Source organism: Nyctereutes procyonoides, unplaced genomic scaffold (genome assembly GCF_905146905.1).
Source record: "Nyctereutes procyonoides isolate TBG_1078 unplaced genomic scaffold, NYPRO_anot_genome, whole genome shotgun sequence".
NCBI classification, from domain to species: domain Eukaryota; kingdom Metazoa; phylum Chordata; class Mammalia; order Carnivora; family Canidae; genus Nyctereutes; species Nyctereutes procyonoides.
In genome coordinates, this window is record NW_026575139.1 from 29,103,825 (window position 1) to 29,246,224 (window position 142,400).

Below are 142,400 nucleotides of genomic sequence, written 5' to 3' on the forward strand. Positions count from 1 at the left end.
CATTCCCATCTTTTTTTTTTTTTAATAATAAATTTATTTTTTATTGGTGTTCAATTTGCCAACATATAGAATAACACCCAGTGCTCATCCCATCACCCAAGTGCCCCCCTCAGTGCCCATCACCCATTCACCCCCACCCCCCTGGCATTCCCATCTTTATGGGTGACCTTCCATCCCTTGAACCAAGGCATGTTGGCACTTAGCTCCAGCATGTTGTCACCATTCCAACCAGAAATTGGCACAAATGCTACTGTGTTGGGGTCATAGCCAATTTTTGTAAAGCAGGTGCTGACTTCCTCAACGATTTCCTTGTATCTCTTCTGGCTGGAGGGTGGCTCAGTAGAATCCATTTTGTTAACACCAACAATTAGTTGTTTTACACCAGGTGTGTAAGCCAGAAGGGCATGCTCATGGATCTGCCCCTTCTTGCTTCAAATTCACCAACACCAGCAGTGACAATCAGGCCATCATAGTCAGTCTGAGATGTGCCTGTAATCATGTTTTTGATAAAGTCTCTGTGTTCTGGGGCATCAGTGATGGTCATATAATACTTGCTGTTCTCAAATTTCCACAGGGAGATATCAATAGTGATACATTCACATTCAGCTTTTGGCTTATCCAAAACCCAGGCAGACTTGAAAGAGCACTTTCCCATCCCAGCAGCCTCTTTGTCATACTTTTTAATAGTTCTTTTGTTGATCCCACCACATTTGTAGATCAGATGACCAATAGTGATAGATTTGCCCAAATCTACGTGTCCAATGATGATGCTGTTGATGTGAGTCATTTCCTTTCCCATTTTGGTTTAGGTTTAGCAGTGGTTTTCATGACACCTGTGTTCTGGCGGCAAGCCCGTAGTGAAAAAAGCTGTATCTCTTTTTTGTAAACAAATGATAGCATTCATGCACTTGTTCTGCACTTAGCTTTTTCCATACAACAATGTATTGTGTAGATTGGTCCAGAGCTATTTATTTTATTCTCTTTTCTGTATCTATTTTGTGTTTGGATGTATCATATGTGTTTAATCCCATATTGGTGATTATTTAGGTTCTTTTCAAATTCTGGCTTTATTGGACACTTGGAATGAATAGCCTGTACGCGTAAGATATTTGATAAATGAGCAAGGATATCTGTAGAAAAAATTCCTGAAAATAGAATTTCTAGGTCAAAGGATGTATTGTAACATTTTTGTTAAAAAATTTTTTTAAAGATTTTATTTATTTGAGAGAGGGAGAGTGAGCGAGAGAGCACACAAGCCAGGGGAAGGACAGATGGGGAGGGAGAAGCAGACTCTCTGCTGAGCAGGAAACCCAACAACTTGGATGGGGTGCTCCATCCCAGGACCCTGGGATCATGACCCGAGCTGAAGGCAGATGCTTAACCGACTGAGCCACGCAGGCGCCCCTGTAATCTTTTTTAAAAGTAAATAATTTTATTTAGGAACAGTCACAGGGACACCTGGGTGGTTCAGCAGTTGAGTGTCACCTTTGGCCCAGGGCGCGATCGTGGAGTCTGAGGATGGAGTTCCACATGGGGCTTCCTGCATGGAGCCTGCTTCTCCCTCTGCCTATGTCTCTGCCTCTCTCTCTGTGTGTGTCTCTCATGAATAAATAAATAGAATCTTAAAAAAAAAAAAAGAGTCACAAATTTAGTTTCCTGAACCATCTGGAGTATGTTGTCCAATCTCCAAAGACTTTAACAGGTATTTCCTGCAAACAAGGACATCTCTTACATAACCACAATCCAAGCAACAAATTAAGAAATAAACGGGGGTGCCTTAGTACCATCCAATCTTCACACCCCATTGAAATTTTGCCAATAGTTCCAATAATATATTTTACCCAGTTTAGAGTCATGCTTTGCATTTCTTTTAATTCAAGTCTCTTTGGTGTCCTTCTGGGACAATTCCTCAGTCTTTCCTTGACTTTCATGACCTTCACATTTTAAAGATTACAGGCTATTTCTTTTGTATCATTCAGTTTGGGTTGTCTCATTTTATTCATCTTTGGATTTACATTGCATTTCAGCAGGAACATCATGGAAATGATGCTGGCTTCTCTCATTGCATCCCATCAACACAGTGCATGATTTTGATTTGTCCCATTTGATTAAAGGAATGTCTACCAGGCTTCCGTTTATCTATATGGACTCCTGGTCTCTTGTTTTATTAAAATTCATTATTTTTGCTATTTACTTGGATGCTAAAGTTGCTCCTGAAACTTCAAGGTGCAGAGGTGGGGGTGGGTGTTTGGGGCATACACTCATTATTCTCTGAGCGCTTTCTTGCTCTCCGCTACAATAAAATGCTGCATTGCGTGGTCTTTCTGCCTCAGATCTGGAACCAGCCATTTCTCCAAGGACTCCTGGTTCCTTTTAGTGGAAGATAGTATTGAAAAACCAAGATCTGAACTCTAGGTGTGCTCACTGCTCTTGGGGGGCCACTGTTCCCAAGCCGTCTGGGTAGAGCTAGGGAATATCTGTGGGTGTGTGTACATGTGAACATGTCTGTATTATTTCTGCATCTGTTTAAGTAGTTTAAAAATCAGGAGTGCACACCAATACCTACAATTCCAATCTGACCCTGAGGATTGGTTATTTTTTCCCCTTTTCTGATATTGTAACTCTGCGGCACTGAATGGCTTTAGAACAGACTTGTTCAGCAAAAGGAGGGATCAGGAACTGCACTGTAACTTCATGGTTGTTGCCAAATTGCCCTGCAAGGAGAGATGTACAATTTACACTCCCACTTGATATTTTTAAACTTTTTCTTGGGCAGCCCCGGTGGCGCAGCGGTTTAGCGCTGCCTGCAGCCCACGGCATGATCTGGAGTCCCCGGATTGAGTCCTGGGTCAGGCTCCCTGAATGGAGCCTGCTTCTCCCTCTGCCTGTGTCTCTGCCTCTCTCTCTCTCTCTGCATCTCTATGAATAAATAAAATCTTTAAAAAATAAAAATAAAAAAATAAACGTTTTCTTTTGCCAGTATCATAGGTGGAAATGTTGTTTCTGATGTTTTAACATGTATTACTTTTATTATGATAGCTTGATCACTTTTGAATGTCTCTAATGACAAATAGAAAATACCTGACATGAGTGTGGTAGTCGGATGCAACTACTGTCCTTCAATCTCTGCCTTAAAGAAAAAAATGTTAAAAGGGGGAAAAAAACCCCAAACCCAAAAAACCCAAAACACCTCTTAACTTTGGAATTGCTACCTGGATGTTGCTGGTAGAAACTTGTTTACAAGCAGCAGGTCTCCCTCCAGTTGTTCATCCCAAAGAGCAAGTGAAGTGGCCCTGTGCTGGAGACTTGAATGGGTCCTGTGATTTCTGAAGATGCCCTCTGCTGGCAGGGGCCAGGAGCTGGTGGATTGCGACCAGAAAGTCCTCTATGCTTCTGTTTTTATGGGACAGGCACTTGAGTATGGGTCTGCTGAAATTTCTTTCTTGTAATTAAAATTAGGTTTAGTCAAAGTGGAAGAATGGTATTTCCTATTTTGGTAGCTCTAAAAACAACTATGTATTAGGTTGAAATTGCCCGTATCTGACTTTTTTTTTTTTTATTATTATTAACCTGTAAAACTGGCAATTTTGGATGATTCAAATTTGTATATACTGGCACTTTTCTCCTATAGGTCTCTATGACCTAAAAAGTCTTCACAATTCCCACCCCAGGGCTCCTTTTTCACTTACTTTCCTATCTATGGTATTGAAACACAATTCATTCTTTATGATGTAAAATAAATGGCACTTTCTCTGGGGAATCTTCACTCATCCCCTAAGAAAAGAACTCTTGCTCCCTCTTCACTACCCAGAACTGTGCTGGTGCTGTTAGATATTTTTCTTTAAGTTTGGCCTTAAGGGGCATCTGGGTAGCTCAGTGGTTGAGCGTCTGCCTTTGGCTCAGGTAGTGATTCCAGGGTCCTGGGATTGAGTCCCGCATCCCTGCATAGAGCCTGTTTCTCCCTCTGCCAATGTCTCTGCCTCTGTGTCTTTCATGAATAAATGAATAAAATCTTAAAAAAAAAAAAGAAGTTCTGACTTAACTTTTAGGTAGCTGTTTAATCTCTTTCTCCCTATTAGTCTGCACACTATTTGAGGACAAAAATTGAGTCTTACTCACTGTTGCACCCCTCAAATGCAGTATCAAGCTTTGTATAAAGTAGGTCTAGATCTTAAAAAAAAAAAGTATATTGAATGAATGAACAAATAAATGCTTGGAGCAGGGATGGGGATGGCCTTCCATCCCATAGACAGGCTAAGCATCAAAAGTCCCTATAAGTCTTTGGAACCCAGATGCTCAAGGGCTTCAGGAGCACTCCAGAAATCACAGCAGTCCTCATGCTTGTGTTGAGTCATAGCTCTTCCTTCACACTCCCTAAATTACCCCAGATGTTCAGTACTGGCCCACAGGCTTAACCTGCAAACAGGCTGCCTTTGCTGGAGGCTGGGTTACTTGCTCCTCCAGGAAAGATGTGTATGGGGAAGTCCATACTTGCCAAACACTCTGCAGTACCCTGCCAAGTTGAGAATCATCTACTACCCCAGGCTCAGGAATAGATCAAGCTGCCCCAGATGGACTGCTCAGGACATTCCTATGTTGTGAAATTTTCTTTTCTGGGGGCATCATAGGAAATCTGAAATGCCAAATAGCTGTTCACCTCTTGGCATGGGATGGGACAGTCCCTAAGCCCTAAGATGTTCCTCTAAGACCAGGGAGCTAGTGAAGTATCTATGTATCTATCATGCATTATTTAATGTAAAGGGGAAATCACAGTTTTGACTTTTCTTTTTTTTTTTAAAGGTTTTTTTTTTTTTATTTATTTACGATAGTCACAGAGAGAGAGAGAGGCAGAGACACAGGCAGAGGGAGAAGCAGGCTCCATGCACCGGGAGCCCGACGTGGGATTCGATCCCGGGTCTCCAGGATCGCGCCCTGGGCCAAAGGCAGGCGCCAAACTGCTGCGCCACCCAGGGATCCCACAGTTTTGACTTTTCATCTCAAATATGGACATCTTGTACATCAAACTTGCACAATTTTCAATATGTCTTTTGTTATAAAGAGTAGACAATGCGTACTTGCAAAATTCAACTTTAGGAATAATGACACAAGTGTGAATCAAAACAATACAATTTCCTTTCAACTGGCATATTTTTTTTTAAATGGTAATTTTGAGAGCTACTGGGTGGCTTAGTTTGCGTAAACATCTGCCTCAGGCTCAGGTCATGATCCCAGGCTCCTGGGATTGAGCCTTCTCATCAGGCTCCCTGTTCAATGGGCAGGGTGCCTGCTTCTCCCTCTCCCTCTGCCTGCCACCCCCCCTGCTTATGCTGTCAAATAAATAAATAAAATCTTATAAAAAGATAATTCCCCATGCTGGTGGGGCTGTGGGAAAACACACTGGCAATGAGAGTATGATTTGGAATAACTTTCTTGGTGGGTGATTTGAGATATAGTAAAAGTCACTAAAATATGCGTTTCTTTTGATCTAGCATTCCATTTCCAATAACTCATCCCAAGGAAATAATTTAAAATGCTATCAAACCCTTGGTTATAAGAATCACAAAAAAGCTGGCAATCTAAAGGTTTGAATTAACAACTATGCAACCATGAGGTAGGTCCATGTTTTATGAGATTGTAATAGATTGTAAAGTTTAAAAAGCCAAAATACTATTTATAAGTGATCTTTCAAAAGAGGAGACTATATTTAGGCATAGAAAAAAGAACATTCCAGTAGGAGGTGGCATTATGGAAGATTTTAGTTTCCTAAGTTTTCTGAAATGAGTATGTGTTAAGAGTATTTAAAAATATTTTTAAGTGGTCTGAGAAAGACCAACCTGAGAGATTACTACTTCTGCTGTTGTCTAGGGGTCTCCACTTTCCAAACTGGGAGGTAGGGGTTCAGCCACAGGGCAGGGAATTCCTTTCCTCTCCTCCCATCCACCCTTCGCCACCGCCACCGGAGGCAAGCATTTCAAAGCCAGCCTTTGCCCTAGCAGCCCTGCACGTTTGGTAGGCAAGGTTCCTTTGTCTTCCCCTCGTCTGTCTTCAAGAGAAAGGTAACAACCCCAGGGTTGACCCCATGCTGACAAGGCTCCCTTCCCCAGCATTCCTTACCTGATGGGACATGCTTCTGCTGGTTTCCAGTGACGAAGAAGACTTACCTGTCACAGAAATAAGCAGTCTTTCCTTTAGATATATACAAAGGATATATAATATATATAAGTAGTGTGTGTGTGTGTGTGTGTGTGTGTGTGTGTGTGTGTGTGTGTAGAAGCAACTACTGCTGCTTTGTGAACTTATTTCTTATCGTGGTCTGCATAGCTGAAATGCCTCCTCCCCCACACTACGCAGGGCACTTCCCATTCTTTGAGATGCAAGTTGTCTCTTACCCTAGTGAAACAGTGTGAACGGTGTGTTGGTGTGTTGTGTGTCATTTCCCTGCCATGAAATTTGTTTTTCCACTGTTTGGGACAGGCTGAAAGGCAGAAGGATGGCGATAAGGGCCTTGGAAAGCAGACAGTGTCTGATGGGGTGGGACCAGCACAGGGAGGGGATCACTTCAACAGAACCACCTGGGTTTGAATTCAATCTTGGTCCCACCTCTGGCAAGGTGGGACAATCCACTTCTTTGTGGCTCAATTTCATTGTATGTGGCATTGGAGTTCTGAGCGATCATGGCACCTGCCTTCTAGAGCTATGTGGCTCCCTGGGTTTACACACGTGGAATGCGTAGAAGGCTGCCTGGTATGGAATGAGTGCTTGTATCAGCTATTACCACCACTATTTTAAAAAGTTAGTGGGGTACGCCTGGGTGGCTCAAAGGTTGAGCTCAGGGCGTGATCCTGGAGTCCTGCAACAGGCTTTCCTTCGAGGAGTCTGCTTCTCCCTCTGCCTGTGTCTCTGCCTCTCTGTGTGTGTCTCATGAATAAATAAAATCTTAAAAAAAAAAAAAAGTTAGTGAAATGCTCTTCCCTCCTCCACCTCTTTGCAACTAATGGCAGTGATGTTTGGACCCTACTGAGAACTGAGGTTACTAAGGTGGAGACTTGGCACAGATATTCCTAAAACGTTTTCCCTCCTGACCCTAAGTATTAGAGAAACACACCCTGACCATTACCCCCAGAGCAACTTCAAGAGGGGCCTGATATTTTTATCCCAAACTTGCCCATCTGCCATCGTCTCGCACCTTTACCACCTGCTGTAGCTCCTCAAGCACGGTCAGCCTCTCCTACCCGGCCATGACCTCTCCACCTCTGTGTGCTCTGTTCCCTGGTCCTGAGATCTTCATCACTCTCCCTCCCCAGACTGGGCCTTCTGTCTTCCCATCTCAGAGAAGGGATTGCTAGCTGCTCACACTGCCGTCCTCCCAAGGCAGACAACTTCTCACAAGGTCTCCAGGCACAGTATGTTTTATCCCCCTGAAAGTTCTTAAGAGCTGAGGAGAGCTTCCCCCCAGAAAAGTGGAGCTCACTAAATGATTGTCACTTAATGCGGTCCAAGCACTTTCGGCAGCCTGTAAGATGAATTCAAACGTCCCTCCTCCTCACCTGGAGGGCCTGGATGGGCCAGCCCTGTTACCCCCTCCTCCTTTCTCCTTCCACTGCACCACTTTCTGCAGCTGCGGAATCCACACACGTGTAGTGGCCCACTCCTTAGCCTGGCTGTATGGGCCCTCCCCATCTCAGCTTACTTGCCATTCCATCTAAAATGTTTCCTGACTGTCCCCCAGGGTAGCTTCCCTGATCATCACCACACTGTTGGAACTATCTGCCTTCCCAGCACAGAAATTCCACACAGGCCGCAAACCCACGGTCTTGCTCACTGCTGAGTCCCAGTGCAGCCTAGTGGCTGGCACACTGAGAATGCCTAGAAAGACACATAATATATATCCACCAAGGTCCACGGTCTCTCTTCCCTGAACCGTACACCTCCTGTCCCATCTCCTTTTGCTAGGTACCCCTCTCCCCAGAATTGGTGCTCATCTCATCATGAGCTCCTACCACATGTGCTCTTTTGGATCCATGGTTTCTGCAAAAACTTTCTGGAATGATCACATTTCTCACAACTGCCTTCATAAGAACCTTTTTTTAATTATTATTTAGAAATGCAGTTATATACATAGAACAATTAAAATTAAATTAAACTTTGTACAAATATTAAAATACTATCTTCACACCCACTGCAATGTACAGGATACCAAAAAATATATATATAAAATAAAATAAAGCAAACCCAAACTGATTGAGTGACATCCTGCACAGAGTCAATGATGCATGTGTCGTTTGAAACCATTATATACGAGTACCATTCTGCAAAGGATTCCATAGTGGTGTGATAAGAAGCCAGGGCAGGGTGTGGTGGGCTGCCTTGCAACCCTCATCCGTTTCTCCTCCTGCTTGGCAATCTGAGTGCTTGGCCCCCTACTTGCCCTCCAGATAGCTCTGCTGCCAGACAGAGGGCTCAACCTTGGGGTTTTCATTCAAAATTCTACTAGGTTTTCAACTGGAGATTAAGAGGAGCTGCTTCCCAGCAAAGCTGAGCCGGCTGCCTTTCTCTGTCCAGGGAATCAGCTACTAACTCTACCACTCAGCCCATGCTTCTGCCAAGCAAAATCTCTTTCAGACCCTTCCTGGGCACCAGTAATGACTGGCCCTCGGCTGAGAGCCAGAGGCCCCAGCAGGGCCCTCCGAAAGAAGCCCCCAGCGTCACCATCCTCAGCAAGCACATCTGGAATTAAGCTATAAAGCCTGTGTACCTCTTCCCTTCTGGGTCCTTTATTCTTTTTAAGATGAAAGAAAGGCAAGGATGTAGAAGTGTTTGCAGCATATCCCATCCTCTATGTGACGATGTTCCCTGCAAATGGAAGAAACGTTGTGTGGCAAGCAGGTGGTTTGAGACCTCAGGCAGGACTGGGAAGGGAGAGTACGATTGCCTGTGGATCCCTGTGCCAGCACTAAAGCAGGAAAAATCTACCTTTGTCTGTCTTGCCATCAGGCTTCTCCACAGAACTTGACAGCTGGGGGAAGAGGGGAGAGGAGGGGGAGGGGGAGAAGGAAGGCAGGAAGGCAGGAAGGACTGAATAAGACATTAGCTTAAGTTCTGTTTGCAAATGGAGTGTTAGTAGAATGCACATTGAAATGCCTTGTAAAGCCAAAAGAATTTGCAAAGTGGCTAGGACTCAGTCCATTTCACAGTTCACACCAGTGAAACGGGAACAAAGCACACAAAATTCAGAAATGGCAAAAGAGAAAGCCTATTTACTAAACTAAGGCATTGAAAGGGACGGAAATCTTAAGTGATTTTCACCACATACTGGCCCTTGAAAGTCGCTGGCACGTGACTGCAAGTCACCAGATATAAAACCTGCGCTGGGTCAGCTCATGTGTGCAAAAAGACACTTGTAGTCCTTTGGTGTGGGCCATTCTACTGCACAAGCCCTCTGCTGGACTCCCCTAGAGGTGAGCCCTGGAAGGCCAGGCCCTGGGCAGTTTTTTCAACCTGCTCCAGGTTCCTTCAGCAGCCTCCTGCCAAACATCCTGCCACGGCCCCTCTCAGCCAGGTTCCACCTCGAGGCAGCTGTGGAGTCCCTAATCCCCTGAAAGGGACAAATCCCAGAAACCCTAGAAATAGCAGCACCTGGCTAAGAAACTGCTCTAGAGAAGTGCAAGGTAAATGGGAGGCCTGGACTCCTCCCACCACAGGCCCAGCGGCTTCCGGAACATGGGAGGGGGGCCTCAGCAAAGCCAGTGATGCAGGGAAGGGGAGAGGGTGTGAGGGGGTGTGTATGCACTAGGTTCCCATTTATCCAGACTCCCTTTCCTACCAGGTAGGCAAGTCTGGGCTTGTGATCCTCAGGATGGTGTTAATGGTGGGTGAGATGGAAGAAAGCTTCAGAAGAAAGGCTTTTCATTTTTTTTCAAGGGCTAAGCTGGTCACCTCTGTGGCTGAATAAACCCAAAACAAATAGCGCAATCTCTTAAGGGGGGCTAACCCAGAGTAAGGATATAAAAAAGGGTAAGATCTTCCATTTTAAAATATATCCTAGATCATTATTCAGGTTGCAGGCCCAACAGTGAGACTCTGGATCCCTCTACCATTTGTCCCTGCTTTCTTTTCTGGAGGAAGACAAGGGCATCCCTGTGGGTAAAGGAGAGCCTGTGCGTGATGAGGCAACTAGGGTCCACAGGGACCCCACCCTCCAGGTGGGCCCAGTACCAGCAACTGCTGGCAGATATGTCTCTGAAAACGACCTCTTCAGAGGCCCAGGATGGGCCCCCTGGTTTTTTGCAGGTCCTTCAGAGGCTGTGTGTTCTAGCACCTTCACCAACCTGTTCCATTTAGGACCACAATGGCTAGGGCTTTACACACAGCATGCAAGGGCTCCTGGGTGGGGAAGGAAAGAGATGTGGGGGTGCTCGTAGGCCCAGCAGGCACTGCCCTTACCCTGAGCGAAGGAAGACTATAGTGGTGCCGAGAGACTGGGAACGAGCGGGTAGTAAAGTGCGTGTGAGAGTGACGCAGGAGGCTGAGAGGAGGCCATTTCCGTAATCTTTACGGCCATCCATGCCTGGAGCTACCCTGTTAGGTCAGGTACTGAAAATATACTGGGTTCTTTATTGTATCCACCACCCCAAGCAGAGTGGCTCAGGCAGGAGCAGAAGTGCCGGCAGGGTCAGCTCCAAGTCTCCCAGCCCCAGGGCTTCAAAAACAAAACAGAAATAAGCATTCCTTAATGCCACATCTTTTGAGGATGGCAGGAGCCTGGCTGAGCTCTGCACCCCTGTGCTGGTCAGCATTCACAGGTGGCACAGCGAAAGCCTGTCAGCAAAAGCATCTGGGAGCACGGACCCCACCCCCTTCAACACCAGGGCCTCAGAGCCAGGCTGCTAGGCAAGCCCTCGCCCCCTGCAGACCAGCAAGGTGGGGTGTAGAGGACTGTCAGCCCCTCCCCCAGGCACCGGGGAAGACCAGGGAGTCATCTGTCAGTTGTGACTTGTGGAAGGGTGGCAGGGGAAAACACAAGGAGGAAAAGCAGCGGTGCAGCAAGCAGCAGCACGCTTCCTGGGCACAGTTACTAAGGCACATGACTGTGGTGACGAGGACCCTCAGGACCGGGGCTGGAGCCGCCTGCAGCTGCCTGGGGATTCGGTCTGTGCCTCTCAGGCTCCCTTTCGTCACCACGAACCCAGAACGGGGCAACCTGCCCCAAATGCCAGTGGCCACATGGGCATTCTGTGGCACCTCAGCAACTCTCCCATCCCAGCGATGATTCACCTCAGGCCCCTGTGGGCAGCAAGGAAGCGGAGGCTGCCAAGGATCAAGCCTAGGAGGCGGCAGGCTGCTTCCCCTTACACTCCAGTGAAACAGAAGAAACCAGGGCCAGGAAGGCCAATGCTGGAAGTAGGAAGGGAGAACTTGCATCTTAGGAAGACAATCCTTATCAGCCACCTTCCCTCCCTCCCTCAGGAACTTCTCAGAGCTTCTTGGAAACTCAAAAGGGCAGGAGCCAGCCACTCCGAGATGGACAGCTGGGTGCTGGGATAGCTTTGGCATGAGGTTCCACACCCTCCAACCTCAGCCAAAGAAATGCGCCACTGGTGTCAACCAAGGGAAGGCCCAGGGACCCACATTCGTGCCCTAACGAGAGCCACCTTTGGATCTGCTCCTGCTAAGGGCAGCAACGCCAGCCCTCAAAGGTAACAAGCCAGCCCCTGCCCCAGGCCCAGCCCCCTGTGTGGCAGAGGGCAGCAATGCAGCCACGAAGGCTTGTAGGACAGCAACAAGCCTGCATGACAGGGAAATTGGATGGGTTGGAGGGAAAGGCACAAGTAAACACAGCGGCTCTTGGGCCCGCGCGGGCTGTTGGGTCTGCCGCCAAAGACCTGGCTGCAGGGGACCCCAAGGGCTCAAGGAAAGGAAGGGTTCAGTCCAGCACATTCAAATATGTCCCCGACACAGATGGGAAGGCCAGGCTAGGCAAAATGCCAACTCCTCCAGCTGTCCAGCAGGCAGATGATGAGACTCTTCCTTGAGTTTCCAGCAAGGTGGACCTGGAGGTCCTCAGAGATCCAGAGATACATAGATACACAGGTGGTAGCTCAGGTATCCGGGTAGGGTGGCTGGAGTACAGGGTGCTCAAACCCACAGGGAGAGGGAAGAAGGGCAGAGAGGACCGTCGCAGAGAGGAGAGGCCCATGGCAGCGCTCATGCTTCTTTCAACAGTGGGATATCTGCAGGAAGAGAAGAAAAGAAAGCAGCACAGGGGTTACCTAACTGGGGTTCTTGGCAGCACATGTGATCCCACTTCATGGTCCCCATGCAGGCCCTGGTCTGAAGAAACAAAATGCTTCACTCCCGCCTGGTGGGCTCTGTCTGTTAAGCATCTGACTCTTGATTTCAGCTCGGGTCATGATCTCAGGGTCCTGAAACTGAGCCCCGAGTGGCACTCTGTGCTCAACGGGGTCTGCTTCTTTCCCTCTTTTTTGCTCTCCCTCCACCCCCACTGGCGTTTGCTCATAAATAAATAAATAAATAAATAAATAAATAAATAAATAAATAAATAAATAAATAAATAAATAAATCTATCTATCTATCTATCTATCTATCTATCTATCTATCTATCTATTTTTTATTTAAAAAGCCTCACTCATACCTTCTGAGGAGTCTAATAAACCCCCTTCCCCTTCTTCAGGCCTTCCTTGCTCATCTCTCCCTCTACCTGTGTGATATATCTGAATGTTCAGTCCAGTATTTGAACCCCCTCCGGTCCCACTACCTTGAACCTCCTCTCTGCCTTGAGTCTGCTGGTCTAGTTGCTTCTCTTTCTATCCTTAATCTCACCCTAAGAGGCTGCTTGCTGAGCCCCACTTAGGTCCCACCTCCTCAAGGCCACCCACCAGCTATGTGATACTGAATAACTCATTCCCCCTCTCTGGGTCTTGGTCTCCTTTTACTCCACTGGCTTATATCAACGCCTCAAGGTCCTGATTTCCTACAGTGCTGTCATGCCCAGACAGCTTAGTCAGCCTGCAATGAGCCTGATAAACTGCGTATCATCTCTGTGCCCTTCATTCTGACACGGACCTTACAACCCTGGGTTCCATTATTCCTCAAATGCAGGCCTGATCTTCCCAAATGACTGACAATCCATGCAGGCAGACAGTAGGTTTCAAATTAACTTTCCATCACCACAGAAACCTAACTAGCACCAGGAACGATGGGTTCTCAAAAATGCTTGTTCAATAAATGGAACAAAGCAAGGTAGCAAGGAGAAGAAGGGAGAAGAGCAGGCACCATCAAGGCTCCTTAGGAGAGGTAAGGGCCAAGAAGTGCATCTGGGACATGTGTCAGTTTGTGCAGACACATAATATGTATAGCTGGCTATCCCTGGAGTCACTAACTTCCACCTTTAGACCTGGGTCAACTGTGTAATGACCCCTTCCTAGCTCTATATCCCACCAAGAGAAAAGAAGGCACCGTTGACTTCAGGAAAACTCCTAAATATGATGTGCATTCAAGAATTTCCAACTTCTTTGCTTTCATTTACTCTAAGCCTCAGACATTAACTTTGCCCAGGGCTCCTAGGGTACATACTGTTTCCTCGCTGGCTTTTGGAGGAGCCTGGTAAGGGCAGAAGTCTCATTGTCCAAAGGGAAACACATAGGTCTAACCTGCATCTTGGACCATGCTGGGGTTTCATGTAAAGATATTGTTTAAAGTGACTGAGTCAATCCCAATATTTAATTCTCCAGAGTCCAGAAAAGGCAGACAGGTCAGGAAGTGGCAATTTCCTTCTACAGCTGGCTTGCCACAGAGAACTGGAAGTCACCCGAGAGGCAGCATGGCACTGTGGGGTTATCAACACAGGCTCAGAGCCAGATCCATCCAACTTCAAATCCCAGCTCAGCCACTTCCAATGGGCAAGTGACATACATTCTGGCCTCAGTTTCCTCATCTGTAAAGTATGGATGGTAATAATACCAACTTCTCACAATCACTGTGAGGTTTAACTGAGACAGTGCAAGAAAACTGACTAGCACAGGAGTGGCATACTCCTGTTTAAAATGAAAGTGCTGAATACCTGGAAGAGAGACCAGCTCTAGTTTTCTTTGTAATATGACCCCATACCTCCTTGTCACTCCAATCCTTTCAGGAACATAAGAATTATAACATAAGAACAGGCCCCACTCCTGTCTCCAACCAGCTGTCCTCCTTTTGATTTAGCACAGCCCTGTGGCCACACATAGTTCTGGAAACTCCAAACTATCAAGATTCAGACAACAGTCAAAAGTCTCCTATTCGGGATCCCTGGGTGGCGCAGCGGTTTGGCGCCTGCCTTTGGCCCAGGGCGCGATCCTGGAGACCCGGGATCGAATCCCACATCGGGCTCCCGGTGCATGGAGCCTGCTTCTCCCTCTGCCTGTGTCTCTGCCCCTCTCTCTCTCTCTGTGACTATCATAAATAAATAAAAATTAAAAAAAAAAAAAAGTCTCCTATTCAAAAAATAATGATAAATAAAAAATAATAATAAATAAAAAAGTCTCCTATTCAGGAGAGCCCAAGGCCCCACCAGGAGTGGAGGGTAAGACCTTATTTTATAAGCTAATCCACCAGGTATTATTTTCCTTTGCCCCTCAGGACCCAATTATTAGGAAGGCTCACAGTCCTCCTCACTCCCAGAAAGGTCCCCGAGCAGCTCATAATTCATGATCGGTGCAGACCACCTACCATCTGTGTAGTCCTCCGATGTGAGGGATAAAAGGCTTTGTATGTCACTGTTCTCTGAATCTGGGGCTTCTTTGTATGCCACTCGGCTATTCCCTGAGCCGGCCACCCAGGAAGAGGTGGTTGCCTGATGCACCATCACAGTCTCTGAGCCCTGAGAGCCCCAGGCTTCACACAGTCCAGACTGGCCTGGGGCCTCCTCCTCTCCACCTGCAGAGGAACAGGCCCCCTGGTCCTGCAATTGCTGCTCCCTTGGCCCGTTCCTTCCACTGGGCCCAGATCCTTCTGACAGCACGATCTGTACCCTGGGGTCAGCAGGTGGCACACAGTGACCGGAACTGCCATACACAGCTTCCTCATATGACGGTAGCGCAACCTGGACTCCATCCACCATGATGGACACCTGGTCGCCAGATACCCCTTGGTCGCGCCTGCATTCAGAGGAGGAAAAGACAGAGGAAGAATTAAAATATATACAAATAGGGATCCCTGGGTGGCGCAGCGGTTTGGCGCCTGCCTTTGGCCCAGGGCGCGATCCTGGAGACCTGGGATCGAATCCCACATCGGGCTCCCGGTGCATGGAGCCTGCTTCTGTCTCTGCCTCTCTCTCTCTCTCTCTTTCTCTGTGTGTGTGACTATCATGAATAAATAAAGAAAAAAAATATTAAAAAAAAGTTCCTTAAAAAAAAAAAAGATATATATATACAAATAAATACCATAACACCAACAATACCAACCATTTTTGAGTGCTTACAATGTGCCAGGCATTAAGTGCTTTTTCCCACTGAACCATTGCCTGAGCCCTGTCAGGTACAGATTCACCAAGAATACAAATGAGGCTCAGAGAAGTCAACCTGCCCAGTCACATCACTGGTAAGGGAGGAAGCAGGGATGTGAATCCAGTTCCACCTACTTTCTGAGACTCTGTTCTTACCCTCTGTGTACATGGGGACCTTGCCTTCTTGTCCTGCACAAAAACTAGGAATGTACAGACCTAAAAATGAAGCCATCATTCAGCACAGGTAGGAAGAAAGTAAGGGCATAATGCTTGCATTATCTGTGAATATAATGTCTAAAAACTTTATGTGAGTATACTCTGTGGTATGTGAATTAAAACTCCATAAAATAGTTTTTTTTTTGTTTTTTTTTTTTTTGTTTTTTTTTAAAGGACAGGGAGAAGAAGCACTGTGGTCTTGAAATGAGACACTGGAGTTGAAACCTGAAAAATTTTGTTTTTTTGACTCAGTTACTTTTCTTTTTAACTTAAAAAATTATTTGTAAATTATAACACAAGCACACACAAAAATAGAAACATGTACAATTGACTGTTTTATCTCAAAAGTAACTGGTGTATTAACCCTTACTGAGGTCAAGACAGAGAATGCTGCTGGCGCCTGCATATACCCTTGTTTCTGTCCTTATGACCTTCTCCTCCCACACACCAAAGTAACCACTACCCTAACTTACATGCAAATCATTCCTTTGCTTTCTGTTTCAATGGCTTTATTGCCTACACATGAACACCTCAACACTACAACTGACTTCTTCTTTTTGATCTTGATATGAATGGGATATATAATGAATGTATGTGCATATATGTGTATGTGTATCTGGTTTCCTTACCTCAACTTCACGTGTGAGATTTACTCATGCGAGTACCTTTCTGGGGATCCCTTGTTGTTGTTTTTTTTTTTTTAAAGATTTTATTTATTTATTCATAGACACAGAGAGAGAGAGAGGCAGAGAGGGAGAAGCAGGCTCCATGCAGGGAGCCCGGTGTGGGACTTGATCCCGGGTCTCCAGGATCACACCCCAGGCTGCAGGCGGCGCCAAACTGCTGCGCCACCGGGGCGGGGCTGCCCTGGGGATCAGTTTTTGATACACATGCACACTTTTTTTCCTGAAACACTTTGAAAGTAAGTTATTTTGCTAAATAAAACATTACTTAGCACCCTCCTCCCAAGAACCTCCTCTTCTATGTAACTGCAACATTATTACGTCCCTGAAACGGAACAATGGTGGAAGACTATAATATGAATTTTCCTAACTACCCTCAAATAGATTTGTTTCAGCTGCTGTCTTCTCCATTTTTCTCAAGGATCCACTTATGGATCGTGCATTGCAGTTAGTCCTATTTTCATCTGCTTTCACCTCCAACAGTCTGCTAGAGTTTCCTCATGACATTGACATTTTTTGTAGAGTCCAGGCTGGTTGTCTCCTAGAATGCCCCACAATCTGGACTGAACTGTTTCCTCAGGATGAAGACCTCAAGTCGGTGTTTGCTTGCAACACAGCGTCATCTGTGGTCTGTGTCTTCCTCAGTGTGTCACGTCAGAGACACAGAAGGTCAGGACTGGGCTGTTGTTAATTAGTTCTCAGTTTCCTCAGCTGTCCTTGCAGATAAAATCTGTGCCGCCCAATTCAAAGGGCACAGACACTATGAGGATGACAGTGGTACTCAGAAATGCGTGGAGGTGTCTGGGAGGAAGGGAACAGATGGCAAGGTGGCACAGAAACCAGTGTGCAAAAAAAAAAAAAGAAACCAGTGTGCATTCTGGTAGGCACTTCTGTTGTTCAAAATACTTTGGTTTGTTTAAAACATAGTATATGTGCACAGTATAAAATTTAAACAGAGGGCAGCCCCGGTGGCTCAGTGGTTTAGCGCCGCCTTCAGCCCAGGCCTGATCCTGAAGTCCCGGGATCGAGTCCCTCATCGGGCTCCCTGCATGGAGCCTGCTTCTCCCTCTGCCTGTGTCTCTGCCTGCCTCTCTCTCTCTCTCTCTCTCTCTCTCTCTCTCTCTCGTAAATAGATAAGCAAAATCTTAAAAACAATAAAGTAAATTTAAAAAGTAAAATTTAAACAGAGTCCGTATTAAAAACCAAATTGTTCTTCCACTCAAGTCAGGAAAAATCAGCCCATTACTTTTAGCACACCGGATAACACAGAGGGAAAACACTCCCTAATGTGGATGAAATGACAGAGATCAGCCTGACTTTACGTGGAAATAGCCCATTCTTTCAAGTAAACACTCCCCTCCAGATCTTTTTTATTTACTAATTGTCTAACAACCCGTAAGAAACATAGCTGTGATTTTCTACCCCAAACAAAAAATAAAAGGAGACAGAAAAATCACACACAGTACATAAAGATTAAAATTAGCCTGGGCCTTGTTTGTCAATTCCAGACCAGGAAGCATTCTATTTAACAGTTTTGTTTGTTCCTCCATGCCTGTGGATGGTGACAGTGACTGATGAAGGGCTGTGAGCGCACACAAACCATGCTCGGGGAAACAGGAGCTGCTAGGGCAAGCCAAGCAACCACATACTGGGACAGCCCTGGAGGGGAATCCCTTCTAAGGGATACACTCAGGGCCAGCCCCCTACCATCTGCCACCCGCCCCTACATCTCATCTACCCAGTCTGGGATGATTCGTGGTTAATGCACTCAACTGGAAGAAGGAAAGGGACAAAGGCAGACAAGACCACCCCCACCCGCCCCTGCCCTCTGTCTCTAATGTGGTATAATGCAGTGGCAGTCAATCCTAGCTGTGCATGAGAACCACTGGGGAAGTTTTTTGAAAATCAAAACCCTAACGCCAGGCTCCCATTCCAAACCAAATTAATCAGAATGTATGGGAAGAGAGGCCCAGGTGTTGGTATCTGCATTTAACTTCCGGGAGGTGCCTCTACGTGCAACAAGGACTGGAATTAGGGGGACAGGACAGTGGCTTGTAAACATGAGCCTGCATGAGAATCACCTGGAGGGCTTATGAAACTGAGTCGCTGGGACTCAGCCCCAGTTTCTCATTCAGTTGGTCTGGGGTGGGGCCTGACAATTCTCTTTCCTAACAAGTCCCCAGGTAATGCTGATGCTGCTGGAACCACACTTTGAGAACCACTGATGTAGGGCACATGACATGACTAGGAGGTTGGACAGATTTACTTTTAAACCTCCAGGTGGTCATCATCTAGAGGGATGGCCCTGACTTAACTTCTCTGAGCCTCGGGCCTCCTTATCTGCAGTGTTCCTGTGAGGATTAAGCTAATGCATGCAAAGTCATCAGCACAGCAGCAGGCAAAGCCAGGAGTTGAACACATGGGAGGGCCCTCCCCTTCCCCTGGGCACACATAGCAGGAGCAGCTGCCAGGCTCACTATCACCCATCTGCAGTCAGGGGCCAGTGCCCCCCCCCGCCCCCACACCTGCTGTGTCCAGCCTCAGGACTCACCTGCTGTGATGGAAGGACTTCAGCTTCGGCTGCAGCAGCACAAACAGCACCACAAGGAGGAGAATGAGTGCCACGGAGCTGGCGGTGGAAGCCACTATGGACAGTGTGGGGACCCCGAGGGATGTGTGGGCATCTTTGTCTACAGAAATAAACAACCAGCAGCAGTGTGTTATCCCTAGGCCCATGACAAGTGAGCCCTGCAGCCGATCTTGTTAGAGGTTCCCTGCATAGTGCCATGACCACAACCATTTTAGGGGTCTGAGTGGGAAGGAGCTTTTACGCACAAGGAAAAGGGCCATTTCCCTACCCTGTTCCCAAATCTAAAATTCACTTCAGACCTCTGAATCTAAAATTCACTTCAGACCTCTGAGGACCATCTCACACCTAACCTCACACACCCCTAGAGATCTGACCTTTACAAGCCACTTCTGATCCTGTTCTCAGTAGCAGGTTGGTGGACATCAACCATCTCCACTGACACAGTGTTCCACCATCCCAGGTCCCGCCCATGTTTTCATCCATGTGGCAGGAAAACTGGTAAGAACTCAGCTGTGATAAACCCCTGTTCTAAGATCCTGTAACTTTAGTTGTAAATCTCAGGCTGGTCCTCACCCCTCCCTGTGGTGTCATGGTCTTAGGGCCCAAGTGTGAAGCACAAAGATGGCTGTATGACACACACTTTCCTGCAGGCAGTTGGATTTTCCTGTCATGCATGACAGGAGGAGGCAGGAGGGGGAAGGCCTTCTGTCCAACTAGACTGTAGCTCTATAACAAAAGTCCATTTCCATTCAAAGAAAAATAATATAAAAGAGACACTCCAGAAGGTGTTAGCAGAACACGGTCAAAGGTCACCAGTACTTGGCTGGGCAAACAGGAGATGCTGAGCATCAAAGGGACTTTACACAGCAGAATAGATGCCTCAGTAAAGCTACTGAGCCCCCCTTGGTGGCTCAGTTGAAATGCAATGGGACACGCACCAGCAACCCCAGATGTCTTTCACAAAGACATGAAATCCCAAAGGGAGGGAGGTCACAGGGCATTAAAGGACCTATAATGCCCCATGGCACAGGTGCTCTGGAGGAAGTGGACCACTGCCCATCAGTGTAAAGGAAGCAGAACTCCGGCAACCCCCCTTTCTCATCTGCCAGACTGACCCTCGTTGAGACGGCAGCTGACCTCCATGGCTGGCTTCCATTCCCCATTCTTACAGGTCAGGTACTTGTAATCGCCCTTCAGCACGTAGCCCTCGGCACACAGATACTCGATGACGCTGCCCGCGTTCAGGGGGTCTCTGCAAGGCCGGGGGTGGCAGATGTAGCCACCATTCTCTGGCTCCGGGGGCAGGGAGCACACTGCAAAGACAGAGAGGGTGCACGGTGCTGCAGCAGTGGGGTTTTCCAGTGGGAATCCTGTCGAGGACGCTGAGTAGGAGAGTTCTGCAGGCCTCAACAGGAAACACGAGAGGAACCAAGTGCTCCCTTGGAAAGGCTGTTGAACAAACTGGAAATTCAGGTGGCCAATGACAAAGGGAAGCACGCGGGCAACCGGAAAAGTCTGGCTGTTCACAAAGTTGCCCCATCCCTCTGCACATGCCTTGAGAGGACTACATCCATAAGGGAGGGACAGACTCTGACAAAGTTGTGAACTCACAGAGATCTAGCACATAATACATTTTTGATAAAACCTACTGAGACGCACAACAAATCTGAGTGAAACGTGGTAAAATACTGCCAACCTAGGCAGGGGACACATTAGCCCTGTTTCCAATATCAATATCAGCAAGGACTCCATTGTGTGACTAAAACCTGCCTTCATGGCCTGAGAGGGGGATTTCTGATGGATTCCTAGGCCCCCTCTCAAGCCTTCACCTCCTGGAGTAGTCATTGCCAGCACTTATCTTAGTTTCATAGTAAAGCCCACATTTTTTGTTCAGGTAGGACTATTTGGCTTTAAAAGCTGACAGCTCCAAGAAATAGTTATCATCACTCCCCTTGGTCGACGAGGACACTGGCCCACAGAAGTTAAATGAGCCTAGCATAAGGCAGTGTGAAGGGCAGACATCCTGGTGGAGTCTTGTGATTCTAAAATCTGTGCTCTCTCCCACCAGCAGATACTGCTTTCACCCCATGAGCTGAGTGGGCCTGTAAGAAGTGTGTGGGTTAAGGTTACCTCCCTTTCAAAGAGGTCAGTGAGGGAGACAGCAATGGAGCCCAAGTATGGTGGGAACCCTGGTATAGGTTAAGATGTAGTAATAAATCAGGGGAGTGGGACAGTCTACACAGTCCGAGGAGAAGGGTGATCTCTGACGCCATGGCCTGCCCCTCCAATCCTGGACAGGTGTTGCAGAATTAAAGTCAGGCAATGGATTGTGGGGTGTGCCTAGCCATAATCAGGGGACACAGTGGGAGCACTAAAGGAAGTGCTACATGGAAGGCTGGGCTGGGGGAGAAGACACACTGGTAGGATCGCCAGGTACCACGAACTTCAATTTTCCAAAAGCCATACTAATACAAGAAAATAAAAGTTTCCAAGGGACATTTGATTTTGCTGACAAATGCCCTGCCCCTATCCTGACTGTCACAAGAACATCAGTATGAAAATAAGTACTGCTGTTTTTTTTTTTTTTTTCACTTCCTCTAACAGACCTCAAGTCTGGCTGTGCCCTCTCCCATTCACAGGACCGCCCACCACCACTCCTTTGCACACAGATGCCCTTACAGTCTCTCACCAAATACTACTTTCCTTTAACCTACAGACTGCTAGTAAGCAAGGTGCCTGCCAGCCAGGCAGGGGGGGAAGGAGTGGGGGTCACATTGAAAAAGAGATGACAGCTCCTTGCCTAAAAGCTGCTTATCACTGAGGTGAGGAGAAAAGACTTATCTGCAGATTTACTAGAAGACAACGCTGGGTGGGTGCCACAGGGACCTACAGGAGACGTCTGGGCAGCTTCTCTGAAACTAACAGATGAGCCCAAATAAGCCCTCCAGTCCCCTTCTAGAGACACGCCTTCTCCAGATTCTTCCCACACCACCCACCTCACCCAGAGTCTTGAATGGGTGACCCACCCACCACACTCCTTCTGGTGCCGCCTGCAACTTTGGCCAACTAGTTCAAAGAGCTGGCCAGCTGGATTTCAAAAGAAACCTTTTTTGCAAACGGCTTTACTCTTTACACTTTCTCTCTTTTGTTTAGGGCAACAAGCCTGCCACAGATCCCCCAGCTCCTCTAAGACTGTGTCTAATCGGGTCATTTCTGAGGCGTAATTAACACTGAGCACTCCAGAGCAGCTCCTGAAAGCAGGCAGGCCCCACTCACATGTCCAGTGTGCTTGGAAAGATGGGCTTGGTGGAAGAGCTGCTGATTTTAAAGCCACTCCTGCTTTGCTGGTATTCCAGCCCAACTGTACAGAATCTCTGAGAGGAACCCTGGAGATCACCTAGCATTCATCTGATCAGTGAAGAAAAATGAGGTCTACAAGAAGTGACTTGCAATTCAATTTCATTTCAATTCAACTCATATTTATTGATTATTGTGTAGAGGTCATTGTACTACTATGCTCTGCAAAAGGATAAAAAATGTAAGCATTTCAGGTACTTAGAGCCAAATATCAACATGACAAGTACACACCTATATTTTAAAAGTTGTTTTCTTTATGGCTTCTGGGTTTTGTGTCTTAAGGACATTTTCCTTTCTCTGAGATTATAAACATACTCCCCACTGTTTTCTAGAGTGGGCCTTTGTTATGTAAATAATACTTTTACTGACAAAAAAATCATAGGAAATACATACACATGACATAAAATTCAAAAAGAAGGGGGTATGGTGGAAAGTAAGCCCTCCTCTGTCCCCAAGTCACTCAGTTCCTCTCTTCAAAGGCACTGCACCCATTTCTTCCATATTCTTCCAAAGATATTCCACACAGACATTATAATACACCTCAAAGTAAGTAATTAGTACCACAAAAAAGCACACAGCAGAAGAGACCACATCTTGTGTAGGACTCGGCAAGGTTCATTTATGGAGGAGGCAGCATTTCAAGTGGGGCTTTACCTAACAGAAGAAGGTTTAAGCAAATGCATAGAGGTAGGAAAGGGTAGGTAAAGTCTAGAAAACATCAAGCAGCCACAGGTAGCTGGGTTGCATAATACAATAAGGAAAATTCAGAAGGGGAAAAAAAATGACAAGCAATGAAACCATCTTGCAGAGGGCCTTGACTGCAACAGGAGGTGTTAGTACTATGTTCAAAGGACAAGGGGAGCTTCTGAGGGGTCTTGAGTAGGGCAGAATTATAAGAGGAGCTGAATCTGATCAAAGATGGACAGAGTTGGAGGGAGCCTTCGAGTATGTCAATAGGACAGCAACCCTAATATAGTAAGATAAGTGCACACAGATTATTTTATGTTCCCTATGAAGGTCAAAGGAAATGAGCTAAAATGCATTGGGCTCATTGCAAAAAGGTTGCCCCAGGTCCAAGGGAGTAAGGAGGCTGTAGAAGTAAAAACAAAAAGGGGGGTGGGGTAGAGGCAAGGTTATTTTAAGACACCAAGAACACAAGAAAAAATATGGCTTCTTGCCTAGTCAAACAGCAGTGGGAGAATCATGGCAAAGAGCAGGTGTTCGAGAGGACCCTCTCAGTGATGCCTGGGTTAACAAGAAAGGGAAGAACATCAGGAAGAGCAAATAATCACCCAGGGGCTTCTGGAAGTCATCCTTCTGGGCAAGAGGCTGACTTAATCTGTGCATCAGACTCATTCTCTCTGACAACCTTAGGTTCACAAAGGAAATTTGAAGCTCTGTTCTCAACCTCAAGAAGACAATGAACTCATCTGATTTGGCAAAGCTGCAGAATTTTAAAAAGAGAAGGAGAAAGCCAGAAGAAGACAGAAATTTTACAGGAAAAAAAAATCAATTAATTCTCCTTAGCTTCCTTCTCTGCTTTTCATTATCTTCTGCAGCCACTTAGGCCTCCAGTGAGCACAGGAAGCAGCTAAGAGTGCCGGGCACACAGCAGCCATTCAGAGAAAGGCCATCCAATCGGCTGGAGGGGGGCAGACAGAGTAGACGCTACATAAGCTGGCTGATCCTTCCACCTCCAACTCATTGCAGCCTAAAACCCTCAGCAGAAAACAAGAACCCTGGATCAGCCCCTCTAAATGGGTTTTGCTTTTGTTGTTTTGGGGACCAGCCTTTTAGGAGGAAGAGGCAATAAACAACTTTGTAAGATTCTGTAACAATCAAATTAAGGCGAGCTCCAGGAGGGAGCCCAGGATTAAATTGTTTGGGTTTAATAAACTGAACAAGCACTTGAGCCCCTGCAAAAATGAGGTGTGGGGAGTCAGGAGTATGAATGTCACCTTGAGGAGGAGTAAGAGACATTTAAACACCTGGTGCATTTTTTTTTAAAGATGTTATTTATTTATTCATGAGAGACACAGGAGAGAGGCAGAGACATAGGCAGAGGGAGAAACACGCTCCCTACAGGGAGCCCCATGTGAGACCCAATCCCAGGTCCCCCCCGGGTCAGGACCTGAGCCAAAGTCAGACATTCAACCATTGAGCCACCCAGGCGCCCCTACCTGGTGCATTTAAAAAGAAAACTCAGGGATCCCTGGGTGGCACAGCGGTTTGGCGCCTGCCTTTGGCTCAGGGCGCGATCCTGGAGACCTGGGATCGAATCCCACGTCGGGCTCCTGGTGCATGGAGCCTGCTTCTCCCTCTGCCTGTGTCTCTGCCTCTCTCTCTGTGTGTGACTATCATAAATAAATAAAAATTAAAAAAAAAAAAAAGAAAACTCAACAGAAGAGGTTTCTGGCTGACGTCAGTTATCAAGAAAACACCATACACTCCCAAGCACTGGGACTGAGGTTGTAAGAAACTGTCCGTGTTCACTCACAGGTCTGAAACAATGCTTTAGGCTAAAATCAGAGGAGTACCATTTAGAACACAACTGAGCACAACACAACTGAGCACAGAGAAGTAGGCGCCTAATCATCCAAAGAAAGGATGGCCAGAGAAAAGCTATCCTGGGAATTCAGGGGAGGAGAAAAAGCACCCCCCCCAACCCAGTATATAAACAAGGCAGCTGTCATCATCAGGGACACTACTGGAAGCAGTACTGTAAATGTCCCTACTTGGTTGTAATTCCATCAGGGATTAGAGCTGGCCTCTTCCCCCCACAAGCCACCCTAAGAGGGGGCCATAAATGTAAATGTGATGGGACCATGCCCTCAAAAAACTTACAGTTTAGAAAGGACACATACATACACACAGCCAACTCTAATGTAAAAAAAAAAAAAAAAAACGTAAATCAAAAGAGGAAGTGTTAAAAGGTTAGCTTTTCCATTAACCTGGGAGATCCTTGTCAGAGACCTCTTAGTCATCTGAGCACTGGTGGAAACTGGAGAAAAGGGAGACCTCAGGACAAAGAAGAGAACCAGGATCAACAAAATGAGGGGAGGAAGGAAGAGATGGACATCACATATCTAGCCCAGCATTCTACACTGTAGCCGCATAGGTAGTCCTAAATTTTCTAGGAGCCACATCAAAAAAGTAAAAGGAAACACATGAAATTAATTTTAATAATAATCTGTTTTATTTAACCTAGTCTATATGCAAAATACATTACTGATTGCATCTCAAACATGTAATCAATACACAAATCTATCGAGATTATTGAATACTTTTTTCATTAGTAAATCTACACTTACAGCCTATCTCAAGTCAGACCAAAAACAGTTGAAATTCTCAGTAGCCACCTGGGGCTTGGAGCCAGCATACTGGACAGCACAGATCGTAGAAAAGAGTCTGTGTCTCAGGGTCAGAGGAGTCTGGGGATCTGAAAGCAGTGGAGAGGGTTCAGAGCCACACCACAGGGCAAGAGATAAGAGGTGAAGCAGCACATGTGTAATAAGGTAACACTGGGCCTGAGGGGCCCTAAGGTTGTTTTAAAAGGCATCATTTATGTGCTTTTTCTCAAAATCCCTTCTTGCTATGTGAAGGTCCAATTTCTTCTAGTGCTCAATGGTTAGGAGCAGATCGAGAAAAACCAAGATAAAAACAGACAAAAAGGGTGTTCAAATGCACATTTGGTGTTTGGGTTTGGTTTTTGTTTGTTCTGACATAAAAACAAGGGAAGTAATAATTACAGCAAATAGATAGCATATTACATGTACCACATACTCTTGTGAGCTCTCTTACCAGCAGCAGGTACTATATTTTCTCCTAAGAACAATGAAGCTCAGCTGAGTTATTTGCCACAAATCACAATTGTAAGTGACGATGCTGGATTCAATAGGCACTCTGACTCCTAGTCTGCAGACCTGACCACTAGTTGACCTGGGCCTGCTGAGGAAGACAGTAGGCTCCATTTTGTGGCTCATCCCCCAATACAGTAGGCCTGGAGCTTTTGGAACATCTAGCTACTCTGTATGGGAAAGGAAAAGTCATACTATAGTGTGAAAAGGCTAGCTACCTACCGAGTAGCTACCGAGAACCTACCTACCGAGAAAGTTCAGAGAGGACACGCCGGATAAATTTAAAGAGGCAAAGCTAATAGGGGGTAATGATCGCATATGACTATAGTCAAAAAGGTTTCTTTTGAGGCTGCCTTTAAAAAAATCTCAGTACTAACATTTATTGACCATCTACTAAATACCAAGCATAGTCCAAGTACTTTACATGTGTGACTCATTTAAGTTTCACAAAGACCCTGTAAGAAACATATTATTACAACATTATACAGATGGGCAAATTGAGTAAGAGAAGTGAAGAAACTTGCTCAAGGACACAGAGCGGGAAAGGGGCAGAATTGGGATCTGAAACCAGGAAGGGTGACGTGCCCCTCCATGGCCCTGGGCAGTAACAGAGGGTCTTTGAGCCCCTTCTCCCATACCCACATCCTAGAGAAGGAGCCCAGTGACAAAGACAGTCTGGGTACTGCCTGTGAGCCTCAGTTTCAGTACACAATGGGACTGAACCAGATGACCTCTGAGGTCTCTTCTAACATCTGCAAATTTGTCTGAAGTTGGTTGAATGGCTGGCTTCACCATCAAGGTTCCTTCATCAAAGTCCTATAGCCACGGTGGTTTTAAATTGAGCACAAGGTACGAGAGGCTTGAGAAGCATCCTGTCTGTGCAGAAACTCCCACATCCTTCTGGGTGGATTCCTGCCTCGGGTGTGTAGTGGGAACAGGGAGACAGGCTGGAGTTGTTCACTTACTCAAGCGATACCCAAGGGTTGCTTCTGTCCACGGCTCTCCCTGGCTTTCTGCCTTCCTGACACCCCACTCAAATCGTTAAAAGTCTAAAATAGGGGGCACTGAGAGGGAAGAGACAATTTCTCATGCCATTTACAACCTTCCTCTCCTCTAAGACAAACCTTCCCAGCAGTCAGACAGGAAGCTATTGTCCAGCCAGGATCACTTTTCTCATGAGAACTTCCCATGCGCTGGGGGAGGGCCAGACTGCCACAGCTCAGGCCTTTCCCAGGGTGTGGCCCTGGCACTGGGGCAGGGGAGAGGATGGGGAACCCACCCATGGCTTAGGCTGCTCCTACTCCTCCTCCCAGATCCCCACCCCCATTTTCCCTGAGAGAGGCTTAGGGGAAGCCCTGCACCAAGACTGGCTTCAGACCCTGTCAGTCTTGTCTTGGGTCTGGGTAACTCCCTCCTTCCCTCTCACAGGAAAAGGGGAAATGCCAGCCATGGCTTCAGAGCCAATGAGGAGGGGCATCTTTACTGCACCCTGCTGCAGACAAGACACTCCTGGAACCTGGAAGCAGCCAGCAAAGCCCTCAGTCGTTCTGAAAGAAGAAGTGCTGTTTCTCTCCTCTGCCAGAAACTCTGACCTGAAAGCACAAGGGTCAGCTGGAACCCCACCCATCCTTCGAGATTCAGTTTCAAGGTCACCCACTCCAGGAAACCACTCCAAAGAGCACTGTCAGGGAGAACAATGCAGCACAGGGTAGCACTTACCAGCAAGGGCCCAGAATGAGAGCAATGGAATCATACTGCTGACAGTTACCCACTGTGTGGGCTTGGGCGTATCTTTCTGATTCCTCAGTCCCCTTGCTTGTAAAATAGGGATACTAAAATACAAGTATCTACCTACAGAGAGGCCGCGCAGGTTAATCACAGGTACACAGGTAAAGCACCTGCTGCTGGCTCTGTCACACACTAAAGTGTTCGATAAACAGCAGTTTTATTATTCCTCCTCGGTGTTCCCATAACATCTTCATTCTTCTCTATAATAAACTATCACCATAGTGTTGGCTCTACAACAATTACTTTCTCACAGGTCAGTCCTTTCCCCACCTCTCCACTAACCCCACCCACCCACCCAAGCCACAGGGTACATATTCTGCTCATTTCTGTTTCCCCAGATCTTGGCATAGAATCTGGCAGACAGTAGATGCTTAGTAGAAAACTGCATTGACTTGCAAAATTCTGCCCACATTTCAAGGCACTGTCATGTTTTTAACTGCAAAGGGCCATGTAGTTTCTGATTTGACATGAGCAAGAACAGATAACAGCAAAGAGAATTCCTATGCATGATACATCTCATGTTCTCTAAATTTGGTATATACCATAAATATATACTCCTGACCTAGTAAGATTAGGGCCAGGGTGGGTCAGAGCATGGTCTTGGATGTCAGCCAGATGAATCTAGGTTTGACCCAGGGGCCCAATCTATAACCTTGTCAACTGCTTGAATCATTTTGAGTCTTACTTCTTGACAGTGATTCCCACCCACAAGTAGTGTTTTAGAGGAAGGTTAAAACTGCTTACCTAAAAGATACTTGAATGAGGCCTGGAACATATGAGGCACTAATGAACTTTACATTCATTTTCACATAGCAAACTAGACCCTTACCTCTTGTTTTTGGAATGCGGTAGGGCAAAGGCTTTGGCAAAGATTAGAGAAAATGTTGTTGTAGGACTGTCTGGAGACAGGACTCACAGCAAATATAGCAGGATGGGCACTTTGGCAGGGGTCTTTCTTTGCTTTCCCCTTGCTCCAGCTCAGTAACACCGGCCCCTTTTCCCATTTTCTTTCTCAGCAGTACAGCCTGGGCTGCTCTCTTGACTGACAAATGGCCTCCATATGGCCTGTTACCCTTTCACCTCCTGTTCTTGCAGCTCAGGGACCCAGGGGAACAGCTGGCCAGCTCTGGCTGCACCCCCACCACTCCCTCTCCTACTATAATAACTGCTAAAAGAAGGGCAGCCAGGAGGACCACTGGCTTTCAACCTACTCCCTCCAGGCCAGGCATCACCCAGTGCAGTGACCTACAGAGCACATCCCATATGACAGAGGGATGACAGTGGGACGACACATGACCACTCTATGTGCGTGAACAAATGTTACCATGTACCCCCTTGATAATGGTAGTGAAAGGGTTAAGGGAAAGCAGAGGATGTTTGTTTTTCTTTTTTTCAGCAACTGCTACTTCCTGGTCTCATCTCTTTCACCCTATCATCTAACTAAGCTGCACACGTGTTTGCTTTCCCCTCTCAGAATTCCCTCCTCCAAGAGGATGTAGGCTAGTCCTCTGGAGAGAGGCCTCAGTCTGCTGCCTAAGGCACTGTCCAACTCCAGAAGGATAACTGATAAACAGGAGATAATTAGCGTCTGACTTGGAGTTTGAAGCAGGGTTGGACTCAGGCACAAAGATCAGAGCTGTGGTTCCATTTCCAACTCTACTGGGAACTCCTAGTGCCAAGGCCAGTGCCAAGTACACACAGGAGGCCTTCAAGAAACACAAATTTAAATTTAAGACAAATCTAATGATTTCTGTTATCCAACAGAGTAGGAGTAGAAAAGAGAAAGAGAATTAACATGTATTACCAGGCACTACCCTGGGCACTTTAAAGCTACCATCTATTGAATTCTCCTGCCCTACCAGGAAGGTGGTCGAATGCTTGGTTTGCTCAGACGAAGAAACTGAAGCTTTAAAAAATTTAGTAATGGTCTGATGTTACCTGGCTACTAAGCATTAAGAGTATGGATTCAAACTCTGGTTTGCCCTTCTCCCTCTTATACAGAAGCTCCTTGATTACAGGTGCAAACAGAAAAATTTACTCCACGATCTACAAAGTTATAACATGGGGGTGGGGTATGTCTGACAAAAGTTGCAGTAATTCCTGTCTGGAGAAGAATGTGGACAGGCGAGTTTACCTGTGCCCAGAGGACTCAGCTCATATCTCAAGTGGGCCTACATTTTTTCAGGAGGTGTGGGGGGAGGCGGGGGAGGCACGATAGACCTTTTCCTTTACTAGTCTGAGTGCAACAAACAAGCTATTAGGGACTACAGATACCAAAGCTGCAAGAGAAGAAGGCATGGGGGCATTTTTGGCTAAGAATGCAAATCTTCCTAGAGGGATGTGTGAAAGGAAGGTTGTCACTAAATGCAGAACGGGGAGAAGAATTAGACAGTAGGCTGACTTTCCGCCAGCTCCTAGAACACACGCGGTCACTGGAGCATCTCTGCTAAGTGCCCTCAAACAGTGAGTCAGGCAGCTGTTCTGCTTCTCCCAGGTGCTCAACAGGACACTGCTACTCACGGGGTCCCTACTCAACTGCAAAGAATGAAAAATAATTGGTATAAACTCTAGCTATAGATGGTGGCAGAGAGCAGCTGAGGTGATGGCCTGAATCCACCAATAAAACACCATAGTTCCTTGAAAAACACTCACCCATAATTGAGGGGTAAAGATCTGAATGGTCTTTCTGAAGAAAGACCTGATTGGTATCCTTGTGACACAGAAGGTATAACCAACAGACTGTGAATCTAAGGACTGAAAATTAATTAAGGGAAATCTCACTAAAGTAGACTCGGGATGCTAGAAGGGGAGGATGGAAGAAAGGATAGCCATACCCTTCAATGTCCACTACCAGAAAAATTATCAATCACAGACCTCTAACAGGACATCTCAATAGCAAGAATCATCAATTACAGGCCCCAACAGGGAAATATGCATATTGCATCTCTTACAAGAAACATTCCCTGCAACTCAGCCAATGAGAAATTGTCATCACCCTGAACTCTTGCTTTTTCCTATGGACTTTATTCAAAACAACCCCTCCCAACTTCCTCCTTCTTCATAAAATAAAGTTCCTCTCTTTTGTTTGTTGGACTTGTCTATAGTTTTGCCAGTTTGCAAGTTCTGAATTGCAATTCTCTGTTATTTTTTTTTAAGATTTATTTATTTATTTATTCATGGGGGGGGGGGCAGAGACACAGGCAGAGGGAGAAGCAGGCTCCATGCCAGGAGCCCGACGCGGGACTCGATCCCGGGACTCCAGGATCGCACCCTGGGCCAAAGGCAGGCGCCAAACCGCTGAGCCACCCAGGGATCCCAATTCTCTATTATTCTTGAATAAACCCATTTTTTGCTGGTAAAATAAGAGACTTTTACTTTTAAGGTTAACAAAGGCATGCCATGAAGTGAGCGCTGTACATTCTGTGGGGGCTCAAGTTGGGCCTGACTCTACCATGAGGCAGGGACAGAAAATATAAAAGAAAAAAGTTTTGTTTTTCTTTTTTAGGGGGAGCAGGGGGAATGAAGTTCTTACAACCTCAGAATCAACAGGTATAAGGAACACGGTGACCTGGGCATAGGTAATCTGCAGTTACAAAGTCTACTGATCTGGATATTTTTCCTCCTCTGTCTTGTACGGATGGGATTCTCTTCTTGAAACACTTGATGTTAAGCCACTTTGTCTCACATGGCCACCATAGGAAAAGCAGCTTGTCAAGCCTTCTCGATTTCCTCTGTACCTTCTAGAAAGGGAACTTACCATACCCTGTGCTACCATGAGCTGATCAAGGATAATGAGAAGTCGAACTCTCCCAAGGTTCCCGCCCCCTACTTTTCAACATTTGGGTCTTTCTAAAGTTCTGGACCAAATGGGGCCACTGAGGTCAATGGAGAGGCTGCCTGCCACAGGGTACTCCTTTCCTCCCAGGCACAGGAGGTGAATCTTCCCCAGTTGCTTTTCTCTGAGGCTGTAATCATGACCTTTTTAAAGAAGCTTTAAAAACAATAGGAATCCACTAAAACCCAGTAGGAGAGGGAGAAGACTTCCCAATGAGCAGGGAGCCTGACACAGGGCTCCTCCCAGGACCCTGGGATCATGACCTGAGCTGAAGGCAGACACTCAACTGACTGAGTCACTCAGGCGCCCCTGGGTAAAAGCTATTAATCCTGTTTTTTGGAAGACAAAAAGTTAAAGGGTATTTTCTGTTCACCTGTGTGACATCTGAACAGTCATCCACTGACACATAGAATGGGTGAGGATGCAACAAGCAGTATCTTCTGACTAGGAATCTTGTATTGGTCAGTCAAAAATGGTTTGGCAGAGCCAAGGGTCCAAAGACCAAGAGAGGCCAGGGAGGTGACAGGAGTGCAGGCCTCAGTATGATTAATAAAAGCACAGTTGAGATTCCACCCCTGACTCTGACCTGGTCTGGGCCCAGACTTCACTAATCTCCCACGGTCCCTCCCTTCTGCTTATGCTCTCTGTCTCTATCTCTCTCTCTCAAATAAATGAATAAAATCTTTAAAAAAATAAAAAAAGAAGAAGTAGATTAAAAAAGTAGCTTTCACCCAGAAAAATCAACAAGTGTTGATTCTTAATCTCCCTGGGTTTCACTTTCCCAGTAGGAATAACTTCATTAATTTAACAAATATCTATTAAACACCTTCCTACCAATATGCCAGGTTGGTGCTAGAAATTCAAGAGTAAATAATATATGGTTCTGCCCCTGAAGACTTTAGACTCTTTGAAAACAGAGATAAGGAGCTCCAACTAGGTTATAGTAATACTTACTTCTCTTATCTCCTAGAGTTCATATAAGGATCACATTTATCCAATCATTTTTTCTACAAGTTTTTACTAAGTCCCAAAGCACTGTGGCGGGCAAAGGGAGAAGGAAGGTGGGAAGATTAAAAAGATATATGTTCTACTCTCTGGGAGCTTACTGTCTAGTAAGTAACCATAATGGACACACGTTAGAATTCAACATGGCCTACAACAAAAATTCTGAGGAAGAACTAATCCAATGAGGAAGAGATCAAAAAGGATGGAAAAATGGTATCAGAACCCTGACCTTTGGGGGAAGCAGGACTGTGACCATGGGATAAAGGAGAGTGCGAAGAACATCTGAGGGGGAGATGAGAGCACTAGCAAAGGTACAGAAACAAGAAGTGGTATGTGATGGAAAGCAGCAAAGGATTCCATGTTTAACAGGACACAGGTACACAGGTGGACATTTAGAAAACCAGGCTGGCACCAGAACAGGGAAGACCCTGAATACAAGGCCGAGGAACAAAAAATATTGGGTTCCTTTTCCATCAAATGAGATTTTAAGGACCCTTCCACTTCTAAAATGCAAAAGTCATGTTGCTAATAATAAAATGAAAGTATGCTCTTTAGAACTAATCCAGTGGAAGAAGCCAGCCATATAAATGTGCCTGCCTGCTCTGGAAACTATCTTTCTTTCTTTTCTTTCTTTCTTTCTTTCTTTCTTTCTTTCTTTCTTTCTTTCTTTCTTTCTTTCTTTCTTTCTTTCTTTTTCCTTCTTTCTTTCTTTCTCTCTTTCTCTCTCTCTTTCTTTCTTTTTTGAAACTATTTTTCAATGGAGCAGTGTATATTGTTGTGGTGGAGTGGGGACAGGGGAAGGAGACAGGAAAACCATGTGAGTTTTCCAGTGCATATTCATCATGCTTCCTGAGTTTGCCTAGGTGAGGGGGGGGGGTGGGCAGGAAAGAAATGGAGGGATTGGAGCAGAGAAAGGAACACAAAGATGTCCTGTGGCCAACTTCTTTCCCAGGGTTCACTCACATGGCAGCAGATGGCCTATCCACAGAGGACTGGATCTCAGAAAGCAGCTGCTCCCGGGTCCTGGTTCTAACAGCTGGGGTTACAGGACCTCTTTGCACAGACTGCATGCTAGAAATCAATGGGTTCCATTGTGCCTGCATGCATGCGCTCCCATGTCCAGGCTAATGCCCTATGCCTGCCTGGAACAGAGGACTGAGAAAAATAACACTATGCACTTTGGAAGACAAAGCTTGCAAATTAACAGAAAGATACAGTATTATAAAGTTCAATTTTATTTGAATTACCTTGACTTTGCTAGCAAACTATTGAGATGCTAATTATTTGAGAGATAAAGGATTTACCCCTAAAAGGGTCAATGGGTCATTGAGGGTGCAGGGGGTAGATCATAATCAGAGGAAAATCATGGCCCTCTGATCCTCCTCTTCTTTCTGCCCGAAATGCATGGAGGAATCTGGCTCCACCCTATCAACCAAAAAGCAGACAGGGTTTCATGTACAAGAAAAGGGGATAAAAAAATCCATAAAACCATATGTGTGTACACAGAGGAGTGTAAGTGTACGATTACATAATTAGGCACATTAAAGTATTTATACTGCTGAGACTAAAAGCCTCTACTCAAAGACATTCCACCAAAGTTGAAAGGGGAAAAAGAAAATAGAAAATAAAGCATCTAATTGCAATCTTCCACAAAGCCAGACATCCCCAGCTGGTGCCACAGCTGAATTCTCTTAATTAACATGTTGTAATGGCAAGTATGAAAGACACTGTATGCTTATCAACTCCATGCGGTGGCCAGCCAGCCATGGGAGAAGCCTGCAACACTGCTATAATTAAAGAGATTTTTCTCTATTATAGTACCCTGGGGTGGGATGTTGGTTATTTTTTCTTAAAAACTTAGTCTCTTCAAGCACACAACACATAGACAACTCCACACAGGAAGACAGAGGCTGAGACTGGAGAATATGAAAGAGCTCACAGCCTAGGAGCTAGTTGGTTTACTTCTGGTGGTGATTTTCTTCTTACCTCCCCGAACTTGGGGGCTTTACCAGTTAGAGAAGGCTAGCAACGTTTGAGCACCAGTCTTTTAAAATAGAAGCCTGCCTGACAGCTTAAAATCATAATGTATCTGAATGGAAAAAAGATGGCAGAAATTCGCATGTAAGTAAGTACAATGCAGGGCATAAAGGCATTAATACATCAGAGGGTAGGTCAACATAGAATGGATTCCAAAGGACAGACTCTCACAGTTCTGGAAGGACGCTGTGCACTTACCAAGAGGGTTTTATTTTTGCCTCTTATTTCTACCTATAACCAGAAGCTGGTTATAGGTAGTCTCCTCATTTCCCTGAAAAGGTCCCCCAAAGTCAAATAATAGGTTTATGTGTATTAAAAAGAAGTCCTGTTCTCAGAGCCAAATAGGACTGGAAAAATGCCTAATTATACTCTTTTAGATATGATCTTGGACAATGTAATTTGGCAATTTTATACATTATTCTTGAATTCTGTTTATTCATCTTCACAACTGAGCGGGGCTACTGACTTACAGTCAGCAAGTGTTCACCAACACTAATGATTCCCCACTTCAGGCATGCTCACTGAATTTCAAAATATTTTCTTCAATTAGAGCAAACTTTACAAGAACTACTCTTTTTTTTTTTTAAGATTTATTTATTTATTCATGAGAGACACAGAGACACAGGCAGAGACACAGGCAGAGGGAGAAGTAGGCTCCACGCAGGAAGCCTGATGTGGGACTCGATCCCACGACTCCAGGATCACGCCCTGAGTCAAAGGCAGATGCTCAACCACTGAGCCACCCAGGTGTCCCAAGAACTACTCTTCTTATAACTACCATTGGCAATGTCTTTTTTCCATTTTCAACTCATCCTTACAAAATAAAGGTCCCCAAACTTCAAGGTCCTGCTCCAGCATACATGGCCGCACAGACGGAGCCGGCGCCGGTGCTTAGAGTGTGCTGTGGCCTGGCAGGCAGCCACCCTTCATGCCGCTCAAGACTCTCTTCTCCAACTGCCGCACAAAAGTCCAAATTCATCACACAAAGGCAACTGGGGTGTCGGTTTACAACATACCAGAGTACAGGTCGTTCTGAAGACGAAATGTTTAAAAGCTGGCAGCTCAGCATTCATTGCTTCAGAACCACCTCACGAGGTATCCAATTTGGATTCCTCACTTCCTCATTCCCCTGGCCCCAGAGGACCACAGTCATTGTGGTGAACTCAGAGAAAATACATTCTTAGGTGGGCCCAGATACAAATTAGGAACGTGTCTAGGATCAAGGATCTTTGGTGCCCAGACACACACACACACACACACACACACACACACACACACACACACACACACACACACCTGCATTCTACAAAGCAGCCAGGGCTGTATCCAGGGCTGGGGTTCGCTCCACACCTAGGGAAGTCACGCTAGTCAGCACCTGCCACATGCCTGTTCCTCAGGATGACGGTTCATCCTGGGTTTCCCCAGCCTCTCTGCCTTGTTGATAGAAAAGGCCTGTCGCATGTGCCATCAGGGAGCCTCAGAATCTTGGCAGATGCCTCGGGCCAGACAGACCCTGCAGTAGAATAAGTTAGTAGAATAATGGTTCCTTCCCTAAAAGAGGGTGACCTGGCTGGCCTATGGGAACTGGAATCGGTGTGCCTCACAATCTCTGTGCCAGGGGGTAATATCCTCTGGGGCTATCCCACATATATTTGTAGCCCTTCAGCAAAATCAAATGAAACCATACACTCCAAAACTGCACAGAAGCAGCAGAGCAACTGATTCTGAACTCTAGGCCTGCTGCCTTCCGTCCCCCTATCTGGCTCCCTCAGTCTTCCCATTTAGCCTCATCTCTCAGAAGACAGAGAAAAACATACATAAAGACCACTAGACCCTTGACAAATGTGGGGCAGGGCCACTGAAAGTCAAGCCCTGTTTTAGTTAGGCAGCACCCTCTCCCTCAACTGTAATGAAGTGATTACTCAGAATAGTTTTAGCAATTTATCTACCAGCAATCCAAAGCAGAGTATCTGGGGAAAATAGGAAGAAAGCACTGGTCTTTATTTTTTTTTTAAGATTTTTATTTATTTATTCATAGAGACACAGAGAAGAGAGGCAGAGACACAGAGAAGAGAGGCAGAGACACAGGCAGAGGGAGAAGCAGGCACCACACAGGGAGCCTAACGTGGGACTCGATCCCAGGTCTCCAGGATCACACCCTGGGCCGCAGGCGGCACTAAACTGCTGCGCCACTGGGGCTGCCCAGCACTGGTCTTTAAAGGCAGTAATGTGAGATGGCGGCTGAAGGCTCAAACCTCCAGCCAAGTGTTCCCCCTAATACCTCTCCTGCGCCAGGGGCCCAAACCCCCAGGCAGAGAGAACCAAGGCTGGCAGAGGAACCTCTGTCTGGCCTACCCCCTAGCCTGGCAATTCGCTGGGGTGATCCTCAAAGAGGAACTACTTGCTGCCCAGGGCTGCAAACACAATGTCTACACTGGCCATGCTGTGGGTCTGTGCCAGGGAACTCGGGGTGGGTTGGCTGGGAGTGGCACACCCGGCCGGGGGCCCAGGAGCTGGTTTTGAAACTGTCATTCATTTCCTGACTTGAGAGAACCAGGCAGTACCTCCCTTAGCAACCATTTACTTTTCCTTCTCACTGGAAATTAATAGATCTTGTGATAAGCATAACCTGTTTATGCTTGTTTGTCCTCACTGCTACAATCTCTCAACAAAAATTTTTCCAAGTTCCATTTTTCACTAAGAGCAACTACTCGATAGATCAAGAAGAGCACTTTTTGACTGGTCCTCTTTGATTTTACTCATAATCCAAAGTTACCCAAATTCCTTACTTAAAATTGTTAAGGGGGTACAGGGCACAGGGAAAGGTAACAGCACTCAACACGGGCAAGGGTTTTGGAAACAGGACTTTTACTGCTCATCCAGCATGAGGTACTGTTGTCAACTAGACCTGAGCAGTAATCCCTGGCCAATCACACTCTACAATGATGTGGAGGCCTGGGATGGGCTGCATGTTACACCTGGTTCTCCAGGGCCCATCAGGGGACATTGCTTCTACACTGAGCAGGACCTGGCTGGTCAAAGTTTTACTCAGGGTAGCACTCAATAGTTGGTCCTACTTACTCAGCCAGTGACACCCTAATGGCTTGAGCTGCTGTGCCCTGCTGGGGGAGGCAGAGAGGGGCATAGGCAGAGGCTTATGGGACCATGCTCATGAGAGACAGAAGAAGCCTTCTACCAGGCCATTCCTCCCTTCCAGAATCTAACAGTATGACTTCTTTCCAAGAACTATGGATAGAGTTGGGAATCCCTCCTACTGCCCACCTGGAGACATGCTCCCAATTTACCTTCGTAAGCTAATCTTCCCCAAACCCCCACATTTTTCCAATGATGCTCTCTTCTTAGAATCTTCGAAAGCCTGCCAATTTCTTTCTACAAGTATAAATGTTTCTGCTAGACATGCAAAGCTCTCTGCAATTTGACTTGTCCCATTTCTCCAGTACCATGTTCCACTGGGGTACCTGCACTGGCCTTACTCATCCATGACCATAGACTCAGATCAGCCCTCTGGCTCTTCTCAACTTCTTCCTTTCTACTCACTATCTTCTCCATTTCCCTCCATCAACTCAAACCCAACCTGCCATGAAAGGCTGATCTTCGTATACCCTTTTACAGGAGTTTCATTCCTCCAGGCTAACACATCCATGGCCACACAATCCAGCACACGGTTATATACCATTGTTGCTACATGTGAGTTGGTGCCACCTTTCTAAGGTACCGTGAACATTCCAAAAGGGCAGAAACTCTGCCTGGGCACACTTAAGGCACTGGACAGACACTTGATAAGAACCTGTATCTGCAAGGGCTGAGACCTCTTACAACATGGACTGAGTAAATGCTTTAAAAGACCCTAGCTCTTGCTTCCCCGAGAGTCTCTCCTGCCCACAGCCCACTTCTGGACACAGCCATGGCAAACTCTGAGACTTCAGCCTGCAAAAAGCCAGTATTCTGGCTTATATCAAAGCTTCAAACAAAGGATTTCACAACACCCCCAATCCCTTCAGGCTCCAAAGCTCTTCAAGGGCACCTTGTTTAAACAAGAGGTGCGGTATATTTTTTGGGAAATGATGAAGCAACTTCCCATAAGAGAAAAGAAAAAATTCCCCAAGTGCAAAAAGGCTTCTTGGAAAACAAACAGAACAGCATTCCTGCCAGGACAGAGAGAAAGGATCTGACATCCAGGCTCTTCATGCTTGGCAAAGGAGCCTGTTGCACAGCAAACAGGAGAGATGAGAGCTGCAGGGAAAAAAAGGAGGCAGATCCTTATGGGCAGATGGAGGACTCACCACAGTGTTCAGAGCTGGAGGCCCAACCTAATGCTTCACTTGATACTGCCCCGAGGTGGCCAATGGGAGGTCCCCTAACTCCTCTTTCCCTGACATGCCTTCAGCACCGATGGTGATTCTATAAAGTTGGGTGTGAATACAATCATATTTTACATACACCAGAAATACCTGCTATTTGAAAACAACAGCACAGCGACACCTTTGGTGGCTGGCAAAATCTTTTGGCGGTGGTGGAGCAGTGATTCTGTATTTCATACATTTGGTTTGATTATAAGGATTGTCTTCTTACATACTCCAGAGTGCCTGGGTTTCAGGCAAGGGGACATGGGCAAACTAGGGTAGAAGGAGATGATAACTATCATTTGGCTTGATCTGCAAGGCTTATCTAAGTACTCCTCTTATTTCACTTTTATAACTACTACCACTCAAACGTGACAGCAACATTAGCAGCACTCCTCAAGTGAGAAGAAAGAAAAGCATTACCCACAAAGGAAATTTCTCAGGTCCATGTCCAGATAAAGACTTAATGTCTCCACGGCTAGCAACACAGCATTTGCGAGTGTTCAGATCTCACGCCTGTGACATAAGCCCTTTCTCCTGAACTTGAGAATTCATACCCACCTAGCCTGTCTGCATAAATTAGAAGGCAGTATACAACAGAGCAAATCCTAGCTTTGCCCTTATCAGCAACATAACCCAAGGAATAACTCTTCCTCTTGTGCTTACTTTCCCAATTTACCACTCTCAAGAACTAATGAAAGGGCTATAAATTATAAACAAACTGCCAAAGAAAGTCAACTTCTATCAGATGCAGTAACGCCCTGAAGAAGGCTCCTGAGACCTTCTAGCCTCTCCCTTGAGCTTCCCCTACAGGGTCTTCCCTATCTCAGCCTCCCTTCCCTGCACCCCACCCCCACCCCTCTTCTAGCAAAGCCACTCAAGCTGGCAGTCTTTCAAAGCAGAAGGAGCCCCTTTCCTTGGTAGCCCTGTGGACTCCTGCCATAAAGCTCGTTCAGAAAATAAAAAGTTAATCTCCCTAATTTGCATCTCTAACAGATTTCCAGGATTCATGAAATTTTATTTTTTAGGCTGTCAAAGGGAGGTGGGAGGCTGGGTGTGGCTAAATGGGAAAAACAGCACCACCCAGCATCATCTTTGAGCACGGCCCTTCTTTTTTTTTTTTTTTTTTTTTTGAGCACGGCCCTTCTGCCAGCAGCATTAACACATACATGCAACTCACGTACCACTTTTTAAATATGCCAATCAATTTAAAATAACTGTCAATTAATTGTATTTCAAAGTGAGCAACAGCTGAATTGGTGGGAGGGAAATAGAAGGACTAGGTGTTGCCATTCGCTATTCAGTGCATCCTCTTCGTGTAGGCAGGATGTGCTGGACAACAATTTATTTTCTTTAAGATTTTGTTTATTTATTCTTGAGAGAAACAAAGAGAGAGGCAGAGACACAGGCAGAGGGAGAAGCAGGCTTCATGCAGGGAACCCAATGTGGGACTCGATCCCAGGTCTCCAGGATCACACCCTGGGCGGAAGGCGGCGCTAAACCACTGAGCCACCCAGGCTGTCCTAGACAAATTTTTAGGATGTCTATGTTGGCTCCGTAACCACAAAAAGAAATCCCCCTCTCTTGCAGCTACTAAACAACTGGGCTGCAAAACGACAGGGGCTAATCTTGTAAAGACAATTTATGGGGAAGGAACTGGTGGGGAAGGGATGGCCACGTAGCAGCTGTGCCTTAACAAAGCCACAAATGAAAACACAGACTTAACAGAAATTAACCTCGAGTCTTCGTTTTAACTGGAAAACCTGAGTCAGTGAGGAGAGAAAGATGAAAATGAAAGCATCCTCTCAGAATCCATACTTGTTAAGTTTTGTGTGGTCTGAGAGTCAAACAGGCTCTCCTCAAACAACAAATGGGGAGCAACACTTGAGATGGACAGAAGAGTGCAAAGCACCAGGGCACATTCAGTGGTGTCTTATGGGAATGAGAAAATGCAGAATAAGGCACAGGACAAAGAAGTGGCTAGAAAGAAAGCTGAAAGCCCAGATGAGGGTTATGGTGCTAAGGAGTATGAACCTTAATATATGGCTTCAAGTGAGCCCTGAGTTTGACTTATTTTGTTTTAAGGAGAGAAGACTGATTCTAAGTCTGAAATGTCGAGAGTTACTGTGGCAGCAGGATAGAACACAGACTTGAGGGGAGGGAGGTGGGGAAGACTTGGGAAACAGAGAAACCCGGAGCAGTCTGGAGAGAGATGACGAGGCCTTGGATGTTAGCAGTGTTTTCTCCTGTAAGGGGCCATCATTTATAAACCAGACTGCAGTTAACACACCAGCTGCCTCCCCACCCAACCCAGCATAGACACAACTAGGATCAAGAGCTCTGGTGCTTCTATGCTAACACAAACTCAAGTGTCCAGTGGAAAGTGGGGGTTTTTGAAAGGAGGTATGCTTCCAGAATCCTGGTCACTGGTAAGTTCTGGTCTTCCAGGCAGCTAGCTGCAACGAACTAATGAACGCAAGGACCCCAAATGACAGTTTACACTACCTCAATGAGAGACTGTTGTACTCTGTGCAGAATGCTACAAGACTCTCTTGGATGAAAGGGATCTGAAAAAGGTTCCCAAATCCCTGCCTGTCCTCTACCCCCCTCCTTCTCCATCCCCCTCTCCCGACCAAAAAAAAAAAAAAAAAAAAAAATCTCAAATACAAAATTCCATTGTAAGGATCTCTGTGGACAATCTCCTATTCAACCTACCTAAATGTTTAATAGGGTGTGAAATTTAGAAATTATTCCCAGTGGCTGCAAAGCCTGAGAAATGACAGATGTCACTCATAAAAATACATCCCAAAACTTCTAGAAGAAAATATAAGAGGGGTGCCTGCGTGGCTCAGCTGGTTAAACATCTGCCTTCAGCTCAGATCAGGATCCCAGGGTCCTGGGGTTGAGCTCCACATTGGCCTCCCTGCTCAGCGGGGTGCCTGCTTCTCCCTCTGCCTGCTGCTTCCCCTGCTTGTGTTTGTGTGCTACCTCTGTCAAATAAATAAAAATCCTAAAAATAAGAATGTAAGAAAATATAAGAGCCCATCTTTATGAAATTTGGAAAGAATTCCTTAAATAAAGTTAAAAAATATTAATAAAGTTGACATTGCAAAGCAGCAGTGGTTCTCAAACTCTTCACTTATAGGCTCCTTGAGTCTACACTTAAAAATTGAGGACCCTCAAAGATTTGTCTATGTGCTACATCTACAAATAATTATCATAGATGAAAATGAAACTAAACTTGTATTGTGTATTCATAAATCCATTTTAAAAATAACAACAACAAAAAAAATCACAGCAATCATGTGAACACATCATGTAGCCTCCGGAAACCCTAACCACACATCTGTGAAAGAAAGAATGCATACAAAAAAGACAAATAGCATCTTAGTATTAATATAAAAATAGTTTTAATCTTGTCAAGCTCCTGAAAGGACCCTCAAGAACCACTGCTATAAAAAGAAAGAAAGAAAGAAAGAAAGAAAGAAAGAAAGAAAGAAAGAAAGAAAGAAAGAAAAAAGAACCAATGCCACAGAGAAAGTTAAAATAATCTACATGAGGCCTAGCTGGTTCACTCGGTAGAACATTTGACTCTTGATCTCTGGGTTGTAAGTTCAAGCTTCAGGTTAATAAAGTCTTAAAAGGGATCCATGGGTGGCGCAGCGGTTTGGCGCCTGCCTTTGGCCCAGGGCGCGATCCTGGAGACCCAGGATCGAATCCCACGTCGGGCTCCCGGTGCATGGAGCCTGCTTCTCCCTCTGCCTGTGTCTCTGCCTCTCTCTCTCTCTCTCTCTCTCTCTCTCTGTGTGTGACTATCATAAATAAATAAAAAAAAATTAAAAAAAATAAAGTCTTAAAAAATCTACAAATTAGGAGAAGGTAACCAAGGAAATACAAAATTAAAGCCACATAGGGATTTCATTTTATGTCCATCAACTGGCAAAAATTAGTATCTAATAATACCAGGTGTTACAAAGCATGTGGAGAACTAAGAATGTTCTTATATATCACTAGTGGTGTAAATGGATACAACTACTTTGGAGCACCATGTGGCAATATGTAGAAAGTTGGGGATCCCTGGGTGGCGCAGCGGTTTGGCGCCTGCCTTTGGCCCAGGGCGCGATCCTGGAGACCCGGGATCGAATCCCACATCGGGCTCCCAGTGCATGGAGCCTGCTTCTCCCTCTGCCTGTGTCTCTGCCTCTCTCTCTCTGTAACTATCATAAATAAATAAAATAAAATAATAAACCTTTAAAAAAAAATATGTAGAAAGTTGCTGTGCACTACTAATAATCCAGCAGCCCTGTTGCTACATGTTGTACAAATGTACAAGAATGCTCCTTGCAGTACTGTTTTTAATAGTGAAAAATGGAAGTCACCTAATATAACCATCAGAGGATGGTTATAAAATATTTTAGTATATTATTAACACAATCAAAGGCAAACTGCAGATAAAAACATACTGGCATGGCTAAATCTCAAAAACAATGCTAAGTGAAAAGGGGGTAGGTTAAGGGAAATTACAGACATTTAAAAACCTATAAAACAATATTCTATATTGCTTAGGAATCCAAGTATAAATACATAAAACCTGTATATGTAATATACAAAATACATGTAAACATATGTGTAAGTACATAAAAAAATACAAGCATGGTTGGAAGGATACACATGAATTTAGGATACTTCTAAAGCAAATATAGCAAAATAATAAATCTGGGCAGCAAGCACCCAGGAACGATACTGGTCTCTGTACTTTTTACATGTCTTTAACATTTGAAAATTTTCACTGAAGAACTGGAAATGGGATATTAGATTTAAAGTGGCTAGTGCCTGCAATCTACTGCACAAAAGTGTCAATACTTTTCACGACACTGTAGGTATTTCACAACACCCACAAACTAAGGCATATATATCATTTCTTAACAGGGTATTTGGTAATTTGGTAACTTTTCTAATCTTCCTAATCACCTTAGGTCCCATTTGGTCCCAAAATACACATAGAAATCCTAAGATTCACCAAGAGTCCTAAATCCTATGGAAGACCTGGTATTACCTTATCCTGGCCTCTCAACCTATAGGACCCCGAATCCCAGACCTGTTTTCACCCACTGACTGACTCCTGACCGCCACCCCCAACACACTCATCTGAAAGCTAAGCTACCAAATAGTACCTGTAAAAATGCTTCTCTCAACAGTCAGAGGAACATGCAGTAACTCTGAGCATGGACTTCATTTTCAAGCTTCTCAGCCTCAATGGTCCACCTTCAAGCCAAGGGAAAAGCCAGATTGCCCCAGCTGCTGTCAGAGTGAATTTACATCATTTAACAATCCCTTCTCCCATTCTTCCTTACTTTATCCTAAAGGCTTACTAGTCCACAAGAGTGAGCTCTATGGTGTCCAAATCCAGGTCCCCTTCCTTTAAATGGAAGGCACAAGCAAGCCCTTAAGAGTACAGTGTTTCTCAAAGTGTGGGCCATTCTCCCCGCCTGCAATAGAACTATTAAGGCAACTGGTTAAAAAGCTTCTGCCTCAGGAAGGGAAATAATGAAACAAATGCACCATTGGATTCCTCTCCTCAGGGAGGAGAACTGAAGGGCTACAAGACTGTCTGTCTTGTGGAAAAACCCTTAAAGAATACAGACTGCAGGGCTGTACCCCAGACTGACCACATGATTCTTTGTGGGCATGGGGTGTGCAAATTGGATCTTAAAAGCATAATAACATTGGAAAAGCACCACCCCAGCAGATGGTTTCCTAAGTCTGATAAAGGAACCAAATCCTCACCATGTTCTCTGTATCCCAAAGTCTCGGGTGGCCAAATACCAAACAAACTTCCTTTCGCAGCTCTCCCTTACTACAGGGACCAGTGGAAGTCCCAGCTCTTCTAGGAACCTTCCTGGATTATGTCAGAATTAATTCTCTTCTTTCTAATAGCACTCAGTACCTGAACCACTCAAGGGGGATGAAGATGTATTGTTTTACCTTTTCCCCCAATTAAATAGATGTGAGGGCCTCAGTTCCTAGCAGAGAGCCCACTGTATATATAATAGCTTAACACTTAAGTGGCTGATGTAATGCTAAAGGACAATGGCATAGGGGAAGTCTGTATTAAATAAAACACACACAGGCATGCACGCAAGCACAAAAGCAGTACAAAAAGTATCTGATTTACACTGGGAAGACCTGGGTTCAGATCCCAGCTTTATCCTTGACTGGCTGTGATCAGTTTGTTATTGCGAGGACACCAACATGACATGATATACAAGAAAGTGCTTTACATGTTGTCAACTGCCAATGGTAGTAAGCTGTTACAGCCACTGCTACCTGTTATTTCTCTGCTCTTAAGAGGTGATTTATATTATTTATTCCTCTTTATGGCTAACAAAGGAAAAGCATAAAAAAAAAAGCATATGGATTGCAACCATAAAAATACAGAGAAATAAAGCTTCAGAAACCCCAGTTTACAAGGTCTGTGGGCAGCCACTAGCCTGCTGGAACCTCACTACTTAGGCCCCTGCATCTCTACCAGGGTAGGGAGTAGGTGCCAGGGAAACTCTCAGTAACCAGAAAGTCTGGTCTGGCACACACCACAGAAAGTCTACAAATGCTGAGTGATGATGAGTTTGCACAGACTGCTTGGGACAAGAGGCCATGGGGACTCCTTCCCAACTATACACCAAGAACTAAGAACATTTTAGAGGAGCAGGTGAGCAAGACTGAGGTCCCCAAGTGGGGGTGAACTTAAGTGCAGCCACAGTCTCGGCTTCTGGAAGTACTGTTGAAGTTGTCATTAAAATTGTCTTCAAACCACTCTTCTAGCAAATGAAAAAGCAGAATGCGGCATCCAGCTGCCTCACATTAAAGCAGGGTAGTGGGGGGAAATGAGAAACAGAGTAAAGATTTCCAATTACCACTAAGAGGAGGGTTTTCAGAAGGGAGGAAATTAATGGAATCATCAAAAGACTGATGATTTTACTTAAAATGAATTAAATCAATCTCAATCTTTCCCTGTTTCAATGAAAACCTTGAGCTGTTCAGTTCTTAAGCTTCCTGAAAGCCGCCCAGGCAGGATCAGAGGGGCTAAGTGACAATTAACCAAGGCTGGGAAATCTTCTGTTTTCCCCTTCAGACAGACTGGAGAGACAGGGCCTGACAATAGTTCTGAGGCAGACGAGCTAATTCTTTCCAAGCCAGGAGTTCTTTAGCCTGCCAATACAAACAGCAGGAAATAAAGGCGGAAAACAGGGTCAAATTCAATCTGAAGAACAGCAAATTCCCCCTAGGATGGGGAAAACATTCTGTAACTTACAGCTACCTAGAAAAATGGTCAAAGAGAGAAGGAAAAAGGAACAGACGGGGGAGCTTGGGGGTGCCCCTCACACAGACTTGAGTGGGGCTTTTTGTGATCTTCTCTGGCATACTCTAACCCCTACCACATTCAATATACAAACATGCACGCTAGCTCTGCCACAGTGCAGGTGAGGTCAAACGAGCACAGAGCAAGGAAAGAGAGGAGGGCAAAGGAGAATAATGATGCCAAGTTGGAAGGAGGAAGGGAGAAACTGAAGGAAAGGAAAAGAGGTACAGGTATATAACCCTCAATGCCATCCACCCAGCAAATATTTACCCAGGTGTACCACGAGCACCAGGCCTGGCAGTGGAGGATGAGGAATAATAACCTGAGCACCTTGGAAATGAGAACAGAACAGAAAGCCTGTGAAACCTTGCAGTAGAGTGTGACGATATGGGGTAAAGGGACTGGGACCCGACCAGAATGCTAAGTCATTCCTCTCTGGACACAGGTTTTATAGAAGTAGCATAAAGGCAGAGGCTAGTGACTCTCTAGAAAGAAAAGTTACTCCAATTCCTAAACTTTTCTCTGGTTTCACTTTCGGCAAGGCAGACTCTGGATGGGATTCTCATCAGCACTCCTTACCACAGAAGTTTTCACATACATAAAACATAAAAGACACATAACAAGCAAGCAGAAGTTCCTGACCATGAGGGTGGAAACTGTCAAAGAGGCATTAGAGAATCGCAGGTATCAGAGCTCAAAGGGTTCTGGAAAGCTAAACCAACCTTCACATCACTGCTGAACAAAACAAGGGGCTTTCAGTTACTGGTATTTAGAAGCAGTGCTGGTGCTGATGCCTGGGATCTCCAGCTCTAGACTCTGCTCTTCATACCCCAGACCTCAAGCTGTGCAAAGATTTCTTAAAATGCAGACTTTCAGAACTACTGACTAAGAGGGCAGAGTAAGAAGTGGAGGGAGGATGCCCAGGTGACAGGGTTTCATTAGGTCTACCCTGCTTCCCCTCTCGCACTCTCTGCAGGATAGTGGGCAACAACCAGAGCTAGCCCACAGAAGGTTAGAAACCTGTGAACTTCCTCCTTATTCACTTGACTCTTTCCCAGTTTCCAAATTATGGTGGTCTGCCTGCAACATCCTATTTCTGAACCACTTCTCCCCACAGTGTATTTAAGACCTCTCTATCCCTCTGTCCCCACCTTACCAAAAATTGCTCTGAAAAGGATCAGATGGGTTTGTTCACCCCAAGTGTAAGCTAGTGATTTCCAAAATGTGGTCCCCCAGATCACCAGCAGCAGCAAGTAAGAACTTAATAGAAATGCAAATTCTTGGCCTGCTGAATCAGAAACTCTGGAGGCAAGCCTAGTATTCTGGCCAGACACACACCCCAGGGGATTCTAATACATGCTCAAATTTGAGACCCAATGGAGCATATAACCTGTAAGGTTCAACCTGTTGGTTCTCTCACAAGTATGTGATTCTTAACTGACACACCTGAATGACCTCTAGAATCTCAAGCCTAGAAATGTACATAGCTGCCCCTGGAAGGAGGAAAATCTTCCCAACTCAGCATATTCTTCTCTTGCTTCCAGGGTTCAAGTCCTTATGCAAGAAAGTACACAGACTGTCCTATAAGCCTTGACCAGAGGCAGAAAAGCACAGGCATGGGGAGAAAGCTGACCCTGAAATGTGAACAAAACAAGAACTCTCTTCACTAGCTCCTGACTAGCGAGAAAGGTGGCTCGGTGAGTCCAGTCCTCTCCCTAACTGTAGCACTGACCTGAGGTTTAGCTTTCCAGATGCCATCCTGCCAAATGCAAGCTGCAGGTACTTGTTCTGCAGTAAACCCGGCCTGGGCCAGACACTCAGGGAGGTTCTGAAGCTACCTTCATGGGATTTCACCCTGAGATCTACAGAATACAACAACCACCTGCTCTGGGTCCCTTGACACTTCCTGGGAACAATGGGAGTAGCAAGTGAGTTTTCCAGTGGTGTGTGTCAGGAAGTTGGGACTGTGGCACAGAATCTGGCACTTTAATAAAGAACGCTGCCAGCTCCCTCTCTGCTTTCCTTGTCCCAAACCTACATTGGTTAGCCTTCTGCTTCTCTAGCTTATCCCAGGGCCCTATTCTTAACAGGGACTCTGTGGGTTCTTAGAGAAAAATGGATGTCAGACTTCCACGTCTCTCAAAATCCTGATTGGCAACTGTCTGACCTGACTAGTTGTCTGTGAAGTTTTCTTTCTTTAAAAAGAATTTTTTTTAAAGATTTTATTTATTTATTCATGAGAGACAGAGAGAGAGGAAGAGACACAGGCAGAGAGAGCCTGTGTCTCTTCCTCTCTCTCTGTGTCCCGGGTATACAGGATCACATCCTGGGCCTAAGGCAGTGCTAAACCGCTGAGCCACCCAGGAAATTCTTTTTAAATGATGTCTCCCTTTCTCCTTCCATCTTCTTTTATTCCCAGAAATGAGGCATTCAGAGATCCAAGCTTTAGATTCAAGCTCCATAGATTTGGGCTTCAAACTCAAGATGTGAGGCTCTGTTTGGAAATTTTAGTTTGATCTTGTATACAAAGGGGGCTATTAAATGCCAGCCTCCCACCCAGGGATAAATGAAGGAATAACCAGTTAGTGTTAACCAAATGCTCTGAGCAATTCGGAAAAGAGATGCCAACTAAAAAAAAAGCACCATTATAATACTCTCTTCCATTAGAATAGACTTTTATGGTTTACCCAACACTTTTACATATATCACCTCATCTAATCCAATTATTCACAATCTTAAATTATTCCCACAAAGCAAGTGTCTGCCATTACTGCTAACAGAATTTCTGAATGCCAGGGAGATGGACCTTGAAACCTCTAAACTGACTAACCCCAATGTACAGAGAACAACAATGTGATGAATGAGTTCCCCTGCTAAGAACCACTCTAAAGAAACCTGAAACACATCTCTGCTGGAACTCACACAGTTCTCAACAGTCCCAAACACACCAAATCAGATAGTTCTCAACCCAACATCTCTACCCCAACTCCAATCCAAGCTGAAGACTCCTGGAATACATCTGCATGCCCCAAGATGCCAGCTGCAACTCTACTCCTCTCCCTTCCAAATCAATTAGGAGCCTCTCAAACCCTTCAGCCCCCTATGGGATTCCAGACTTGAGCTAGACCCCCATGGGACCTTGCTGTGAGTCAGACTGGCTGAAATAAGGAGTCCTTGTCAAAAATGCCTCCACAGGCTGGCTGGGTTGAGGCAGAACATGAGGGGCCTACCCTGAATGATCCCCTCCACTCCAGCAGGCTGGAAGGGGCCTCACTTAGCTGGTCACTTCTGGTTCCCATAGGCAAATAGGAGCACAGATACCATTCTTCTCATCCTCAACTTCTTCCACAACATGTACCAACACTCTCCTCCAGCCCTCTTTATTTCCCTGTTTAGATTCATTCAAGCCTGAATCCATTAGCTGGTTTTTGTTTTCTCTTTAACCCTTTGATCTTTAAGACACTCCAGCTTAGATCTTGTTTCCCTTCCTCCTACTCTCTCCTCCTCCTCCTCAACTGAAACAACTCAGCAGGAAAGGCACCTGCTCTACCAGCAGCATCTTGCCTCCAGATGCTTCCCCCAAATTGTGCTGCTGTTGATGTTCAGCCCAATCTCTCAACTCTTAGACTAAGGCTAGACTTTTTCTTTTGAAACCTCAGCTTCCAAACCTACTCCACCAAGATAGAGGAGACCACTCCTTTACCCAGCAGAGCAAGAGGCACACCAGTTTAGGGGACAGAGTATATTGGACATCCAAGGCTTCAAAAGAAGTGGCACAGCAAGTTCCAAAGGAAGGGTCAAGGAAGCAGAGCAGACACTACACTTGACTCTCTCCCTGTCCTCCCTAGACTTGCTCCCAACCTGCTGCCTCTGTCCCTGCCACAGGTGAGATGCCATATAACAACGACGATGAGAACACAAAAGCCCTATGTGGTCAATGTGTTACCATCCCAATCTCACACATAGCAAAATTAAAGAACATCAACTTTGAGAAACTCACTCAAAGTGGTATTACATGTTAATAGCAGAGCTAGGATTCAAACCAGCCTATCTGGCCCCAAAGGGTGCATTCTTAACCCTACTGTGCCATCTTGTCTCCCCTATTGGCTGGCTCCTACTTGCTCCAGCTCTGGATAGACTTCTCTCCCTCCAAAAAAGCTACCAGGGCCCTCCCAATCCTAGTCAGGAGCACCTGATAAGTGCATTCCTGTGTAGGGCAGTGACTTCGCGGACCATAGCACACATCACGAAGAACTGTAGCTGGGACAATCCTGGCACTCAGCAGGAGCATCAACAAGTAATTGAGTACTCCAGAGTGCCAAACCATCAGCTCTGCGCTCCTCCTGGTGTACAGCGCTGCTCCTGGCGGTGGCCACCCTCCTCTCGCAGGCTTACCACGAAAACCAAACTACAAATGAGAACTTCCACTGCAATCCAGTCCAGTGCCTGGCCCCAGAAAGCCCTCCACGGCATTATATATTTCCTGCTGTTCTCCCTGCCTATGTTAACACATGCTTGCTAAATGAGGTAATGCTGCTTAGGAAAACACCAAACCCAGTATGTGCCACAGCAACCCTGGCAACCCCGAGTCATTAGGTCCTACAGCAAGCCTATAGGGTGTGTGTATCATGACCTGCAGAACAAAGGGTTCAGGCTTCCCAAAGTTGGGATTTCCAGAAGTCTTAGCAAGCTGTCCAATTCCTTCCCAATCAAAGACTTGAGGTCAAGGTTGCAGGACGTGGAATCCTGTTCGTTGGAAAACCTCTGACACTTCAAGATAAAGGACTAGGAGCTCCTGCTGATTCCGTGCAGGAAGCATACACAACGCCCGCTCTCCGTCCCCCAGACCCTATCAGTTCTAGTGGTAAGGGAGGAGTGGTATCTTGTAGAGGGGGACTTTGAATTGGATTTTGAAGTATGAAGAGAGGTTTGAGGGGAAGAGGAGAGGCAGAATTCCGACCACAGGAGTCTAGCCACTGGAAGAATAGTGAGAGTAGGCTCTGAAGGTGCTACTGTGCAGGGAAAGGGCAAAAAGGAGTCCCCTTAGCCTTGATTTGGGGGAGGAGTACAGAAAGTTATGGGTGAGGAAAAGGTAGCCAAACCCATTCAAGCTCTCTCTTCCCAGTCCCTCCCAGGATAGGTTTCAGAGCCAGGATGCATTCCTCCCCACATACCTCTCCTCCCTCCCTCCCAAGGGGATCCATACCCACACTGGGTTCAAAGTTCCTCACCCAGGCTGAAAATTAGCATACTGCAACAAACCCCTCTAGGCAGCCCTCCCAGACCCACTCATTTCTTCTCAGAGGAGCCTCCCCACCTGCAACCCCTGAGGCATGAAGACACTTTCACATGGTTCTTCAGTTCTTAACTCCCCGGAAAGCTGAGGATGGAATCTTATGGGGAACCATAAATCAGGGCAGAGGCCCACAAGGTGCTGCATCTCACAGGGCTGTGCACTTGACTACCTCGTCCTCACGTGCAGGACAGGCCATGATTCTGCACAATCCTGCTGGGAGAAACCCCTCACCCCGCAGAATACCTTTCCTAGGATGTACTTGTTTGGGTCCACCTGGAATGATCACTGGCCTGGTTATAGCAAAGGAGCAATACATAAAGGACTTCGTCCTTGTCTTCAAGGAGTTTATGTGTGAACACTTACCAAGTGTTCATGCCAAGAACTGAGATGGAGAGACATGTATAGGAGAGGACATCAGAGATCAGAAACTGAAGGGGTCTACTTCAGGGGAGGAGGGATATATAGCAGAGAGTCACATGGCCTACTGAAGTCACCAGCTAACTTCACAGGCTACTAATCAGCAATTCTAAGCAACCATGCATGGTCATCAGGAGGTTTAGTGGGGCTGCACTGGCTCAAGACACCCCTGCACCCTTTGCAATCTGGCTTCCAAAGTAGTAAGATCAACTGGAAGCAGAAATAACCAAGGCCTCTCTCCTGCCTGCTGCCACACCTCACTGTTCCATGATCAGTGCTCAGTAAACATTGCTGGACTGCTCCTCATGCTCACTCTGTCTCATCTGATGGGTGATGTTCCCAACAACATTCTCCTGTACCTCTCACCTTTGCCAGAGTTAACAAGGCCCAGCTGTCAGAACTTGAACCTGTGACAATAGACACACAGGTCCTGCCCTCTCCCAAGGAGACAAGTGTCTACTACCTGTGAAGAACTGATTGTCAGGGGATCCCTGGGTGGCGCAGCGGTTTAGCGCCTGCCTTTGGCCCAGGGTGTGATCCTGGAGACCCGGGATCGAATCCTACGTCGGGCTCCCAGTGCATGGAGCCTGCTTCTCCCTCTGCCTATGTCTCTGCCTCTCTCTCTCTGTGTGTGTGTGACTATCATAAATAAAAAATAAAAATAAATAAAAAAAGAACGGATTGTCAGACCCTTTCATATTTCATAAAGTGTTGCTTGTTACTCAGAATAACAAAGGCAACAGCAGAATTATTTTATAACCCTGTTTGTACTTGGCCATAACTTCCTGGAACACATTTCCCCTCTTGGGTTGAAATGCCTAAAATACTTTTGTGAACTTAAAAAAGAAAAAGAAAAAAAAAAAACTCTGCAAAGAAGAAATCTTGAAGTGAACCTGTTTATTTTCCCCACACTACTTCCCAGAATTCTGAATGATTAAACAATTGTACTGCAAGAGATTGGACTACTGGTAGAGTTAACAAGTCAAAGAAGCTAAACATGGGAAAAATAGCCATCTCAGGGGAAGCAAATGAATCTAGGCAGAAAAAGGCTCTTAAAAAAAAGAAATGCTATCAAATAGCTAAGAAAAGTAAGAAAAGGCAAAAGGACTACCAAATGGAGAGAAGAAAAGAGTTTTAATTTTTTACTTCTGATGCTATATTCTTCCAGATGTGTTTAGGAATCTTTTAAAATAAAATCTTTCGGGGCATCCTGGGTGGCTCGGTGGTTTGGTGCCTGCCTTCGGCCCAGGGTATGATTCTGGAAACCTGGGATCGAGTCCCGCGTCAGGCTCCCTGCATGGAGCCTGCTTCTCCCTCTGCCTGTGTCTCTGCCTCTCTCTCTGTGTGTGTCTCTCATGAATGGGTGAATAAAATCTTAAAAAAAAGACGTTATAAAATAAAATAAAATAAATAAAATAAAATAAAATAAATAAAATAAATAAAATAAATAAAATATAAAATAAAATAAAATAAAATAAAATCTTTCAATCACATCATGGTGCTGATGAAATGAAAAATGTTGTTAAAAGAGAAAAAAAAAAAAAAAGAGGAGCCCTTGGCATTTGCAAAATGACTCCAAAAGTTCCCAACAAATAGCAGCTTTGAGGAACCCTGGCTTTGAAATACCGACAAGACAGCCTGTGAAGGGAATGGCTTATTGTGAGATTACCTAGCGGACTGTCCTCCCCCACCCCAATAACAACACTGAGAAGAGGCAACTGCTGCCCTTTGCTCCATCTTCATATGTAGGATGCCAACATGCAGTATTTGCAAGTTAGGAACTTATGAAATATGAATAACTCATGCAGTATGTATCCAACTCCACTCAGCATGCACTGGATTGAATCAAACAGAATCCAAGACACGTGGAAGTAATAGGAGCACCTTCCAACCCTAAAGTCTGTCTGAACTAATCTAATCAGCTATGGCCTCAGTAGTATTGGCTACAACAAATGATGCTAGAATCTGATCTTTCAACTTGGGAATTATTTCTTTGTATGCTAGGCCATGTCCTAAGTGCTGGCAAAATACAGACAGTGAAGTCAGGAAAATTATCCAAGGCAACACAGATAGAATAGGAGTAGGGGCCATATTCAAAATGAGACAACTGGACTCCAAGGTCCACGTTTTTAACCAGACTACATTGCCTCTGACTCTTACCACCTGCAACAACATGGATGGATCTAGAGGATATGATGTGAGGTGAATAAGTGATATAAGTAAAATAAGGGAGGGATCAGAGAAAGACAAATTCAATGTGTTTTCACTCATAGATGGAATTTAAGAAACAAAATGAAAAAAGAAAAAAAAAGACTCTTAGCTATAGAGAACACATTGATAGCAGAGGGGAGGAGGGTGGAGGGATGGGTAAAATATATAAAGGGAATTAAGAGTACACTTTGTGTAATGATCACTGACTAATGTATAGAATTGTCGAATCACTATATTGTACACCTGAAACTAATATAACCTGTAGCTTAATCATACTGGAATTAAAACCAACCAACAAACAAGGGGCATGCCTGAAGGCTAATGACAGCCGGATGTTACACTGAACTAGTACCAGTGACCTCAGTGGCCCCATGAGAGCTGCAGGTGGTATTTACTATTTTAAGGTGTTTATGAGTTGAATCCTATTCCACCTGACAAGAGACAGCCCTGTGAAGAACTGCTAGGGGACAATCCTTTTTTAAGTTACAATCTAGGGGCACCTGGCTGGCTCTGTTGGAAAAACATATGACTCTTGACCTCGCAGTTGTTGAGTCTGAGCCCCATACTGAGTGTAGAAATTAAACAAACTTTTCAAAGAAATAGTTACAATCTCACTCTATCTTCCAGTACATTCAGATTTCACGCTTTAGGTTGGCTTCAGGTGAGGTGGCAGAACAGGCCTAGGAGAGAACAGTAGCCAGCACCCCTCTCTCACACAAAAGCATAGAAAGGTTGTCTCTAGATGCTGCTGTCCCTCTGGGCCTCAAAGTTAAACACAAGGCAGGCCAAGGTCACTCCAGTTCTGGCACACTCCAGGCAGCCAGCCACACTCGCACCAGCACCTGGAATGGGAATGAGGGCTGCTCATACTCTCTGTGGGCTCACACTCCTGAGTGATGCAGAGAAAAGGAATCCCCAGATGGTAAGAGGTGATGAAAAGAATTAATGTGTAAACCTACTATAATAATCAAGAACTCTGAAAGCTGACCCTAGGTGTTTTGTTTAAAGATTATTTTTATTTATTTGACAGAAAGAGAGAACGGGCGCACAAGCAGAGGGAGTGGGAGGGGGAGGAGAGGGGAGGGAGTGGGGGAGAGAGAGGGAGAAGCAGGCTCCCCACCAAGCAGAGAGCCCAGCCAATGTGGGGCGTGATTCCAGGACCTTGGGATCATGACCTGAGCCGAAGACAGACACTTAACCAACCAGAGCCACCCAGGTGCCCCTATTTTCTTTTAAGCATCCTGTGACCCCTTTAGCAGAAGGAGTTGCACATGTAAGAATAACATCCTCACTTATATATTAGGCCAGGGTAGTGAGGCACCTTTGCTTAGGTGGCATCTGTGTTGATGGAGGGCTTTAACCCAACTGATACCCAGTCAGGTCTTCAGTTTGGTCTTCAGTTTGGTGGCTTCCTGGTTTCTGACAGGAACACACAAGGCTGATACCATGTGTTTGCAATGTTCTAAACATGGCACAACAATTAGCCTGAGGAGGGTAATTTCTCAATGTCTTCTTGTGACGCCACAGTTCGGCAAGCCCTATAATGACCCATCCAGCCTCCTCTCACAAACTCCAAGTCTTTTTATAGTCACAGGTAATTACACCACGGAGAGATTACATCACTTCATTGGCAGTGTTTACAACAGACAGGAAGATGCTCTGCGGATGTTTTGGGAACTACATCCTCATTTAGCAAATAATTTGCTGCAGTCCCTATTGTTCCTTTCTAAGAATAGAACCGCCTTGGCAAATCTTGTGCCTAAACTGGGAACCAAACAACCAAGAGTCATTGTAGATGAGAAAAGAAACCACCACAGTGGCAAACATGGTAACCCAGCGATGACTCCTGCATCCTTTATCCAGAGGAAAAAACACAGATGGAGTCTTTCTTCCTCTATCAAAAGAATCCCCTGAAGGTTGTTACCCTGGGTGCTCCAATAGGGTGACATAAATGGGTCTCAGAGAAGAAGCCTGCCACTCAGCACAGGCAGTGTGGTTCTCAGCAGACCATGGGCAGCAGAGTTAAGATAGACTGGGCACAAATCCCAGCTAGCTTCCCCACCGACAACTGCCTATCTCTGAGCAGGTTTTGTAACTAACCTCTCTCTGCCTCAGTTTCTCATCTGTAAAATGGTTACATGAAGACCTACCTTACAGGTTTTCTGAGGGCTTTAAATGGGATGATACACAAAGAGCCTGACACAGAGATGATGCTCTTTATGCATCAACTTCCTGCCCGTCCTCTTAACTCAGGGTACATTATCTCTGACTCCAGGTCCCTTCAGAGATGGCAAGGTAAGCCAGGGCCACCTGCCAAAATCTTCAGCCACAGCAAAGTTAAGGGTCAAAGCCACATCATACCCCTGAGAGCCTTGTTCTCAACATTTCCCATTTTCAATGAACACTAGCTGCCAGGCTTTCTCACTATGCTGCATAGAAATATAGATGGCTGCTTTCCCCACTATTTTAAAATTGCTTTAGGTGCTTGTGTGATGTTTAACATGGCCCAAAGCATGACAGAAACACATTCAAGGGGGCAGGGTGGGGATCAGAAACAAGTAAAATATGTAGGTTTTTTTTTTTTTCAGTAAATATCCTCAGGAAAGGGAGAGAATGAAAATCAAAACCATTTTACATGAGTCAGCAAGCCAGCTGGGTTGAGACCATCATACTATGCAAACATGAGCTTTCTGGAAGGCAAAGGGATTTCCAGAAGTAACCAATCCTTCCTCTACTGGTCAAGTATGACACCTCATCCCACTTCCTTATTCTAGGCACAAAAAATGACTTTGCATCTTTAGCTTTGTTTTTTAAAGACAGCAAAGGATATCATCTGCATAAAATCTCCAGCCCAGCATGACTCAACAGCAGGTCACATACCAATTCTGTTGCTGTCATTATCTGGGAATTACATTACACATTTTATATGCCAAGTGCCCTCCAATCATTTTTATTAGTCTACACAACACCAACCTCACATCTTCAAGGATTTTGTTTCTGTTTTGAAGGAGACACAAAGAGGTCAGGTGTAGCTATAGGTGCGGGTAAGATATATACAAAGAGGAAGAGGGGACCTCTCCTGAATGGAATTGCCTTTCTTCAACTTCAAAGTATCTGAAAGTCTTGTTTTTTTGGCAAGCCTGCCTGGGGAACTGCTTATGGCAGGCACAGCCATACAGGTGTGCTCACTTTTCAGCTGAAGGAGTAGGTACCTCCTTCCCCAAGGAGCAACTTCATGGAGGGAAACACACTGGAAGCAATGTGGTGCACTGGATCTAAGTAATGGTGCCACCTCCTCCCCTGCCTGCATCCTGCTGTGCCAGTATACATGTTTTGTGGGAGGAGAAAAGACTTAGGGAGAGGGGGTAGCAGGGGAGGGAGGATTCTTTGCAGATGGGGGAGGGGGAAAAACTACAGAGCCAACTTTTCCATCCTGCTCTGAGCACACACTACAGACATACGTTTTTTTTCCACACTGGAGAATAATAATCCCTTTATCCAGCTAGTCTGAAACCATCAGTCCCTGATAATTGAATTCAGACCTTGGATGGAAAGTTGGGAAGGTGTGGGTAGTTGGAAAATGGGGTGAGAAATGGGAGGAGGCAGGGGTGGAGCCCATAAAAAGGAGGGTGGCAGTAGGTGGAATGGCTTAATGAAGTTAAAGAGGGTAAAGACTTCAGAAACTGAAGGCAGATGTTCTGCCCTAATATTGCCAGGTCACACAATGGGACAGCTTCCCTAGTGGAGCCTGGGAAGACGGTGGTCTTGGTGGCATTCCAGGTACTAAGCCAGGTTCTAGTCCAGGCCCTAGGACCCTGGGCAAGTGCATGACCTCCACAATCCTAGCTCTGTCATTCCATTCATGCATATACTTCTTGAATACTATTTGTTCTGGGCTAGGGGTACGATGGCAATCCTCTTCTATAAAGGGCTAAATATTTTAAAGGCTAAATATTTCAGGCTTCGGGGGGGGGGGACACAATCTATGTCACAACTACCCAATGCTGCCACTGTAACACAAACACAGCAACAGACAAAATATATATGGTTGAATATTGCTATGTTCCAATGAAACTTTATTTATGGATACTGAAATATGAGCTTATAATTTTTATGTATCATGAAATATTATTTTGATTTTTCCCCAATTATTTAAAAATATAAAACCATTCTGGGCTCACAGGCCATACAAAAGCAGCAGGGAGGATTTGGTCCATAGACCATAGCCCTCCAACTTCTGCTCTAGAAATACAGTGGCAAACAAGACAGGGTCTTTAACATCCTGTTGCTCTGTAAGTACCACTTCTAGAAATCTCCTCTGGCTTTGGCTGTAAGCCCTATGAATGTAAGCCCTGCTTCATCTGGTTGCACATTGGTGGAGCCTGGCCTTCTTTTCCCTTTGGAACCTCATATAGCCCTAATGCCCACATTCTGGGTTCCTAATCATCAGTGGCCTCCTTGGCTGTACCAGGGGCTCCTCATAGCAAAAGAGGTCTTAGGCTTCATGGAAAAGATTGAAGTGTCAGAACAGGGTGAAGAGGAGACGACAGAAGATGGAATCTGTATGTGGCTGGTGGAGAAGGCTACAATGGAACAACAAATGTGTAACTGTTTCTCCCAATAATTCTGAAGAAAAAGCTTATATGCACCATTATCTGTATGTGTTGAGTAAGCAGGTGGTGGGAGCTAATAGAGAATGAGGAAGAGCACTGAGCGATGGGGACTCTATACATTACACTCCAGAATCTAGCTAAGATCCCTCTCCAGGGAACTCTGTCCAAAGAAAACTGCCATATACATGTACCTAATGAGGTCTAGTAGGGGCCCCCATACTGTTGAGTTCAATCATTATTAGTTGAGGGGTACTTGGGTGGTTCAGTTGTTTGGGCTTCCAACTCTTGACTTCAGCTCAGGTTGTGATCTCAGGATTGTAGGATCCAGCCCCATATTGGGCTCCCCACTCAGCTCAGAGTCTGCCTGTCCCTCTTCCTCTGCTCCTCCCCCACTTGTGTGCACGTGTGTGCTTGCTTTCTCTCTAATAAATACATAAAATCTTTTTTTTTTTTAAGATTTTACTTATTTATTCATGAAAGACACACAGAGAGAGAAGCATGCTCCCTGCAGGGAGACTGATGTGGGACTCGATCCCCAGGACCGGGATCACGTCCTGAGCCAAAGGCAGATGCTCAACCACTAAGCCACCAAGGTGTCCCCATAAAATCTTTTTTTAAAAACTATAATTAGTTGAGACCTCTACTGGTGCTTGCAGATACAAAGGCTCTATCTATGGAGGTTCTCTAGCATTATCCAGAGGCCTATAGTACACACCCAAATACGCCCTTGCTAAAAAGAATGCTAGGTCTAGAGGACCACACATTGAGAACCTAGAACAGTCTTCAGAGCACTGCAAAAGGCAACAAGGATCATACAAACTCAAAAAGGCTCATGGCTGCATTTCTAGCCCCTTCTAGGGCTCTTGAAGCTCACCAGCTTGAACCAGAAAGTCCTTAGAATCATGAAAATATAGATGGAGGAAACTGGATATGACCTTAAAGGTATCCAGGTCAACCCCTTCATTTGATAAATGGAGAAACTGAGCCACATAATGGCTACATGGCTTGTCCAAGATCACGAAATTTATAGTGTCAGACAAGGTTACAATATCCCAACTCTACTTATTCTGAGAGAAAACAAAAAGACAAAAAAAACAAACAATAAAGAGCTAACAATCATGAAGTGCCTATTGTTATTTCAGACGATCTTCACAACCACCCTCCAAGGTAGCTACTAACTAGTATTATCCCATTCTGTGGCTGAAGAAACTGAGGCTTACAGAAGCTAGACCTACTCAGGTCCCAGAGCCAGCAACAGTAGCACTGGACTCAGAATACAGCAGTCTGATTCTAAAACCTGCACCCTGATGCCCACCATGCTCTGAACCCTACAGATAAGCTCCATCCTACCTGATGACACCAGCTGCGGGGAGAGGGCTGATAATGTCGTCCTCATAGGTTCCTACACACCTCTCCTCCAGTTGGCTGAGGAGGCCCCTTCCTGCCAGACCCCCAGGACTGGCCCCCTGCTATACCACAGCATAAAATCCCACCACCACCCTCTGCTCTCTCTGCAATTGGCCTCTAGATGGAGAGTCCCCTATCTGGGCTTCAGAGAAACAATGGCACTGAGTTTTTTCCCTCCCACACACACAGAGGCAGGCCAGAACCCACCTGAGGCAAGTCCGTCTCCAAAGAGGGTGCTAAGGATCACCAGCGGAAGGAACACTCCATGTCCCACGGAGGCCACGGCCAACGCTGAGGTGCTCTTTGGTGCTATCCTGCCATGGCACATCTTTTATCCGTCCAAGTTATTTTAAAAAGAAAAAATTTAAAAGCCAGAAGTAAGAATTCTGAAGTCAGCAGCAGGCAGATTTACCTATAAAAAAACAAACAAAAAACAAGGACATATGTAAAAACTTCAGCCATAAGTAAGGTGCAGGTAGGCACTTCGGTAAGGAAGCTATAATCACATACAAAGTTGAAAGAATTCTAGTAACTGAATTCCTGCTACCAAGAAGAACAGGTACATAAGTGGCTTTTTAATGCATTATCTGGGGAAATGCTGAGGCCTGCAGCAAGCTGCCATCAGCGTCTGCATCAAGGAGCCAGATCCTCGTAATAGGCCAAGGAGACAAGCACAGGCTTACCTGGAGATCTGCTGTCAGGCACAGCAGAGCTTTCAGAAACTGCCCTGGCTCTGCCCCACCGCCTCCAACAGAGAGGAGGAGAGAGGCAGCTGTTGACACAGAGTGCTACACCCGAGTCAGGCTTTGCCTCTGCCACTTGGACTGAGTGAGTTCAACCAACCGAAAGGAAAAAAAAAAAAAATAGAGAACACGTGTCTTAAAGAGAGAAATACACCGCCTAAAGAAGGAATGCAGCAGCAGGAGCCAAGGGCCCATGGCTAGGCTTGCTCAACTGCCAGAGGCTGGATGAGCCCCTGAGGATCTGATGCTGACTGCACAGCCATGAATCTCAAAAATGGACCAATTAATCCAGGCTCACCCGACACACCTGTGACTCCAGAGGCCACACTTCTTGGCTGTACCTGACAAGGACTGGGGGGAGAACCACAACTGACTTCAGAAGACTAGGAACCAGAGTCTTTGGGGAAAAAATAAACAAAAAAACAACAAAAAAAATAGAGGTCAAGACTTTTAGGGATTATTTTCTATATGCCTTCAGAGAAGCAGCTGAATTGAAAATACATTATGATACAGGCCTATTATATTTTAGTTAACTCATTTGATTTCATTTATCCTTGTTTATAACAGGTATTCCAATAAGATTACGCTCTCCTTTTAAATTCTATATACATACCTTCTCCATTAATAAGGCTTTATGTAATAAATAAGGGAGCCTGCCATCTACAATCCTAATAAAGGATGCCCCTCAGATTCTGCCAGGAATATTAACCAGCCCTGCCTTCCTAATACGTCTGAAGCTTTGACTCAGGCCTAAATCCCCCGCTAAAGAGAGTTACTTCAAACAGCAACATGAATTATCTTCATACGAAGGGAAAGCAGCCACGCTGGTCTTCAATGAGCATGAGCCAGGGGTTCAAGAACAGAGCTAACCACTGGGTCCTTACTCACTATTCCCAAGTAGCTGTGACTATAGCAGTCTTCTGTCTACAGCTTTTACCCAGGCTCCAACTTTAAAGCTATAGAAAAGGCATGGTTCATAAAGAGGTCTAGAGTGGAGTGCAAGTGCCCCAAAACAGTATACAAAACTGTGTGTAAATAGGCAGAAAGTGTATACGTTTATGTGGCTAAGAACATTAAAGTTGGAATGCCAAAATTCAAATCTGTTTCCTCTGTCATGACCATATGACCAAATCATTTTCTTAGCCTCAGCTTCCTCATCTGTAAAATGGGAACAGTAACCATAATTCTTCATAGTTTTGACATAAGGATTAGGATCAGAGAAAACACTTGGCAGTGCCTGGCACTTTTGCAAATCCTCAATAAACACTGCCTGTTATTGCTGTTGTAATTATTAATAATCCCTGAGCTAGAGGGACCTTAGGGATCATCAGGCTTCACCTCCTCATTCGATAAATGCCAAAACCAAGGTCAGAAGAGGTTAAAGAATATGCCCAGTTATCAATAGGCCTTTTGGTGCTGCCATTTTGGATTCATTCACAGCAGGTATCTCTACCAGGCAGTCATCATCCTCTCAAGGCAACAACCAGTGGATCGTTGAGAGTAATACCTGGTTGTGCCACAGCACAGTACATGCACAACAAATATTTCTCTAGTGAATGAATGAGGCTGGATCAGAGTAGTGCTTAGATGCTCTTTGCACAAGTGACAGTAATCAGTAAAGACTACCCAGAGGAGATGATGCTGACTACTAGTGCCTATGTTGAGTGAAAAAGAAGGAAAAAAATAAGGTACTAAATACAAGTGGACGAGAACAATGGGAGCACAGCATTCTTGGCAGAAGCTAGAGTCAAAGGCTAGGCTAAGGAATTTAAACTTTACCTTGAAAACCATGTAGAGCTTACAGGATTACAGAGAAGTTACAAGACCAAATCCATTTAGGAAGATCACTCTGGAGAGGATTTTGGGGTCAGCGTAGGGGGCACCAACTGGTAAAGGACCTTAAATTTAGTATTTTATAATTAATGTGGAGTTCTTTTGAGAGCAATCTGACATCTGTCTCTAAAATGCACACATTCTCTAACCCATCAGTTATGCTTTTAGAACCTATCCTCAAAAGTCACATGAGCAATGATGTAGATGCAAGATGTTCACTGTATTCTTTGTACTGGCAAAAGATTGAAGTGAGATGAGTTAAACAAGTTGTCATACACACGTAATGGAATATTATGCATTGGTTTGCAAAGAACTAGGCAGGTCAGTCTGTACTCATATATGCAATGACTTCCAAAATTAGCATATGGAGAAAATCATTTGTGGTATGCATGTATTTTTTTTTTAAATTTTTATTTATTTATGATAGTCACAGAGAGAGAGAGAGAGAGAGGCAGAGACACAGGCAGAGGGAGAAGCAGGCTCCATGCACCGGAAGCCCGATGTGGGATTCGATCCCGGGTCTCCAGGATCGCGCCCTGGGCCAAAGGCAGGCGCCAAACCACTGCGCCACCCAGGGATCCCTGTATGCATGTATTTTTAAAGAGGATACACATACACACACCTATATGCCCTGAAAATCCCTGGAATGATGCACAAGAAATCAGCTAACAACTGCCTTCAGCAAGGAGAGGTAAGTGGTTAACAGGAAAAGAATTCATTTTTCACTGTTTGTATTCCCTCTTAATCTCCCGAGTCTTGTACATTGTATATGTATTACCTATTAAAATAGATAAAATGTAAAGTAAAATTAATATAGCAAGGTTTTCCTCTAAACCGCCTGCCTCTTCTTTCAACAAACTGATATTTAAATAAACCTGATTCCTTCTCCTGCCAGGAATACAGGCACTTTCAGGGCTCAGCACAAGACATCTCCTGGAGGAATTCTTTTCTGACACCCCACACTACACCCAAATCCAGTAGGACTAATTCCCTCCTGAGTCCCAAAGTGTCTTGAGCACCCTGCTAGGAGTATACCTCTAATAGGTTAATATACCTACATGTTTATTTGTCTCACCTCACCAGACTCAACATTCCTTGAAGGCAGGGACTGTGACTTACTTAACAGAAAAGACAGCCTGGCACCTGACAGGCAGGGAACAAACATTTACCAAACTCATGAACACTGTGGGGAGGAGCCAGTATAGAATTAGGAAGAAAATGCACACATCTTTTCTCTCTTCTTTGCAAAGCCCCCATTGTCATTATTCCCATCAAGAGAAAGGGTAAATAGAGGGCAGTGTAGTGTTTGCATGCAACCAAGAGTTAGCACTTCAGAAATACTACAGAGAAAAGGGAATCCTCACAACCTTAGGGTATTGCTCATAATGGGAGAATCCACCTACTGTGGAGAAAGGGTGTCACCTATATACATCTTATCATTTTAAGAAGGTATCTGCTTTGAACATAGAATTAAGAAATAAAATAAAACCTGAATTGTGACTTTAGACCAAGTAAAAAGAAAAACACTTCAGAATAAATTAACTAGATATTAATTACCCCTAGAGAAATGCACAAAAACACAAAGGAAGAAGAAAGAAGAAGAATCCATTTCACTTGAGTATTCCTTTGGTACCTTTCTTCTCCAGAGATTGTCAGGGGCTGGGGGAGGAAGGAATAGGGAGTTAGTGTTCATTAATAAGTACAGACTTTGAGTTTTGCCAGATGAAGAATTCTGGAGATGGATAAATAAACGGTGGTGATGGTTGTACAACAATGTGAATGCACTCATGCCACTGAACTGCACACTTAAAAATTGGTTAAGATGATCAATTTCATTTTATATGTATTTTACCACAAAAAAATTTTGGAAAAATTATGATTAAAGAGGAGCCTGGAGCTAAGCTTCATGTTCAAAGCTGGCACTCATCCACCCTCACAAGGCATATAACATTTAAACTTAAGAGGTAGGGATCCCTGGGTGGCTCAGCGGTTTGGTGCCTGCCTTTGACCCAGGGCACGATCCTGGAGTCCCAGGATCAAGTCCCGCATCGGGCTCCTGGCATAGAGCCTGCTTCTCCCTCCTCCTGTGTCTCTGCCTCCTTTCTATGTCTATCGTGAATAAATAAATAAATCTTTAAAATAAAAAAATAAACTTAAGAGGTAAAGAGGAGAGGAAAGGGTCTGGGGACTGCAAGTCAGTCCCCTCTCTGCCACCAAACAGCTGGCTGGTCATGAAGGCTCCCTGGCATCTGTTTCCCATCTATAAAAAGGCTCAAGGCCTCTCCCAGCCACAAAATTCTCCACAACATCCAAGCTTCTCTGTCTGTGTAAAATAGATCTCTCCTCTATCAGCCTGCTTTCCTTTCTAAAATATAGGGTGAGGAGGAGTCATGGAAAATGTACACTCATCCTTGCCATATTCTTTCTCGGGACTAGTGCTGCTGCCCCAATAGCATGTGGTAAAGAGAGACCCCATGAGGAAGAATGTCAGGCTCTCAAGGTCAGTGTTTGGTCTCTCCCACCTCTGTGAATTCTGAACATTAAAAGCTGCGTGAATGCTCTGCTAACATCATGGACACTCATTTCCTTTCAGAACAATCCTCTGTGATGATCTATGACTCTCATCATGGGGAAGCCACTTACCTCACCTTGGCTTCTGTTACCTTATCTATAAAATGGGGCTGTTGTTTGCTTTAAATATCTCCCTACTCTCCATTGAGGCTCAAAAAGGACAAAATACAAAGGACAGCTTTGTAAACTGGCAAGACTTGGGTCCTTCTATCTACAGTCTTGGCCTCAGAGCTAAGACAGCAGAGGGCTATCTGAGAAACTGCTCATCAAAAATGATGATGAAAACATGACAGACTTCTGGAATAAAGGGCAACCTGTAACACAAGCCTAAAGTCCACAAGATTTGCTTGCTTTTTGTTGCCACAGATGCTTCCAGATTAACTAAAGAGCCTGAAAAAATTAAAAGTATTCTGGGAGTCACCTTCAAAAATGGTTCACAGACTAGGGAAGCAACAGTAGCAGGTGGGGAAGCAGCCATGAAACAACCAAGGCACTCTGCCTCTGAGACAGCTCAGGGCCCAGACCGCCTCAGCCCATGTGCCTGGTTGCCCTGGGGCCTACCTCTGTGGAGAAATGTCACAGTCCTGGGACGCCTGGATGGCTCAGTGGTTGAGCTCCTGCCTTTGGACCAGGGCATGATCCTGGAGATCTGGAATCAAGTCCCACATCGGGCTCCCTGCATGGAGCCTGCTTCTCTCTCTGCCTGTGTCTCTGCCTCTCATGAATAAATAAATAAAATCTTAAAAAAAAAAAAAAAGAAAGAAATGTCACAGTCCTGTGGAAGTAGCAGGGTCATGTCACACTCTACTGAACTCTCCTCTGTGGACAGGAGTCTTGACTGTCAAACGTGGCTCCCAGGTGCTAAGTGGGTTTCTCTACAGTTCTAAGAGATCAGCCTCAATCTACATGTAATTTTCAGGACAGATTATTTCCTAAACCACGACCCATCTCTCTGTTAGTTAAGACAGTGAACTGGATGGGTTATACAAACATAAATCCTTTTCTTGGCTCAGACCTAGTCCAGAAAGGGGATGGTGGCAGTGGAAAGTCTACAACAAGAATGTTTGTTTCTTTGATTATCCATCATCACCAACCCCAATGCTGCTATGTGATGGGGGATGACAGAGAACAGTTCATGAAATGTGATCAGAATTTAACCAGTTAATTACCTTTAACTGGAAAGTGTAAGAAGTCCTAACTCTGTAAAGTCCAAAGTCCCCCAAAGGGTGTGATAAGAGAAGTGGCTAATATACCAAGAAGGCCTCCCTTATTGCTCCCTTTCTTCCCTTCTATGTCTCCTCTACTTCCCTCCCACTCATCCTGAAATAGCTGGGCCACAGCAGCAAAAGATATCTAAACGTTTATCAGATCTTAATGCCTCCCACTGTTCCCTCCAAAATGAAAAAAAAAAAAGGAAGTTACTTCTAGATGTCTTCAGTTTCCTTTATTCCCCCCCATGACTCCTTCCAATCTTGCTAACCTCTACATCTTCCCCTTTCTTTGTTCAGTAGGCACAAAGTCTGCTACTGGGCTTGGAGATCCTTGCCAGCCAGAATATTACTTCATCCATTTTCTTTTTATGTCCAGTTCCAAAGTCCGAAAGACACAAAGTCAAACTCTCGTTAAAATTCACCTCCTAGAAATCCCAAAATAATCCTCAGCTTTCCTCATAAACCACCTAAGCCAGAGTAGGGTAGGTGTTAGAGGTTTTTTTAAAATTGCTTTGATATTATTTGTATCTTTGTCTGGTTTCCCCAGAACTGGTCCCCACACCCTCCTGTTGTCACGCTTTACCCCTACTGTATTCCTCAGGCTTCAGACAGCAGGGACACTAACAGACACACTACCCCCACCCCATCCCTAAGCCTCTCTTTAGCAGTCTCCAACATCTATTCCAGAACCTAAGAGCAGGATGATTGCAGCATGGATCTAAATGCACAGGACAGCTCTAAGTCCCAGCTCCACCAACCAACAGTGGACTGACCTCAGGCAAGTCAATTATTCTTCCTGGTCCTCAGGGTGGGCCTGGATGATCCCCAAATGCCCTTTCAGTTCTAAGGAATCTGGAATGTCTTCTAGGGAATAGGAGGGGCCCAGAAATATTTCCTCTGAAAACATAAGTCAACAAAAGTTCTAACTAGAAGGAAGAAATGTTAAATCCATCCTCTTTGTTCTGCATGAGCAGTCCTCTCTCCCTTGGTCTCCGAAGACCCACTTAGCATCCATCTCCTTCTGTACTGCAGCAAACTCAGGAAACTCCACTTTTCCATTTAGAGCTTAATCAATCCATCAGCACATTTGTATAGGCCATCCGTACACAGCGTTCCTAAAGCGCTTTCCAAAAATAACAAATGTCTTTAAAAAAAAAAAAACCCAGCCTGTGTGTGAGTGCGTGCGCGCGCGGGCACACACAGATCACTGTAGAGCTATAGGGGCCCAGAGAGAAAGAGAAAAGACACAAGAGAGAAGGACAGAAGAGAACAAGACTTGACACAGGACAGAAAAAAAGGTGAGGGAAGGCAGAGTGGCTGTGAGCAGGAACTTGGCTCAGGCTGTAAATTTCCAGCCCTGAAGCAGGAAACCACTTCTCTAGTCCCAGCTTCACCAATAACTCATGGGCTGAACTAGGACAAATCACACCACCTCCCTATGCCTCTTTCCTCATCAGTAAAATCAAACAGTTCAACTAAATATTTCTCAAAGAGGCTGGTATCGTGGAAAGATTCTAACAGACTGGGCCAGAATCTCTGCTCTGCTCGGATATTATTAGTTGAGTAGTCTAGGGCAAATTATTTTCAGTTCCTATCTATAAACTGGATACACAATACCCACTTCATTGGGTAGTTGTGAGGGGGTAATGAGATAAACGTGAAGGACGCAGAATGGGGTAAGGGAGAGTGGGCACTCAAATTAGTCGTTGGCTCAGGCCCCTTCCTGCTCTAACAGGCCATGATTGAGCGTCCACTGAATTCCCAAAGGGCTGGAAACGTATGCCCTAAAACTAGGCTCAAAACACAGTTAGTTTAGAGGGAAGAACAGCCAACAGGTTAAACAAGTGAACCACCAAGGTTCTCCTCCATGAAGGTCTAAAAATATATTTTTTAAGGAACATTTCCTTCCCTCAAATTAAATAATCATGTATGTGACTATAGTAAGGCAATATTTGTGAAAAGGGGACCTGGGAGGCTTTCTACTCTGAACATGTATGGAAGGATGAGGCACAGAGCTTACATATTTGTTACACACACACACGCACACACACACTCACTCTACCTCATTAAATAGGGGCTATTACCCCTTTTTTTACAGATAAATGAAATCCAATGGGCCAAAATATATTCTCCTCCTGCTTTCCTACTTCAAAAGGCTCCCTGCACTTCTGTTTTCCAAATACAAGGTCAAGTTTAGTTGCATCTCTTCTGAGTAAACTCATCAATTCAGCCCACAAGCATGGAAGGCCCTTCTGAACTCAAAGTGTCACTACTGGGACCAAGAATGGGACAACCAATCATATCCCTCCCTAGGGCCTACTCACAGTTACTTAACTATTGTTGTAGGCTGCATTTACTGCAGGTAGTAAATTCCTGTAGAAACCACTAACTCTGCCTCTTTCTACACACCAAAGTGTTCAACATTTACTTATTCACTGAAGGGGGAAAAGAGATAACCCCAAAAGACATAATGTGTATAGGAAATACAAGATATCAAAGTCGTAGCAGACATAAAACAGGAGGGGAAAGGGGCATAAATCCTGAAGTTTTGGCCAGATAGCAAAACACGTGCTTGGTAGAAGGGGCTATAATTGGTTTCTAGACTCCAGAGATATATCTATGTGTCATCACACACCTCTGGCTTGGTTCCCATCAGAGCTGAGTGGAGCAGGCTTCAATACCCACTGGGCAAATAAAGTCTGGGAAGCTGATTTGCTAAATCTGACTTCTTAGGGCTCTGTGTTTGCAGTGACTATACTGCAATACAGCAAATATTTACTGGCTGTCTTCAGAGCAAGGCTTGGGTGATCACAGAGATGAAGTGTAGCACAGACATGAATTCCTTACTCTCAGGGAATTCACAATCTACGTGAGAGGAATTATAGGCTTATCTATATATAACATTGTGAAAGTTACAAGGGTCCAATAAAAGGGCTGTTTCTTTTAAAAGTGCTATGAGAATGCAGAGATAGGAATAAAGACTTCTGAGTGGAATTGGGGGAAGTGAAAAGTTGAACTGGACCTTGAAGATCATGCATTTACCTAGGGAGCTCTCAGGACAGATTTGCATGCATAGTGCTAATTATAAAGAAAGAAAAGGAAATGGAAAGCCATTCACCAAAAGGATGGCAGAGACAGAGAGAGAGAGAGAGAGAGAGAGAGAAGGAAAAAAAAAAGTGGTAATTTTGTCTGCCAGGCCCACAGAAAGTTCTGTCTGGTAATAGAAATAAATATCTATATACCTTCAATCAAGATGTTTAGGTGCTAGATTTTGGTTTCCAAAGTACCCAAAACTGTGTAAGAAACACCTCCTCCAGGTCAAAAATAGCAAACCCAAGAGAACTGGCCGATGCAGTTATGTTTACTTTTTACCATTTCTGTGGATCACTTCCCAAAGGCCCCCAATGGGATGATATAAACAGGTCTGTGTCACTTCCTGGTTCTCAGGCCTTCTGCTACATTCCCAGTCAGTCTGGGAAGGCTGCCTATTTAAAAATAAACTTTAAAAAACTCACCAAAACCCCAACTCTAAACCACCCTTTCCTCTACTTCATTCAATTTCACTAAAATTAAAAGGGACTGAGTGAGAAATGAGACACAAATGACCACAAAGAATGAATTCTCAGCTCAAAACTAAAATATATGCTGCAATCAGGGTCAGGAGATCTGGATTCTACTCATGTTCTGCTTCTAACTGGAAAACTTGACCTTGAGCAAGCAAGATGCTGCATCTTTCTGCACAATAGCTGCTTCAGCATACTTAACTCCAATGAAGTTATCCAATCATTTTGGACCTCAGTTTCCTCATCTATAAAATAGTGCCAATAGCTACCTCATGGCTAAAAGTATTATACAAAGAAATGCATGCAAAGCACTTAACATAACACCTGGCACTTAGTGAGCTGTCAAACATAAGTAGATATTGATATTATTACCACCTATCATTATTATTATTATCATTATTTTCTGAATATATAAGGGTTGAACTAGATGACCACTACCTGAAGAGCTTCTCTGGTTCCAAAATTCTATGATTTTAAGTCACTGTCTCCTTTTCTTAAGGGTCTGGATGGAAAGGAAGAAAATAAACTTGGCAAAACATGACAGTTACACATCCTCAGGATTTATTTATGTCACAAACACTAGAATACAATTAATAAATCCATCAGTAAGTAAAAGGGGCCATATTACCCTCCCCACTGGAAACGTCTTACCTATTTCTGCATTAAACCAATAGCATGTGGTAATAAGTACACCCATAACACACTGGCTCTACTCCCATGAACACCAAGGATAATGCCCTCTTAGGCCAACACAATCTGATTTCACCCACCTCATCTTTAACTGTCAGAAGCTCCTTAGAGCAGCCCTGAAAAACAGCTCAGTAGCCAACCCAATCCACTCATTCCTAATAATGACTAATCCCTCCACAAAGTGTTCCTGTTTAAAATTAAAAAGTGTCTTCTTAACATAATTTGAATACGGCCAAAAGTCAAATGTCCTTCCCAAAAGTTAGTGTAACCAGAGCTATTTAGCTTTATCAAGGCCAAAGTGCTAGCTAAACTATAATTAAATTCAAATGAAATTAATACACTTTTCCTTTTATGTATTTACTTGGTGTCCATGACGTGCCAAATGCCACAGAAAATGCCAAGAAGTAACAGGATGGAGTGAGAACAGTAGAGGGTGGTGCTGAGGCTTTTGGCTTAAGTTACAGGGTGATTGGTGAAAGCTACCAAAGGAGAGAAAGAACACAGGTGGACAAGCAGATTTTAATGAAGAATGTAATCAACTAAGTTCAGATTATTCTTGGACATGTTGAATTGTAGTTGCTTCAAGGACATTCAGGTAGAAAGGTCTAGCAGGCAAATTAGAAATGAGTACGGTGCTCACTTCAGCAGCACATATACTAACTTTGGAACAATCCAGAGAAAATTAGCACAGCGCCTGCATAAGAAATGAGTATGAAATTCCACAGAGCACTTTGAGCTTGGAGTTAGCAGCTTATGAGTGATAGTTGAAACCATGCACAATAGATGGACTCACCCAAGAGAGCTGAGTGGGAAGAGAAGGAAGTCAGGACAGAATCCTGGGAAGAGCAGTAACTTTTAAAAGGAGCATTGTTAAGGAAAGCCCATGGAAAATACTGCTAAAAGTACGAAGAAACTAGGGACTGTGCATCAGAGATGCCAAGGAAGGGACAGAGATAGTCAAGGAGGATATAGAGGGAGTTGGCAGTGAAGGTCCAGTAAGATGAAGGCTGATCTGGTCATGAAATCCTTAGTGACCTCATCAAGAACAGTTTCATTTGAGTGGTAAGGGCAGAGCATATGGATCTTAACATGAATCCAAAGTGAGGAAGTGGACACAATGAAGGCAAAACTATCAGGGGCAACGAGTTGAAAAAAGGGGAGAAGAAAGACTGGAGGATGGCTAGAAGGAATTTGTATCTTATAAGCCATGCCTTCTCAGTTAACCCAAGGATTTTATTAAGATTCCTGAACTGCCCAGATAGTTTGGAGAGTCTCTCTGAACTGACACTCCCGTAATGCTGTGGTTGGCCAAAGCTAGGGAGAAGCTGGAGATGAATATCAAAGAGCTGCCTGTTTTCTTAGTGTTCAACACCAGCAAAACAGCCTCTCCAGGGGCACCTGGATGGCTCAGTCAGTTAAGCGTCTACCTTCGGCTGGGGTCATGATCCCAGGGTCCTGGAGTTGAGCCCTGCCTCGGGCTCCTTGCTCAGCGAGCAGCCTGCTTTTCCTTCTCCCTCTGTCTGCTGCCCTCCCAGCTTGTGTGCGCGCTCTCTCTCTCGCTCTCTCTCCTCCCTTCTCTATGTCAAATAAATAAATAAAATCTTAAAAAAAAAAAAAAAGCCTCTCCATCCCATTACCCCTACCCCAAAACTGCTACATCTCTAAGATTCCTGAGTGGGAAGAAACAGTCAACCTAGTAGCAGGGCCAGAAGTGACCTTTCCTTGTGTCTCTCAGGCCTTAAGATTCTCCATAAACATGGTCCCACTACCTGCCATTTTCCTCCTTTCTACTCAAAGGTCTACCTGAGTATTTTCCCTTGAGGTTTGGTTCAGGCTCAGGATTCCAGGAGCATGTTCCTCACCTCCATCTCCTGAAGCTTAACAGCCCCAATGAGGTATGCACTTAAGCCAAACAAGACATTGTCTTCTGGTTCCAAATGTTCTCCTCCATCTTGTGTAAATTCCAAGAAGCCTCTGAATCTATAACCAAACCATGACTCTTCCTGTCCTCTCCCTCACAAATTACTCAAACTTCCTGTAAGTTGTCAAGGTTGGACTGTAAGGCCCCAAGCAAAAACAAGAAACAGGAACTTGCTTATTGTTCCTTCCCCTTTGATTAGTCCTACGCCCCTGCCTCCACCTCTACTCTCCACCAAGGCCTGCAAGCTCCAGTTCTAGTTCCAATCATACCTCTGGTTCTCCAGATGTAGGGCTCTAAATCAGGACCTGAAAAGAAAGGAATCTAATTCACAACAGATATTCTCTTAAATCTCCAAACACAGACTCTAAAAGGAACCTCAAATTAGTCAAAGTTCAGGTAGAAGTACCAATCAAAGAACTTCAGAAAGTCCAAGTTACATCCCAGAAGATGTTAAGGGGAATTATGATAAACACAGCAGATGAGAAAGAGACATCATAAATTAATAAGGGAATCTGGTATTTCCTTCCAGACAAGGCACCTGGACTCATTCCTAACAAATATCTTCCTTATAGAACTTACTGACCTCAGTCAGCACCTAAATTGGGCCCCTACATATTCTAGATGCCATGAAAGGTACAAAGATGGAGAAAAGCATATGCCATAAAAGAGATTATAGTCTACTGGGGGTAGATAAGACACATATACAAATAACTACAATATGAGGTAGAAAGTGAAAATACATGGGTGATATATAGCCAAAATGTCAAAGACAAAACACGGAAGTAAGCTGGAACCCAGAAGAGGGAAACGAAACTATTAATTACAAGATCATTCAATGTAGGTTTTAGAGTTACACAAAAGGGACTTCAAATCCTGATTCTGCCTCTTGCTTCTTACAGGTCCTAGGTATACTGTTTTAACTGCTATAAGCCTCTGTTTTGCCATGTATAACACAGGGATAACAATACCTTTTTCACAGAATTTCAGAGTCCATGATTCACACATTTTTGGAGAGTTTAATATAGTATCTGGCACAGAGTAAGACTAGGTAAGGTGGAAGGGGCACTGCACATAGAGAGTTAATGCTCTTCCTTTTCCCACACAAGGCTACCTGGACCTAACTCGTGCACAGGCAGCTAGGCCCCTGCTACTTGCTCATCAACTGTGCCTATTACTATTAGTTCAGTTAGCTGCCCAGGTTAAATGGGAACATGGCCAGGAGGTGCAAGGAGGAGACTCAGTGTGTGTGTATATATATATATATGTGCATGTTCATGTCAGGATAACACCTGGAAGCACACCCCCAGCTTTCTGCCAGAAAGTGCAGCACTAAAATACAGGTAAAATGACAGATTATACCATGTATATAGCATGTTACTGAACCATACTATTCTTTTGGATGTAGGTGTTCAATTAATGTGTGGCAAAATGACATGACCCGAATCTGGCTGAATTCTCAAAATTCCTCTCAATGGATCCATTTTTCGACAAGCAAATATAGGAGGACAAAGACATCCAAGGTTAAAAATTGGTCTGAGGTGACAAGCCAAAGGACTTCCACCTCCAGTCATGATGGAATAATGGACTAGATTTACTCTCTCTCCCTAAACAGCAAAAAGCTATATATAATATATGAAATAATAGTTTTCAGATATTCAACAATAGGCAGCACAGGGCAGTGATCCTTGAATAAAGGGAAATGAAGTGAACCCTACTGGTGCCCTACTAACTCTGAGGAGTCTCCAGGACACAGCAGAGAGGAGAAACCTGAAAGAGTTCAACTGAGTCAAAGAGACAGAGCTGGGAATTGGGGGAGACCAATGTGGCTAGAATTGATAGGACAAAATAACTGAAAAGCAGCAGCCACAAAGAGAAAAAGCCTCAGAGATCTGTAGAGAGTTCTCACTGAGTCAAAGAGACAGAGCTGGGAATTGGGGGAGACCAATGTGGCTAGAATTGATAGGACAAAATAACTGAAAAGAAGCAGCCACAAAGAGAAAAAGCCTCAGAGATCTGTAGAGAGATCTCCTTAAATCTTTGGCTGAGTACTCATCTGTGCATAGTGCAAGGAAAATTCACAATGCTGGGGGAAAGAATGAATGGAAAGAAGTGGCATAATCCTTAGAGTTCACGGCCAGAAATATTCATGTTCCTATTAGCCAAAGTGGAAAAATCTCCTAATACACAGGGTATCAGATGGAATCTTCAGAAGGATTTGGCCTTAGTAGTGGGACCATTCCAGTCCTAGACTACAGACTGTTCCGGACCCACCCTAACAAAGCTAGAAAGCAAGCCTCGAAATGAAAAGGATCAAATTCCGAGTAGCTGAACTGCTTCCGAAAACAAAGCCCAAAAGTACTGAAAGGAACACAGTTTCAGCACCCAGAAAAATAAAACTATGTCTCGCTTCAAATAATAATAATAATAATAATAATAATAATAATAATAATAATAAACAGGACTGCAAAGAGGCAGAAAAATATGACCATAACTAGAAGAATAATCAAACAATAGAAACAGGCACAGAATTGATCCAATGATAAAATTAGTAGACAAGGATGTTAAAACTTCTATTTAAATATACTCCATGTATTCAAGAGAGAAGAGGAAGGCATGACACAACAAGGAAAGAAATGGAAGAGATAAAAAGATCCAAATAAACTTCTAGAAGGAAAAATACAAATATCTTAAGGAAAAATATATAGGATGGGATTAACAGATTAGACACTGTAGAAGAAATTCATGAACTTGTAAACACAGCAAAAACTATCCAAAATGATATACAGAAAACATCAGTCAGTAGTGAGACACTATCATGCAGCCTAATATACATATATGTACATATATATTATACATACAAATAATATGTGTGCGTGTATTTTGGGGGTGGGGTAGGTAGACACAAAAAATTTTTCAAGAAATAATGGCAGAAAACTTTTCAAATTTGATGAAAACTATAAACCCACAAATCCAAGAGCTCATCATACTCCAAGAAGAAAAACAAAAAGAAAACACAAGGCACATCATAATCAAGATGCTGGAAATCAGTGATAGAGAAAATGTTAAAAGCAGCCATAGCAGGTGGAGGGGAAGGAGAGACATACTGCATACTGAAGAGCAAAGGATTACAGGTTTATTATTAGAAATAATGCAACCCAGGAGGTAATGGAGCATCATGCTGAAAATACTGGGGAAAAAAATAGTCTGGCCCTGGTTAAGGAAAAATTGACAAGAACTATGAAGTTCCCATCACTAATGCTTTTTGTGCTCTGGAGTAACATTTTTCATGGAGGCCTCTGGTGAGCATAAGATGGGGAGAGGAGGTGCTCAGTGGCCTTAAAAACACTTATAAGTACAGTAGCCTATGAAGAATGAAAAGAGGTAAAGACTCTTAGGTTCACACAGAGGGGCACTTAACCATGTTTTATACCAATGTATTCAGAGCATTACAGACTGTAGTTCTTATGCAGTCTTATGTCAATATTGCTTAACACAGTGGTAAAGAGACAAAGCAAGGTCTATCAGAGGATTCATCCCATCGGAAAAGAAAATCAAGTTAGAAATTAAAAGTAGGGGATCCCTGGGTGGCGCAGCGGTTTGGCGCCTGCCTTTGGCCCAGGGCGCGATCCTGGAGACCCAGGATCGAATCCCACATCGGGCTCCCGGTGCATGGAGCCTGCTTCTCCCTCTGCCTATGTCTCTGCGCCTCTCTCTCTCTGTGACTATCATAAATAAATAAAAATTAAAAAAAAAAAAAGAAAGAAATTAAAAGTAAATCTCATTAAGGAATGAGTTAGCCCTACCAGCATCAGGCCTGAGTAGGAGTACTGCCTTCAAGTTATACATACCTGCTGGTTAATGTGCCTGACTGGCCTCTACAGATTCAGATGAAATGTTTTTTCAGAATGGAAGAGCGCTGCTTGTGCAGAAGTAGTAACAATAACTAAAGATATGAATGAGAGTTACTCAATTCTTAGCTATGCAATCCAGCCCAGGGCAGCAGAATCTCCTCATTAAGTATCCTGGGCTGGTACCACATTCTTCAGAGTCCAGCCTGCAGCTCTGCATCCTGGTGGGACCATTAAGATGGCAACTTATCTGTCCCATGCATTGGCTGGTCTGGCCTCCCCACTAAACTGTAAGTGCCTAGAAAGGCCGGGGCCCCATCTGCTTTATGCTTTCTTTGTAACCCTGAGACCAACATACACTTAAAAAACACCACATAAAAAAACTCAGCATAGAGGAACTTGGATGGTTCAGTGGTTGAGCATCTGCCTTTGGCTCAGGTCGTGATCCCAGGGTCCTGGGATGAAGTCCCACATTGGACTCCCCAGCAGGGAGCCTGCTTCTCCCTCTGCATCTCTGTGTTCTTCATGAATAAATAAATAAAATCTTTAAAAAATAAAACAAAACTCAGCATAGGTACCCAAGAGGGACCTTCCTCCCCAAAATACTTGTTGCCTGAACTAGAGGTTCTAAACTGGGAGGGAATTTTAGCCCCCTCCCAGGGTATCTGATAATATCTAGAGGCGTTTTTTATTGTTATAACTTGGGGGGAGGGGTGCTACTGACATCTAGTGGGTAGACACCTGGGAGGCCACTAAACATCATAAGAAGTTTCACAAAAATTTTTTAAAAACCAAAGAATTCGTAACAAAGAATTATTTAGCCCAAAATGTCAACAATGCTGCAGTTGAGAACCCTGGCATAAGTGAATGAATGCTGAGCTGTAGCAGATGCCAATAGATCTACCTTACCTGCGCATGTAGTGTAAAAGTCTCACACCACTAGAAAGTCTCTTGTCCTAACACTGTCTGCAGAACAACACTTTGATCCTCCCATAGTCCCTAACTTGGGCTCAGAGTCCCTCAGAGAGAGGAGCTTAGTAGTTCAGACATCTGGCTTTTAACTGGAGCTCTGCCACTAGCTAATTCTGAACATGTCACAAAACTCTTCTGGGCCTGTTTCCTCCTCAGTAAAATAGAGGAAGAGTTCCTCCAGTTCTAAAGTTCTATTTGAAACACTAGGTTTGGCCTTATCTATTTACAGTAAGCCAAAGAGAAAGGGAAAAGATCCAGTCTTACTGTGAGTATGCACACCCACCCTCTGAAGGACAGAGGTTCTTATATTGTGGAAACCAATCTCATTAAGGAATGAGTTAGCCCAAACTGGGCCAAGGGGAGCTCCAGAGAAGCTAGGAACTCAGGCACAAGGAAGAGACATGCGAAAGGGCTCTGCAACTACTGAGTGAAAGGCCAGCCCAGGCCCTCAAGTTTAAAATATTTAAGTCCTTCACTAGCCTCCCTCCTGCCCTCCCCAGGTCAATCTTTTTAATCAGTGTTAAGAGGAGGAGGAGGAGGAGGAGGAGGAGGAGGAGGAGGAGGAGGAGGAGGAGGAGGAGGAGGAGGAGGAGGAGGAGGGCTTACTATTCAAACTATGGGTCACTGAACAGCAGCACTGGCAATCAGCTGGGAGCTTATTACAAACTCGAGAGGAATCTCAGCCTCCATCCCTTATCTCCTCAATCATAATCTGCATCGTAATAAAAGTCCGCAGGTGATTCCTATGCTTGTTAAAGTTTGAGAAGTCCTAGTTTAAAGTATGCTGCCCTCCTGTTCTCTGCATTGGCACCTCTTCACTTGGTAAAGATGACCTTAAGACTCTGTCTACATTCCTCCCTAACCCCACCTCTTGGCACAGCTTGTACACATGTGTACACACATACAGACCCCAGTTCAAAAACCTCCAAACCCAGAGTCATCAACAGTGACAGGGATAGGTTTACTTCCTCCCTGCCTCTTTCCTATGTCCACACAAGGCCAGAAACACAAGCAAAATCAGAGCTTTTGTAAGTGACTCAGCCCACCCCTGCTGTTCAAAGATTCCCTGGGAGAAGGGACAGAAAACTGGGTGGTGAACCCAAAGGTATAAACTCTAATGGAAAGAATCTCATCATTTACATCTGAACAGAGACCAACAGGGGTCCAATGTTTCATTTCTAAGGTTTGTTTTTTGCTTTTTTTGCTTTTTTCTTTTGCTGCTGTCTTACATTACATAAAGATTCTACATAAAGGGCTCATGCTAAAGGGCAAGACATACACACAGTAAACAAAAACACAGCAAGGGTTCTCCTAGCAGAGTGGTGGGGTGCAGCAATTGGAACAAAAACAAGACCTCAATGAAGAGCAGCATAACAGAGCGCTGGAAGAGAAGACAAAATGTGGGGTGAAGGGGGGCTGGACTCTGCTGACTAGTTTGTGCAGTGAAAGAGATTAGGTTGCTGCTCACCCCTTGCCCTACCCACTGTCACTAGCAGCAGATGGCCCAGACCCAGGCAGCTGGCAGCCACAGCAATCTGCACGCACCTGCCTACCCCTCCCTCAGGGCGGCAGATGAGGAAGAGCAGGGCAAAGTCCAGACCCATTCCAGGTCAAAGCAACACCTAGAAAGAGCACCCCCAGGGTGGGGTGGCAACATCACTCAATGCTTTGCCACACTGAGATGAACCTTGAAAACAACTCTCAGCATTATCCAAGGTTCTCCTGTACCCACACACAAATCAGAAAAAGAGGGCTTGGTAAGGTGGGAAACATCTCCCTGGGTACGCTGGGCATGCTGGCCTAGGAGGGGTCATTTAATCATTCAACATTTGTGTGTACACATCACACTGCAGGCCCACAAGAGCCAACAGGGCATTCGGTGGTGAGAACAGACAGTCTCTGCCCTCATGAAACACAAAGAAACAGACACTAACACAGTGGGATAAGTGCTGAGCACAGAGTGATATGGCAATACAAGGAGGGGCACCCCCGCCAGTATGGGGGCAAGCAGCAGTCTAAACTGACACTGACTGTAGGAAGGGGCATTCCAGGGAGAGGAACAGCATGTGCCAAAGCCTGGAGGCAAAAGAGAACTGGGAAGCACAAGTTTTTCTGCCTTTTTGGCCTCTGGTCACCCTGACCAGAAGCACATTCGTGGGGATCCTAACACATTATTATCTGAAGGAACTGGGGGCCTCGGGGTCATCTTGTAAAGTCCAATCTATCCATTTTAGAAGGAGAGCTGAGGTCCAGAAAGGGGCCATGACTTGCTCAGGGACACTGCTTATTGATGGCTGAACCAGAACTCAGTTCTCCTATCTCTTCACTTAAGCAGAGTTCCCTCAAATATTCTTCAATCAGAATCCAAACACTGTGCTCCCTAGTGCCAGCCCCAGCACTGTTCCCCACTGTGCTCTGTGCATTCAGGGGGACCCAAGGCTCAGCTCACATCCATGAGGAAGTTCAGCAGCATCAGTCTCCAGGAACTCCAACATGGCAGGAACAATTCATGAAAAAGCAAGAGTGGCTACCTGCCTCTACCGGAAAAGAGGCTGAGGGCATGCACATCAACAATCAAGGTAGGGTGTTGTTTTTTGTGGAGTGTTTTGAGGGGACATTTAACAAAAAATTGGCCTCCTTTGAAAATGAAGGAGGGTCATTCAGAAAACTGGAGGAGACTATCAGTTAACACAGAAACGGGAGATAAGTCTGAATGACTGCCAAACCAGGCAAGCTTAATTAAGACTCTCCTACCCTTGGGACGCCCGGGTGGCTCAGCGGTTGAGCGCCTTCCTTCGGCCCAGGGAATGATCCTAGAGTCCAAGGATCGAGTCCCACATCGGGCTCCCTGCATGGAGCCTGCTTCTCTCTCTCTCTTTCATGAATAAATAAACAAAATCTTAAACAAAAAAACTCTCCTACCCTTTCCCCAAGAAGCCCACCCCTCCTCTGGCTGATTCGAACTAAACTGAGCTGTGAGAAGCAGTCATTTCAGGGAAGCTGAAGGCGTCCCTGTTGGCCTAGCCTTGGGGGATGGGCCAGCATCCAAGGAGCCAAGCCACTAAAACTTCAAGGCACAGCTGCCCTTAGTGTCATCTCAGTATCTGCCTTCAATAGCACGTGCTCTAGGAAGGTCCCCCAGCCTTCAGCCTGCCACCCACCCACTCTGGATCAGTGTATGCAGTGTGGAAGTACTCATTAGCTTTTCAAGTGTAACCCTCTATAGAATCTGAATAGAAGGCAGTTACTCAGCTGCAAAGCAGAATTCCTCCTCCGCTGATAAAACAAAACTGCATGCCATAGACCAGCTAGCTGGTGAAAACTGTGGAAAGCAGCTAAGGGGCACTAGAGTTAAGCCCATTTACTAATCTCATGTAAATGCCTGGCGAACTTCAGCTTCAAGGCCATGAAGCATCAGTATGATGAAAACATCATCAAGATCAGAATTCTTACCTGTCCCAATGTCCTTGGACACCACCTGTGACCTCACATTCAAGTACAATCCTGGCCTTGGGTGCCAGTGCCAGCTCGGGACCCTAGACATGGATATTCTGGGCAAGGAAGGGGCCTGCAAGAAAAACGGACTTACTCAGGGGCTGAAGAGCAATGTTTGCTCTAATACAACAAAAGGACCATAATGGGGACCTTGCAACCTAAACTCCTTCGTATCTGCCACAAGGAACCTCTGAGTGGAGGAGTGCGTGTGTGGTGTGTGTTGGGGGGTAACACTGTAGCCAGACTTCCTTTTCTTTCATCCAAACAGCAACCCTTAAGAACTTGCCTTCCTGAAAGACAAATGCAGTTCATTTTCAAACATCACTGAGAGAACTTCTTGTTTTCTCTGCTTTTTAAAACAGATGAATGCTCCCCTAGGGAAAAAGCAGCTGTAAATACAGGAGAGGGCAGAAAAAGAATCCTGCTATGAGTTCCAGAGGAACCATTATACCATTGTAAAAAGTGTTCTCAAAAAATAAAAAAACAACATACCCAATCCAAATGGAAAACACACAACTTTGTTCAAAGTACTTCTCTAAAGTATAACCTTTGGGCAGATGATTTCTCTATACTCCAAGGCTGTTTTTTCCTCTACTCAACACCATGACCTTCACATATAAAGTGAGTTAGTAATTTTCTTCCCGGGAGACTTGGAAAGAACTAGCTCACAACTCAATCAGTGTATCTGCTACTGAGTGCCCATCATCATCACCATCATCATCAAAGTGCTAAACTTCATTACCAAACTGCTACAGAAATTTAAGTAAATGTAAGCCATTGTTTTTAGGCAGACAGAGACCACAATATTTACTAGCTGAAAACAGGATAGGAAAAAGGAATAAATCGGAGAGAGGCAGCCTGGCTTCTGCACTTATTACTTTCCAAAAGGAATAGCATTTTTCAAAAGCTCAGGATTCTGGGAAATCACCCACTGGCTTATTATAACCCTCCATCCAACAGTAATGAGGCTGCCACCTCGAAACCCATTTGCCAAAAATAAAAGATCTAAAGAGGTGTTTCAGAGAAAGTTTGGGAGAAGAAAATTCAAGCTGGTTTTATTTTCACATAAGCTACAATTAAATGGCTTTGCCTTCGCAACCACACTTCCTACCTACAATTCCAGTAAGTTTAGATGTGCCCCATAGACTTAAACCGGATTACAGGGAATTCAGCTGGCTAAAACTGGTCCCAGCCCACAGCCATTATTAGTTATTTACCTGTTTCATTGTCCTAGGTGGGTCTGAGAAATAAAAGGCAGACTGAGGAGAGAGCATGATGCTTAAAATTCTGCTGAAGTTAGAAAAGGAAGACACTGCTTTTAATTTCATGTAAGATTCTACTATTAGAAGAAAAAAAAATGCAACAAAAGCTATAAGCCCCATCAGCAACAAAGAAAGAAAACGCCTGTATTTGCAGAATACATTCACACCCCCCTAATGTCCCAGAGGAATCAATACAGATGCCATTAACAAATAAATCAAATTCTGAGTCCAATAGGTCTGTTACCTTAAGCTATAAGCTTCCCTATGGCCAAGCACCTTTCACCCTCCTTTTAGAAAGATTCACTACACAGGCATCTGGCCTCACAATTCCCCAAGAACCCTAGTGACCTTCTAGTATGAGCATATTTTCCACGTAAACCAGGATTTCAAGAGAATCTCAGAATGAGGTAAACTCTTCAGGGACAGGCCTGATCCTTCTGCCCTTTCCATTCTCTCTTAGATCCTGGTTTCCAGAGCAATTGAACAACTCCTGGATGGTCTTCGGGCCTCCAGACCATGCAGAATTCTGCTAGGAATTACACTCTCAAAGCACTGTCAGATCACCTTTCACCTCTAATGGGTCACCTATGTCTACCCTATGTAGCATTATTTTCTGTCAGTCCTCTATACACAGCTTGCAAAATGCAAAGAAGGCACAGGCCCCAGCCCACCTGGAACCTTCAAGGGAGGCTGCAAACCCAGACAGCAAACAATCAACGCACACAATAAGGCAGGAGTATCTATTTCAGTATTCCATGTGGGTGTAATAAAATGCTAAATCGTGAGGTATAAATTAGATAATAAGGAAGAACAAGCAGCAATTTGTAACCTAAGGACAAAATAATGAAAACAAACAAACAGAAAGGGTCTGAACCAAGACAAAGAGGATCTTAAGAGGAAGGAAGGAAAGAAGGGGCGCCTGGGTGGCTCAGTTGGTTGTGTCCAACTCTTGACTTTGGCTCAGTTCAAAATCACAGGATCATGAAATGGAGCCCAGAGCTCCACATGGGGCTCCGCAGTCCGTGGGGAGTCTGTTTCTCTCCTTCTACCTCTCCCACACAGGCACACTCTCTCTAAAAATCAATCAATCAATTAAAAAAGGGGGGGGGGGAATGAAAAAGGAAGAGATCTGACCTGAAAGCCTGGAGAGCTGAATAAGCATGGAAAAAGAAGGAATTTCTTGGGCTGGGAGGCTGAAGTAAGAGGAGTCGGGGAAAGGAGAGGGAGAGAGGCCATGAATTAGGGAAAAACAGAAAGAAAAAAATCCCATTTGAGATCCTCTAGGGCACAGGACAATTCTTAGGGCTTCCCTAGTATCTATCACCTTGTAGGCTCCAGTTATTCTACAGAGTATTAAGTATCCAACTGAATACTTAGAGTAAAGCCAGTCTGTACATCCATGAAAAAAACAGGCAGAGAAATTCCACTTTGGATGGAGTGAGAGCCATGAATGTTCTTGAGCAAGAAACACAACCTAAGCCAAGTGAAAAAGTATTTACTAAAAGCCTACAATGTGAGGGGCACCAGAATACTTAGTCCTTGCCCTCAAGGGGCACTGCCACCATGGAAAGGAATGGTTAATTCCACCTCCCATATATATAGGTCTTCATTCTTTTACCTAATCTCATGAGATAAGAACAATGTTCATGGGAGATAAATGTGGCAAGAGAGACTAAAGCAGCCTAATTGGTGAGAGAGGATGATGAGGTCTGGTCAGGATGGTAGTGGCAGAAACCCACAGAAGAAAGAATTGGCAGGGGCTGGTTACTGACTAGAAAAGAGGGGATCAGAGAAAGGGGGTCATGATAACAAAGAAGTTAGAGAGCAGGAAGATGTGGGTTTCAGTTCCCAGATGGTGACACTATTTCAAGCCATGCTTTCACTCCCTTGACCACCAAATGCTAAGGTCAACCAGCTCAGCCATTCTCCTATTTCTGGGAATGGGGATTACATATTCCATCCTTCCCATCAGCCAATGGTCTTTTAAGCTAGTTGTGATTTCCTGTAATTCCCATTTGCAAGGAGGTGAAAAGGATCGATAAGGAGAAGAGGTGACAATTCCTTTGTCCATCACAAAAGTAATAAATATATCTCAACAGTCCTGCACTAAAATTTTACTGGCAGCTCTTATTCTGGGAAAAGGAGAAGGAAGCATTATGTTTAAAAAGCCCTGAGCTGAGGTGCCTGGAAGGCTCAGGCTAAGCATCTGCCTTCGGCTGGGGTCAGGATCCCAGAGTCCTGGTATCAAGCCCCACATTAGACTCCATTCTCAGCGGGGAGCCTGCTTCTCCCCTCTCCCTCTGCTGCCACTCCCCTGCTTGTGCTCAATCTGTCAAAATAATAATAATTTTTAAAAAACAAAAACAAAAAAACGACCCTGAGGCAGTGTTCTCCTCACCCAATGAGTTCTCCTTCTAGGCAGAACCTCCCTAGCTGCATTTAATGAGAGAAGAGGGATGAGACAGGGAAGCATCCATCCACCCTGAGAGCCAGTACCAGTTCCTATAGAGAAAAGAGGCCCAAGAACCCTCAGCACCTAGCTGTGTGAAAAATGAGCACAAAGTCAGGAAAGCAGAATCAACAGAAAACCAGGCCCCAAATGCCTGAACTCACAGCACATTGGAAACCAGCGGCTGGCCTTCCACATAACTGCTCTGAAGGCGGAGAGGACCCCTGGAGACAAGGGGGTTGCCAAGTGCTTGTCCCAAAGTGGGGCTGCCCTCTGTAAGGCTGAGCCACAGAAGGGCCACTGAGGCTCCCAGAAATGTGGCCCTTCTCTCCAAGACACTTCTGGCCATTCTGCCATCCCTGACTACCCTAGACAGAAGCAGCATGGTAACAGGTGAGCCGTGGTGAGAGCTGGAAGGGAAACCATAGGTGATTTTCTCCCTCTGTGACTGCGAGCAAGCTTCACTTCCTGAACTTTCTTAAAGAAACAAATATAACTTGAGATTTCTCAGTGTTTCAAAAACAAGTAAGTTAACAGGGGAAATGAATTTGAGATGTATACTTTACAAAGGAAAAGTGCAATTTAGCCCTCTCTCTTATTAAACAAGAATAAAGGGGGGGAAGTACAGATTGAATGAAAAACACTTATTGGTTAAAGCAACTTGGTGGATTCTCTGACATTTTCTAAAGAAGCACCTCCCTCCCACCTGTGACAGATTTTGACAGCTTGAGCAGTCACGCTTCACACAACAACCTCAAACAACTAAAATAAAACTAGGGTGTGACCTGAGAATATCTGTTATGGCAAAGCATTTTCTCAGTGCTTCTGTTTGGGCTTCTTATGGACCACAAAAGGCCTTTTTATAAGCCTGTGGCCTAGCTGTATCACCAAGGAGTGGGATGTCTTGTCAATCTGAAAGGAATAGTTTCTATAACTGGGGTGGTCATACTCCCGGTGATGTGGACCCTCAGAACAGTAACAGCAGCATCATTATTATAAACAGACACTTGACTGCTTAATTACTGTACATGGATCTAAGTATTTTCTGTGTAATATTTGATTTAATCCTCACAACAACCTTAAAAGGTAGGTATTAGGACTATCTCCATTTTTAGACAAGGCACAAAGAAGTTAAGTAACTTGCCCCAGGTCATTACAATTAGCAATTCATGACACCAAGATTACAAACTAAGCAGTCTCACCCCAAAGCACACAATCTCGGTAGAGGGTCAAATTTATTCTGTATTAGATTAATGTAATTGATTTTAAATATTAAAATTATCCTGGATGTATTACGGAACAGGAGGCAAAATTCTCATTCATTATAAAAGAAAACAGGAAGCCTTGAAGACTGTTCACACTCTATGCGTGAAGAGAGCTCTATACCCTCTTGAGGTGGGCTTGGACCTGGCTCTGCAGCTCTACTTCAGAACCTGAGCAAAGGGAAGTGTTTTATATGTGAATGCCAGGACCTCACCCACAAGGGAACTGATTCCCAAACTGTAAGATGGATCAGGTAATTCTAATTAACCACACTTTGAGAAACACTGCTTTGGGGCATTCTAGAAACTTCTGAAGCTGCTGCAAATTTGGGAACTAGGTCATTAGATGTTGAAGGCTAATTCCCCTGAACTGCTAATGAGACAGGCACCGCATGTTAAAAAAAAAGCTGTTGAAAGTGGAGTGGACTAAAACAGAAATTCAAAGACATTAACTCCCAGAGCTCTCTTTACAGATTTGGATCTAATGGAGAGATTGCCCTCTCCACGATGTGCATATATGCTTGTTTCCAATAGTCCACAGCTGAGATAAACTGGCTAGAATGTGCCTCAAAAATGAGCTTAATTGCTCTGGAAAATAACAGCCAAAGATGGATATGCTGCATATTAGTGATCAAATTCAGATATCCTTAATAGTAACTTCAACAGGAAAAGGCTGAGAGGGGATGAATTTTTTTTTTTTTTATATTTGTTCTTTAAAGTCCCAACATAGAGCACCTTGCCTGGGTCTTTGTACTCATGTGTAAATTGAATAAAGATGTACTTACTTTAGGATTTGCCTCTCTATGTTTTAGTATGTCAGAAAGTGCCCATCCACATAGGTGAGCTCACCAATTTTATCCTTCTTCCTTGACTTAAATTATCTATTTCAATTGCATAACTATACAAGAAACATGCCTCCAGGTTCAGAAAGGGTTCCAGTAATTTAATTAAGTTATGTAGAAATACTAATGCTTTCCTGGGAACCAGGCTGACCCTTCCCAGCTCCTTTCTAGTCTCCCAGGTAAGTCCTGCCTGCTGCCCTCCCCTTAAGGTGGAATGCTCTTTCTTCCTGGATTTCCACAGTCCTAACAGAGGCTGGCTCTGCTACGTACCAGCATGCCATTCTAGAAAGGTTCTTTTAAATCCAATTTAGCATTAATTCTCACAACTATAAAATGGGTGTAAGCAACCTACTTCAAAGTTGCTGTGAAGATTACACAAGTTAATACAAATAAAGCACTTAGAACAGTGCCTGACAGGTAGAAAGCACTCCACGACATGTTATCTTTTATTATGAGTCTACCTCATAATATTAAAAAAGTTTTACATGAATCTAGAGCTTCATAATTTTCAAAGCAGTCTCAATTCATTATTGCTACAATTAGTCCTCACAATAAGGATTTAAGTCAGACAAGACTGAAAGTGTATGGACATTTCCTGCTATAATGAAGAACTGAACTGGTCAGACCATGGGAGCTCAGTTACTCAATATCTCCTTGGAGTTAGAGTTGGAAAACTGTCTCAGTCATCTTTGTATTCCACCTCCATACATACTAGCAAGAATCAATAAACCAATGTTGAATTGGACTGAATGTAGGGTTTGACCATACCATCAACAGAGCAACTCTAGCCTTGTGGCAAGGAGTTAGGGGACACATCAGAATCATTATTCTAGGGAATGCCTGGCTACCCCGAACACAGACAGACAAGAGGGCTACCTTTCCCAGTCCTGAACCCAATTCATCTTTGGTTTTTTTGGTTTTTTTTTTTTTATATTTTTTTTTTAAGATTTTATTTATTTATTCATGAGAGACAGAGAGAGGCAGGCAGACACACAGGCAGAGGGAGAAGCAGGCTCCATGCAGGGAGCCCGATGTGGGACTCGATCCTAGGTCTCCAGGATCACGCCCTGGGCCGAAGGCAGGCGCTCAACTGCTGAGCCACCCAGGCATCCCCTAATTCATCTTTGAGAAGAAAAGAAGCATCTACAGGAGAAAGAGCAGTCAGAGGTCACTCAGAGGTAAATGGCAGAAGTGTCCTTGCACAACCTCTGAGGCAGCACGGAACCAGGATATTATAACGGGGCATAACCCAGCCCCTCCTACTGGGCCAAATAGGGATCCATAAATGCGGCATCTCAAAGGCAGATAATACTGCCTTCCCTAACTGAAATGGGAGTTGCCTTTCAGTAGAGTCCTGGCCAGTCTATAAATACCAGGGATTAAAAGGCTTCCTGTGGGGTCAACTGCCACCTGCCTAAATAGAGAGACTATCTGGTCTTCCAGACCCCAAACAAACCCCACAGAGTTTCCCTGAGGGAAAAGCTGCCATCATCCAACAGTATATACCCCCTCCTTCCAAGTAATACCTCAATCTTTTTATTTCCCCCACTTTGGTTGTTTTCTTTTTTTTTTTTTAAGATTTTATTTATTTATTCATGAGAGACACATAGAGAGAGAGAGGGGCAGAGACACAGGCAGAGGAAGAACCAGGCTCCATGCAGGGAGCCCAACGTGGGATTCGATCCCGGGTCTTCAGGATCATGCATGGCCTGGACTGAAGGCGGCGTTAAACCACTGAGCCACCCGGGCTGCCCCCACTTTGGTTTATTTTTACTCACCAACCTCTCCTTCTCAGACCTTTACCCAGGACCATCCACTCCCGTGCATCCCTCCACTGCAGCTCGCACCTGGCTCTGACCTCCTCTCTCCAGGTGTTTGTTCTGTCGCCCTCACCACCTCATCCTCCATCCCACCACCTTCCTAACCCATATATATTGTATCTGCCCTGAAAAACATGGCTTTGGAATCACTCCAACCTTGGTTCTACCTCCAACAGAGTAATTTACAGTACTTAACCTTTTAGAGCTTTTCTGATCTAGAAACTGAAGACAAGCCACAGAAGTACAGTACCTGGCACACACCATGCACTCAATACTTCCTACCTTGTCCTACTCTCCACTTTCTTCTTTCTTTCCTAGGCTCCATGACTCTGAATATCACTGTTTCTAGGTATCATATGTACTACATCCAAATGTCTTAACTGAAAGGAGTAACTCAAATGATGAACATTTTAGTCACCAATGTTATCCATGTAGCAGGTACATTCTGGGACAAGGTCTCATCAGCAACCTTCAAATTACACTAGAGAGAAGACTGGTTACCTTAAAACCTCCCCACCACAAATGGGCCATTTGGTGATGAAAGTAACCAGGGGGGAACAGGAAGACACAGAGCTGAGAGTCACTTGTGGCCAGAAGCAAGGGGGAAATAAAGGCCTCTGTAAGGTAAGGGCAGCACTTTCACATGCGACTAAAACCCCAAAAGAAAGCTTCCCATAATTCCACATTTACATGTAAAAATGTTTAATTAATTCTGTCAGCAAGAACAGCTGCCAGTTTCACTAGAAACACCATCTGGTTCATTTCTGATAAGGCCCACGCACGACTTCACATAGGCCAAAGACTGCCTACAATATGGTTCCCAAAAGGTGGCATCCTAGATGACAGCTCCAAGGCAGTGTGCCATTCCTCTCTCCCCAGTGCACGGAAGCTGCTCCTGTAAGTTCAATGATTAGGCCTGAAATAAACCCAGAGCTTGGTTCTTTTGTAAGTATCTCCTCCAAATCTTCCAGGCATCGCCCTGGCTAACTCAACATATGGCCGTAAGACAAGTCACCAAATTAATCTGTGCCTTGCTTCCTATAACTTTGAAGTGGGCATACATTCCAACTCACTTCCAGACATCAACCAGAATCAACTTAAGCAGGTCTGTCTTCAAAAACCAGATAAATACTCTAGAAACATGATAAACAGCCTGAACAACTTGGTTTTTTTTAAAGATTTTATTTATTTATTCATGAGAGACAGAGAGAGAGAGAGGCAGAGAAACAGAGGGAGAAGCAGCCTCTCTGCTAGGAGCCGTACATGGAACTTGATCCCAGGACCCCAGGATCAGGCCCTGAGCTGAAGGCAGACACTCAACCACTAAGCCACCCAGGTGTCCCAACAACTGTATTTTAGAGGGGCTTTCATAAAGTGGGTGCAAGGGTAGCTTCTCCACTGTAGAGTCTCATTCTGCAATTAGCCAAAATTAAGAGGGTCCCTTCCACAAGGTCTTTAAGCTCCTCCAAGGATCTTCCTTTTGCCAAGCCAACAGGAAGCAGTGGAGGCCTTTATGTACCCACAAATAATGAAAGAAAGCAAGCTGGGAATGAGAGCAGACTTGTCTAGAGGTGCACAGACTTGACTGGTACTAAGTACTGAAAAGTGACTGCCTCAACAGCAAGGCCCTTCAGATCCTGATGTGGAATTATACAATGTGAATGCAATACTACAGCAAGTATATGTTCCAAAATAGACTACAAGGTTTGCCAGCCACCACTAAATGCAAATTTGGAAAAGGGTGTATTTGAAACACATGAAAACAACATAAAAACTATGAAGTGCAAGAGTCTGTATAAATACCCATACTCACTGGGCAAATTTAGATGGGTAAAACTTTTGACATTGAGTTGCTTATATCATTCACCAAATGGTAAGTACTTCATGAACCCTATGAAGAAGAGGACAAGGCAAATGTTGTAAAGTCTGATTAAGAGAAAACCAAAGACACAGGGTGAAAGGTGTAATACAAACCCAACGTGAGGAACTGGTGGCATTAGCTCTGACCCCCTAAGTTTGGTGATGAGAACTCCCACTTTCTGGAAACAATTCCGGGCAGGAATCACCCAGGGTACCCCCCCCAACTGCCCTCCCTACCCAGGCAAATGTGAATATACAGAACATAAGCCCACAGCAGCAAAGCTCAAAATCTATTTCCCATCAAGTCTAACTTCAACTCAAGCATTCAGTCCCACAAACAGGCAGACAGTACTTTCTGGAGCAGGAGGGAAATCACAGGCAGTACCAAAGTGGTACAGAGAGAGGTCTTCCCCTAGGGAGGCTAAGTCCATCCTTGTGCAGGCCTTCCAGGGTGAAGGAAGAAGAGGTAAGCAGACTAAGGACTGTTGGTGTGGACTCCAGCAGGAGGACAGTTAACAGAGAAGGCCATTTCCGCTGCTAACTCAACATGGCCTCAAGACAAGTCACCAAACGACTCTGTGCCTCACTTTCTGTAACTCTGAAGTGGGCATAACTCCACCTTGCTTCCAGTACAGCTGTGAGAATAACAGCTGATAACAGTTAATTTACTGAGCACTAACCACATGCCAGATACCAGGCTAACTGCTTGATATGTCTCCTCCAAGCCCCCATGCATAGTAAACATTACTATAAACCCCCATTTTCAGTTGAAGAAACCGGTGGCTTAACAAAGAGTACCCAAAGCCACACAAGGCAGACTGAAAATTTAACGCTACAAAAGCAAGAGTTGACCATGAATTAATATTAGTATCACTTCTTCCCCAAACAGACTGCCATTTGAGTATTTTTTTAGTTGCCAGGTACTGTACCTGGTTTTAAATATCCCATTTTAGGGCAACCCTGGTGGCTCAGCGGTTTAGCTCTGCCTTCATCCCAGGGGGTGATCCTGGAGACCCGGGATCGAGTCCCGTGTCGGGCTCCCTGCATGGAGCCTGCTTCTCTCTCTGCCTGTGTCTCTGCCTCTCTCTGTGTGTGTGTGTGTCTCTCATGAATAAATAAATAAAATCTTTAATAAACAAATAAATAAATATCCCATTTTATTTGATTTTCATAATAATCCCATAAGGGAGTACTTTTAAGTTATAAGTGCCAACAGTCAAAAATTCAAATGACAGAAAAAGAAAGCTTAAGAAGTTACCATTTTCCTGTTCCCCTTCATCAGCCCCAAATTCCCCATAGCAAATAATCATTAATATTTTGGTAGCTACCTTTCTGGAGACAGGCAGTGTTAACAATATCATCTCCATTCTACAAATGACAAAAATAAGGACGAGAGAGGTTAAACTTGATCAAGCATACAGCTGGAAAATGGCTGAGCTGACAGTGAAAGCGTGGTTAGTCTGAGTACCAGGGCTGCTATCTTTCACTTGCCTCCCACTTCTTAAAACAATCGCCCATTTTCATTCACCACAGGAAAGGGGGAAACTGCCTGGCCCACAGCCAGTCTTACTCCTCCACTTTCCTAACTACATGGAAAAAAACAGACAGAGCTGTCCAAGCACACCCTGCCCCAGTAACATCAGCACTGCTTTATGTTTCTCTAAATCTAAGCTGTCATGGGTGAAATGGGACCTCCACTTCCAACCTCCTCCCTGCCCACACAGACTCATCTTTTCCTCTGAAAACAAGGGCAGGACAATGGGGAAGAGGAGGTCAAGCCTTGCCTACAGGAAACCCAACATCCCTTTATCGGCAGAAAAAGGAAGGATGTTTCTATAGGAGCTTTCACAAGTTCTCAGGTGAAGACTGTGCCCCTTTGGAAACAGCATTTACAGAGTTGCTCAAAATCCCCATCAGAGTCCTTAAGACTCAAAGAACTCAGAACAACTTCTCTGGCTTACCCTCAAATGGACCTTTTAATAACCCCAAACTGCACGGTTTTCTAGATACCAGGGTTTTGACCCTATGGCCTCTCCCCTCCTCCAAAAATAAAAATAAAAGCCCCTTGGGGGGATCCCTGGGTGGCACAGTGGTTTAGCACCTGCCTTTGGCCCGGGGCGCGATCCTGGAGACCCAGGATCGAGTCCCACGTTGGGCTCCCGGTGCATGGAGCCTGCTTCTCCCTCTGCCTGTGTCTCTGCCTCTCTGTCTCTCTCATGAATAAATAAATCTTTAAAAAAAAAAAATCTTCCTCACAGTATTATAGGACATCTTACTTGAAAGCCCTTTGTAAAATGAAGAAATCTGTATTGCTATTAATATGGATGCCCAGCCTGCATAGTAAACACAGCGGAGACTTAAACCAGACCCTCCATCCTCAAGGGGCTTAAAATCTGAGTGGAAAAGACAAGCCAAAATAAATACCATAGAACATTTGTTAGTCTGTGTGCTACAAGAATCCCTATGGGGAGATGATTAAATGGGAAAGAGCATTCAATAAATACTTGTTCAATTAATAAATGAATTCAGATACACTGCTTGAAAAATACCTACCTTGTTGCTAGTCACAGAAAGTTTTACTAAGACAAAGGCTCTGAAATCTGTTCATTCTGCTGTTGCTCACATATATCCAAGAAAAGCAGTGAGCATTTGTAGAGAGCTGGCCTTCTTTGAGATGTGATTTTCCAAAAGCATGCACAGACCTTCAAAGGAGATGACCCACACAATTACATTTTATAATTTGAGAAATAATAGAACCACTCCCAAAAGAGCGCAGTTCTGGAGAACAAACAGAAATAAGCCATCCTACTAACTACTTCCTTGACTGCAACCAGATTCACAGTGATGCTAAAAATATATTAAGTAAATAAGGCCAAACGTAGATAGATACACACTTGTAGGTTGGATTTAGGCCATGATCAATGATGCCTCCTAAGGTTTTTAAAAGATAGAGTTCTAGAAACAAAAATCTGGGCCTGATAATTAGCAAGGGTAACTCTGGTCTTGGGACCAAAATTTTTTTTTTTTTAAGATTTTATTTATTTATTTGAGATAGAGACAGAGACAGCAGAGCAAGAAAGAAAGCATGAGCTGGGGTAGTGGCAGAAGGAAAGGAAGAAGCAGGCTTCCCACTGAGCAGGGAGCCCAACATGGGGCTGGATCCCAGCAACCTGGGATCATGACCTGAGCCAAAGGCAGATGCTTAACTGACTGAGTCATCTGGGCGCCCTGGAACCAAATTCTTAAGGGGTCCTGTAGTTTGGTTTTCACTGGCCTTGCTAAAACATTTGGAAGAACCTCCAGCACCCTCTCTTTCCTTCACCTCCTCCCACCTCTGCAGACTCTGAGCAGTATTCTTTTCCTGCTACCAATCAGAGTGAAGTTGGTGAATGTTGGGATCCCTGGGTGGCACAGCAGTTTGGCGCCTGCCTTTGGCCCAGGGCGCGATCCTGGAGACCTGGGATCAAGTCCCACGTCGGGCTTCCAGTGCATGGAGCCTGCTTCTCCCTGTGCCTGTGTCTTTGCCTCCCTCTCTGTGTGTGACTATCATAAATAAAAATTAAAAAAAAAAAAAAAGTTGGTGAGTGTTAACCTCTTTTTATCACCTTGTTTATATTTGTTTTTCACTCAAACTAGGCCTCCCTCCAAATGTCTCTTTTCAGAATTTCATAGAATTTTCATAGAATTTTCTACATATCAATACCACTCTTTAATTCCTTGTCATCACAGTTCACGGGCTCAAAGTCCCCTTGCCCTCTCATTCTATTGACTGATTTTTTTTTTTTATTCTACTGACTGATTTTAATCCTCTATCCCTGGTCAACCACTTATCAACCAACCAAATAACCCAGGAGCTGAGTACGAAGAAGTGGACAAGACAGTCACTGACCTCAGGTGACTCCCAACCTCAGCCTAGAACCTGGACCAACACAGAGATAGCTACCCATAGAGGTAAAATATATGGGGTTAGGTGCTTATTGGGAGGCTTATGTGTGCCAATATTGTATTAGATCCTTTGTTGTACCAGCAGGTTATAAAGCCACAGACAGATCAAGAGATAGCACAAGTCAACATTTACATCTGAAATTGACACTTGGGGGCAGCCCCGGTGGCTCAACGGTTTAGTGCCACCTTCAGCCCAGGGCCTGATCCTGGGTGCCCAGGATCGAGTCCCACATCGGGCTCCCTGCATGGAGTCTGCTTCTCCCTCTGCCTGTGTCTCTGTCTCTCTCTCTCATGAATAAATAAATAAAATCTTAAAAAAAAAATTTTTTTAATTGACACTTGGAGGAAATGGAAGAAAAAAACATATTCCCTAAAGAATTCACACTACTGATTCTATTTCCCTCCTCCCAATTTCTCACTGTGGAACCCACACCTGCTTTTTTTTTTTTTATTATAAATTAATTTTTATTGGTGTTCAATTTACCAACATACAGAATAACACCCAGTGCTCATCCCGTCAAGTGTCCCCCTCCGTGCCCGTCACCCATTCACCCCCACCCCCCGCCCTCCTCCCCTTCCACCACCCCTAGTTCATTTCCCAGAGTTAGAAGTCTTTATGTTCTGTGTCCCTTTCTGATATCTCCCACACATTTCTTCTCCCTTCCCTTATATTCCCCTTCACTATTATTCATATTCCCCAAATGAGTGAGAACATACACTGTTTGTCCTTCTCCGATTGACTTACTTCACTCAGCTGCTTTTCTTAATTAAAAAAAAAAAAAAGGTATTTCTGGGTCTGAAAACATTTCCACACTAAAAATTGATTGGTTAAATAAAGCCTATAAACAGGAAACTAAACTCCTAGATGGAGCTTACTCTGTAGGGAAAAGCAATTATTTGCTTTCTCACCTGGAAGGCCAAGAGGATTCTCCAAAAATACTTTTCCAGCCTACCTCTCTTTCAACTTGATTGCTGGATGGAGCACATATGTCACTGAAAAAGAGCAATTCCTTCAGAGTATCAAATTGAAAGTCTACTTTGCACAACAGATTCCTCCAATACTACCCTCAAATAAATAACCCATGGGTATGCCCCTGGACTGTGAAGGCCATGAAGGCAAAAACTGTGTGTCCATTTTGTTCTTTATTTACAACCATATACCTAATCCAACCACAGGCATTCACTAAATACTTGCCAAAGAAATGACCAGATTTACTTCCTTTTGGTCTCTGCACTAACCATCTACCTGACTCCCAACAGCCTGGTTGGTCAGAGACCAACGAGATCATCAGCTTACAAACTATTATTATGACTAGAAGGTGCATGTAAAGGGGAAGCAAAGATGGCCCAATGAACTATTATGAAACCCAGAGCCTGTTTTTCTTGCCATCCCGCTATATAACAAACAAAATCCCCACAGGACTGAAACAAGGAGGTAGATGGCCTTCCCACGGCAGTTTCCACCTTGCTGTTGGATGAGAATCAAGGATTGATAAAGGTGTGGACTAGCTAACATACTACTTGTTAATTCGCTAAAAATGTCTCAAGTGGGCCAACTGCAAAAGCACTACCCACTGAGCACAAAACTGCTCACTGGCTTTCCAAGGTAGAGAAAGCTAGCATATATGACCTCAGCCCAAGAAGACTGGTTCCTTCTGGACTGATTAGTGACACAGTTAGAGATGTGTATTCACACTGCAGTTGTCAAAGGTTTTAGACTGCTAATGGGGTGGGGGAAGGGAGCATCAACCCCCCCAGAGAGTATGTTTCCAATCATAAGCAAGTCCTACTACATCTAGGATGCCACCAGCACCTGTCACTGTCCCACCCGCTCAATGGGGACCCAAAGGGGAAAACGACTCAGAGAACACATCCTATTGGCCTAGAGCACGTGGTGTTTTATGAACCACAAGGAAGCACAATACAGAGAGAAAATAGTTAAGCAGGCCCAGCCTAAGCACAATAGCACCCATTTTAACAACTGTTCTTCCTCAGAAGAACTGAATTTAAAGACTCATTCCTCTTTGTAATTTCACTATTAGGTTCAAAACCACAATCACAGAAAAGACATGAATTTGTTCCTAACAACACGAACCACACACTACCCTGGACTCCAATGCCTTTCCCTGAGACAAGCCCAAAGGAGAGAGACGTTGATCATACAGCAGTTAGAAAGAGCAACCAGACTAGGGAACCGGAGCCCTGGCTTCTCTCCTGGCCCTGTCACCACTCAGTGAAGTTGGCTCTGAGTATCCATTTCCCATTCCTCCTTGTGAGGAGATTGGAGGAGACCATCCCCAAAGTCCTATCCTTCCAACTCTAGCATGTAATGAGCCTAGAGTCCCTCTTGTCACATACTTGGTTTGCTGTCCACAAAGTTTTTGTAATATCTGTATATTATACTAAAAAATCTGAATCTTCAGATAAAAACTTTATCTTCCCATTCAGCCTTTTGAGACCCCTAACACTTGGGAATAGAATTTGCATTACCAAGTAAAGCACACTCCGAAACTCTAAAACTTTGTCAGGGAAGTTATATCAGCATTCATACACATTTACACACACACACAGGCAGGAACTTTCTGGAAGGAAATCCCTGGGCTTGGCTCCAGGTACAGCTGAAGGTAATACAGATACAGGAGAAGATAACTCAAGTTCTTAGTTTTTATCTGGCTTCTTGGACAAAAGGCATGTGCCTTGTGCCCCACATTTCTCTGGTGTGGAACCATCTTGATCCTCTAATAAAAAAAATTAGGCGGCCTGTACAGGCATACTTTCAAGAGCTTCTGGTAGTGACCTAGGAGTCACTAACGAAGGAGGAGTAGAAGGAGTAAGAAAGGAGGAGAAGAAGAAGGAGTAAGAAAAGCAAGAGCAGCTACTGACCACAAATGTTAGTAGATCCACTTAGGACAAGGGCAAGAGGAAGCTCCGCATTATTTCAGTAATATGGCTGGTACGGTGTGAAACAGCCAGGAGCAGATCGTGTAGAGGAAATGACACTCCCAGCAGTACCATCTGGTCCTCTTTGTGTCTGGCATGATCTATATTTTTAACCACAGGTGCAACTAAGGTCCATGAGTAAAAGCCCTATAAAAGCTGTTCTGAAGAGCAGGCTTTCTCAGACTTACATTTAAACCACACTCAGGGTCCCTCTCCCTTCCCTCTACCTTGATGGTTGGCTCTCCATCCCAGCCTAGCAGAAGCCTCTAAGCAGGTGCACGGAATGCTGGCATGGAATGTTTCATAAGAAAAGGAAAAGCTTCTGAGAACTATAAATTACATGTGATAAGGAAGGCTCTGTGGGGTTCATGGTAAAGTTCACTCCATAAAACACAATGACGCGATTTAGAACTGAGGCTTCATGCTGAAAAAAAATCTTTTTAAAGCAGCAGTACATGTGCACTGAATGTAGGCACTATTGCAATCTGTAAATTCCCACCACTTTTTAAAGTTCAGCACCAAAGATTTAGAAACAATGCTATTGTATTTTTACACACATAATTCTTCCTTTCATTTTTTTTCTTTTTCCTAATTAGCAAAGAGTAGCATCTTTTCCTAATTCAGGGCAATAACCTCAATGACATAGAATCAAAAGTTTTTGCTATAACACTGTTTTTCCTCAAACTGCATAACCAAAATGTTAACTCCAAGGAGAAATATAGATGCAGCTTTGAAAATATCTCCCTTAAAAAAAGAAAATATCTCCCTAAGAAATAAAAACATACGTCTACACAAAACTTTATACATGGGTATTCACAGCAACATTATTTATAATAATCAAAAAGAGAAATAACCCATATGTCCATTAGCTGATGAATGGATAAACAAGATGTGATATAACTATACAACAGATTATTTAGAAATAAATGGGATAAAGTACTAATACATGCTACATTATGGATAAACCTCAACAACATTATGCTAAGTGAAAGAAACCAACCTTATATCTTTATTTTTTTACATTTTTTAATTTAAATTCAATTTACCAACATACAGTAATAACACCCAATGCTCATCCCATCAAGTGTGCTCCTTGGTGCTCATCATTCAGCAACTTCTAAAGACCACATGTTGTGTGATTCTGTTTATGTGAAATGTCCACATAGGTAAACTACAGAGAGTAGATTAGTGGTGCCTGTGGGCTACAGAGATTGTGAGGAACAGGGATTGACTACTAATGGAGTTTCTTTTGGGGGTGATGAAAATGTTCTAAAATTAGAATATGGCGATGGCGGTCAGCCACCACTGATCTAGTTGATGGAATATTACAAAGCCATTAATAAATAATTATAAGCTATATGTCATTACAGAAAAATATGGTATGCTAAATGAAAAAAAAATACAAAATTTAATGCAGGAATTTCCAACTGAAAGAAAGCAGAGAATAGATGGAAATGATGTTTGTGGTAGGATGGTAGAATCATGGTGATTTTTTTCTTCCCCCTCTTTTCCAAGCTTTCTGTAATCTTGTCCCCAGTGTGTTAATTTAAAAAAAAAAAAAAAAAGTGGCCCCCAGTCTTCCCTCAGACAGCCTAGGCTACCACTTAAAATGCAAAATAAGCAAAATCACCTTGTTCTCTTTTTCAAGTTCCCTTTTTTAAACTTCCACCCACTTAGTTTACTGAGATCAACTGAGAAGAGCCCAAAGAAGGAAGAATGGGATAAACAGTCCTATCCCATTCCCAGAAGCCAATTTCATTTTACTGGCTTTGTGAGAAACTGAAGCCTAGTCTAGCCAAAAATCTAGCAGAGTGTCTACACAGAGGCCAACTCCATGCTCTGATCTTAAACTTCTGTGGGTGAAGGCAAGTCACTGCTGGCAGGAGGTTGGATTTGGAAAGATGAGACTTTCCCCCTCTGTAAGAAAGGATGGTAAGAAAGGAGAGGCTGGGAAAGTGCCCCTGTTTATACCTCTTCTCCAAGGTTTTATGTCCAATCTCCAACTACAGCAGAAAAGAATCCTGAGTCATTGAATTTTTCAACACAAAAGATCCTCTTCTGAGTAATAAAGAACTGTCAGTCACCACCTCCGCTGTCTGCAAACCCCTGAGAACCTATTACTGTCATCAGGAACCCAGGCTAACTTTCCCTAAATAAAGCAATGGGGTGCTACCAAAAAAAAAAAAAAAAAAGAAAGAAAAAGAAAAAGAAAAGAAAAGAAAAGAAAAGTATAACACTTGCACATGTGGGGGGTGGGCAGAAGTAGAGGGAGGGCACACCACTATCAGGTAATTCTAAGAATCCACTAACACTGGCCACAGTAACGGGGAACTACATCTGTTTCTGCTTGAGAAAACGTTTCAATAATATCCTGTTTCTGGAATACTGCATAAATTCTTGGCATGCAGCCTTCAGATGTTTCAAGGGTGCTATTTTTCTTTTCTGAGATATAAGGGCCCAGGAAGGAGAATATATCACAGGCAACACAGGAGCCTGTGAAACCTGTCCAGTTCTCACTACAATTGGGGCGTTTTCTGCTATTGCTATGCCAGTACCTTCACAGAGACTCAAGTGTCCCCACACCCTGACAGAAGCACAGGTGGCCTTTCACAGCTGAACTGACCCAGCTCAGCACCACTGGAGGTCTACCAGCAGAGTGGAGACTTCCACACTCAGGTTAAGAATCAGAGGATGAGAGTGCAAACAAGAGGAACCCTGCTGGTTTCTAGGCCAAAGGACTAAAAGAGAAAGAAAAAGGACACCATCACAGACACACAGAGCACAAAGGAAACATCTACAGATGCCTGACAGGTTTTGCTGCTAAAACCTAAGCCTTATAAGAGGTATCTCTTTCCCCAGTGCCTCCACTTTGTCAAATAAAGATTTTACACAAAGACACAAACTTACAAGCATCCAAGGGAACAATGGCTGTTGCCTTGAATCCCAGCCAGAGTGGGAGTGAACAGATCTTGATGCTCAAGGACAGTCACCCCAACGCTGTCCTGGAATTGCTTCATTGGTCTCAGATTCACAGCTGTTGCAGCTTTAAACACACAAACCCCCAGTCCCAAACCTCAAGCTGCAGCCTTCATTTCCACTGATGTGAAATAGCCCTCCCACATTACAGGCATCATTTCTCACTGCTCTAGTTTTCAAGTCTCCCGAAACGTGGCAACATAACTTAAGAATATTAATTTTTTAAAATCATTCCACTAAATGAAATCTCACTATGGTAGGATGTGTGGGTGGCCCCTAGATTGAAGCCATCTTGAGGAGAAACCAGGAGCAAGAGTTTCTATTATCATATATACACTTGTCCCAGTGTCTACCCTTAACCCACCTGTCCTAATACTCAATACTCAACACTCAAGTCTGCATCCAAGCAATATCTGCTTCTAAATACTAAAAAAAAAAAAAAAAAAAAAAAGGCACCAGGCTTCTTTCTCTATTTGTTCTTTCCCCTATTGCTTAAGGGAATGTCCCTAAAGCAGACCTCCTTACTGTCCAGGAAGAGAAAATAGGGACAATGAATCCTGCTTTTTAACTTCAACTAGAAGATCACATGTTAATTCAGGAGCTCAGTAAAATGCTTCAAGGATGGCAATTATACAACCAGTACCAGTGGATCTGCTGACATTCAAGCCTTCAAGTGGGCAGTGCAGGCCTATAAGTGGGCACTCCAGTCCTGCTGCCTCTTAGTACATGTGGAAGTAGAGAGGACAAACAGCACATGAGCTCTCTGGTCTTCTTCTCTGTCCACAGGCAGCTCTGCTAAAGGCTTCTCCACAGTACACTTGTTTTAGTACAGAAATGAGGAAGCTTACATGACTAATTTTTTTAAAAGTTCTTGTAATTCTCTGAGCCCACAGACACCAGTACAGCTGACCCTTGAACCACACAGGTTTAAACTGCATGAGTCCACTTTCACGCAGATTTTTTACAGTACAGTATTATAAATTTATTTTCTCTTTCTAGTGATTTTCTTAATAACATTTTCTTCTGGCAGCCCTGGTGGCGCAGCGGTTTAGTGCCGCCTGCAGCCCGGGGTGTGATCCTGGAGACCCTGGATCGAGTCCCACATCGGGCTCCCTGCATGGGGCCTGCTTCTCCCTCTGCCTGTGTCTCTGCCTCTCTCTCTCTTGCTCTGTGTCTCTCATGAATAAATAAAAAATAAATAAATAAATAAATAAAAAATCTTTTAAAAAAAATAACATTTTCTTCTCTCTAGCATACTTTATAAGAATGCAGTATATAGTGCACATAAATATAAAATAAGTGTTAATAAACCATTTATGTTATCAGTGAGGCTTCCTGTCAACAGTAGGCTATTAGCAAAATTTGGGGGGAAATCAAAAGTTATACATGGATTTTTGACTGCATAGAGGTCAGTGCCTCTAACCCTGTGTTCTTTTAAGAGTCAAGTGTAGTTACTTGGCGGTCAAAACAGCTAAGGATATGGGAAAAGTACACAAGGAAAGATGTAAAACATCAGTCAAGTTTTTATCTGGGCTATAGAAAAGCATGGAGGAAAAAAAAAAAAAAAGAAAAGCATGGAGGCATAGAGGGAGTGAAATAATGCTTAGTATACGGTATTAGTAGCAATAAACTTGAAATAAGTTTTCACTTTTAAGGAGCAAGTGAATTATTACCTTTGGAGGGTGCATATATGTATATGGAGTGGGAGGGCAGCTGTAGAAACTACTGCCCCAGCAACAGCGAAGGAGGAAATCCCCTGCCAGAAGATGCACCATTATATAAGAGCGCGAGTTCAGTCACCACATGATGGAGACCTGCCAGGAAACCAAAGTGCTGAGGTCTCCTCTCTGCCAGCCCCTATCTGTAACACCTAATTCTTCTCCTTCTTTCTGTTGCCTAAATTGTGGGCTTTGAGAAAGCAGGCCGCAGCAAATAAGCTGAACTGTGCCATTTGACACTGGGTTCGGTCTCAGGGTTTAAATACTTGACAGGGGAGGGGGCAGTTTACAGCCCTACTCTGAGCACCCAGCTCTGTCCCCATCTAGCTATAGGCAAGGATTTGTTTAATATGCCACTTCTACTACAGTATGCAAGTCATTCTGTGGACAGCAAGTCCTATCAGGCCTCATAATCAGTAGTGTCCTCCAATTTAACTCACTAGACAGAAAGAAGGTCCCTAAGTAGCATATGGTTACCACTTAAAATTAACATAAATCAAAATAACACCGACTTAAAGGCTGTGAACTCCATGAGGACGTGGTTATGCTATGTGTTACAGTATCCTCAATACCTCAATACCTTACTGTGTATGCCATCTAAGCTTGGCATACATTCTGTATCCCATAAATACTTGAGAATACTGAATGAAAAAATGAATAAACATATGAATATTGTGCACATACCATAAATGTGTACTTTGGAGAGTTATGGATGCTCCAGATCTGAGAAAGAGCTTGAAGAAGTAATGCTTTGAAAAGCTTCTAGAAAGACACCAGTTTCAATTTCACTAAATGGTAAGCAAATTAGAAGCTAACAGTATAATCTAGCAGTTAAAATGTGGGCTCTACCATGAGCTATTTTTGTGACCTTGGGCAAGTTATTTGTTTGATTTTGGTTTCAACTGAAAAAAAAAGGGGGGGGTAACAATATCTACCACAAAAGTCTGTTATTAAATGAGACCAAGAAAGTAAAGTTCTTGGCACAAAACATGGTACACAGTCCTCCAGAACTGTTCCTATCATTTGCTATTACTGTTGCTGTAGTAAACACCTCCTTTACTGAGGGGGAGGCAGACCTACTCCTGCCCCGGCACCCAACCGAACTGTGAAAATGTTCATTTCTGGTTGAATATGCATCTAGCTAAAGAGAAAAAAAAAAAAGCAAAGCCGGGCAGCCCCAGGGGCGCAGCGGTTTAGCGCCGCCTGCAGCCTGGGGTGTGATCCTGGAGACCTGGAATCGAGTCCAGCGTCGGGCTCCCTGTATGGAGCCTGCTTCTCCCTCTGCCTGTGTCTCTGCCTCTCTCTGTGTGGGTCTCTATGAATAAATAAACAAAATCTTAAAAAAAAAAAAAATGCAAAGCCCAGAATATTGAGAACTCAATGCCAAGAACATGTCTATACTAGCCTCCACTAGATGGTGACAATTTGGGTGTGGAATTCCCAAAACAGAAAAGGTGTGTGCGTCCTTCATACATACATTTTAAACCAAAGGAACGAAAAGATCAAGAAAATGTGTTAACCCCCCCCCCCCGCCCCGCAAAGGATGCAAAGACACCCCTCCTATCTCTGCAGATCTAGGAAGGGCGCAAACGCCCGCAGCTAAGTGAACCAGGTAGTTTCACTGCGCCTCGGTACAGAGCACACACAAACCCTGTCAGCAAGGGCAACAAAGCCCAGCGGGCCGCCTGCCCCGAGACCACATACAAGCAGCGGGAGCTGCAGGATTAGGCCTCTTGGCCAAGGCATGGACCTCCACCTAACAGCCAAAGCCTTGATCTTGACGCCTTTTCCCTCTTGGGTCCCACCGTCCCCCACCCCCACCCCCACCCCCACCCCATGCTAATCTCGTTACAGGTAACTTTCCACTTCAGCAGCCCGCAGCCACACTATGCGGGAGGGTCACACCTACACTATTATTTGGAGTCCCTGAAAACCAGGAGTAGAGGGGAAAAAAAAAAGAGCTAAACAGGAAGTGGTTTCGGGGAGTCTCAGCCCAGATAATAAAGTTTTTTTTTTTTGTTTTTTTTTTAGGGTTAAAGAGCAGACGAGGCGCGCGGGGAGGGCTCCAGCAAGCTCCGCTGCTCCCACACGCGGACTCCCAGATTTCCTCGGAAAATCCACCGCCGCCCCGCAGGGCCCGCCGCCGGGGTCGGCGGGGGCGGGGGGAATAAGAGGCAGAGAGGGGGCCTCGTCCAGCTTCTCTCCCGCGAGCCGCCGGCCGGGGAGCGCGACCCTGCACGCGGCGGGCGAGGCCAGGCGGCCCCCCGCCCCCCGCCGGCCCCGGCCGCCCCCAGCTCCCGGCCGCAGCCCGGCCGCAGCCCGGCCGCCCGCCGCTCCTCCCGCGGCCTCCGCAGCGCCGCGCCGGCCGCCCTCCCGGCCCCGCGCGCGACCGGCGCGGTGACAGCGGGGAGCCTCCGCGCGGTCGGCCGGCCGCGGCTCCCCGGCGTGCGTGCGCGCCGGCCCCGCGCCCCTGACAGGCGGCCGGGCGCTCGGGTGGCACAATGCCGGCCCGGTGCGCTGACGACTCACCCGGGGACGGCGCGGCGACCTCCGCGAGGGGGGCTCCAAGCGTCCGCGGCGCCGGGATCCGCTCCGCCGCCTGCGCGCGCCCGCAGCCCTCTCGGGTCTCGGCGAGGCCCTGCGTGCCCTTGTCTGGCTGGCGCGGGCCGGAGCTGCGGGAAGAGGCGGCTCAGGAGAATGGAACGCGGCGGCGGCGGCGGCGGCGGCGGCGGCGGCGGCTCCCGCGTCACTGGCCCAGCTGTACCGCGCGGGCGGGGGAGGGCCGCGGAGGGGGAGGGGGAGGGGAAGGGGCGGGCGGGGGCGGGGCCAGGCGCGCACGCAACAAGCGCCGGCGTCGCGCCGCCGGGACCGCCCCGCTGGGAGGCCCCGCCGGCCGACGGCTGCCAGCACGCACGCGCCGCCGACCCGGCCGCACGCCCCGCGGGAGGCGAGCCCGGAGCGCGGCCGGGGGCGGGGGGGGGGGACTCCTTAAAGGGACAGTCACGCCGACCGCGCTTGACCGCGCCGTGGGTGGCACCGCCTCGGCCTGCGCCGCGTTTGCAGTGCGCTCTCCAGCTCTTTCACTAGTATTATTTTGTGTATTTTTTCTTCCTTTGGATGTTATTTAGGTTATAGGATTACTATTCTTTGCAGATAATTGGTTTGCTCTCCGTTTCGCGGGGCGCTTTCATGCACGTTGCCTTATTAGCTCTTGAATCGCTTGCCAGACCTAGGGCCGACGCGGGTCATCATCCCCCTCTTCAGGAGTCCTCCTCAAAAGGTGTAGCGTTGATTACCAAGCTCGAAATTGCCCCAGGGGAGTGGGTGCGTGTAAAAATGCAGACTCGGGATCCCGCCTCCAGCCCTTCTGATTCAGGAAACCCGGGATGGGACTCAGGGATCTATTTTAAGAAGCATTCCGAAGCGATTTCTCAGCACACCGAGATCTGTGTTGCGATCTCAGCACACCAAGGATCTGAAGGTTGCGAAAACTAGTTAAGAGCAAGGACTGGCAGAGTCGGGGCTAGGACCACGCCATACTCCTAACTTGATGTCCCATCCTGAGCCTTACCTCTTCGGGCTGTTTTCCAGCATACACTATGCGAACAGTTTGTGCACTGTATTGCTACATCGTTTGTTGGTGATCTCACTGCAGCCCCGGGAGGGAAGTCCTCCGTTTGTGTGTTTACAGGGCTTGTGGCCCGTTTATGGCAGTGATGGTGACTTTTTACCTTTGTGCCCCTGGACCTTGTACAGTGCCTGTTCAGAGGTGCTCAATAAATGTTGCCAGAGGGCAGCCCGGGTGGCTCAGCGGTTTAGCTCCGCCTTCAGCCCGGGGTGTGATCCTGGAGACCCAGGACTTAGTCCCACATCGGGCTCCCTGCATGGAGCCTGCTTCTCCCTCTGCCTCTCTCTGTCTCTCATGAATAAATAAAATATTTTTTAAAATTAAAAAAATAAATGTTGCCAGAGCTCCTACTTGGGAAACAGTGCAGGAGTTTGCGGTTGGACCCACAGACTTCAGCCTCCTGCAGCTTAGGTCAGGCAGGCCCCTCCTCCCAGATACACTTTGGACAGGATACTCCCCCCTCAGGGCCTCTCACCTAACCTAGTTCTAGTAGGTTCTCTGGGAAAGTGCTGTGAATTAACAGGGCGTGTCCTTGAGCTAGCTCAAGCCAGACCAGCAGAATGTCCCTCCCCACCCCATGCACAGGCACCCATCCCCAAGAGACTCCTACCCCTCTGGGCCCCACAAAACCTGTGGCTGTAGCTACCTTTTCCATTTGTCTGTCCTTGCTCTGCCTTCTTTCTTCCTTGCCTTCCTGCTGGGCATCCCTTCCTTCCTGCTCATTTCAGCTCCCTACTGGGGCTGCAGCTGCCCAGACCACCAGGGGGTTGAAAAGCAAGTATTGGGTCTGCCTGGATCTGCTACAGAGCTCAGAAACCCTGTGTGGGCTGCAGGAACACCCCAGGCATGCCCAGGAAGGAGACAAGGAAAGGGTAGGGGAAGAATCAGAGAAGACAAGTGGAGAGAAGAAAAGGTGGGCAGATTACCTACAAAGGGAACTTGGCTGTAATGAAATAAGGCTGAGCATCAGAGCTCCTGGCTTTGTACTGCAGTCAGTCTGACCACTAACCACCTCAGTGACCTCATGCAAGACCCACAGCCTCTCACACAGTAAAATGGCTTCTGAGACTCTTTGCAGATCTGTAACTCACTTCCTAAAATTCCTCCCCTGCCCCACCCCCCACCCCCTGCCCAGTGTCCACAGAATCAAATCAAACTCCCAAGCAAGGGCTGTGTCCAGTGCTCCATGGCCTGTCCCAAGTCCTCTCCATCCTTCCACACACCTCACAGACTACCTGCGTACCTGTAACATGCCACGTACTTTCACATCTCAGAGTTTGTGCCCATATTTCCCTGTGCTGGAATGTCCTCCCCACTTACCCTTTGCAGACTTTCCAGAGCTCTTCTTCCTTTCTGTGGCATTTTGGATAAACCTCAGTTTAGTTTGTATTTCCACCTGCTCTATATTGCAGGATCAGGGGTGAGTCCTTTCTCCCTTTGTAAATGCTGGCTCCCCAGCCTCTCCTCTCCCATTTCCCTGCTGCCTGAGGTTACACTGGCCTCCTATAGAACTGAGCAAAAGGCTGTTTACATTCATTCTGCTATGGTTCTTGTCTGCAACACTAGATTGTTATTTCCTGGCCTAGGTTAAACATTTTTATATCATTGAAAATATAATTCTTAAAATGAGGGTTATGAATAATTTGGACTTTGAGATTTTAATGTGGGAAGAACCATTTTTTAAATAAAAAAATTGTTTTAAATTTTTGTTTTTTAAAAATTTGACAGCTTTATTGAGACCTAGTGCACATACCATGCAATTCACAATTTAAACATATAATTATATATTTAAAGTATATAGTTCAATGGGTTTTAGTGTATTTACAGAGTTGTGCAACCATTACCACAATCAACATTTTCATGATCCCAAAAAGAAACTCTATACCCATTAGCAGTCACTCCTCCACCCCTGCCCACAACCAATAAGCTACTTTCTTTCCCCATAGATTTTCCCATTCCAGACATTTTGTATAAATAGAATCATATGATAACATGGTCTTCAGAATTAATTTTTTGTATTTTACACCTATCATAATGGCTTTTAAGGCCAGGGCTAATTTTTTATTTTCATTTATTTATCTAGACCCTACCTGTTCTAAAAGGACTTATGTTGGCTCTTATCGCTGGTGGTATTCCTGGGTCCTTCCAGATTTCCAATACAAATCTTAATACTCTAAGCCTAGGTATTGGAAGATGGCTTGGAGTTGGACAAAGGTTCGTGCTGAATAGTCAATCATCACAGTTTGTCTGGGGCTGAGGGAGTCCCTGGGACTTGAGACCTCTGGTGCTAAAACTAGGAGAGTCCTGGCAAACAGACAAGTTGGTCACTCCTGTGATATGAGTCAGAGGGCATGGTTTTCTTTCTCCCTATTCTAGGAATCTAACTAGTAGCTTCCACCTCACCACTGAAAGGGCAGGAAGTAAAGGAGAGAAAAGGTTGGGAATTAGTACTTGGTATCTGTGTTGCTATTGTTATGTTTAACAGCAGGAATGACAGCTACTATTTATTGAACACCTACTGTGTGCTTGGTACTTGGCAGAGACAACTTTATACATGTAGCCACGAATTTTGACAACAATCATCCAAATTAAGTATCATTATCACCATTTTACACATGAGGAAAGTCTCACAGAGATTTTTTTTAAGATTTTATTTATTTACTCATTATAGCCATAAAGAGACAGAGACACAGAGGGAGAAGCAGGCTCCATGCAGGGAGCCCGACGCGGGACTCCATCCCAGGTCTCCAGGATCGCGCCCTGGACCAAAGACAGGCGCCAAACCGCTGAGGCACCCAGGGATCCCCTCACAGAGATTTTGTAACATCAAAAACTACATGGGGCCCCTGAGTGGCGCAGTTGGTTGAGCGTCCAACTCTTGGTTTCCACTCAGGTCTTGATCTTGGGGTTGTGAGATAGAGCCTTGCTTTGGGCTCCACACTCAGTGTGAAGTCTGCTTGAGTTCCCTCTCCCTCTGCCCAACTCCCTCTGAAATAAATAAATCTTAAAAAAAAAAAAAAAAACCTACAAAGTATGTATGTTGCAAAACAAGAATTCATTCTTGTTTTTGTTCCAAAAGTTATACTTTTCCGAATACATCATATGGCCCTTCCTACCCCCAATAAAAATAACAAATGATGACACAAATTGCTATTATATATTTCTTGATCTTTTTGAAAGTGCTTTCTTGCATACCAGCTCATGTTATCTGCACAACATCCCCATAAAATAAGACATTATTAAACCCCTGTTTTGACCTATAATGAAATTGAGACACCGAAGCAGGTTACCAGCTTATCTGACCATGGGTTTCTTGTTTTTTGTTTGTTTGTTTGTTTCTAAAGATTTTATTTATTTATTCATGAGAGACACAAGAGAGAGGCAGAGACATAGGCAGACGGAGAAGTAGGTTCCCTGCAGGGAGCCTGATGCAGGACTCAATCTCAGGACCCTGGGATCACCATCTGAGCTGAAGGCAGAGGCTCAACCACTGATCCACCCAGGTGCCCCAGGGTTTCTTGTTTTGATTCAAGACTCCTTGGGCAGCCTTCAAAGCCCTGTGACAGTAAATAAGTAAACCTACCGGACCCCAGAGGATCTGGATGTATTCAAGCCATCTTCACTACAGAAAGAGTTCAAGATGGGTGGGCCAGGCAGGGTTGAACCAGCAGGATTGAGGGGCAGTTACCACCCTGGGGAGGAAGATGCTGAGCTCAGGTGGCTGGTCATCTGAATATGCAGGCCCATGCCATTCATCGGATATTCAGGAGCCTATGACTTCTGACACGTCAGGAACCTGTGAGAGCCAGGCTCGGTGACCCAGGCCCTGTTGGCCACTAGTCAGGGGGCTTTGCAGAGGTCAGAGGCCAAAGCAGGGCTACTTAGACTATGATACCCTGCCCTGGAAAAAGGGACACTTACCTGATTCAGTGTGTACCTAATGCTGCCCACTTAGTAAGTACGTCTAAGAGTATAAGAGAGTGACAGTGACCCGTCCTGCTTTTCCGAAACACTGACAAGTCTTTGATATTTTTATCTCTGACACAGACCAGGTAAACTGGATCAAAAAGCCAAGGTAGCAAAGAGCGTCCACTCACTCTGTCTTCAGATGATAGCTGTCCAGATCCCACCTCAACAGGTTCCAGTCACTCTGTTTCCCTGTTCTACTTTCTGCCCTTTGCCCCAGGGCTGGGCAGTGGCTGACGATGTCAACTAACTGGGAAGAAGGAAGGCACTGGGGGCAGCTCAAGGCCTGAGCCTTTGCAGACACAAACTCCACCCATATGGCTTCTGGTCATTTGACACTGCATTCCTTTGATGACTTTCTTCCTCGAGGCTTCCCTGGCAGTTCATTTTCAGGTGACTTAATGGTGGATTGGTTCTGCTAGCTCTGAGCTGCAGGGGGATGGAGAAATGGAGGGGTCCCCTCCGTCAGAGTGTCTGAAGAGGCAGAGGCTGGGCTGGGAAGTTCTGGCGGTCACTGGTAGCCAATTCACATCAGAATGTCTGCCAGGCACTATGCTAATGGCTTTACATACATGATTTCATGTCATCCTTGCAGTAAACCTGTAAAGTAGGTATTAATACTATTATCTCCATTTTACAGATTAGGAACCTGAGGTACAGACACGTAAAGACAAGGTCAAGGCCATAGTTACTAAGTATCAAAGGCCTGCCTACCTCTTAGGAAGTACAACCACAATTTGCACTGCAAAAGACAAATGTGATTTTTAAAGGGGTACCACAGTGGGTTACCTGCAGCGCTGGAACCTGCTCATACTATCCTTAAGAACCAACTATAAAATTGCCAGGGTTTTTGTGAGCCGGCTGTTAAACACGGGCTTTATTCAAAATTAAATTATATATGTAAAATTAAATAAATTGGGGAGCCTGGGTGGCTCAGTGGTTTAGTGTCACCTGCAGCCCAGGGCCTGATCCTGGAGACCTGGGATCAAGTCCCACGTCAGGCTCCCTGCATGGAGCTTGCTTCTCCCTCTGCCTGTGTCTCTGCCTCATGAATAAATAAATAAAATCTTTAAAAAATTAAATTAATTATATTTTAAGTAATAAATACTCAAAACTTACCACTTCCCAATTATTTTACTGTATTTATCTTCATCCAATAATGTTTCCAAATTTATTTACAACTATTATATATGTATGATGGGAATGCTGTATATTATGCTATACTTAGCATCTCTTCCCAACTCCACGTTCAATAACACCTCATTGGTAGCTTGAAATCAGACATAGTTAAAAGTTTTTTTACATCACACAAATTAGCAACTGCTACAAATCAGACCCCACTCCTAGAACAAGTTGTTAAACATTTACCAGCACCTGTATCTGCAGAAAGCACCGTGTGGGAATACAGAATCCAACATAGGTGGCCCAGGGCTAGTTCACACTCACCGGCAAAGCCAGTAGGGAGGGGGAGGGGAGGGAGCATGTGGGGTACCTCAAGGAGACAGCCAGACCCCAGTGTGTCATTCCATCTGCCCCCACTGACATGCACTATGAACATTTCTTTTTTCTTTCTTTCTTTTTTAAATTTCCCCTGGTAGAGCTGGACCTCCAGTTACCAAGGGAGAAGAAGGGGCAGGAATCTGAAAAGAAACCCATCTGGAAGAAGGGGACGCCAATCCCAATTCCTTTGTGAATGCCTGACCTCTAGTGATGGGAGTGAGAATGCAGGTTTCTGCTTTTTGTAACCTCCTGACAAGATTCTCTTCCTCCAGAAAGCAAAACAGCCCGCCCAGAGCTCCCCACCACCGGGTACAGGACAATCCGTGCAGAACAAATGGAATATGGACAGAAGCACCTGCTTCAAACAAGAGGGTTTTAATTACTCCCTCAGAACCTAGGCCTCCTTTGGATAGCAAGTGTTATATAGCACCCCCTTACTCCCAGGAAATGAAAATCACGGATAACATAATCTGCCTACACATATAACTGTAAAAACTAGATGCATACACATGTGCACCAAAAGACATCAACACGAATGTTCACAGCACCTTATGCACAACAGCAAAAAGCTAGAAACAACTCCAAAGTCCACTTACAGTAGAACAGATAAATACATGGTGTTAAAGCCATACAGTGGAATACCACGCAGCCACAAGAAAGAACAAAGTTCCAATTCACACACGACATTGAAGAATCTCACAAATATGATTCTGATTGAAAGAACCGAGACACAAAAAAGTATACACCATATGATTCTATTTATATAAAGTTCAAAGATGGGAAATTGTGCAGGAAGGCAGCAGGAGGGGACTCCCAGGCACACGGATTGCCTGAGGATCTTGTTACGATACAGATTCCAATTTAGTGGGTCTGGGATGAGAACCCGAGAGCCTGCATTTCAAACAACCCACCAGGGATGCTTCCTCTGTTGGTCTAGAACCACACCTGGAGATTCCAGTTTATGCTTTCTCAGCGGTGGCATTATTGATATTTTGGACCAGATAATTCCTTGTCATGGAGGACTGTCCTATACATTGCAGGATATTGGGCAGGATCCCTAACCTCTACCCACTGGATGAGAGGAGTAGCCCCCTAACCCTGACAACAGCAACAAAAATGCCTCCAGATATTGCATGTGTCTCCTGGGAGAATTGACCTCAGTTGAGATCCACTACTCTAGAATCTACAAGAACTCTTAAAATGTAACAGTTTATATGTTTATGGGGTTAACTGGAATATAGAGAAGCTTCAAGTGCTGAGGCAGAGCAGACCATGTAATTTGTGAGGCCCAGTGCAAAATAAAAATATGGGTGCTCTTGAACAAAGAGCACGAAAAAAGTGCTGCCAAAAGCACTAAACCACAAAGCTTTTGCCTTTAGAAATACTTTATCACTTTTAAACTAATAGTGATAACAGTGATATATTACATATAACAACATAAACTTGCAAATCATAAAACATTATTTGGGGTGTTATTATGCTGTAAATAATAATACTTTATTAATATTTGATCTAGAATAATCCTAAGAATTTTCTGGCTTGCTTTTCTGTAAAATCATTTATTAGGTCATCAAAAGGTATAATTTTAGCAACTTTATTTTCAATCACTATAGTTGAGAGTGATGTTAGTTGCTCTTGGCAAACTCCAGATTGCAAATAATTTTCAATAATTTTTAATTCTGAGAAAGAATCTTCTGCTGATGTAACCGTTACTGAAGCTGTTAAGAGTATTTTATGGGTTGTGACAACACTGGAAAGCATTTCTGATATATAATCTCAAAATATAAAATTCAGTGCATTTAGAGCTGACAATTCTTAGGGAACATTTTTTCTAAGATTTAATTCTTGATACAAATCAGTTTCACGCAGGTCTGAATTTGATCTTAAATGTAAGTTTGCACAATGGCCTCATAATGTTCCCGCTAACATTTCCTGTAACTTGTGGAGGTCATACAAGAAACCGAAAGTAGCTTCGTCTGTTGTGTATAATTTAAATCACCTACTTAGGCGCCCTTTCATTGTCTCTTCAATTACAAGGAAAGATTAATTTTGAACTTGTCTTGCTTGTTAATAACTGGTTTAGCTGAAGCTTCATGCAAATATAGTGTTCTTCTCCAGTTAATGGGACGACCTTTAAATCTTATTTCTCTTTCTAGGTCTATGAATCTTTGCTCTGCAATTTTGCAGCAATTTTCAAAATTGTAAATTCTAAACTCCTTGACGAATTCTAACAACTTGCTGATAGGCTCTATTGCAATGTCTATGTATGTGCTCTAATTTTGTAATAATTTACTGACAAAGTTGACTGGCTGGATGCCAGCAACCCTTGTCTAGGAGCTCAGATCCTGGAGTTAATATTAGTATCTATGCTGCAAGGATGGGCTACAGGGATGCAAACGGGCCACTCACCCGGGTCCTTGCCCTCTGGTAGAGCTCCTCCTTCCTCCTGCAGTTATTACTGCTGCTGCTGTCACTGCCACCAGTCTGGGCACAGGGCTGGCCTGGCCACCTCAGGGCCCAATGGTGTTCCAGACTGTCCCAGGACAGTAGTTGCGTGTGCAGGGCCATGAGGCCCACTGTCTGCCCTGCTATGTGTTGTCACCAGATACCTTACCTCATGCATGCTCCATTGAACCACTGGATTTGACTTACAAAACACTTACCTATTTTGAAGATAAAATTATTAAGAATTTTAAGATTGAGACAGAAGAAAAGCATTAAATCAAGTCAGGGTCCTTCTGAGCACAGGTTGTTGTTCAATCATACAGTGGTACCCCCAAGAAGCTGGCCCTGCACGGGGTAGTGACAGGCAGTGCAAGAGATGGGGCTTAGTGAGAACAATTTACCAGGAGAACCCCTGGCCTCTCAGAGGCAGCAGAAAGGCAAATGGAAAGGAGAGCTAAGCTAGAAGATTCTGAGGGCAATTGTGGTGTGGCACTGAGTTTAGAATCAACATAGGCCTCCCTCGGCATGGCTCCAGTTCCATGGGGGCAGGCTGTTCTGCACCCTGGTGGGGACAGGGGTGCCTGGAGAGAGCAGGTCCCCAGTTTCTTAGGGAGTCTACCCTCCAACTTCAGGGCCCCCTCCTATCACTGCTAAGTGTACTCCCTGCACTTTCTCTCTTTGCTGCTACGGCTCCAATGTTTTTCCTCCTCTCCCTTCTCTGTCTGCCCCCTTTGCAAATTTGTCTGGGGCAGGCCCAGATCTTCCTCGGTGGTAAGAAATACTTCCAGAGAAAGATTAATTTCAGAGCAGCTAGAAAGATGAAAGCTTCTCCCAAAGGCTAAGAACAAATGGGAAAAAAAACATGACAAAGGAGACTGGCCTCAAAATGCAGATACCTTTTGAAGGCTTCAGTGAAATCCAAGCCTCCAGCCTCTCAACAACTTGCAGGGAATGTCGCCCAACTTCTGAAGTAACCGCCCAAGAACAAGCCCTGGTCTTGAGCTGAGATGAGCAATGACAGCAGAGAATTTGCTTCACTGATGGAACATCCTGGCCCCAGACACGCATTGTCAGGGATGACTCCGGGGCTGTGACTGTGGCTTCTGATAAATTACATGTGTGTACAAGGTCCCGGGAAAAGAGTGTGTTCACATTCAGGACAACCCTGTGAGGCAGGGATTATTAGCCAGCTTTAGTGATGGGAAACAGGGGCTCAGAAGTCAGGGCACTAGCTCAGAGCCCCCCAGCTGATAGGTGTCAGAGCCAGGATTCAAACCCAGGTCTGCCCGACTGCAAATCCAGCATTCCTTTTCAACACTGTGGGAGGACGTGTCTCTGCTCCAATGCTGCCCTTCAGCAAAATCAGTAAAGGGTAGCTTTCACCATGTATTTTCTCCCTCTTTTTTTTTTTTTTAAGATTTTATTTATTTATTTATTTGAGAGAGAGGGAGAGAGAGCATGAGTTGGGGGCGGGGGAGCAGAGGCAGGAGAAGCAGGCTCCTCGTTGAGCAGGAAGCCACATGTGAGGCTCGATCTCAGGACCCCAGGATCATGACTTGAGCCTAAGGCACATGCTTAACCAACTGAGCCACACAGGTGCCCCAGGGGTCTTTTTCAAACCCCCTGATTTGCTCTCTTCTTTGCCCTGACTCAGCGACCCAGTGCTACACTCTGGCAGTGGTGGTATGACAGGCACGGGAACTTGCCCGTGGCAAGACCTGTCCTCCAGCTGGCACACCTCTCCGGTCCCTCAAAGCACCTAATCCGAAAGGGGGTGAGCTGCTGGGCTGTCTCAGCTGCTGGGCTTTGTGTACAAAAGCGTGGTTTTTGGATTTGGTGCCTAGGTTAGTTCTACCGTTTTGGGTTTTTCCCCAAAGCCCGACTCCTTTGCAAATTTCAGGCATTAAGTTGTTCCCATGTTTAAAATGGGGCAGCTGAGCACAGAGCTGGGGGAGGGAAGACTATCCACTGAGTGTCGGAGTGGGCGAGGTGTCAGGGAAATGTTCACAGGAACACTTGTTCTGTGCCCTTTTCTTTCCATCTGAAATGACTCACTGCAATTTCAGTCTCTCGGGCACCCAGCGGGCTCCCCAGGGGCCCCTGACAGCTGACCCTCGCTCGGCCTCTCCATCAGTGCGGTGTGTCCAGGTCTTTGTTCGAGAGTTCTGCGGGCTATCCAAAGCCCAGTCCAAGCCTGCTGGCCGCCCAGCTCTCTGAATGCTGGCGAGCCACAGGCAACATCTGCTCCAGAGGCTTAATCCAGCATTTGGAAGGGCTCCCTTCCGAAATCTCTGGCCTGGCACCACTCCCAGCCCCAGTCAGCAAAGAGCTGCAGCATTTATGTGGCTTTTCCAGTAATGGCTTTGTATGGTCTAGGGAGCAGCTTTGATGTCCCGCGGAGCCAGGAAGGGCTGAGGATGGAGGGAGGCGGAGGCAGAGAGCTGAGGAGACGGGAAGGCCTGCATCCACTCGCTCAGGCTCCAGACCTTCCACCCAGCACCTGAAGGCTCCAGGAGACCACAGATGTGACTTAACATATTTCAAATTCAACTTGGATACCAGTCCTCAGGCAGAAATACTTGTCAGTTCTAGCAGTATGTTGTGGAATTTGGAGTTAAGGGGGGTGTCTGTGAATGCACCTTTTCATCTAGTTACAGGGCATTTAGATATTCTGTGGCCATATTAACAAAGACACTCTTTCTGCAGTACTGCTGTCTGGGTTCCCCAGCTTCTCAGATGATTTCTATTGTGTTGCTCTATAATATGCCCTGAAAGAAGACAAGGCTTTTGTGACAAGTGATGACATAGATGCTCAAAAAACAATTAATATTTTGATGGAAGTCATAGCACTTTGCAAAGTCACATAATTAATGATCCAATGAATCCCAAGGCCCAAAAAACAATTTAATTCAGGGACCTAAGATCCCTACAGTCTCTCTGGCCCCTGAGCCCTGCTACGGGTCCTCTTGGTCACCCTGTCCCCCAACCCCAGCCCCCTGCCCTTTCCCAGCTAGACCCACTGTAGTCTTTCTAGAAGCACTGAGTGTTCACTTTGTGAAACCATCCTAGGATCTCTCAGGTTTCTCTCCCTGCCTACCCCAAACACACTGTCCTCTAGCCTGCCTCAGGCTCTGCCCTCTGACTCTAGCCCTTCTACACGCATCCAGTCCACCCCAGAGCCCCTCAGAGCCAAGGTTCTCAGCAACCCCGCACCCTGTCCCATCCCAACCCTAATAGGGACTGGCTCTCTCCAGACATGTTGGGTTCAGGAATAAGATTAAGTGAAAGCCCATCACCACTGACTGTTTTCCATACACCCTCTAGGGTATAAAGCCCCTCCTAGGCTCTTATACCCACACTCCAGAGGCCTTACCACTTTCTCCCTGAAACTGGCATCATTGGTTGGAAAACTGAGCACCAACGAGATTCCTGAGTGCTTCTTTCCAATGATAGGGACTCAGACTCTAAAGGAAGCTGAGGGATTGCCAGCTCACTCCTTTTTTTGCGGGTGTCCTTAACATCATCAGAACATCTTCATGAGCACCACATCAATTTTTGTGAACACTATGGACTTTTATGACACTTAGAGTCTTCAGGCATTTTGCTGGGCCATCACTTCAGTTAGTATTACCTTTAACAGAGATCTAACTACTGTGGCTTAAACACACTCACCATAGCTGCCATAGCTCCAGCCATCACATTCACATTCAGGTAGTAGGAAGAAGAACCAGGAGAAAAGGGAGTGCTTTCTTGGAAGTCCCACTCAACCACTCACATCTTTGGTCACTCCTATTCGCTGGAATGAATAGGATAAATAAAGCTGGGAAGTAGAATATTTTAGCTAGGCACACTTTTATTTTTTATTTTTTTATTTTTTAAAAGATTTTATTTATTTATTTATTTATTTATTTATTTATTTATTTATTTATTTATTCATGATAGACAGAGAGAGAGAGAGAAGCGGGCTCCATGCTATGTTGGGAACCCGACGTGGGACTTGATCGCTGGACTCCAGGATTGAGCCCTGGGCCAAAGGCTAAACCACTGAGCCACCCAGTGATCCCTAGACACACTTTTAATCCCAATAAAGCCAATCATTTCTATATTAAGCAAGATGGTAAGAATGAATATTGGATAAGCAATTAGCAATCTTTGCCCTACTGCTTTTTAATATTTTATCTTTCTAGTCACCCTTGGGCTAGATGTGTTTTGGAAGTCTGAATTCCTTGGATTTTATAAAGGTGATATGGAGACTATCCTGCAAATTATATAACATCCCTACTGGTGTCTGGTTACAAGCACTAGGCAGCACACACTCACCTTTCTGTGCTGAAATATTTAAAACTATTTTTAACCTCATGTTAGTTCAGGTCAAGAGTATATAACTTACGGTTTCTTTACAATTAAGCTTATCCATCATGAATTTACAGTGTATTTATAAAACTTCACTTTCAGTAAAACTTCCCTGAAGCAGACCCCTAAGCAGGCACTCTTGTGTTCTTTCAACATGGCCCTGGGCATCATGTCATAGGAAGCTGAGTTGCCACAGGCCTCTCTTCCCCCATGCACTCCCTTTGGAATTAGAAAACCCATATTCTAGTTTTGGCTTCACCACTTAGAGCTGTATGAGTTCAAGTGAGTTACTTAGCTTCTCCAAGGAAGAAGAGCCTTGCTTTCTTCCCAAATAAAATATACACAGTTAGAATTTCCTATTCATAACTGAAATCCCAGAAGTTTTAAACACTGAGTTTTTCCCCTAAGTTTGGCATAAAAACTGGTTAAGTTATATACTTCAAACAGTCCAGATGACTAGAGTACTAATTTCTTTCTTATATAATCAATCCAAAGAGCCTACTCTTTACCATTATTTATATAAGATAATACATCTTTTTATTTATTTTTTATTTTTTTTTCTTTATTTTTTTTATTTTTATTTTTTTATTTATGATAGTCACACAGAGAGAGAGAGAGAGAGAGAGAGAGAGGCAGAGACACAGGCAGAGGGAGAAGCAGGCTCCATGCACCGGGAGCCCGACGTGGGATTCGATCCCGGGTCTCCAGGATCGCGCCCTGGGCCAAAGGCAGGCGCCAAACCGCTGCGCCACCCAGGGATCCCGATAATACATCTTTTTAAAAAAGATTATTTATTTATGAGAGACACACAGAGAGAGGCAGAGACACAGGCCGAGGGAGAAGCAGGCTCCCTGCGGGGAACCTGATGGGGGATTCAATCCCAGGACCCTGGGATCACGCCCGGAGTCGAAGGCAGATGCTCAACCACTGAGCCACCCAGGCATCCCAAGATGATATATCTTTGTATTACATGTACATGGTGCAAAATTCAAAATGTATCAAAGTGAAAAGTAAAATTTGTCTTCCATCAATTCTTCCCAGAGACAACAGTGACTTTTTAATGTATCTTTCTGGAGATAGCGCCACACTTAGAAATTACCAAGTGTTTTCAGTGGGTGCCTCTGGAAAATGGGATGAAAAGTGATTCCCTTTCTTTCTGTGTTCAATTTTTATACTGTTGTAGTTTAATGCCAATTATTTAATCCTCAGTTTTGCCTTTGGTAAAATATGTACTATTTTTATAGATTATCAAGGTATATATATCTATATCCATATCTATATATATTGGTATACAATATTGTCTGTGTAGCTCATATAGATAATGCGCTTATCCCAGATTCCATCCCAGAGCAGGCACCCAGTTCCTTCCCCTCCTGGTCATAGGTCAGGCTGAAACATAGCTGGGCCCAGGCTCCAAACATCGGATATGTGCTGGCTGCTGACTGGATGGTTTCACCTGGATATCCACCCTTGCATGATGAGGAAGTAAGTAGGTGATGTGTCAGGACAGGCAGGCCTCAAAACCTTTCCAGAATTCTTGTCCCCTCTCTGTCCTCTTCCCCCTCCTCCTCTAGGCAAAGGACTCTGGAGTCTACTTCTCTGTGTCAGGACTAGAGGCCCAGGAGGCTTCCAGGCAGATCCAAGTCTTGCCTTTGTAGTGTGAAGGCAGAAAAAAATCATGTCACCGCTCTCCTCTAATCAACAGGGACAGGACTGGCTACGTAATTTGCAGGACCCAGTGCTAAATGAAAATATGAGGCCCCTTGCTTAAAAATTATTAAGAATTCCAAGATGAGGGGCACCTGGCTGACTTAGTCAGTGGAGCATGCAACTCTTGATCTTAGGGTTATAAGTTCAAGCCCCACATTAGGTATAGAGATTACTTAAAAATAAAATAAAATAAATAGAATTCCAAGATGAAAAGAGAAATACATTAAACCGAGGGCAGGGTTATACCAAATGTAGGGCTCCATGAGGGTGCACAGTTCTCATGCCCATGCAGCTGGCGCTGGACTGAGCCAAAATATGCTCTGTCCCCACAGGAAGGCCCTCTGTGGGCCACCCCTCTCCCTACCACTTTGGTGAAGCTTTCATAGTATTGCCTCCTCTTCATTCCACACCTGAGGGCATTTGCAAGAAGAATTTGGCCTTGGAAGAATCTGGGGCTCAGATGGAGTCTATATCCAGTCAGCCAGCCAGCCAGCCATATGCGTGCACAGAGCTAGCTCTTCCAGGGATCTCTGGGCTGTCTTGGAGGTCTAAAATGTGTGCCCAGCATAGTGTACAAAAGTATTTAACTGAGTGTCTTTAGGTAGAACATGCCCCTTCTCATGCAGCCATGGTCCTCTACTCTGAATTGCCAGAACCTGCTACAGAAGATACAATTATCTGGCTGATGTCCAAACATTTTAAAAATGGAGAGCCTCATAGGGTCCCTCAGTTGGTTAAACATTCAACTCCTTGCTCAGTGGGGAGTCTGCTTGAGATTCTCTCCCTCTGCCTTTGCTCCTCCCCTCCCTCTAAAATAAGTCAATAAATCTTAAAAAAACAAACAAACAAACAAACAAATAAACTGAGAGCTTCAGGTCATGATCGCTAGATCTAGCCCTGTGTCGGGCTCTGTACTGGATGTAGAGTCTGCTTGGGATTCTTTCTCCCTCTCCTGCTGCCCCTCTCTCTCTGCTCAGGCTCTTTCTCTCTCTCCCTCTCAAAAACAAAATAAAATGAAATAAAATAAACACATAGAGTCTTATACCTCACAAGGTAGCCCAGCTCATTTTCAGTTTGATCTTCTCTGGGAGGCATGGGGAGGGGGCAGGGAGAAGGGATTCTTCAGCAACTGGTTCCCCTCTCCAGAGACAACCACTGTTAATTAGTCTTTGAATATCTTTGCAGAGATAGCATGGCTTGAGCCAATCTGAATTTTTATTTTTAAAGATTTTATTTATTTGACTGAGAGAGAGCCAGAGAGTACAAGTTCGGGGAGAGGGGGTACAGCAGAAGGAATGGGAGAGGCAGGCTCTTGGCCAACCAGCGAGCCTGTGTAAGGCTATTCAGACAATAGATGCTTACATAAGACATCTTCATATCACTGTCTTAATTATGATATAGTGTTCCACAAAAGAAGGATAATATTCCCTTCTCAAGCATTAGGCAGCAGGTGTATTACAGGCACTATTTCTAGTGTTTACAAATATTAGCTCATTTATACCTCGAACAACCCTATGTCATAGGGTAATAGAATTTTTGTTTTACAGATGAGGTGACAGGGTTAAGAAGTGGAATGGGTCAGACAGCTGATGTGGGACAGAGTCAGGATTTAAGGCCCGGCCAAGAACTCCAGAGCCCATCCTCTGACTGCTCTGCTTGCTCCACTGCTTCTCTGGACATTTATACACATCCATATACTTCAACAAAACCATGTATATGCATAGTTTGACTTACCTACATTTTTTAAAGCCTAGAAAAAGGGGAACCCCAGGCGGCTCAGCGGTTTAGCACCTCCTTTGGCCCAGGGCCTGATCCCAGAGACCTGGGATCGAGTCCCATGATCCTGGAGACCTGGGATCAAGTCCCACGTCGGGCTCCCTGCATGGAGCCTGCTTCTCCCTCTGCCTGTGTCTCTGCCTCTCTCTCTCTCTCTCTGTGTGTCTATGAATAAATAAATAAAATATTTATTAAAAAAAAAGCCTAGAAAAGGTATTAGAAGGAATTACATAAAATATTACCAGTGATGGCCTCTGGATAATGGGAATAAAGGGATTTCTTTTCCTTTTTCTTTATATATTTTTTTCTACATTGGGAATTATCTGCATATGTTCATTTCATCAGTAGGGAAAAAAAGAAATAAAAGGAAATCTGATTTCTTGTAACTCTTTCCAACTGATCTAGATTTTTCTGAAGGCAGCTCTCAACCTGGGATAGATGATCTTCTGACCCTGCTCACGACACTGGTGTGGCCACATTATTGTCCCTCAGTGTCTCAAAGTACAGTCAGTGCCCAGAGTATGCTCAGATCTCAGGTGGGGTCTAACCTGCTGTGAGGGAAGGATCCATCTGCTCCTGCACCCTAGACCCTACTTTGATCAGAGTAACTCTAGATGACATTAGCCCTCCCAGATCACTGTACCTGTGGCCCCTGTCAGCCAGGCTGGTGTAGGCAAGTCCATCATGCCCTATGTTTAGGTCCAAGTACAGAACCTTTCATTTATCTCAATCAAGTTCTTGAAAATCAATCTAGAAGGACAGCTCCCTTAGAACCCATTAAAATCCAGTACTTTGTTTCCCAAAGGTACTAAACCTGCTCCTGCCTAAGGACCTTCCCTTGGATCCTCCCAACTGTGGCTCCTTTTGGCACTGATGTCACTTTTTTAAGGATACTTTCCCTGACCATTCAGTCTAAATGGCTCTGCTATCCCACTTATTTTTTTTATAGCACTTCTGTGAAATTACCTTTTTAATTTTTTTTTTTAAAGTAGGCTCCATGCCTAGTGCAGAGCCCAGTGTGGGGCTTGAACTCATGACCATGAGATCAAGACCTGAGCTGAGATCAAGAGTCAGACACTTAACCGCCTGAACCACCCAGGTGCCCCTGAAATTATCTTTTTAATTTTTTTACTTCTTTATTCCCATTCTCCTCATGAGGATTTATCTCCACAAGAGTGGGATTTTGTCTTCCTTACCTTAAACACTGCCTAGCACATGGAAGGAGCTCAGTAAATTTCTGGTGAATGGGTGAGAGAATGAATGGAGTTTTTCCTCGTGAAGGGCTTCAGATGGTTTTCCAAGCCTGTGTCACCAATGCCAGCTATGTGGCCTTGGGCCTTTCACTTCCTCTCAATCTGTTTCTTCGTGTGTCAACTGTCAACTGGCTAATCCCCACATCTCAGGGTCACCGAGAGAGCATTCACTAAAAAAGGAAAAGGTATGTGGTAAAGTGAGATGTGCCTGGCATATAAATCCTAGCAACAATGATTTTTATTGTCTCTGCCCAGATTAGCACCATCTTCGATCACACTGTCTACATCCAACTTGTGCATAAAGCCCTCGAAAGGCACAATATTTGGGGCAAAACCATCACTAGAGGTGAGCCATATCGCTATAGTCTGACTAGGAACATGCTTCTCAGGGCACCTGGGTGGCTCAGTCGATTCAGTGTCTGCCTTTGGCTCAGGTCATGATTTCAGGGTCCTGGGATCGAGAGCCCTACATTGGGCTTCCAGCTCAGTGGGAATTCTGTTTCTCCCTCTCCCTCTGCCCTTCTCCTCTGCTCGTGCCCTCTTTCTCAAATAAATAAATGAAATCATAAAAGGAAAAAAAAAAAAAAAGGAACATGCCTCTCCATTCTCAACCACAAGGGATACCCAGGACCCTACCTTCTGAGGTTAGTGTTGCCCTGATCTGTCAGGTTAGTCAAGAAAAGGAAATGAAAACAGACTGGCTCCATTCTTGGTGATCATTCGTTTCCTTTTGAGGTTCACGGACCATCTGTGGGCTGACCTCAGCCACTGCTGACGTCAAGTTCACTTTCTGCCCTGGGTTGGGCTGATCTGGGTCCAGGTGCCTGGCAACTGAACACCTGTGTGCCCTCATCAGATCCCCTGGGCTGCCCTGGGCCCTGACCTCATGCTGTGCCAAGTCAGGAAGGACAGGCTCTGGGTGTTGCCAGGTTGCTCTTATGGGGAGAAGCTAAGGCCTGCAGTGACACAGAGAACGAAGAGAGATTGCTCCGTGAGGCAGAAGGCTGTGCTCAGGAAAGAGCCTGCAGCCATGTGTGATCCCCCAAAACACTGGCCAGAAAGTGCCTAAGATTCTCACTATTTGGAATTTGTTCTTTAAAGACCATTCCTCTAAAAAAATAAAAAATAATTAAAAAAAAAATAAAGACCATTCCTCTGTAAGCATCCTTGAGCAGAAGGCAAGTGCTCCATGGAGAAAAGACATTTCTCAGCTTCCATCTTAGGATGACTTCCTTGATAAGAGGAAGACTGTAGACCAGGAGGCTTTGGGGGAGGCCCGAGGAGAGCTTTGAGAGAGAGAGCTCTAGGTGGGGTGCACCCCTGGGGCACTGCATGAGTGTACAGGGAGAGAAAATGACTCAGGGTAGGAGGATGGGAAGGTTCTGTTCTCCCCACATGCCTGGCCTGGTGAATTCCCATTGGTTCTTAACATCTGGGCTGCAATGTCACTTCCCCAAGGAAGCCCTCCCGTTCCCCAGACTACATTAGATTCCCTTGTCATTTGTTCGCAGAGACCACACTTTTTATTCATTGCTCTTATCCCTTGTTGCAATGTGCACCTGCCTCTCCGTCCACCCCATCCACAGATACCGCAGGCTCTGTGAGCGCATGGCCAAGTCTGTCTGTTCAGCACAGCCTGAGCCCCTAGCCCTGGGCCTGCACACAGGAGGCACTCAAGAGCATTGAGTGTCCGATGAATGACTACAGGAGGATGAAAAGCCAAACAGAACTGGAAGGGCACAGTGGAGGGCTCTGGCTGCCCCATTTCATGTTGCCCTTGGCCAGTCTGACCTCCCTTTGTCAGATACAGAGGGCTTGGCTATGCGGGGAGGCTGACGTTCCACCTCCCATGCCAGGCAGGGGAAGCCGGTGTTTCCCGAAGATCTATGTTGTCATTGTTCCAGCTGCATAATGAATAACAGCCCTCCTTCCCCAAGGATGAAGTCATTTCCCTGGGATCAACAGAAAACCCACAGGAGAGGAAAGTAGCATTTATGGTATACCTACTATGTGCCAAGCAGTTGGGTATGTTATCTGATTCTCACAACAGCTCTGCAAAGCAAGCATAATTTCCTTTTTTTCTTTACTTTATTTCATTTATTTTTTTTTTACAGATAATGCCACTGAGATGTTAACTAATTTATTATGTTTGTAAAAAAAGACAGAGCTGAAATTTTGTCACATGTCTATGTCATATAGGAGGGTATCAGAGCAAGCCACACCTAGTCCTGCGTGCTGCTGGCAATGCTCACAGCTGCCTCCCCGCTTGCCTCAAAGACTGAAGGCAAGATGGGAAGATCCTACCCAAAAAAGAAAAAGGGGGAAGCAGAATAGAGAAACGGGACCAAGTATACTTCCGCTTATTCCTCAAATCTTTATTAAGTATTTATAAATAGGCACAGGGGCTGGGGACAAATGCCAAAAAGTACAGATCCTCTCATAGAAGTCACTGTCTAGTGGGTGAACCAGATAAGACAAATCAGAAATTACAGTTCAGCAGGACTGATGTTATTAGATCACTTATTCTATTTTTTAATATCTGAAGTTCTCTATTTAAAAATGTTTTTAAAAAATAGGTACTGTAGCTCCTACCAAACGCAAAATGCTCAGGGTGTGGTGAAAGCACAGCGGTGAGGCGCCCAACCCAGAATGAAGGTCTAATCAGGGAAGGCTTCCCTGAGGAAGGGACTTCTGGGCTGAGTTTTGTGAGGCAAGAGGGAGTTCATGTGACAAAGTAGCATGGAACAAGTATTGTAAATACTACACGTAGACCGGGAAGTGTAAAAGAGCATCACCCGCTCAGAGAAGTGTGGGTACAAGTCAGCTCCTACAACCCAAATGAGGAAGACGTGGTCTTCAAGTAGCCTTGTGAAACTGTCTTTCAAGGGCACTCAGCACATCCCTGGGTTTTAGGGATTTCCTTTGGTGTTTTCAGGCCTCACTTTAGAGGATTAGCGCCAGAGCTGGGAGATAAGCAGAGGAGCGGCGCCGTCTAGAGGTGAGAAGGTAAAGTGAGCATTAAGGTCCCTTCTCAGAACTTGCCTGGAGTAAACAAAACAATCCTGCCTTCTACCTGCTCTCTCAGAGCATCACGGAAATCCTCTCATCTCCAAGAACAAGAGGTAAAATAAGTAGAGGGCAAAGTTTCCAAATGGATCAGAGGAACTGAAATGCAAGTCAGAGACATAATCTATAGATACCAAGAAAATCAGCCAAAGAAACATTGGGTGTGCTCATTGTTTCATCCAAATTTAGGAACAATAATAATGACCTGCTACTTATTGAGTGCTTACTCTGCACCAGATACATAGGTACAGGTACACTGTGCTACGTGCTGAACATATATTTTTTTAAATTTTTTTTAAAATTTATTTATGATAGTCACAGAGAGAGAGAGAGAGGCAGAGACACAGGCAGAGGGAGAAGCAGGCTCCATGCACTGGGAGCCCGATGTGGGATTCGATCCCGGGTCTCCAGGATCGCACCCTGGGCCAAAGGCAGGCGCCAAACCGCTGTGCCACCCAGGGATCCCCTGAACATATTTAATCTCGTTTAAGTCTCACCAACAGCCTTATTTTATATTAGGTATTTTATATTATGCCCAGTGTGGGGCTTGAGGTCAGGACCCTGAGATCAAGAGTCACATGCTCCACCACCTGAGGCAGCCAGGCACTTCTCAGCAACAACCTTATAAAGGAGACATTACTATACCCATTTTGCAGTGAATAAATGGTAGTTTGGAAACGTTGAGTTACTCTCCTGGAACACACAGATAAGCTGGGATTTGGACCCAGGTATGTGGACTCAAGCTCATGCTCTCAACCATTGGGTTAGACACCTGATGGATATGGCCATTAGACAGGTTCAAAGTGAAACACAAGAAACAAGCATTGGCGAGGCTGTGGAGATAACAGGAATCCTCTTACACTGTTGGTAGAAATGCAAATTGGTGCAGCCACTGTGGAAAGTACTACGGAGATTCCTCAAAAAGTTAAAAATAGAGGGATCCCTGGGTGGCGCAGCGGTTTGGCGCCTGCCTTTGGCCCAGGGTGCGATCCTGGAGACCTGGGATCGAGTCCCATGTCGGGCTCCCGGTGCGTGGAGCCTGCTTCTCCATCTGCCTGTGTCTCTGCCTCTCTCTCTCTCTCTCTCTCTCTCTCTGTGACTATCATAAATAAATTAAAAAAAATTAAAAAAAAAAGTTAAAAATAGAGCTACCCTACGATCTAGTAATCATATTACTAGGTATTTACCCAAAGAATACAAAACACTAATTCAGAGAGATACATGCACCCCTATGTTTATAGTAGCATTAACTACAATAGCCAAGATAAGGAAGCAGTCCAAATGTACATTGATAGATGAATGGATACAGAAGAGGTGGTGTATATACACAATGGAATATTACTCAGCCATAAAAAGAATGAAATCTTACCATTTGCAACAACATGGGTGGAGGAGAGAGTATTGTGCTACGTAAAATAAGTCAGATAACTCTGATGACTCATCAAAGTGGCTCAATGGCTCAAAATATTTTGTCAAGGCCACTTCCCTTGTATATATGGTGAGCAAATTAGCACCAATTAGACCCCATTCCCTCTTGATGCATTTAGTAGGTGGACCTGCTATGGACCCGGCCCTAAGCAGTTGCAAATGGAAACAGACAGGGACCTGCCCTCCTGCAGCTTACAAGTCCCTACCACCCACACACCAAGTTGTAGCCAAGCTGGTAGTCTTTGGGTGATTCTTTTTCTACAGGTGATTTTTTTCCTTTTTTTTTTTTTTTTTTTTTTTTTGGTTATTTTTTCATTTCCTACTGTGATATATATATTACTTTAACAAAGTACAAAATAAACACTTTATCTTTAACATACGTACCTTTTACCTGCTACTTGGTGTCCTAAATGTCTTCTTAAGGTTTTAGAAGACTAAATGTTTTCTTTAGTCTCAAGAATTGGGAATGGTTATATTTTACGCTGTGTAGGACTCTGGGTCTCATCAGGAGACAGAAACCACACAGTAATTTAAACAGAGGAAGCTGGTACAAGGAAGTATTGAGCTATAAAAGGAAAGTAAATACAGAGATATAAAGAGAACTCTCAAGAGTTCCCTAAAGCTGATTTAGAGTATTCAGGAAGGATAACTGGGGAGAGGATCACCCCCTTCCTCCTGACCCCCACCTTGTGACGGATTCAGGGCTCACTGGGAAAGGTGTGATTGCAGCTTGCAGCCCCCTGGATGGTAGAGAAGTTTGCAGTGGAGCTGCTCCGCAGATGCCACACAAGCAGGAAATGATCGTCAAAGGTGGACTGAGGCTGGGGAGAGGGAGTGAGAGCACCAGTAGCAGGGCACAAGGCAAGGCTGAGCACATGTGGTGTCTGCCTCTGGAAGGCCCAGGAAGGTGCTTCCCAGGCCGGCGCCGGGCCTGCGAGTCACTGACTGCTCTGGGCACGCAGCTGGGGTAGGCTGCGGCGGCAGCTGATCCCCGCACACCTGCACCATTCATCACCCAGGGGGAATGAGAAAAAGAAATCGCAGCACAAAGGAACCAGGAAGAAAAGCACCTTTCTCCTGCAACGTCCCTCCAACTCCCTCTACTGGCAAACCTTAATACTGGGCTTCCTGCCGGGTGGAAAATGCAGACAGTCCACTATGCCAGAGCAGGTGCCAAAGCGTCAATTTGGAGGTGCAAGGCAACAAATTGATACCTGGGCCCAAGCTAGCAATCAGTCATTAGAACAGGGGCTGGAAAATTTGTTCTGGAAAGAGCCCAATAGTAAATATTTTAGCTTTGTGAATCATACAGTCTCTGTCAAAACTGCTCAATTCTGATATTGCTGCAGGACAGGTGGTACAGACAACATGTAAGCAAATAAACTTAGCTGTGTTCCAATAAAACTTTATTTACAAAAACAGCCAGTGAGTAGATTTGGCCCACAGATCATAGTTTACCAACTCTTGGTTTAGAGCTTTAGATGGAATAATCTCTGTTCTGTGAATAGGATTATTTTGAGAAGAAAGGGGATAACACAAACGCATAGAGCTGAGGTGGGTGGTGAGGGCTGAGAAAAATGAATTTAAATGGAGATACAATGTCTACATTGTAGGAGGGTTGGGTTTTTTGTTTTGTTTTGGTCCAAATTGACTACTATGGACTGAATGTTTGTGTCTCCCCCAACTCAAATGTTGAAATCCTAACCCCTGATGTGATGGTGTTTGGAGATGGGGCCTTTGGGAGTAAGTAAGTCATGAGAGGATGGAGCCCTCAAGATAGGATTTGTGTCCTTATAAGAAAAGACAGGACAGAACTTTCTCTCAATCTCATTTTGCTTTCTGCCGTGTAAGGACACAAGGAGCCGGCTATCTGCAAACCTGGAAGAAAGGCCCTCATCAAACACCAGACCTGCCAATACCATGACCTTGGACTTCCCAGCCTCCAGAGCTGTGAGAAATGTTTGTTATTTAAGCCACCCAGTGCATGGTAGTTTTATAGGTCCCAGACTGCCAGTGAGCTATTATATTTAAGGATTGAACAGGGTACTTAACAAACTATCATCTCTAAAGGCCTATGCAAGGCAAAATTACAGTCCACATTGTGGCCTCCTCTTTTGAGGAAGGTGAGGCTCAGAAGAGCTAAGAAACTTGTCTCCAATCATACAGCGTGATTGAGCTGGCCTTTGAATGCGTAATCTGTATGACTCTTAAGCCCACCTTCCTCGCCACCATGCGTACTACCTCATCCACAAGGAGCAGGTGCATGTTCCCAAACGGGGCTCCTATCTTTACTGGGTGCCAAAATAACCTTGGATTTAACACCTTTGATCTTTGGCAGGCTAGAATGCCCAACCTGAAAGAAATCAGTACTTAACCTGTTTGAAACCCAACTCCTGAAATGTCCAAGACACTTAAAGTTGAGAGGTGAGAGATATCTGACTGTTCACTGGTACCTCCCACTGTTTGCCATTCAGTTCTGCTAAAGTGGCCCACTAGAGATCAGTGTCCCATTTTGAGGGTCCCCTTTTCATGCCTTCTTTTCCTATGACCTTTCCTGTTGATGAATCATTCCTTAATCAAAGGTGGAACATTCGTTGGGCTTCCCCTTAAAAGTTACAGATCCTAGATATGTTTCCTTCTTGATTTTGACCACACCTATAAGATGAGGTTTATCAAAATTAATGGTAACTATTTTGGGCAGCCTGGGTGGCTCAGCGGTTTAGTGCTGCCTCAGCCCAGAGCGTGATCGAGTCCCACGTCGGGCTCCCTGCATGGAGCCTGCTTCTCCCTCTGCCTGTGTCTCTGCCTCGTGTGTGTGTGTGTCTCATGAATAAATAAATAAAATCTTTTTTAAAAAATGGTAACTATTTTATCATCACTTATTGACAGTATATTGGTCTAGGTACTGTGCATATATCTTTCCAGTTTTGACAACAATCCTGGAAGGTAGGTAGCTATTACTGTTCCTACTCAATGACAGAGGTGGCACTCCCATAGCGGACATTATTAATCTTTGAGGTAGGCAATGGAATGGGATTCTACGTAGAGGAGAAAACCAAGGTTTGGAGAGCTCGGCTTGCCCACTCCTCTGCACCTAACTCCACATCTCTAGATACTTTACTCGTGGAAACACAAAGCATGGCATTCACTTTGGGATGAGACAGCCAGGACCGAATGCCAGTGCCACCTCTTACCGGCCACCTGACCAATTGCTCCTTTTTCCTATTCAGAGCAACTCTCCGTGGCATTTCTGCCTGTCTCGTAAAAGCTTTTATTCTGGACTATTTTTCCAAGGATGTGTGTACAGCAAACATCCCTGGAAGACAGAGTCTCCCTCCAGGTCAGAGGAAGACGTGCTTTCTGCTCGGGATAATGAAGATATTGTCTTCCCTCTAAGGGCCAAGGTTGAACATGTTTGTTAGTAGCCCCCATTAGAAGATTAAGATTTACTAAGCTTAGTAGAGTCATTCATGTGTGACACAAACCCATTCGATGTAGAATCTGGGCCCATCTCTCCACTGCCCCGTGGGAGTTGAGCACAAGGGGAGTCAACAGAAACATGAAGCTTGTGCCCTCTGCAGTGTCAGGAGTAACCAAGTCCTTTGTTTCTGTCCAGGGAGGCACTTGTCTTCTGCCACCATCTATGAACCTAGCAGCCTTCTGCCTGTTAAACAGAATGTAAGTAGGGTGAGATCTCAAGCCCTTCACTGTTCCTAACACTCCTATCCAACCAAATGTCAAGAGTCAGGAATGCTCATTTTCTCACCTCCCCTAACCTCAACTTCCTGCAGCTTGGCATCAGCCCCCATACAATACTGAAGCTGTTTTTGTTGATGTTACCAGGCTCTCCTGCATTTCCTTACTAGTCCCCTTCGTGGACTCCTTTTCCTATAGCAGCCTCATCATCTTGCCTCCCTTGTCACTCCTGCCTTTCCTGGGTGATCTCTCCCACTGCTGGTTTTAGGAACTGTGTATAGGGCAATGATGTCCTTGACTATAACTCCACCTGTTGGGCAGCTCCACCCCACACTCAGGTGGTCAAAAAGGAACCTCTCCTTCTCAGGCCCTCCACTTCACTTAATCCTCTCTCTGGGTCCATGCTCTCACTGGGTCATCTCACCAGCCACCTCATTGCTCCAGGAGATCATGCCTGACCCTTCACTGCTGCTAACACCCCCAGGGCCATGCTGTTTTTGAATATTCCTTTTTGATTTCAGGAATCTGTACATCCCCCCAACCCAGGTCAATCAGGCCCACTCCTCCTGCTGCTCTTCCCCCTTAAGTTCCAATCTTTCCTGCCTTATGGTGTCCAGCTAACAAGGCTTCCCACCTCCTGTTGACTACCCCCTCCCAAGCCCTCACTCCATTGTTGCTAGGGCTATGTTCCCAAAAATATAAATCAGATCATGTCACTTTCCTGCTTTCAATTCTTCACTTGCTGCTCACCACCTGACATCAAGGTTATTAAGGTAGCTCACCATGCTCTCTAATGTTATGTCCCACCCACCTGCCAAGCTCCTCCCTCTAGTCGTCCTCCTTTCCATCTTCCATGGCCACTACCACTCCAAAAGGAAAAAAGGTGGGGAGGAAGGGTCTCAGGATAACATTCTTTAAATGGCACTAACTGGTTCTAATGTGTATTATCTGGAGCCAGGAAGTCCCCCAAATTTGCATGAATCATTTGTCACCCATTTTCTGCCTGTCTCAAACCTATCTTAATGTTCTTAGTTTTCTTTAAAAAAAAAAAATAAAGTCATAGTTTGGATTAGGAACCATATTTCTATCCAATTATTTACCATCAAGTTTATATGTGTTTCAGTCCCCCTTGAGAAACAAGACAAGCTATTCCTTCATTCTACCCAGATAAGGTACTTATAGAATAGCTTTTTCTCAGTGAACATATCCATCAAGTGTGTGTGTGTATCCATCTCCAAATATATATATCCGTTTCTACCAAAAACATATATATCCATCTCCACCAAATATATATATAGATCCACCTCTCCCAAATATATATATATATACATATATGTATATATATATGTATATATATATGAGATATATAGAGAGAGGGATATATCTCCATCTCCACCAAATACGTATTTATTTCTCTTCTTCGCCCACTAAGCAAACAAGCCAGCACCCTGGAACGTCCACCAGGAGGCGCCGGGGGCGTCGCCAGACCTGCGGTGCCTTTACCGTTGGAGAGACCGCGAGGGATGCAGCAGCGATGGAAACCGGCTTCCTTTTTCAAGAACCAGTGAGGGAAGGGAGCAGAGCCGCGTTATTTTAGGGAGACCTTGTCGCACTCCTCCTCCCGCGGGTACGCAGCGTCCGGGATGTGTGCAGGCCCCATGGAGAGACGCTGGCGGTGGCGGCGGTGGCAGCTGGGGCTCCTACCGCGGCTGCAGCCGGCGGTGATCCGACCCCGCGGGCGCGGGGACTGAAGACGCGCAAGGGAGAGCGGCGAGCTGCGAACAAAAGCCCGTGGCGCGGGGCTCGAGCACGGGACGTGCGGTGAGTGAACCCGCCCGGGGACCCGGGAGCGGCGGGCACTGGCGTGGCCGGGCTAGCTGGGTCCCCGGAGCCCTCCTCGCTGGGATACGTAGGGGCACTCGGAGGGCATCCAGGGGGGCAGGTGTCCGAGCCGAGATTGGGGTGGATGGTGCCTTTAGCACTTGCAGATTTGGAGGGAACCAAGCGCATTTGAGAGGACCCAGGCACCTTCTCCATCCCCAGAAAACAGCGAGGACGGGGGTGGGGATGGTGGGGATGGGGGGTGGGGGGACGAGCACAGCTCCAGCAAGCCTTGCCCAAGACAGAACGAGAATCGAACACCTCTCCGGGGAGGCCTTTTGTAATTGAGGCATTTCTCTCCGACCTTCCATCAGCCCCAGGCCGCGGCGTCCTTTGGCAGGGGGGAATTCATATACTATAGATCATGTAAATTTATCATACAAATCACAGGGCCTCTGAGCCTAATCCCAAATAAACTTCCTCCCTAGGCAAATGGGGTCCTCACAGCAATGCACTTTGAGGATGAACAGGCCTCTTCCTTTTTTGTTCCTGCAAAGCTGCATCCCCGATCCCCGCCTAAGCTACAAACAAATGCACTAATCCTCCCGGGAATCCTCCACAGCCTCCCTGGCCGGCTACTGCCCGCACCGCGATCTTTTCATCTTAACTTGCTGCAGGAAGGAGATGCATCCAGCGGGCCAGGCGCCCTGGGGAGCCGGGCCCCAGACTCCTGCCCCGCACACCGGCTGGGGGAGGTTGAGGCTTTCCTCTTTGCACCAGTACCCGCCCTCTCCCGCCCCCCGCCCCCGCCTGGGTTTTCAGGGCAGCCGTATTATGATTTACGTTCCACTGGACCTCTGAGTCTAATCCCAAAGCGGATTAAATTGGGAGGGGCTGTATATGAATGGGGCGGGGGGGGCTGCTCTATATTCCTCGGTGTCCCCCCCCCTTGTCTCCCTCAGGGACTCCACAAAAGGACAGGGCCCAGCCATGGTAGACCCCGTGTCGGAAGAGGAAAAGGCGGGAGCCGAGCCTGAAGGTTCGGCCGGCGATGGAGCCGCTGCGTCCGCGCCCCCCGACGCCCAGGGCGCCCAGCAGCCCGCCGCCTCTTCGGCTTCGCCCTCGGCCTCGGCGGCGGCGGCGGCGGCGGCGGCGGCGGCGGCGCAGCCCCACAAGGCTGAAGCCCCGAGCGCCGCGGAAGAAGGCGGGCGGCGGGAGCAGTCTCCGCTGCTGCACCTCGACCTCTTCAACTTCGACTGTCCGGAGGCCGAGGGCAGCCGCTACGTGCTGACCAGTCCCCGCTCGCTGGAGGCCTGCGCCCGCTGCGCCGTCAAGCCGGTGGAGCTGCTGCCGCGCGCCCTGGCGGACCTGGTGCGCGAGGCCCCGGGCCGCTCCATGCGAGTGGCCGCCGGCCTGTACGAGGCCTACGAGGCGGAGCGGCGCGCCAAGCTGCAGCAGTGCCGGGCCGAGCGCGAGCGCATCGTGCGCGAGGAGAAGCGGCGCCTCTTCACGCCGCTGGGCGCCGCGGCCGCCGCCGCCTCGGTCCCCAGCGCAGGCGGCAGCAGCAGCAGCAGCAGCGCCAGCCTCCCGGCCTCGCCCGCGCCGCGTGCCACCCGCAAGGCGTCCTCCAGCCCGTCCCCCGCCCGGACGCAACCTCCGCCCGCCGCTTCGCGGGCCGGCAGGAAGAGCCACTCGCTGGACTCGCTGTCCCGCCGGCGCGAGGGCGCCCTCAGCTCCGAGTCCGGCGCGTCGTCCTCGTCCTACAGCGGGGAGAGCCTGCGGGAGCTGCGCTGGCCTCCGCGGGCCTTGGCCAGGAACAGCTGCCCTGCGGGCTCCGCGTCCTCCGCCCCCAACCCGCTGGGCCGCCCTTCCGCCCTGGCCCTGGTGCCGCTCACGGGCCGCAGCTTCAGCCTGGGTGACCTGAGCCACTCTCCGCAGACCGCTCAGCACGTGGAGCGCATCGTGCGCCAAGTGCGCGCCGAGCGAGGCCTGCGTGGGGTGCCGGACCGCGACCGAAAGATCGCGGCGCTGATGCTGGCGCGCCACCAGGAGGAGCGCCTGCTGCTCGAGCAGCGCGCCGCCGCCCACGGCCAGTGGGAGCAGCAGCGCGCGCGGGCGGAGCAGCGGCGGGAGCGCGAGGAGCGGGAGAAGCAGCGCGCGCTGGAGCAGGGCCGCCGGGCCTGGGCCGCGCAGGTGGAGGAGCGGCGCGGCCGCCGGGGCCGCGAAGAGCGCGAAGAGGCGCGGCGGCGACAGCGGCAGTGCGAGCGCAGCGAGGAGCGGCGGCGGGAGCTGGCCGAACGCCAGGGCCTGCTGCGGCGGGAACGCGTGGAGCGCGCGGCCCGGGAGGATCGGCTGCGCAAGCTGCAGCAGGAGCAGAACCTGAAGCAGCGGGAGGAGGGCCTGCAGGAGGGGCGCGAGCGCGCCGAGCTGGCCCGCAGGGAGCGCGCCCAGCGCGCGGCCCGCACCAAGCAGCGGCAGGAGGGCCAGCTGCAGCGGGAGAAGCGGGAGCTGAGCCGGGCGGAGCGGGCGCGCCACGAGGCTCTGCTGCAAGGCCGGGCTCGGCAGGAGCGCGCGGAGCGCGAGGGCTTGCGGAGCTCCCTGGAGGCCAGCTTGGGCCGCGCGCAGGAGAACTACGAGCAGTTGGTGGAGCAGCGCGCCCGCGAGCTGCGGGAGCGGGCCCGGCGGGAGGAGCTGCAGGGCCGGCGGGCCAAGGAGGTGGCCGAGCGCAAAGAGCGCGAACACCAGGCGCACCTGGAGGCGCTGGCCCGGGCGGGGGAGCGGCGGCTGCAGCACGCCATGCAGGCTGCCGAGGAAGCGGTGCAGCAGAAGGCGCGGCGCGTGGGCCAGAGCAGGCTGGAGAAGGAACGGGCCCAGCGCGCCAATAAGGAGAAGGTGGAGAGGGACGAAGACTGCCGCCGGCGGGAGCTGCTGCAGGCCATCGGGCGCAAGCTGGAGCGCAGCGAGCAGCTGTCCCGGGAGCGACGGAGCGCGCTGGAGAGCGCCCGCTCCACGGCCCGGGCCTCCTTCCACGTGCGCGAGAAGGTTCGCGAGGAGACCAACACGCGCTCCTTCGACCGCATGGTGCGGGAAGCCCAGCTGCACGCCAGCCTCGACCGCAAATGACCGCCGCCCAGAGCTGGCCAGGCTGCCACCCTCAGCCCTTCGGGGCCTCCCTTGGCCTTTTTGACCAGACTGTGGAAGTCTCTAGTGGAGGCCCAGCCCCGCGGCCTCGCCAGGCTCCCTACCAATGAGGCAATGAGGAGACAGATTTGAGACCTGCCAGCTCACCGCCTTTTTAAAAACTCACTTCATTTGGAAATGACATAGCACAATCTCTGACCACATCCATCCTCCGTGGCTCCTGCAGCAGCCCTCACCAAGGGTTGGAATAGAAAAAGAGCTGGGAGAGGGGAGCTGAGCTGAGTCGGGACTGGGGGAGGGCCCCTGTAGGAGAAGGTGGAGAGGTGGCGGCTCCCTTGGGCAGCAGTCAGCCCAGGCACCTGTCGCCTGTTGGTGTCTGGGGTGACATTGGTTACTGCAGCTGAGGCGGTGTCTCCTTGGCTCACCTCCATCCTTTTAAATAATGGCAAGTTGCACAAAGCTTGGCGGCCTCGCAGAAAAGCACAGCTGTTCCAAGGTGTTAGGCCACACCAAGTGACCCCAAAAGCGATTGATTTTTGTATGCTTGAAGTTTAATCTGCCACTTGAGCAAATTCTGGGCTTAGTTCTGATACTTTTTTGGTTGATTCCCCTAGGCTTTCCAGTTAGACAATCATCCTGCAAATAATGATCAATTTGTGTCTTTTTCCCCTCTCTCTCCTTATTCTCCCAAGTGACACAAGAAATCGGCTGTTTTACTGATGCTGTTCGCTTTAGTGGAAGCCCCTAGCCCCTGGGGGAGATGAGTTCCCTAGGCAGCAGTGTTCCGCCCGATTCTGCTTTCTTGCAGGGTAGCTTCAGGGGAGGCAGTGTCTGATGCCCACCTCCCAGTGTGGAGCCCACTCCTCGAAAGACAGCAGCCATGCCTTAAGAAGCAGAGCTACCTTATGTGCCTGCCCAGGCCAATCCTGCCTAAATCTCTAGCCCTGGACGCAGTCCCAAGGGTGGTGGGCCCAGTGAGCCTGGAGCTAGGATTCCCTTTGTGAAGGATCCATCCTGGCTGCTCTGAGGGTAATTTCCTGTGATGGCAAACATTGCCACTTTGCTGTTGTGAGTTGTGGTCGCTACTGTTGGTAGTATATCTTCCCCTCCTCCACCCTCTGCCCCCCCCCCACCGCCGCCCCCATGAGGAAAAAAGAATGTCCCCCTTAAGTTCCTGGTTCCCTCTCACCTTTGCCAAAAGTGTTGAATCTGTCTCTCCATTGCCTCACTTTTCCTACTGGCCAAATGGGGCCATCAGTACTCTTCTGGTACCTCAAGGTCTTCTGGATCCAAAGCACCGCCTCAGTATTATTTGTTGGTCTTATTTGTGCCTTTCTTGACTTGGAGTTGGGAGGCAGGAAGGCTGCTGTTGGCCTAGTTTGTTTCTGGGAATATGGATTCCTGGCGTTGGAAGGGGCAGTGCGTCACACCAGATGATCATTTAGCTTCTGGGGGGGGTGGTGGAGTACTCGCAAGACCAGGCCAGTTGTCCTCAGGCAACTTTAATACTTCCTTCCCATGAAGCCTAAATCAGCCCCCAGCCATATCCACCCACTGACTCCGCCTTCATCACAGAAAACATTGCATTTTACATTAAATCAGGAGCAGGAAATAAAAGTTACCAAAAAATAAAATAAAAAAAGAATCAGGGTAGAGAACTACTGTATTAGACATGTTTCATGTGTATTCTTCGGGGCAGAATTGTCCCCAAAATGTCTGGTATTACACACACACACACACACACATATACACACACTCCCATCTGTACCCCCTTCCCCAATTGCATGCCAGCAGGTACAAAAGCATTGTGTAGAAGGGACCAATACTTAGGTGTTACACAGGAGCTGTGCCAAGGTTCATTTCTTGAATGGGTGAATTTTTCCCTCTAATTTTCTTCTTGTCGGTATCCCGGTAATCAGTGAGCTAGCTGTAATAATTGGTATTGTCTGAGTCAGGGGCATCTAACTAAAAAGGTTAATTTGGGACTTAACTGGTTCTTACTTTGTGGCTCCTGGTTTCCTAGAGAACTTTTGAGACCTTAATAGAAAACACCTAAAACTACTTTCTTCCAAAGTACATGCATTCATTTGAGAAGGATGCAATCAGGTTTTCTTTTTTTTTCTGAGTTTTTTTTTTAAGATTTTATTTATTTATTCATGAGAGACACACACAGAGAGAGGCAGAGACATAGGCAGAGGGAGAAGCAGGCTCCATGCAGGGAGCCCGATGTGGGACTTGATCCCAAGACTCCAGGATCACACCCTGAGCCGAAGGCAGACCCTTAACCGCTGAGCCACCCAGGCATCCCACAATCAGGTTTTCTGGATAAGGCACTGAAAGGTACACAGGTGATCTTACCTTGCCCTTTGTTCAGTTTTTTTTCTGACTTACTGAGTGACTTCGGGTAGATCACCTCTCTGTGCTTTGGTTTCCCCACCTGTGGAATGGGGATGGTGACTTTGGCCCTCCTCTACATTGTGAAGATGAATCGGAATCAAAATGGTTTCTCAGTTCTATGACTTTAGAACTGCAGGTGCAATTGCCACAAACAGAAAGGATCATGTGACTGTACTATGCCCAGAGAGTAGTAATGTACTGTCTTGATCTAGTGCAGAAAGCAATGGTCTCAGAGAGCACATTGCAGCTAATTGGACTTAAATAAAAGTTAAAAAAAAAGAGTCCTCCAAGGGGGAAAAAAACATATTGCAGATCATAGCGTCACATGTGATGCAAAGGCCCAGGTCTGAGTCTGAATGTCACCAAATTAGAGGTTTGCACTTAGAGAAAAGCATTAAGTGCAAACATATCAGAACGCAGTTTGTAAAGGAAAAGATTTTGGATTCTAAAAAAAGAAAAGAGAAGAAATCCATATAGCTAAGTAAAATTAAAGCAAAAACAGAAGTCAAACCTAGTAATCATAAAGAATGGTTCTAAATTTCAGATCATCCTCTAGAATAGAGACCTAACTCTATATCCTAGGATAAATGGCCACGTTACCCTTTGAGGTGGTGCAATTTCCAGAATCCTTTGTTAGGCCTTTCCTTTGTATTCTTCTCTTTGAAGTGATACCAGAGAGAAGCGGTTCTTATTCTGAACAGCAAGGGACAATAAAAGGGTTGGGGGCAGTGGGGATGGTAGGTGGAGAGAGGCATACTTCTGCCGTAAGCATTCTAACATGGGCCCAGAATTGGCCTTAGAGCACCTTGCTGGAAGTTTTCTTACCATCCAGGAAATTGCAGCACTGAAGTGGCCTCAGAACTTCCCATTTGCCCTCTTGGAGCATCCCCTGGCTCCAAAAGGAGAGAACATGAAGTGAAGTAAGGAAGAGTGGGAAGGGTTGGAAGAAGCTTTTATTTGATTCATTACCAAGGAAACAAGCAGGATGAAACTGTTTCAAATGAAGTCCTCAGTAGAGGTAGCCCTGCACCCAGCATCCTGCTCAGGTAATGACCCATGCCTACACCACACCTGGACAGGAAGATGGACGTTTCCCTTCAGAAGCACCCGGACTGAATCATCAAGGGATTTGCCAAAGGTGAAGAGTGGATGGAGTAATGAAGGCATACCAGCATGCAGTTTGTATTCAGGCTACTCTGTAAAGTCCACCAGTTATCATTTCTTCTCCTTCTCCAATGAAACGGAGGGGTGCCTGACTTTGCATAAAGGGTTATATATTGTTTACTCTCAAATCCCTTATAGCTCATGGTTTAGCACCTCACAGTAGGCACGTAAATTCTAGATGGAGGGAAGGGTAAGGTAGAGAGTGGACAGATAGTGGACAAATGAGGTGATCTGAGGAAATCTGTGAAGAATAGATGGGATGGGCAGGCCTCCATTCATTTGACAAATTTGTATTGAACATCTGCTGTGTGCCAGGCACTGCTTTTTTTTTTTTTTTTTTTTTTGCCAGGCACTGCTTTTGATGCTGAGAAGACAAAGTCTGATCACTGACCCTGGGAACCACTTATGCTTCATTGTCATGAGCAGATATCTGTATGTCCCCACTGGGCTTAACTACCTTCCCACCCTGGTATCCATCCACAGGCAGGCCTGATGGTCCTTCAGGCACAAACTTCAAGCCTTTTCCGTTTCCTGGGGACACACCATCTGCCAACCAGCTATCACACAGTCTCTGTTGTTCTTTTTCCCTTGGTTAACCAGGAGCCATGATTAATCAGGTCAAATTCATAAGGTCATGTACTTAATCAGCTTTAAATTACAGTAAAAGAGAGAGTGATCTTAATCACCTTCAAGAATGTTATTCTTAACATTAACAAAAACAGCATAATGATCATCCAAAAAAAAAAAAAAAAAGGTAATGATCATCAACCTAGAGAATGAGCCTCAGGCCATGCAGAGTCCCAGATCACTAAAACAGGGTACTAGTTTCATCATCCAACTGTTCTTGTGCTGAGACAAGAACTTAACATTTCAGAAGCATTTCCAGTTTAAAAGTTCCGACAAAAAGAGATTTCTGATCAATACTACATTGATGAGGAAGGTTAGTGAAGCAAATATTCTTAAGACTTCCAGGTAATTCAGGTTGCCCCGTAGGTTACCATGTAGATTTGCCTTTTCTCTACCATACGACTGCCATCTCCACCCTGCGTGTCCCAGGGAAGCATTTGGCAGATGAATACAAGGAAACCTGGCATTTCTTGACATGACCTGGAAAGCGGCTTTCAGGGACCAAGTAGATAACTTTCAGTTCTAGAAATGTTGCTTAGGCCTTATATGTGATACATTTGGCTTCGGCCATCTGATGCAGCACAGTTTTGCGGTATTATGATCAATCACATGCTTTGATTACGTGACTGTATAGAAGAACACCTGGTCTGCTCACCTATGTATGCCATACCATGGAGCTCTGGTGCTTTCTCTATATGCATCTCCTCCCAGCCCCAATCATCCCTTCACATGTCCCGTCAGACTGGGCCCTGGTGCTGTTTTGGCTTCCCATAAGTCAGGGTGGGGACAGAGAGTGGACTTTGTAGCAGATGTTAGGATATAGAAGGGGAGGGTGTTTTCCATTTGAGGAACAGGGTGATTGTTGTTTGCACTGTTGTTACTTCCTAATTTATCAAATGTTGTCATGTCCCAGATGAGTGTAGACTTAGTCCAAAGTGATTTTTAAATTAGCTTCCATTTTGAAGTGTTCATGCCTTTCTTCCTCTCCACTAGTACAGTATTGGTGGCATGTTTTTGTGTCAGAAACTTGCACAATTCATAAGACTGTCAAGAAGACAGTAAATCCACATCTACTCCTGTGTTTGAATATATGTGTGAGCACACACATACACACACACCTACCAATTCCAGCATCAGTGTTCTTTCAGAGGGAGGGAAATTGCAGTTGTATTCCTCCAGGGAAGGGTAAGCTCTGGGGAAACTGAGCTGCCACTTGGGATGGGTCCATTGATTCCACCTACCTCCAGCTCCAGAGCTGCTTCAGGCTCTGGCCCGTAAGCCTAGTGTCCATATTTCACAAACCCAGCAATGAGCCACGTGGGTGACACAGGGTTTTCATACTGCCACTATGCTTCTCCTTTCCCTTACTTAGTGTGACAGACTGGCTGGGAAATGGAATTTGGATGCCAAAATGTTGACATTCGGAACATCTCAGCATGATGGAATGACTAATATCTACAAAGTTCTGAACATCCAGTCCATGTGGCAGCCATACCTTCAAGGCAAAGAGTTTGGCAAAGAAGCAAGTGTCTTGATTTATTCAGACTATTACCTACTATTCCACGGGCCCTTCTTGTCATCTATGAAAGGAAGGCAACATATCCTACATGGTAGGGAGTTGCTAAATGAGTTAATGCTTGGAAAGCAACACAGCCCCCCTGGGAAATAGCACTCAATTCATGGATATTGTTATTCTGAACATGGGCAGAAAAGGAAGGAATGAGGTAGGTTGAATGTCAGCCAGCTGGTCCTGGTGGACACCAGGCTTTGATGGTAGCCCTTTGTGCTTGTCTGGATCCCCTGCTGTGCAGCAATTCCCCCAACCAATCCAAAGGAAGGGACTCTGGAATAATGCTCCCCCACCCCAGTAATGTGCTGTAACCTGGGTTTGGGGAAGGAGGGATTACCTTGTTTACCAAATTTTTGGCAATAAAATTGACATCTGGTGACTTTTCTCAAAATTTTATTTT

The 142,400-nt window shown here is 45.5% G+C and overlaps 3 protein-coding genes and 1 non-coding gene across 7 annotated transcripts in view; 2 read left to right on the forward strand and 2 right to left on the reverse strand.

The window, feature by feature from the left end:
• Positions 1-827, reverse strand: part of LOC129496210 (elongation factor 1-alpha 1-like) — a 1,692-nt gene extending 865 nt beyond the window's left edge. The window contains 3 exon segments of the mRNA XM_055304278.1: positions 1-17; positions 163-430; positions 433-827. The exon segment at positions 1-17 is cut by the window's left edge and continues 865 nt beyond it. Of these exon segments, the coding sequence (XP_055160253.1) occupies positions 1-17; positions 163-430; positions 433-799 (652 nt within the window). The 5' untranslated portion in view covers positions 800-827.
• A 7,243-nt stretch (positions 828-8,070) lies between these two features.
• On the reverse strand, positions 8,071-105,198 carry SUSD6 (sushi domain containing 6). Of its 4 annotated transcripts, none has more exons than XM_055303752.1 (7): positions 104,989-105,198; positions 66,247-66,424; positions 60,746-60,950; positions 20,107-20,304; positions 18,953-19,091; positions 14,728-15,155; positions 8,071-12,230 (listed from the first exon to the last, which is right to left on the reverse strand). In XM_055303752.1, the coding sequence occupies exons 3-7, from the start codon at positions 60,864-60,866 to the stop codon at positions 12,205-12,207; spliced, it is 912 nt and encodes a 303-aa protein (XP_055159727.1). In that variant the 5' UTR covers positions 60,867-60,950; positions 66,247-66,424; positions 104,989-105,198; the 3' UTR covers positions 8,071-12,204. The 4 variants fall into 4 exon arrangements, with proteins under 4 accessions (XP_055159727.1, XP_055159729.1, XP_055159726.1 ...); XM_055303754.1 differs by lacking the exon at positions 66,247-66,424 and adding an exon at positions 81,344-81,458; XM_055303751.1 differs by lacking the exon at positions 66,247-66,424.
• On the forward strand, positions 71,782-71,889 carry LOC129496537 (U6 spliceosomal RNA). The gene has a single exon (XR_008661810.1). It is a non-coding gene; the product is annotated as a U6 spliceosomal RNA (small nuclear RNA).
• A 28,893-nt stretch (positions 105,199-134,091) lies between the features above and the next one.
• CCDC177 (coiled-coil domain containing 177) lies at positions 134,092-136,224 on the forward strand. Its single transcript, XM_055304573.1, has one exon. The coding sequence runs from the start codon at positions 134,092-134,094 to the stop codon at positions 136,222-136,224; it is 2,133 nt and encodes a 710-aa protein (XP_055160548.1).
• The last annotated feature ends 6,176 nt before the right edge of the window (positions 136,225-142,400 follow it).

Bases quoted from the DNA above. Each gene is read 5' to 3' on its own strand.
- SUSD6 (XM_055303751.1), bottom strand. From the start codon at position 60,866: ATGTGCCATGGCAGGATAGCACCAAAGAGCACCTCAGCGTTGGCCGTG. The intron at 19,092-20,106 runs GTCAGTCTGGCA...TTATTTCTGTAG, and splicing joins CAGCTGCCGTCTCAACGAGG to ACAAAGATGCCCACACATCC. The intron at 15,156-18,952 runs GTGAGTCCTGAG...CTCTGAATGCAG, and splicing joins AAGTCCTTCCATCACAGCAG to GCGCGACCAAGGGGTATCTG.
- CCDC177 (XM_055304573.1), top strand. From the start codon at position 134,092: ATGGTAGACCCCGTGTCGGAAGAGGAAAAGGCGGGAGCCGAGCCTGAA.